At 36.6% G+C, this 144179-nt stretch overlaps 5 protein-coding genes across 15 annotated transcripts in view; all 5 read left to right on the top strand.

Moving 5' to 3' along the window:
* Positions 1–2542, top strand: part of LOC114285844 (uncharacterized) — a 4219-nt gene extending 1677 nt beyond the window's left edge. The window contains exon 2 of the mRNA XM_082890555.1: positions 1715–2542. Within this exon, the coding sequence (XP_082746681.1) occupies positions 1715–2350 (636 nt within the window). The 3' untranslated portion in view covers positions 2351–2542. The remainder of the gene's footprint in view (positions 1–1714) is intronic.
* Positions 2543–8591: 6049 nt separating this feature from the next.
* Positions 8592–9854, top strand: LOC114285828 (uncharacterized). Its single transcript, XM_028228904.2, has 2 exons — positions 8592–8879; positions 9510–9854. Exons 1-2 carry the CDS (start codon positions 8592–8594, stop codon positions 9852–9854), a joined length of 633 nt encoding a protein of 210 aa, XP_028084705.2.
* A 1664-nt stretch (positions 9855–11518) lies between these two features.
* On the top strand, positions 11519–28656 carry LOC114285845 (uncharacterized). Its single transcript, XM_028228923.2, has 3 exons — positions 11519–11666; positions 26834–27336; positions 27771–28656. Exons 2-3 carry the CDS (start codon positions 27085–27087, stop codon positions 28329–28331), a joined length of 813 nt encoding a protein of 270 aa, XP_028084724.2. The 5' UTR covers positions 11519–11666; positions 26834–27084; the 3' UTR covers positions 28332–28656.
* Positions 28657–41936: 13280 nt separating this feature from the next.
* On the top strand, positions 41937–85065 carry LOC114285831 (glucose-inhibited division family A protein). Of its 4 annotated transcripts, none has more exons than XM_082923483.1 (14): positions 41937–42255; positions 43671–43822; positions 44496–44587; positions 45525–45638; positions 61734–62064; positions 66631–66810; positions 68724–68804; positions 79312–79530; positions 79677–79819; positions 81486–81652; positions 82228–82445; positions 82707–82799; positions 83902–84127; positions 84623–85065. In XM_082923483.1, exons 1-13 carry the CDS (start codon positions 42054–42056, stop codon positions 84082–84084), a joined length of 2175 nt encoding a protein of 724 aa, XP_082779609.1. In that variant the 5' UTR covers positions 41937–42053; the 3' UTR covers positions 84085–84127; positions 84623–85065. The 4 variants fall into 4 exon arrangements, with proteins under 4 accessions (XP_082779609.1, XP_082779606.1, XP_082779598.1 ...); XM_082923480.1 differs by having other exon boundaries at positions 41938–42255; positions 84642–85065; XM_082923472.1 differs by having other exon boundaries at positions 41961–42255; positions 79312–79572; positions 84642–85065.
* A 9764-nt stretch (positions 85066–94829) lies between these two features.
* CHR24 (chromatin remodeling 24) lies at positions 94830–121581 on the top strand. 8 transcript variants are annotated; one of them, XM_082923462.1, is made up of 24 exons: positions 94830–95141; positions 95235–95324; positions 95424–95552; positions 95665–95742; positions 95882–96816; positions 96909–97039; positions 97133–97187; positions 97793–97921; positions 112202–112309; positions 112461–112516; positions 112596–112686; positions 114202–114339; positions 114433–114510; positions 115550–115756; positions 115842–115913; positions 117358–117438; positions 117525–117643; positions 119060–119171; positions 119623–119691; positions 119798–119892; positions 120129–120260; positions 120470–120535; positions 120608–120740; positions 121153–121581. In XM_082923462.1, the coding sequence occupies exons 1-24, from the start codon at positions 95024–95026 to the stop codon at positions 121312–121314; spliced, it is 3384 nt and encodes a 1127-aa protein (XP_082779588.1). In that variant the 5' UTR covers positions 94830–95023; the 3' UTR covers positions 121315–121581. The 8 variants fall into 8 exon arrangements, 7 of the variants coding, with proteins under 7 accessions (XP_082779588.1, XP_082779577.1, XP_082779581.1 ...); XM_082923451.1 differs by having other exon boundaries at positions 94882–95141; positions 95665–95796; XM_082923455.1 differs by having other exon boundaries at positions 94884–95141; positions 95217–95324.
* The last annotated feature ends 22598 nt before the right edge of the window (positions 121582–144179 follow it).

Genomic DNA, 144179 nt, shown 5'->3' with positions numbered 1-144179 from the left:
TGTTTTTTATGTTATAAATCAAATCAAACCAAACCAAATCAAATCAAATCAAATCAAATCTTAAGTCTCATCAAATGGAGTCTGCTGTATGAATTTTTCTTTTTCGCTCGACTCTACTTAAGGCCATTTCTTTTCAAATTAAAGAGATTCATATCTCTATTTACTACACTAGTCTATATCAAACTAGATCTACCCCTTCCCCTAACACTACCATCTACCATCACTGTATCGCATCTTTTCACCACTGTCTCTACTGGTCTCCATTGTATATGATCAAATTATCTCAATCTATTCTCTCTCAACTTGTCTTCTATCGATACTATTCCTACCCATTCTTAAATATACTCATTTTTAATTCTATCTTTTGTATGTTTGCCACACATCCACCTTAACATCCTTATCTCAACAACACTCATCTTATCTACATGTTGTTTCTTAGTTGTCCAACATTCTATCTCATACAACATCGCTGGCCTAATAACTGTTCCATAGAACTTTCTCTCTCAATCTAATGTGTACTCATTTGTTGCACAGTACTCCAGACACACTCCTCCACTTAAGGCACCCCACCTTAATTCTGTAGACCACATCTACTCTAATCTTTCCAGTCTTTGAGATAATCGATCCTAAATAATAAAAATGTTCACTCTTAAGTAGTTATTGGTTCTCAATTTTCACTTTTCATCTGCTTTCATTGTGACTGTTACTAAAATTACACTTTATATAATCTGTTCTAACCCTTTTTTTAAATAAAAAAAAAAAAACGAAAAGAATTAGCTGAATAGACTACTTCACAATGGACTTATTAGCCTATTTTGAATCTTTACTCTTTTTTGTGTTGTGATTCCTATCTTCACAATGGACTTATTAGCCTATTTTCAGTCTTTACTCTCTCTTTTTTGTGATCTGATTCAAATCTTGATATGATATGGAGCAATCTGGTTTTAGTCTTTTTTCATGAAATCTATTTTTTCTTTTTCTTTTTTCCTCATGGTTTCTTTTAGATAGACAGTGATAAATAATTGAAAAGCCATAGGATATAAAGAAGCTCACCACAACTTTTCATTTCCTGTTTGGCTTTTTACCAAATATTTTTTTTTTTTTTTTCTCAAACTAAAACTGAATTGAGTTTAAATGGATAATTTTCCAATCAAAAAATTTTTGATCTGGATTTTTTTTTTCCTTGTACATAATGTCACTGGCTTTGGTATCGTATCGGTAAGCATTCTCCCACTGGGCTACCTTTCCAACTAGTAGCTAGTAGCTTCATTGCTGGTCTCTCCCCTTCCTGGCTGGCTTTGACTCGTATGTCCAGACAATGACTGTCGATGCAGGTATCATTTGAAAATGAGTAGTTCAGATAGAATCAAACTTTTGATTGATCCAGGCATTGCAGAGGACATGAACTGATGAGGTCTGAGTCTCTGACTATTCACCGCAGTTTTTTTAATATTAAAAAATCACATAAAAGCCACAGGTTTTTCCCGTTTGTTGTATTTTGTTATCATCATATTCACATCCTCTATGATTTTTTGTTCTTCCAATATTAGAATTTGACACTGAAAGCTAAACATGTCAATGAGGGCACATCACAAACTGTTAGTTTCTACAGAAAGGAGTAAACACTAGTTATTTTAACTTTTCATTAAACTGCATTTAAAATTTTGAGTTGGATCAAAAACTATTTTAATTATGCAACCATATTTCATGCCAGGTTGCTGAGCATTACGAGAAAGTCTTTGGAACCGATGTCAGCGAAGCCCAGTTAAAATGCGCCATGCCACACCCACGAGTTAAATATCTTCACACCCCACTTTCCCTATCAGACGATGAACTAGTGAACTTGATTGGCGTTGACAATTCAGTTGATTTGGTGACTGTAGCTCAAGCAGTGCACTGGTTTGACCTCCCAAGATTTTACTCCATTGTCACTCGCCTTCTACGAAAGCCAGGAGGCGTGATAGCCGTTTGGGGCTACAACGACATAGCTGTCAACCCTGAATTTGACCCTGTAATGAAGCGGTTCCACGACACCACACTTCCTTTCTGGCATCCAAACATACAATACATATTTGACGGGTACCGAACACTTCCATTTCCATTTGAGAGCATTGGTTTGGGCTCAGAGGGTGAACCATTGGCATTGAATATACCCAAAGAGCTTTCATTTGATGGGTTTTTGGGGATGGTGAGGTCTTGGTCTGCTGTCATCACTGCTAAGGAAACTGGTGTGGATCTGTTACCATCTGAGGTGGTTAAAGAGTTTGAATGTGCTTGGGGAGGGTCTAAGTTGGTCAGATCTGTTGTCTACAAGGGGTTTATGCTTGCAGGAAAAGTTAATAAGCTGTAAGTTATTATGTGCATGCTTTGGATAATCCAGGTTTGTAATCTTAAAATAAAAGGGTCAATAATTTCATCCCGTATGGTTTTCTCACCTCTAAAAGGGTCTCGTATGCATTTATTAATGGAAGTGCCATTATCTTATGTATAAGAGTGAGAAAATTGGATAAGAAATGAGATTACTTAGAGCATTACTCCTAAATGTTATAATTATTGTTGCCTTGCCCCATTTTCAGAGGGAAATTATATGGTGGTCCTACGGGAAGTATATGCGATGTCTCAACTTGGTTTTTATTTGTTTAAATAATAATAAGACCCATCACTTTTATATTGAATTTTAATTGACAACTCCAATCTTCTCAAACTCTATTTAAAAAGTGTAGTTAGTGAGTATGGATATCGTATCTACAGGGACTATTATGTATTTAAAAACTATTTTATATATTAATTTCTCACTTAATTTGCTTCATAATTGATGGTTTGTTTTCAAAAGTAATTATGAAACCCTAATTGAAGAATGATAAAATGATAATGAATTAATTGGAATTGGAACTTAGGGGTTCAAATCCACTACTAGTTTAATACCTAGATTTGCAACATAAGAAGCACACAAATGTGATTGGAACAAGCCAATTTGTCAACTACAAGTTGGGAATTGGAGAGAAAGATAACGTTGCGTTTGAAGCGCAAGTATGTCCTATCTCAATCAACACAGATTGTGCACTCTAAATTAATTAGGGTTCGTGGCACAATCCGTCTCGTCATAACATAGCCTGTCTCGGGTTCCAAATACAACAACAATGAAAAATAGAGTAAAACATTTATTCATCAATCACACAAATCGAATAAAGAGCAAAGATAGAAGAACATTCAATTGAACTCAAAAGTTTTACAACTATTCCAATCAAAACATTACGAGTGTAACTATCAAAGATTACAAAATCCGGTTACTTAGCTAGGGTTTCATCGAAACCTTAAGTGAGATGCTCAGCCACTCATGGAGGTAGGAGAAAATGAGATGAAATACATGGAGATGGTAGCCTCCATTGATGATCAAGCTCCAAGTGCAAGTCCTCTCTCCAAAACCAGCGTAGCCTCCTTGCCTGAACTCCCAAAAATCAAAACATTAGGAAAACCTTTTTTTTTTTTTCTTTTTATTCTCAAAAACGGAGTTAAAATTTTGAACATACACTTCAAGGTACCTCGGCCGTTCGAGTAGTGGTGGGCCGCACGTGCGGTGGGCTGGTGGGCGGTGGACCTTGGTCACTCAGGCGGAGGACCTGCTTACGTGCCACTTTTAGCCTAAAATTGCATGTTGCTCACCAACCTGCACACCTACATGAAACTGATCATATTTACCAAATAGACGCACTTCAAGAACTATACATATAACTTGAAGTGGCTTCAATGTGATACATTTTGGCCCACATCACATATCATGACATGAATAATGTGAACTATTGCTTTAAGATCACAAAGTATTTAAGACTTCCGTTATGTTTTCCTTTAGCCTATCTTTTAACTTATTGAACGGCTTAAAGTACTCTCGATTTTTCCCCTGCAATAAGGTCATTTTTTTATTTTATTTTTTTACAGAGGAAATAAGGAAAAAAGGAAACAAAAGCAAAACAAAACAGTGCACTAAACATCTCCAACCAAAGAACTATTCTGTTAGCTAACCACAATAAGATGTTGAAATCACTTTTTTTGCCACAAAATTCTAATGCTTCACAATTTCGATTCTCAAATTGCTTGGTTTAGTTCAACTCCCCTTTCAAGTAAAGAACATTTAAGGGTATGTGGGGGAAATTCTCTGGGTTAAGATGAGATGATAAAAGTATTTATTATTTAGTCCTTAAATTTCACCTCCAATTCATTTCTTCTGTCATAAGAAGGAAAGCAGATTTGATAAATTGTGCAAAATTATTTAAAATTGATAGGTGAAAATTGGGTCATGTACTTCCATTACATGTTTCAAAAAAACATGAAACATATTTTAAATGCTTTTGATAAATTAAACTGCATGTATTTAAGTAATGAGAAAATTACAGCAAACTCCAACAAAGAGAAATTTCTTTGTTTTTAAACATACAAATGCCCATAACACTAACTAATTACAAATTGAAGCATACAAATTCAAAATTGAGGACAATTCCAATTAAATTATTGAAATTTTTAAAAAACAAAGAAATTTGTTCTATTTTTAAATGTAGAAATCTCACAGATGAATTAAGGACAATTACATTCAATTAATGAAAAATTATCAAAACTAAGAATACAAAAATTTCTATGTTTTACAAAATTACAAAAACTTTCGTGTGGATAGCTGTCTAATGGGGTTTGCTCCAAAGGCTAAAAACTTCCCTTACATGTGAAACCCCACCTATCTACCTTACAAGCTAAGAAAAGCACAACATTAGCCACATCGGGCTAATGCCAAAGGGAAAATCGGATTAAAAAAATGCAAAAAATAGATTTATACTTCAAAAGAAAATTGATATTTGTCGCTAAATAGATTTTAGGGTAAGCTATCCATTACATGTAAATCCCCACCTATCTATCTTACAGATTAAGAAAAGCACAACATTAGCCACATCAGGCTAATGCGAAAGGGTAAATCGGGTTAAAGAAAATCCAAAAGGTGGAATTGTACTTCGAAAGAAAAATGATACTTATCGCTAAATAGATTTTAGGGTAAGCTATCAATTAATCCCTCTAACATTGATTTAAATCAGATCCTGAAAAGTTTCAAGGTCATTGATAGTTTATCATAAAATTTTCCATTGTTTTCGCCTTTAATGTGGATCCACACACCAAATGTCACCATAAGATATAAGAGGAGTTTTAGGAACCAAATTTTTTTTGGAAAATTTACCCATAAGTCCTACTTTCTGAAAAGTTGAACCATTTAGTCCTAAAAGTTTTCTTATGCTCCATTTAGTCCCATTTGCACATCAATCTAATGTTTGAAACATTAATCTGATGTTTGAAATCTAATGTTCGAAACATTAATCTGATATTCGAAATCTAATGTTCGAAACATTAATCTGATGTTTGAAACATTGTAATGGGACCTTTCAGTCTATAAGAAAACTTTTAGGACTAAACAGTGTATAAGTAATTAATTTGGGATTTATTGGTGCATCCCCCATTTTTTTTCAAAATTTTTAAAAGTAAAAATTTTGTTACAAAAAATATTAATAGACCAATTCAATCGTCATGTGAGACATCACAAAAAGTTTGTTTTGAAAAGTCAAACAAATAAGTAATAAAATTTTAAAAATATCGTTAAAAATTACATTTTTTATGAACAGAACAACTTCAAAGATAATAATTTATTGCTAAATTTTGTTCTTATAAGTACAATAATGATATTTTTTACAACGAAGATATTTTTTTTCTAAAAATAATTTATTTCCTAAATTTTTGCATCTAAAATCTTACTTTATTATATCACTAATTTTTCTAATCCTAGGTTGCATGGGAAAAGGAGCCTGAAAAATAACATCTAATTCTAAGAGATATATTTTCCTAATTTTTTTTTTTTAATTCTAAACTAAACAAACGACCTAATCAATTTGATGAAACAATCTTTGCTAGACTGTCCAATGAAATAAACACAATTTAATTGTAATTTTCTTTTTCAAAGTCTAATAAAGGTCAATTTTCACAATTACATATTTACATTAGATTGGAAACCTGTTTCACTAATATGGTAATAGAATAAAATAAAATAAAATAGTATAAGTGGTGATTAATGATGTTAATTTATTTTGTGCAACAGTTCAAATTCTAAGTTCATAAGAGTTTTCACTTTTACATGTTTTAAAAATACTTGATGCAACACGCTTTATGAATATGGTCAACAAAATAACGACACGTATTCTATTGACCATTTTAGTGACACGTGTCAAGGCACGCTGTGACTTTTCTATTGTTGTCTTGGTGCAATTCCTTACTCCTTTTTATGCTTTTCTTGCACCCAAAAAAGAAGAAGACAATATTTATATAAAAAAATGTTTCACAATTACATATTTACATTAGATTAGAAACCTGTTTCACTAATACGGTAATAGAATAAAGTAAAATAAAATTGTATGATTGGTGATTAATGATGTTAATCTATTTTGTGCAACAGTTCAGATTCTAAATTCATAAGAGTTTTCACTTTCACAAGCTTTAAAAATACTCGACGCAACACGCTTTATGAATATGGTCAACAAAACAACGACACATATTCTATCGAACAATTCACTAACACATGTCAAGACACGTTGTGAGTTACTTATTGTTGTCTTGGTGCAATTCCTTCTTCCTTTTTATACTTTTTTCGCACCCAAAAAAGAAAAAGACAATATTTTTATAAAAAATGTTTCACAATTACATATTTACATTAGATTGGAAACATGTTTCACTAATATGGTAATAGAATAAAATAAAATAAAATTTTATGATTGGTGGTTAATGATGTTAATCTATTTTGTGCAACAATTCAGATTCTAAGTTCATAAGAGTTTTCACTCTCACACATTTTAAAAATACTCGACGCAACATGCTTTACGAAATGATTAACAAAACAATGACACGTATTCTATCGAACAGTTCACTGACACGTGTCAAGACAGGCCGTGACTTTCCTATTGGTGTCTCGGTGCAATTCCTTCTTCCTTTTTATGCTTTTCTCTCACCCAAAAAAGAAGACGACAATATTTATAAAAAAAATGTTTTAAACAAAAAAAAAATATTAAATATTTTACACAATATTTAGATAAGTGTAGATTTTCTTAAGTTTAAATATAAACTTGGCCGTTATGTTGAGACTTGTGAGGTCCATCAACAATCTTGTTTCAAATCATTCATTTTATAAAGTTTTCAATGTTATATCATTTATGAAAAAAATTAAGTCAATCGGATAATATTAATTTTTTTATTTTATTGCATTAATCCCTAAAAAAATGGATAAACATGTTTTTAAAAACAAACCATTCCATGAGTCCGAACATTTAGATTTGAATTTGAGAGAAGTACACTCTATTCAAAATGACATCAAATAGCATCAAATTTCAATGCAAATAAATATTTATTTATATCTTTTTGTAAAACATAATACCGTATGCAGATTAATGAAATTTACAAACATTTATTGCTCATACATATGTACATGTACTAATCAGTTTTTTTGTATTTAAAAATATATTATTTTTATGTTATTTTAAATGTATTTGCTGTATAATTTTGTTATATATATATATATATATATATAAAAAACCAGTTTCTATTGTATAAAGAGTGTGTGTGTACCACCTCTCTCCTAATTGGATGCCCAGATTTCCAGCTTTGCAAGACGTTGTGAGACTACAAATTTGCTCATAATTAGATGTCTTCTGAGTCTATTTAACCTCAGTCCACTTTCTAAAAATGAAAAAAAAAAAAATAGGTATTAGGTACACAAAATTTTTGACAAAAAAAAATTATATTTCAAAAATTAATTGTTATATAATGGAGTCCACTGAATCTCAATTACACATTTATATTTTGGATATTTTCTATGTACGAATTATGTATATATAGAATTTCTCGCAATTAGGAAAGATATATATACACTGAATTCAAATAATACAATTACCTTTCAAATTTTTAATAAATTTATTAATTAATTTACTAATCTAACACTATTTTCTGTCCACATTCAAAGATCCAATTTTATGAATTGAAATTTTGGTGATAGTAACCCAACCAAAGTTTATTGGAAGACGGGGTGGGGATTTGTCTTGGATTTATTTTAATAATTTGAACTGTTTATATTGTAGGATTTCTCAAATAGATTACTTATATAAAAATAAATAAACAGTTAACATGATTTTAATAATTTTCTTGAAATAGTTAAAACTTGATCATGAGATGAGACTATATTTTTGATACGTTCGATAAATTCTATAATATGAATGGTTCATAATATAAAAAATATTAGAAATTTATAATAAAGATTTTGATAATTTAATTTGTAATTTATTAGGACTCATAAATACTAGGGAGCACACCGCGAGTCCATGTGTATTAGTGCAAGGAATACAATCCCACCTACGTCGGTTTATATCAATCCATATCAACAAGAAGGAGGGAAGTTATATCATTTTATAAAGAATTCAATTACTTGCCCATTTTGGTTTTGAATCTATCTATATATACATGCATAACATCTTGTCTTTCCTTCTCACCTTCTCTCTCTCTCTATTCTTCTTCTCTGCACAATGACTGTTGTTGGTGAGGATAGCTACAACAGCAGAGACCTCTTCTTTGACCACAATTTTGACAAAAAATCTAGTAGTTATTATGAGGGCCAGTTGTGCATACCACAAGACTCACTAGAGGATTTGGAAATTTTTGATAATTTTTCAGATGATAATATCTCTCTGAGTGAATTTTTATTGATCCCAGAAAAGGCATCCCTTGGAGTGGAAGATTGTCCTCTTCCCTTTTCTTCCATGGAAGCCAAGCCAGAACAACCAGAAGAGCGACAAGTCGAACACAATAAGATGGTACTATTTGGAAACTTGGCCCTGGCACTGTGAAGTTGTGAACAATCTAGGTTGTATATTGGATTCGTTGCTAATGATATCATCCCTCACAAATACCCAAAACTCGTTTGGGATGTTTTTTAGATTTTTTTATAAAAATATGTATTTAATTGGTTATTTTGATTTTTTTATTATTTTATTTCTTTATTATATCATTTAAAAGTTCTTGTCAATGGCAACAGATTTTTTTATTTTTTATTTTTAAACACCGTAAGCTAAATATCATAATAGATCAGTTTTGCTAGGGATTGTTTTGAAAATTGATTATTTTAGTCGTTTTTTTGACTTTTTACAAAAATAAAATAAAATAACTTTTTTGATTTTTGCTTATTGCCAAAACAATTCTCAGTCTAATAAAAATATTTTTAGAATTTTTATTGTGATGGTTCTAAAAATTGGCCATTATATATGTTAGGGTATTACGTTAATGATTTTTAAAATTTTATGCCATTACGATACATTCTGACCGATTGAACAATGGCCGCTTTAGCTAGCATAACGTTCTATGACCGATTGAACAATGGCCTAAGCGACGCTTTTGGTGGCATATAACGTTCTATAATAATTTTTCTAACACTAATTCTATTGCAGGAGCCCAAGGGAAAAGTAGGGCGGAAGAGAACGAGAAGCAAAAGAAGGCGAATAGTGGACTCATGGGGCCGAAAAATTCCAAACAATTGGTCATTATCGGAGAAGCAAAGTCCGAGTGGTGGTGAGAAGAAGAGGAGGAGGAGGTGCAGGCATTGTCAATCGGAGAAGACGCCACAATGGAGAATGGGGCCGGAGGGGCCGAACACGTTGTGTAACGCATGTGGAGTGAGGTATAAGGCGGGGAAGCTCGTGCCCGAGTATCGACCGGCTAAGAGTCCCAGTTTTGATGCTTTGAAGCACTCCAACTTTCATAGGAAAATATTGAAACGCAGAGGCATATTATAGATAGGACACTCTTTTAAATTTGAAAAAGATATTAGAGATAGAATAGAAACTAATTTTATTCATTTACTTTTTTTATTTTTTTTATAATCAACATGTGTTTGTAAGGAAAAAAAAATGGTAAATTATTTTATAGCTGTAGCAAAACTGATCTTAGATTACTTACCTTAATTTGATTTGATTTGAAGTGAATTGTGTTCCTGTTTTGGTAAGTTGATTTGAAAATGTTGAGCAAATGGGAGAATTGTGAATAAAGGGTTTGACTAGAAAATAATGTAACCGTGCTTACATTTGGAAATAGACTAAAGTTAAAAAGTCGTAAAAAGTTATACAAAAAAGAAGTCAATAGTTGAGTATTATTTTCTCTATTTATTTTTTATATTTTTGCTTTTTCTTTTAATTCAAAAAATCATATTATCAAACACTTCAATTTTTTTTATTTCATATTTTAACTAAAAAATGTCAATTCCCAAACAAATTGTATATACAATTGCAAAACATTATTATGTCTTTCAAGTTTAAACTTTCAATACAATTTTATCAAAAATTTAAAGGGGACTTGCGTCTAGATCCTAATAAATAGATTCATTATCCAATTGGTCACATGATAATTAATGACATTTTTTATTAAACACTATTAAAAAATTTCATTAATTGTTAATTTTCAGTCATAGTTTAAAAATTATCACCAAAAAATAACTAATTATAAATTTTAGCGACAGTTTAAAAAAATCTTCACAAAAGGTCACTAATTTACAACTTTTAGCAATAGTTTGAAAAAATTGTTATAAAAAAAGTCACTAATTGTAAGTTGTAGTGACAATTTATAAAAATTGTAATAAAAAGTCACTAATTATCAATTTTTAGCGACATACGTAAAAAATGTCACAAAAAATTATTTTTAGCAACGATTTTATTATGACTTAGGTCTCGTTTGGGAATATGTTATTTTAGTAATTTTTAACTTTTTACGAAAAGATGTGCAAAAAAATAAAGAGAATAATGTGACAACTTATAATGACTTTTTAACTTTTTGGCTAAAACTGAAAGTTGCTAAACAAGGCCTTATTTTCAATAAGATTTGATGGGAATTAAGTCAAATTATTAAGATCTATTGGTAGTTTATCTAATTTTTTAAATTATTAAAAGCAATATATTATTCGTTGGATCTAAGGGTGCACGCAAATCAAATTAGATTAAGTGACATTCTATCGGTCATTTGTCCGAACTTAGACAAATTAAATAAATTCGGCAAATTGGGAAAAATAAATCCACAAAATTTATTTCGCATCCATCTGCCTTAGTTAATAGATGCAGATTGAATGAGCAGTGTCTGCTTAGTTAGCTGATGCGAATTGAACCAACTTGGTAATTATTGTTTTGGACCTTTTTTTTAAACTATTTTCTTGTATTTTTTTTTATTTATTGTTTTGGGCCTCCAACTTTTTTTATTCTTTATTTTTTATAATAAAAAGAAGGCCTAACTATCATATTTTGTGGTCTTTTGGGAACACAGCTAAAAGTTGCATTCAGTACCTCCAAAAACGCAAGATTAGGGACCTAAAAACGCAGAACACCATTTGGCAACTTTAGCAGAAAGCAAGCTGTTAAATGACGTTACTACCCTCCGTGGTTAGAAGTTGAATCCTATGGTAAAATCATCTCATTTTGTGTTTTCTACTGCTTTCTTTATCACTTCTCCTTCTCACTGTCGCTACCGAACTGTCCAACAATCGGAGATGAAAGCATCCACCACCGAAGCTGCCTCTGGAGTCGTCGTCCACATCCTCGCCGTCGATAGATCTGCAGCATCAAGTAAGCACAGAACCCATGTGTCGTTGTTTTCTGGTTCAGAGTTATTTCATAAATGTATTCGTCGAAATCTTGCACATCTGCTTTCTTGAACACTTGTATTCTGTAATTGTTGAGGATTCTGGCTTCCACTTCAATGATCTTGCCCTCTATCATATTTGTGGGGATATATTTTCTGAGTACCAACACGTGGCAAGGTGACGCCGACGTGTCAGCCGAGGTGCCACGTGTCCTGGTTGTGACGCCGAGGTGATCTCGGCAAGGCCGAGGTTATTTCCGAAGATATCGGAATCCGAGATAAGTGGATAAGGGACAAGAGTCCTAGAATGAAAAGGGAACTCAACCTGGATGAGGGACAAGAGTCCTAGAATGAGAGAAGACTTCAGTTTGTATTAAGATAAGACTCTTAGAGAGTTTATCCTAATCTTACTGGGAGTCCAAGATTAGCAGTAATCCTGAGTCCATAGAAGTTAGGCTACTATTGAGACTAGGTTTATGCTGGCTATAAAAGAGAGGCACCCCCATGGGTCTAAGGTATGCTTTTTAGGCTCAAGCTTGTGAGTTGAATAATTGATTATCTTTGAGAGATATACTGACTTGATCGTCGGAGTGCCCCCGGGTGGACGAACCACCGCGGGATTCTTATATTTCTGTTGCAGGTCAGTCAGGTGCCATCTATTCTGTCAGTGCTCTCCAACTGAATTATTGAGTTGGCAGTGTGGTCGGAAAATTTCCCATACAATTTGGCACCGTCTGTGGGAAAGAAAGAAGAATAGATGGCCAATGACGGACAGAAGGATCAGACTGGAAACAACGCTCCTGCTGGGAATGGGAGATCTGTCAACCTCGACGTTGAAGGGGACAATAGCAACACAGAAACTTGTGACCAGAGTCACGGAGTGAAAGACGCTGGCCAGGAAGGTAACGCACCAAAGACAACAAATCGAAGCGGATACTACAACGAAGATGACCTCCAGGTATGGAAGGATAGATACTTACAGAGGAACGAAGACCCTTCCAAAAGGGATGCAAAGACAGGGGGCATGAGCGCTCCCAAGGAGATAACATTCAAGTATAGAAGAACTCATCCTGAGTGAGTAGATCCCGGATTCCAGATCCTGGATCCTGGATCCGAGAAGACATGGTCTCAGCCTAGACAAGTAGGCCAGAGAAGACGAGAGATCAACCTAAGTGAGCAGATCCCGGATCCTAGAAGACATGATCTCGGCCTAGATGAGTAGGTCCGAGAAGAGAAGAGCTCAACCTGAGTGAGCAGATCCAAGATTCTAGCAGACAAGATCTCGGCACTTAAGTCCGAAAAGAGAAGAGCTCAATGAGCAAATCTCAGATCCCAGAAGATAAAAAAGAAAACACACAAGGTTGGACTGCAGTTAGCCAGGTTGAAGACCTTTTATGTAACAACCCTCATTTTGACTTAGTCATACTTGCATACATTTGTGGATGATCTTGTGTTAATATGTGCATTTGCAAATCTTGTCTAGTTTTGCTTGAATGATTGCTTGCACGCTTTGTTCTTGTCTGGTGTGTTGCCGAAGTCATCTTAAGCCTAGACACCTTCGAAACCTTTGTCACTTAGAACTATCTTGGAACCCCATTGGTTGACATCCATCTTCACCCTGGCATATTGGCTGAGATGTCACCATCTAGGCCGAGGTGCGCGTCGCCTAGGCCGAGACGTGCATCATCTGGGCCGAGATGTTAATTTGTAGACGTTCTAGATCCTTGATCCTTGCATAAGTGATTTTGTTCCTGGAATGGTATGACCTAGACCGAGGTGTGGCACATCTAGGCCACGGTGTGGCACAGTTTAGTCAAGTGTTGTCCTTCCAAGCCGATGTCCTTGCCCCTTGCTGCCGGAGTCCTGTTGTTAGCCAATGTCGTTACTTGCCGGTATGTTCTTGCCGCCTAGCTTGTTGAGTACACTTTGTCTTGGTCTTGTCTTGTCAAGTCAGTCACCTTTTTGAGTTGAGCGAATCAGCCGATGCCACATGTCCCGACATAGGGATTAAGTCAGTGATTGTCGTGAGAAACATATCATTTGTATCAAGTCTTGCCTTTTAGAGAGAGAAACTCAAGGAAGAAGAAGGAGAAGTTTGAGCTAAAGCGGGTGACTTCCAAGCTTGATCGTTAGAGCTTGAGCCGTTAGATTCGAGTTTTGAGGACTTGGACTTGCCTTGACCCCGACGTTTGAAGAACTAGGTGAGTGGTATTTCTAATATAGCTATGTTATAACGTTTTGATAAAGACTTTGCTTTGCTTTGTTTTGAAAGTATTTGTTAAGCATGAATGATTGTCCTTAGTTTTGTATCTCGTATTATACTTGCTTGAATGACCTTCTCGTTTGAAAGTCCCTCGTGCTGGAGGACTCTAAACTTTCGCAGCACATCTCGTTTGAAAGTCCCTCGTGCTGGAGGACTCTAAACTTTCGCAGCACATCTTGTCTTGAAAGTCCCTCGTGCTGGAGGACTCTAACCTTTCGCAGCACATCTTGCCTTGAAAGTCCCTTATGCTAAAGGACTCTAAACTTTCGTAGCACCCTTGTTTGAGATGCCTCTCTTGCTTCATCTTGTTTTGCCAAGGACGGTTTACCGCGTGGATACGTTTACCGGAATGTTATTATTTGTAATATGTGATGCTAGTAAGTGTCCCTTGAAGCTTTGAAGATCTGTTAGATGGATGAGGTCCATTCCTTGTTTTATATAAAGTTTTGTCTTGTATTGTTTTGAAAGGATTTCGGCTATGATTCATGCAAACCCCTTTATTATTTATACCATTCACTGAGTATCCAAGCTCACCCTCTCTATATATATGTAGGTGATGAACAAGAAGGCGGTGACGCCTAGATGTGATTCTGGAGCTTATTTTGGATTTTGATTATGTCGGCCTAACCTGTAATTACGTCGGCAGTCTTGAAAATTATGCTTCTCGATTTGTAGTACTTGCATGTTGCATACGTCGGCTTGAGAAGCCTTTTGATCAAGATGCGTGTTTTGTATACATGTTATGTCGGCAGTGAGGATGTCGGCAATTCTGAAGATTTTGCTTCTAGCTCTATTTCATGTGTTTTGTTCATATCGGCTTGTGAAGCCCTTTTGTTAATATGAAAGATGTAATTTGTACTTTGTTTCATTTGTAATTGAGTTGTAACCCATTTGCAGATGATTGCTATCTCATTTGACCTATGCACAGCTCTTATGGACTAATCTGTTTGTATAAATCGCTTCCGTACTTGTTAGCCCCATATAATTGTACTCTGATTGTGTGTGAATTTTGTAAGTTGGCCTTCGGTAATCTCGGATTACTGGCCATTACGGCACCAAACTACTAGGGGCGGTTTGAGGTCGTGACAGAATGGTATCAGAGCACAAGTTCCTTAGTATACGTTATTCACACACTTTGAGTCCTAAAGAGCATAGGATTTCCCCTTAGAAGGAAGTTAGAATTGCATCATATTGCTTGCTATGTGAACAAGTTGTACATTGTCTCGACATGCTTAACTGTTACCTGCCTACGTGATTATTTGCTCATTTTGTTTTAAAGCCACATTTTTGCATACTCATAGCATCATGAGGAGATGTAGACCTCCAGTTGGCCGAGATCAGTCGGAGGACAGAATAGACAGACTGGAGAGGCTAGTTGAAGGTTTGGCCTGCGAGTTAAGGCAGACAAGACAGCAGTACGCTAGTGCTACATCGACTCAGGCCGAGCAGACAAACGGTCGAAATGCAGTTCCACCTCCACCTCCTCCAGTACCACAAGTGCCCCCACAGCCAGCTTTATATGGGGACGGTACGATAGCTCTGATCAGGGAGTTCAAGAAAATGAAGCCACCCAGATTCCAAGGGGGTATAGAACCGATGAAGGCCGAAGCTTAGGTTTTGGAGATGGAAAAGCTGTTCGAGATCTTTCCCAACACTGACACCCAGAAGGTGACATTAGCAGCTTTTACACTCGATGACGATGCCCGCAGATGGTGGATGATGGTTCAAGAAAGCAATCCAGACTTGACCTGGACCCGATTTTTAGAATTGTTCTACACTAAGCATTTTTCCTTAAGTGTTCGGAATCGCAAGGCTACCGAGTTTCAGACTTTGACGCAAGGCAGTAGAACCGTAGTTGAATATGACCGTGCCTTTACCGAGTTGGCAAGGTACGCACCCCACATGGTCAATGATGAATATATGAAGGCTAGGAAGTTCGAAAGTGGGCTCCGTGGACCGATACAAGACCGCGTTAACATGCTCAACATGCCGACTTATGCCGAAGTGTTGGACAAAGCTATTCTGGCTGAAGCTAACTTGAACAGATACCAGGGTTCGGGAGAGAGCCAGAGGAAGTGGCAGAGTTATGACAACCGCCGAGCACAGTTTGGTACCAAGAAGAAAGCGAACGTCGGTAGTTCAAGCAATCCAAGGCAAGAGAGTGGTACTAAGCCGATATGTTCCAGTTGTGGAAAGCCACATTTCGGGTTCTGTCGTCGGGCGTCTAGGGCTTGTTAAGAATGTAGTGAAGTAGGTCACTTTGTGAGGGACTGTCCAAAAACGAAGGCTGGGGAAAGTAAGAAAGATGAGAATACTTCGGGCTCCGTGCAGAAAGGTAATGCTGGGAAAGGACCGGTGAGACAAGGCAGAGTTTTTGCACTAGTACCAGGGGACACTCAAAATGCTGAGGCGGTGGTGTCAGCTACACTTTCAATTTGCTCTCAAAATGCATATGTATTGATTGATTTGAGTTCTACGCATTCATTCATTTCTGCTAAGTTTGCCAAGAAGATTAATAGGAAAGTAGAACCCCTTGATTTTGTATTATCTGTGTCTACTCCATCTGGGAGATCTATGAATGTTGCATCCATCTATCAAGCATGCATTGTTATGATTGGGAATGTTGAACTGTTAGCTGACTTAATGCCATTGGACATGACTTATTTTGATGTTATATTGGGGATGGATTGGTTAGTGGCAAATCACGCATCCATAAATTGTGTTTCTAAGAGTGTCAGGTTAAAACCCCCAAACTTAGCCGAGGTCACGTTTCAGGGAAAAGGTGTAGTATCCCCACCTTACTTAATTTCATCCATGAAAGCCTATAGGTTGATCCAAAAAGGGTGTTAAGGTTATCTGTGTAGCATATTAAGTAATTTGAATGGAAGCGTTGAGTTAGCCGACGTCCCAGTGGTTAGTGAATTCCCCGACGTCTTTCCAAATGATTTGCCTGGTCACTTAGTTGATAGAGAGGTAGAGTTTACGGTTGACATCATGCCGAGAACCCAGCCCATCTCTAAAACACCCTATAGGATGGCCCCCGCCGAGCTTAAGGAATTGAAACTTCAACTACAAGAGTTGCTAGATAAGGGTTTTATTAGGCCGAGCACTTCACCCTAGGGAGCACCCGTCTTGTTTGTTAAGAAGAAGGATAGCACACTTCGTCTTTGTATTGATTACCGGGAACTGAATAAGGTAACCATTAAGAATAATTACCCGTTGCCGAGGATGGACGATTTGTTCGATCAGTTGCAAGGAGCACGAGTCTTTTCCAAAATTGACCTTAGATCGGGCTACCATCAGCTTAAAGTCAAAGCCGAGGATGTTGAGAAGACCGCTTTTCGGACGAGGTATGGCCACTACGAGTTTTTAGTGATGCCTTTTGGAGTGACCAATGCCCCTGCAGCCTTTATGGATTTGATGAATAGAGTCTTTAAGCCATATCTAGATGAGTTTGTGGTTGTCTCCATCGATGACATATTGATCTACTCTAAGAGTAAAGCCGAACACGAGGAGCATTTGAGACTTACTTTACAGACTTTGAGGGATCGGAAATTATATGCTAAATTTAACAAGTGTGAGTTTTGGCTTTCCACTGTTTCATTTTTGGGTCATGTAATTGATGAAGAGGGTATTTCGGTCGATCCTAGTAAAATTGAAGCCGTGGTGAATTGACCGAGGCCGACTAATGTGTCCGAGGTTCGTATTTTTCTGGGACTGGCTGGTTATTATAGAAAATTCGTAAAGGATTTCTCAAGGATTGCAATTCCGTTGACACAACTGACTAAGAAGGGAGTGGCTTACGAATGGACTAAGGATAGAGAAGCAGCCTTCCAGGAGTTGAAGACGAGGTTAGTCGCAGCACCAATTCTTGTACTACCATCAGGTAATGAAGAGTTCCATGTCTACAGTGATGTTTCGCATAAAGGTCTGGATTGTGTATTAATGCAAAAAGGTAGGGTTATAGCATATGTCTCTCGCCAGTTAAAGCCACATGAAAAGAACTACCCCACCCATGATCTAAAGTTAGCAGCCGTGGTATTTGCTTTGAAGATTTGGCGCCACTACTTGTATGGAGCTTCTTGTCAAATTTTTACAGATCATAAAAGTTTAAAGTACTTGTTCACTTAGAAGGAATTGAATATGAGGCAGAGAAGATGGCTTGAGTTGTTGAAAGATTACGACATGCGGATTCAATATCACCTAGGAAAAGCTAACACCGTAGCCGATGCTCTGAGCAGAAAGGTGGTTGGGAATTTGGCACCGAGATCCGGGTACACCTTAGAAAATCAAATACTCAAGTTTGAAGGAAAGTTGTGTGTGGCTGACGTCCCAGAGTTGAAAAGGAAAATTTTGCAGGAGGCTCATGGTTCCAAGTTTGCTGTCCATCCCGGGAACACCAAGATGTATCAGGATGTGAAGCAGACGTTTTGGTGGCCAAATATGAAAGGAGAGATAGCCAAGTTCGTGTCCCAGTGTCTGTATTATCAACAAGTAAAAGCGGAACATCAAAGGCCAGCAGGACTTCTTCAACCTTTGCCAATTCCTAAGTGGAAGTGGGAGCACATCTCCATGGACTTCGTGGTTAGTTTGCCGAAGACACAAAAGGGTATGGATTCGATTTGGGTTGTTGTGGATAGACTAACTAAGTCAGCGCTCTTCTTGCCTGTTAAGACCACCTTCAACGCCGATAAACTTGCTTCGTTGTATGTGAATGAGATTGTTAGACTTCATGGAGTGCCGATGCCAATTGTGTCAGACTGAGATCCGAAGTTGGTTTCCAGATATTGGCAGAGCCTACAAAGAGCTTTCGGAGCGGAGTTAAGGTTTAGCACAGCTTTTCATCTCCAGACTGATGGACAAACAGAGAGGACGATTCAGACACTTGAAGATATTCTTAGACTATGTGTATTGGACCTCCAAGGAAGTTGGGGAGTACATTTGCCTTTGGTGGAATTTACCTACAACAACAGCTACCAAGCTAGCATTGGCATGGCGCCGTATGAGGCACTGTATGGCAAAAAGTGCAAGTCACTGATATGTTGGACCGAGGTGGGAGCCAAAGCTCTGCTTGGCCCGAGTTAATTCAAGTAACAACCGAGAAGATTAAGCTCATTCAGCAAAGAATCAAAACCGCACAGAGTCGACAGAAGAGTTATGCCGACCAGAGAAGAAGAGAGTTAGAATTTGAAGTCGGGGACCACGTGTTCCTAAGAATTTCGCCGATGAAAGGAGTTACAAGATTTGGGAAGAAGGGTAAGTTAGCACCCCGTTACATCAGGCCTTTTGAAATCCTTGAGAAGATTAACCTCGCTACCTACAGACTTGCTTTGCCGCCAGGATTGAGCCAAGTCCATAATGTATTTCATGTTTCGATGTTAAGGAAATATATTCGAGATCCGCTACATGTGATCAACTATTTCGGAATTGTAATTAATGAAGATTTAGGCCACGAAGAGAAGCCGATACGGATTGTCGATAGACAGGTGAGGCAGTTGAGAAACAAGTTGATACCAATGGTGAAAGTTGAATGGAATGAGCATTACGGGGAGGATGCTACATGGGAAATGGAAGAGGAAATGAAAGTCCGGCATCCAGAATTGTTTTTGGAACAAGGTAACTCAAGTTTGGGGACCAAACTTCTTTAAGGGGGGTAGGATGTAACAACCCTCATTTTGACTTAGTCATACTTGCATACATTTGTGGATGATCTTGTGTTAATATGTGCATTTGTAAATCTTGTCTAGTTTTGCTTGAATGATTGCTTGCACGCTTTGTTCTTGTCTGGTGTGTTGCCGAAGTCATCTTAAGCCTAGACACCTTCGAAACCTTTGTCACTTAGAACTATCTTGGAACCCCGTTGGTTGACATCCATCTTCACCCTGGCATATTGGCTGAGATGTCACCATCTAGGCCGAGGTGCGCGTCGCCTAGGCCGAGACGTGCATCATCTGGGCCGAGATGTTAATTTGTAGACGTTCTAGATCCTTGATCCTTGCATAAGTGATTTTGTTCCTAGAATGACCTAGACCGAGGTGTGGCACATCTAGGCCACGGTGTGGCACAGTTTAGTCAAGTGTTGTCCTTCCAAGCCGATGTCCTTGCCCCTTGCTGCCGGAGTCCTGTTGTTAGCCAATGTCGTTACTTGCCGGTATGTTCTTGCCGCCTAGCTTGTTGAGTACACTTTGTCTTGGTCTTGTCTTGTCAAGTCAGTCACCTTTTTGAGTTGAGCGAATCAGCCGATGCCACATGTCCCGACATAGGGATTAAGTCAGTGATTGTCGTGAGAAACATATCATTTGTATCAAGTCTTGCCTTTTAGAGAGAGAAACTCAAGGAAGAAGAAGGAGAAGTTTGAGCTAGAGCGGGTGACTTCCAAGCTTGATCATTAGAGCTTGAGCCGTTAGATTCGAGTTTTGAGGACTTGGACTTGCCTTGACCACGATGTTTGAAGAACTAGGTGAGTGGTATTTCTAATAAAGCTATGTTATAACGTTTTGATAAAGACTTTGCTTTGCTTTGTTTTGAAAGTATTTGTTAAGCATGAATGATTGTCCTTAGTTTTGTATCTCGTATTATACTTGCTTGAATGACCTTCTCGTTTGAAAGTCCCTCGTGCTGGAGGACTCTAAACTTTCGCAGCACATCTCGTTTGAAAGTCCCTCGTGCTGGAGGACTCTAAACTTTCGCAGCACATCTTGTCTTGAAAGTCCCTCGTGCTGGAGGACTCTAAACTTTCGCAGCACATCTTGCCTTGAAAGTCCCTCATGCTGGAGGACTCTAAACTTTCGTAGCACCCTTGTTTGAGATGCCTCTCTTGCTTCGTCTTGTTTTGCCACGGACGGTTTACCGGAATGTTATTATTTGTAATATGTGATGCTAGTAAGTGTCCCTTGAAGCTTTGAAGATCTGTTAGATGGCCGAGGTCCATTCCTTGTTTTATATGAAGTTTTGTCTTGTATTGTTTTGAAAGGATTTCGGCTATGATTCATGCAAACCCCTTTATTATTTATACCATTCACTGAGTATCCAAGCTCACCCTTTCTATATATATGTAGGTGATGAACAAGAAGGCGGTGACGCCTAGATGTGATTCTGGAGCTTATTTTGGATTTTGATTATGTTGGCCTAACCTGTAATTACGTCGGCAATCTTGAAAATTATGCTTCTCGATTTGTAGTACTTACATGTTGCATACATCGGCTTGAGAAGCCTTTTGATCAAGATGCGTGTTTTGTATACATGTTATGTCGGCAGTGAGGATGTCGGCAATTCTGAAGATTTTTCTTCTGGCTGTATTTCATGTGTTTTGTTCATATCGGCTTGTGAAGCCCTTTTGTTAATATGAAAGATGTAATTTGTACTTTGTTTCGTTTGTAATTGAGTTGTAACCCATCTGCAGATGATTGTTATCTCATTTGACCTATGCACAGCTCTTATGGACTAATCTGTTTGTATAAATCGCTTTCGTACTTGTTAGCCCCATATAATTGTACTCTGATTGTGTGTGAATTTTGTAAGTTGGCCTTCGGTAATCTCGGATTACTGGCCATCACGGCACCAAACTACTAGGGGCGGTTTGGGGTCGTGACATTTTATAAGGTTCGTAAAGGAGTATGTGGAAGCCATGCAGGGGGCAGAGAGAAAAAGAATATGTTTACCACTTGTTGAAATTTGTAGCAATTTACAAGTTGGTTAAACCGATATGATGTTTACCACTTGTTGAAATTTGTAGCAATTTATAAGTTGTTTAAACCGATATGATGTTTACCACTAGTTGAAATTTGTAGCAATTTACAAGTTGGTTAAACCGATATGATGTTTACCACTTGTTGAAATTTGTAGCAATTTACAAGTTGGTTAAACCGAGATGATGTTTAGCACTTCTTGAAATTTGTAGCAATTTACAAGTTGGTTAAACCGAGATGATGTTTAACACTTGTTGAAATTCTGTGTGAATTTACAAGTTGAAGTTAAACCGAGATCATATTTAACACTTGTTGAAATTCTGTGTGAATTTACAAGTTGAAATTAAACCGAGGTCATATTTAATACTTGTTGAAATTCTGTGTGAATTTACAAGTTGAAGTTAAACCGATGTGATATTTAACACTTGTTGAAATTCTGTGTGAATTTACAAGTTGAAGTTAAACCGAGATGATATTTAACACTTGTTGAAATTCTGTGTAAATTTACAAGTTGAAGTTAAACCGATGTGATATTTAAACACTTGTTGAAATTCTGTGTGAATTTACAAGTTGAAGTTAAACCGAGGTTATGTTTAACACTTGTTGAAATTCTGTGTGAATTTACAAGTTGAAGTTAAACCGATGTGATATTTAATACTTGTTAAAATCCTGTGTGAATTTACAAGTTGAAGTTAAACCGAGATGATGTTTAACACTTGTTGAAATTCTGTGTGAATTTACAAGTTGAAATTAAACCGAGATCATATTTAACACTTATTGAAATTCTGTGTGAATTTACAAGTTGAAGTTAAACCGATGTGATATTTAACACTTGTTGAAATTCTGTGTGAATTTACAAGTTGAAGTTAAACCGAAGTGATATTTAACACTTGTTGAAATTCTGTGTGAATTTACAAGTTGAAGTTAAACCGAGATGATATTTAACACTTGTTGAAATTCTGTGTGAATTTACAAGTTGAAGTTAAACCGATGTGATATTTAACACTTGTTGAAATTCTGTGTGAATTTACAAGTTGAAGTTAAACCGAGATGATGTTTAACACTTGTTGAAATTCTGTGTGAATTTACAAGTTGAAGTTAAACTGAGGTCATGTTTAACACTTGTTGAAATTCTGTGTGAATTTACAAATTGAAGTTAAACCGATGTGATATTTAACACTTGTTGAAATTCTGTGTAAATTTACAAGTTGAAGTTAAACCGAGGTCGTATCGGAAGAAGATTGGTTTAAACACTTGTTGAAATTCTGTGTGAATTTACAAGTTATAATTAAACCGAGGTTATGATAAAGGATGATGGTTAAACACTTGTTGAAATTTTTGAGAAAAATTTACAAGTTAAAGTCAAGTTCAAGCAATATCTACGTACTTGCCGAGACTACCAGGTTGTCAAAACTTGAAATATGGAAAACTGAAGTCTTGATAGAAGACATTGATAAAGTAACAAGTCCTAAGCAACAATTGTGAAAATATTTGTTACAATATTTTCAAGTGTTAGGACAAGGCCGAGATGAGTAAGATTAGAAGTTGTGACAGAGGTATTTTACCCGAAGAGATTGCACAGTTAAGGTGTACTTTCAAGACATGCAAATTTTTCTAAGTATAGAATCATACAAGAGCGGAAAAAAGAAGACATACATTCAAAGAAGAAATCAGAGAAGTGCATTTAAAGAAGAAAGAAGGCACTTCGGCCTGAATATTGAAAAATAAATTATTCAGACTACAAAAATGGCATGTTGGCCGGATTAAAAGCATACAAAGACGGACAAAGAACAAGATACAAGGAGTAAAAGAAGGAAACAAAACTACTCGGCATCAATGGCAGGATATAGAAGACAGTTGGGAAGACTTCTCAGCAGCCTTCTCAGCCTCGAGCTCAGCATCGATCTCCGGAAGAGTTTGATCAAGGCTCTTCTCGGCGATTGGTACCTTGGAGTTTGAAGGCAAGGATTGAAAGCAAGAATCTGGAAAAAGACACAGAAAACAGAAACAAGAATGTAATTCGTAATCAAGAATGGTGATGAAGCTATCAAGAAATCAAGACAAAAAGATTGCACAAGTGTGTCAAGCCAAGAACAGTGGCAGAAATCAACAGATGTGTGAACAGTGTGTATTCAAGAAGATGATTTAGAAACAACGGGTAAAACAGCAATAGTGATTAACAATGAAGCAGAACTTCTTGGAAAGCAACAAGAAATAAAACCAGGAGGAACAGTGGCTTACCAGAAAGAGGGAAGCCGGAATGAGAATTGTCGAAGTCTGACGACAATGACAGAATGATGTAAGCTTCACCGGAGGAGAGGAACGAAGACAGTTGCAAAAGCTTGGAACAATGACGGATTTAAGCAAAAGAGCTAGAAAGAGAAAAAGCCAGAGGATTGAATGAAAAAAGAGAAAAATAGTCAAGAAGACGGCAAAGTTCAAGAATAAAGCCAAGTGCACAGGCACTAAGTACGTATGTGAAGAACAAGAAACTAATGACTCAGACACGACGCTAGCAACAAAAAGCGGATATGACAAGAATAGCGCCAGGCATTCAAACAATTCAAAACTTGAAAACAGACGAAAATAGAAAGCAACAGATGGCAAGTAAACAGATTCAGAAGAATTATGAAAGATTGAGCTTAATAGCAAGTAAAGAGTTTATGAACCTACAAAGTGAAATGAACACCGATATGAAAATCGCCGGAGTCAAATAGATGACTGAAAATTGGGAACTCACCAGAGAGTGTGAGTGGAGCAGTTGCAAAGCTCTTGGAGTTTACGAATTAATGGAACCAGAACCTCGGCTAGGAGGTGCGATTTCAAGCAGCTTGGAAAGCATGAAACTTGATTCTTAACACTAGTGGACAGTAAAGTCCAGGGAACTTTGAGGTCGGTGAGTTTGATCTTGGACAGAGGGGCACAGATGAACGAACAGTGTAGGTTCCATCACCTCAGAATGCCGAGGTAATAGAACCTAGGGGGCAGTTGTGGGGATATATTTTCTGAGTACCAACACGTGGCAAGGTGACACCGACGTGTCAGCCGAGGTGCCACGTGTCCTGGTCGTGACGCCGAGGTGATCTCGGCAAGGCCGAGGTTATTTTCGAAGATATCGGAATCCGAGATAAGTAGATAAGGGACAAAAGTCCTAGAATGAAAAGGGAACTCAACCTGGATGAGGGACAAGAGTCCTAGAATGAGAGAAGACTTCAGTTTGTATTAAGATAAGACTCTTAGAGAGTTTATCCTAATCTTACTGGGAGTCCAAGATTAGCAGTAATCCTGAGTCCATAGAAGTTAGGCTTCTATTGGGACTAGGTTTATGTTGGCTATAAAAGAGAGGCACCCCCATGGGTCTAAGGTATGCTTTTTAGGCTCAAGCTTGTGAGTTGAATAATTGATTATCTTTGAGAGATATACTGACTTGATCGTCGGAGTGCCCCCGGGTGGACGAACCACCGCGGGATTCTTATATTTCTGTTGCAGGTCAGTCAGGTGCCATCTATTCTGCCAGTGCTCTCCAGCTGAATTACTGAGTTGGCAGTGTGGTCGGAAAATTTCCCACACAATATTATATTTCGGATTTATGTCGTATGTGTTCTGTAACCACAGAACAACAACGCCCTCACTACCTCTGTGTTTCTGCTACTCTCTTCCCCCATAACTGTTGTTGGGTTGGCATCTTTTACACACGAAAAAATTAAAAAAAAATAAAAAAAACTTATATGAGAGTTAGTAATGGGGGTTATGAGTATGCACAATCAACATTGGGCCAAATTGAAAACTTTATTTTGTTGTAAAATTAAACAAGACTGTTTTCAATATTCTAATGCATGTGCCCTTGTCTCTTTTGCCCATATGCATTGGTAATCGTAGGATTGATTTATCTCTATAAGATAAACACCAATTTAAAGCTTTTCCCAAATTTGGTAGATTTGCTTCCATTGTTGTGTTCTTTGACATCTTGCTATGTTTTTTCCTATGAGGTATATTCAAGGCTGCAGTGCAAATGGGAAACACTATAAATTTGATTAATAATTCAGTAAAATGCATGGTGCTGACCAACTGATGAACCTGTTTGATTGTGGTACTGCGAGTATATATGATATTTCTTGTTTACAGATGTTTGCTAATTTTGAACTTAGAATTTGTATTACACGAACTTAGCCACTATATGACCTATGCTTTTGTATATAGATATTGAGCTCCTAGCCCCCAGTTGTCCCCTAGGTTCTTTTTTTTTTTTTTTTTTTTTTTTGAGGGGGGGGGAAATTGAAGAACAATGATACTGACAGTTCTTTTAGGCAACCTCTGCCGCGTTCCATATTCGTCTACATGTACTTGCTAAACCATATTGAATAGTTTAATTTTGGAAGATTTTAGGGAGTAGAGGAGTGTTTGATGTATATATAAGTTCGTAACTATGTGGGATGGGGAAAATGCCTTACACAATACAATATAATAGGAAAATGAATGGCAAATCACCGACAACCCTACCTTAGATTTGTTTTGCAGCTTAAACCAGAGTTTGAAATCTTCAAGCAAAAAGATAACACTGATGGCGTCATCAATTTCAGCTGCCACTTCATCCTACCCACGAAGGATGTGTGCATGTGGCTTTGGACATTACGTTGTCATGATTTCCAGATCTGCCAAAAACTCAGGTCGTGCATACTACGTTTACCCTAGGCCGACGGTGCGTACCGCCCCTCTGTTATGCATTTAGTCATGTGGTTGTTCATTTGTTCGTATGTAGAAATCATGTCATCTAACTATATTTCACTTGTGTACGGCAGCGCTATGTTATGTGGATTGGTTGGTGTGATGAGTTCTATAGCGAAAGGTTTGCCTTTTACCACCCACCGAATGTTGTCGATACGAGGTTACGTGCGGATGTTGCACGCATAGATCAGAGCCTACGTTGCTTAGGATTGTTGTAGGTGTTTTGTGTGTCGTTGTGATTATCTTGTTGTTCCGTATGTGATGCATTTTCTTATCTTATGTTACCTGTATAGTTTGTTTTGCATAAACAAGAACTGTTAAGTATCATTGTTGGTAGTTAAGCATAGGGTTTTGCATTACTTTAATTTCATTGCAAATTGCACGATGAACTTTTATTGTCTTGCACATTTGGTTTGTACTATGCACTGTAACTTCCGTAATCATCTATCGGAAGCCTGTTTAACATTGTGGACAGGGAAAACAATTAATTATACAACTACATCATTAACTTGACATATATTTGTTAGATTTCATTTTCCATCACTCCAGCTGCACCAAAACTTTTCTTAAGCCGTACTACTGATCATGGAAACAAACCATTCATCATTCCATACCCCTTCACGAAATCGAGGTAAAGCGGTGACGTCAAGCCAACCACAACTTGTTCACAAATAAACCTGGGACAGTGACAACACGAAGTTGTATTTGCAACTGGTCGTCGCTGAAATGGACGTGGGTAATCGACATCCTTGCGGATTATCGATGACTAGGTATAAGAATGTTGCCAAGAAGTTTTTGGAGAAAACTAGTCTCCTACATTCGGCCAAACAAATGAAAAACAAATATGATAACTTGAAGAAAGATTGGATTGTGTGGAAGAAGTTGCAGGATGCAAGCCAAGGCTTCACAGGGCTTGGGTACGACCAAGCGACAGGTTTGTTCACAGAACCTGATCATTGGTGGGCCAAAATGCAAACGGTATGTAGTGCGATACTTTTTTTTTTCCTATACAATGCAGTACTGTTTCAATTCAAAGGAATTTTTGAATGTATTTACATGCATGTACATAATTGTGCCAAGTTTGTAGACCTCTTAAATATGTCATAATAGGAAATGAGACTATTATTTCTGAAATTCTTTGTTGTGAACCAGACATCTTTCATTGATTACGAGTATTTGTATGGTTCAAATGTTGGTTCAAATTAGTACTGTATTTTTTTATTTTTTTGTAGTTGCAAATCAATAGCACTGCTAGTGCACTTTCACTTGTCCAAATAATTTTTTAGCCTTAGTTTATTGTCCATGATGTAATTGATTATTACTAATTACATATTATTCGTTGAAATAAATTACTAGACTTGATTATTACTAATTGTTGCATTTGGTTACACATGTTAATTGTTGTGTCTCAGATGAACAACCGATGTGCCAAGTTCAAGACAAAGCCTCTACAGCACTTGGATCTGATGGAACGGGTGTACTCCGACGCTGCTACAATGGGAAAACATGCATGGACTCCAATTGAAATCTACGATGAAAATGTTGACGCGACGAATACAGTCGCATATAGCGGCATAGGACCTCTCAGTGCTGGCACGCCACCATATCCAAGACATGATACTGTCATAGAGAACGTGGTAGACAGTTCGTTATTCGACGATGCTTCCCCATATTCAAACGTTGACAAATCAACCAATACAAAATGTCGCAAGCGGCCAGGCCCCGGTACTGTGGCAAGTAGCATAGAAAACCTTGTGGAGGCTATTAGCAGACAAAACAGGGAACTGAAAATTACGCAATATGTTGTCACAGAGAAGGGCAAGAACATTGTGAACGACTGTCTGGCGAGGCTAATGAACACACCTGGATTGAAGCCCAACGGTCAATTATTCTCATTTGCATACAGCATAATGAATTCACCCGATAATTGCGATATCATGATGGCCCTCCCATTGGATTACATTATGAATTGATTGAAGGAGAACACTGCTTGCAAGCCACAGAATGTTGGCAGAGAGCGTCAGCGAGATGTACGTCTGTTCGGGAGTGATGGTGTGGTTGATATGGATTAAAGAGTGGACCTTGCATTGTCTTCTTTGCTTGTGCTTTGCAATTCTAGTTGAACTGTTGTGTCCTTCACTCTGTACCTTGCCTATATTAATTTCTTTTGCATTTGGTATTTTTGAAATAACTTATAACAAGAAGGATATGTTTCACAACAATGTAGTTATGAAATGTGTTACTAGTTTATGTACTGTCTTATGTGTGATGCAATGCAGGATAATGACATTTTATTAATCTCACTTGTGTTTGGGTGCATTTCGTTTAGGATGCTATAGGGTAGAAGATATATATATATATATATATATATATATTCTGTTACTATTATGCAAATTGCCACAGCAACCATGAATGGTTTTTTTTTTTTTTTTTTTTTTTTGTAAAGATACGTTGTTGGGTGGATTTTCTTAAGGATGTTACAGGTTAAAATATATAATTTTTTTTGTTTGTTATGGTTGCGCAAATTGGCACAGCATGTCCTGTTGGAATTATGATTTTTATAGGCTTATTTTGGGTTAATTTTGAGCCTAAATTTGAGTGGGTCCCACACGCCTTTTGAGGTGGGTCTAAAGAGGTGATGTGTTCCTTGTCGCATGGCAAGTCATACGGTGAAGACGGTTCGTCAAAACCATTTATGAGTGAATGGGAATTTGACATCGTTTTTTGGTTCGTGTAATAGGAAATTGAAGAGTCAAAAGTGGGTTTTCTTGTAATGGTTGTCCCATATTGAAAACTTAAGAGAACTTATGTGTGTATATAAGTTCTAGGTGGCAACACTTGGGTTGGGCCCCAAGAGGCACCCAAATTTGTAAAAGGGAGGAGTTATGGACAAAGTGAACTTTGGCTCAAATTACTACGCACGCGCACGCGCCACCGTTGCCGTCCATCCGACTGGCTAACCATGCCAGGCGCGGGTTGTGGTCGGGTCGGTCCTAACATTAATTTTTTGGACAAAATTTATTTGAATTTTTCCAAAACAATTCTTGTGGGAAAAAATTATTTGAATTTTGAATTCAAATTTTCTATCCAATGAAGCCTCTTCCGGTCCAATTTCCAACAAATTAAAACTGCTCTTAACAGTTTGAAAATTGCCTAGCAGTTTCAGACAGGTTTAAAACTGCCTAGTAGTTTCCAACAGATCTAAAACTGTTTTGCACCTGTTCTAGTTTGAAAACAAATCTGTTTATTTCTTTTGTACCTACTCGGCTCTTCCCAACAGCCACCTAGTTACCTATAAATATAGATCATCTTCCAGCAGTTTGTCCATTTAGAAAATTTATCTTGCTTCCCGTTTTTGCTCTTTTGCATTATCTATTCTTCATATTATTTTTTAGGAAAAATTCTGAAAGCATCGAACACAGGTTTTGTTCTCTGTACAGATTGTTTGGAGTGCTACTACAATCTGTGTAAAGATTATTGTATCTTGGGAGATAGACGTCATTTATCTGTAAGCACCGAAACGGGACGAATCTGTCTTAAGGACAAAGTATTACACACTCGACTTGATCTAATTTTGTCCCTTTTCATTTCAGTAAATAAATTCTATAAGAAATTTATTTTATTTGTTTGATTTGGTTTCAACTTTTTTTTTTACACGGAAGATTATTCCAACAATCTTAAGACAGATTCGAATTATTCTTTTTATACAGAATTTTTCGTCTGTTTCCTTTTCTTCCTTTCTTCTTCTTATAGAAATTATTTTCTATGGTTTTACAAATAATATTTTGGTTGGAAAAACATATAGTAGTAATATACTATTTGAAAAATAGTAGTAATATACTGTTTATGTCAAGACCCAAACCCGCCCCTATAGGTTTAGCGTCATGACCGGCCAGTAATCATGAATTACCTACGGCTTCCACACAAATAGACTCTTGAATACAAGATATGAGGCTTAGCGAAAGTCTAAAATAACATAAAATCTTTCAATTGAGCAGTGCATACATGAAAAGGACTTCATATCATAAGTAAAGATTCACTTTTTATATACATGCACCACATTAGTTTCAACATCCACACTTTATAGTATTACAAAAAAAACTCAAAAGGATACGCATATAAAAAGAAAACATTTGTCAAGCAAAGGGGGTTCAACTAGCGTGGCTCTACTGAGCACAGTTACTGCTCTTAGAGGCTCCTCAAAAGGCTGACCCCGGTACACTCGAGGCTTTCTTAATTCTGAGGTTCAGCTTGCCCACCTACATATATATATAAATAAATAATGAGCTAGATCCCAATGAGTAATAACAGAACAAAGAGGTTATATGAATGAAGTTCAATAATATTGCCAAACCAAATTTCATTTCTGTTCTCATAATTCGTTAATTTCATCATCAAGATCTTTCAATATCGTTTTATGTGGTACATCTATGAAGTAACAACATTCCAATGATAATGGACAATTGCGGTCTAACACTAGAGATCTCTGTGTGACAATCAATCCAAAAGCCATGGGATTGTTACCCCCAAGCAATGGCCTAGCCATGGTATTGTTACCTCCAAGAAAGGGCCTACATTCAAGGGATGCCACAAAATCATTTCAAAACAGAACTTCATTCATTATGAAAAATAAAAAAAAAATAAAAAATAACGATTCAATAGGCCATGCTATCAATTATCATATTGTTTCAATAATTCATTCAATCAAGCGCGTATCCATCTCGATAGTAATAACATTTTTGAAAATAAAGATAAATTGAACATATCTTTATAGAGTTATTACTCACAGTGATTTGTGTTGTCACTAAGCCTCGGACGTCCACCTAAACAAAACACATAACAAAGCACAACTGAAACACCATTTCATTTTAATTCAATTCTCTTTATGTGTTTCTAGCTTATTTCATGACTATGTGAGTCCAAAAGGTGCCTAAGAACACTTGGAATGGCATGAGAATGCAAATATGCACTTAAAAGAGTTAGTCAAAAATTGCTAAAAACAGGGTCCCCGCTCAAACGCAACTTCTTTCACTCAAGCGGGGGTTCAAAAATAAGGGTGGTCGCTCGAGCGTAACTTCTGTCGCTCGAGCAGTCTGCAAACTTGGCAAAAGTACTGGTTGCGTGAAATTCCAGCTCGACGGTCGCTCGAGCGGAAGACTAAGTAAAAAGGGATCCTCGCTCGAGCACCACTTTGGTCGCTCGAGCGATCAATAAAATTTTATAAAACTTCTGGGAGCTCGATTTTACACTCAAGCGAAACTTTCCTCGCTCGAGGGGACAAACAGAATTCTAGGATTTCTAGGACTGTGTTTGAAGTTCAAAAATGATAACCAAAGCCCCAAAACTTGTATTTTCTAGTGTAAAAACATGGAAAATCATTATATAATTTAAAACACTCCCAATTTGAAATCATTTACTCAAAATCATGATCCATTTGACAACCCAAAACTTGAAACTCTATGTTATGAGGCATGCATGCATCACATTGAACTTGTATCTTCCTATATCTCTCTAAAACTTGATCAACCCTCATGCTAAGTTTGAAAACATGATAAATCCCTCAAGTTAAGTCACAAAAATGCCATGCATGTCAGAATTTCATGGATTCTTACTCAAAATGCACATGTATACAATTCAACTCTTTCATACTCAATTCATGGAAATCTAACACATGATTCTAAATTACATGCAAAAGAGTGCTAGAGCTGGTTGAATTAAACTTCCCCATGCAATATTTTCAAGAATTTAAGATGGATTTCATACCTAGTGTTGAATACAGGTGTTGGCCTAGCTCAATTCACTAAATCTCTAGCCAATTTTCTTCAATTCTCTTTCTTCTCTCTCTAAAGTGTTGAGCTCTCTTTTTTCTCTTTCAATTCTCAACCAAGAGATGTACAACATGAGCATAAAGGCTTATTCCACTTATTTATAAGGTGTGATTAACTTAGCCTAATCAAGTATGATTAAAGGTTAAGTAATTAAGCTAACTTTTAACAAATTTCAATCAGTTTATTTAAATTATTTTGATCCGAATAAATTTTCAATTAAAGATGCCATAAAATTCTAAATATTCTAATTATTCTATTAAGCTAATCAATTTCAGTTTCTGAAGCCGTCTAGGATCCCAATTTCTGTCTCTGAGTTGTCAATTTGAACAGATATTCCATGTGACAACAGATTGCTACAAAATTAAGCATGTAATCACACAATTAAACACACAATCATACAATTAAACTTATTAGAATAATATAATATAATAGTCCGGAGGTCGAGGGCGTCATAGTTTATTTCCCTTGACAACTAGTAATAATATACAGGTAGTCATTAACAATTCAGAATATTTATTTGTGAAGTTGGTCAGAAATTAATTTTGATTTTCATAAATAATTTCAAAGTTTTCATTAATTAAAATTTTGTTTCAGTATTTTAATTTTTGAAATGTTATAAAAAAATTAATTTTATGTGTAGAATTAATTTGTTTAAATAAAATTTTATTTTATTTTCAAATTAATTGGAAATAAAAGTTACAATTCTTGTTTCTTTTATTTTTACAGAATTTAATTCTATGGTTTTGGTTTAAATTTTATGTGTAGTATAAAATTCTAATTATAATTTTGTTTTATAATTTAGAATCCATGGCTACTGAAACTAATGCTCAAACTGGTACTGATATGGTGGCTGCAATTGCTCTAACCCCCTCTCCGGTTGTGACTGTGCCAGTCAATCACGGTGAAAAGTCAGAGAAGTTTTTAGGAACTGATTTTAAGAGATGGCAGTAGAAAATGTTGTTTTATCTTACTACTCTCAACCTGACATGGTTTCTCCGTGAGGATGTTCCTATTCTAAAAGATGATGAAACCAATCGGCAAGTAATTGCTACTGGCGATGCCTAGAAACATGTTGATTTCCTTTGTTGGAACTACATTTTGAACGGGCTTGATAACACATTGTACAACGTCTATAGCCCTATCAAGACGGCAAAGGAACTGTGGGAGTCTTTGAAGAAAAAGTACAAAACAAAAGATGATGGCTCGAAGAAATTCGTGGTTGGCAAATTCCTAGACTTTGTGATGGTTGATTCTAAGACTGTGATCAGCCAAGTTCAAGATCTCCAACTTATTCTGCATGACATCCATGCAAAAGGCATGTCTCTTAGTGAATCCTTCTAAGTTACTGCCTTAATTGAAAAATTACCATAAGGCTGGAAGGAATTTAAGAACTACCTCAAAGACAAGCACAAAGAAATGACTTTGAAAGAATTGATTATGCGTTTGAGGATTGAGGAGGACAACTGCAATTCTAAGAAGCAGACTGGTAAGCATCCAATGGAGTCTAAGGCAAATGTGATGGAACATGCTTTAAAAACAAAGAAACAGAAGTTTTCTGGAGAAAGCTCCTCACAAGGCTCTAGAGGAAGGAAAACAAAGAAGTACAAGTTCAATGGAAAATGTTACATCTGTAACAAAGAGGGACATTGAGCCAAATATTGTCGTAACAAACGCAAAGGTAAAGGAAGATCAAGCAAGAAGCCTGCTCAAGCCAATATGACCGAAGTGGACAAAATTTCCAATGTTGTTGAGGACATAAATCTTTCTACAGTTGTTTCTGAGGCAAACCTTGTCAGAAATCCTAAAGAATGGTAAGTGGACACTGGTGCTACTCGCCACTTCTGTGCCGACAAAGAGATGTTCACATTTTTTTTTTGTGGTGGACAACGGCGAATAACTTTTTATGCATAACTCTTTGACTTCTAAAGTTGAAGGACAATGAAAGATTATTTTGAAGATGACATCTGGAAAGGAACTCACTCTCAACAATGTGTTACATGTATCGGACATTCACAAAAATCTAGTTTCCGGATCTCTGTTGAGTAAAAATGGGTTTAGGCTAGTTTTTGAAAGTAACAAATTTGTACTTACCAAAAACGAGATGTATGTAGGAAAATGTTACATGTCTGATGGCCTTTTCAAACTAAATGTAATAACTGTTGTACCCTCTGTTATTAATAAAAATACATCTCCTTCTTACTTGCTTGAGTCTTCAAATATGTGGTATGGAATGGTAGATTAGGACATGTTAATTATGGATCTTTGCGTAGATTAATTAATATGGAATGTTTACCTAAATTTGACATTGATTTAAATCATAAATGTGAAATTTGCATTGAGGCAAAATTAACTGAAACTCTTTTTCATTTAATTGAACGAAGTACAGAGCCACTTGAATTAATTCATAGTGACATTTGTGATTTTAAATCAATTCAAACTAGAAGTAGGAAAAAATACTTTATTACTTTCATAGATGACTATACTAGATATAGTTATGTTTATTTAATTCGAACCAATGATAAAACTTTGGAAACTTTCATTTAATTTAAGAATGAAGTTGAAAATCAACTTGGTAAGAAAATTAAAAAAAAAACTAAGAAGTGATAGAGGTGGTGAATATGAATCACCTTTTGAAGAGGTTTGTAAAGAACATGGAATAATTCATCAAACCACTGCTCCTCACTCACCTCAGCAAAATGGAATTACTAAAAGGAAAAATAAGATTTTTAAAAAAATGATGAATGTCATGTTAATAAGTTCTGAATTACTTCAGAACTTGTGGAGGGAAGCAATACTTTCTGCTAATTATATACTTAACAAAGTACCCCAAAAGAAAGTGAATCAAATACCTTATGAAATATGGCATGGAAGAGTACCATCCCACATATACTTAAAAGTGTGGAGGTGTTTGGCTAAAGTGGCTATTCCTAGTCCTAAAAAGACTAAGATAGATCCTAAAACTATTGATTGCATTTTCATTGGTTATGCCAAGAATAATAGTGCATATCGATTTTTGATTCATAAGTCAGAATATTCCAAAATGCATGTAAATACTATTATTGAATCTCGGAATACATCTTTCTTTGAACATGTGTTTCCAAAAAAGACTGGACAAGAGACTAGTACTAATAAAAGATCTTATGATGCTATTTCTAGTTATGATCAAGAACCATATCAACAACAAAAGATCTTATGATGCTATTTCTAGTCATGATCAAGAACAAGATCAACAACAAGAGCAAGAGATAGATCAAAATAAGGAAGAGGAACTTAGGCGTAGTAAATATGCTAGAACCTCAAAATCTTTTGGTCTAGATTTTCTAACATTTTTGTTAGAAAATGAGCCTTTAACTTTCAAAGAAGCTATGTCCAGCAGTACTTGAAGACTACTGTGATGTAAACTGGATATCGGATACTAGAGACTCAAAATCCACTAGTGGGTATGTCTTTACTCTTGGTGGGGCAGTTGTATCTTGGAAATCTTCCAAACAGACTTGCATTGCTACGTCTACTATGGAATCAGAATTTATAACTTTAGATAAAGCTGGGGAAGAAGTAGAATGGCTTTGTTACTTCCTTGAAGATATTCTAATATGGCCAAAATCAGTGTCTGCTAGTTGCATACATTGTGATAGTCAATCGACAATAGATAGAGCACAGAGTCATCTATATAACGATAAGTCGCGACACATTCGTCGTCAACATAACACTGTAAAATAACTACTCTCTTATGGAATTATTTCCATTGAACATGTGAAGTCTAAAGACAACATAGCGGATCCACTAACCAAAGGGTTAGCAAGAGAGTTAGTTGAAAATTCATCGAGAGGAATAGGATTTAAGCCTATTAAATAAGAGAGTTACCACAACGGCAACCCAACCTAATTGACTGGAGATCCCAAAATCTAGGTTCAAATGGACAATCGAGTTATGTATGACTCATAAGGATCACTGGAGAGTCAAACTCATACCAATTTCTATGATGAAATAGTGATATCTGCAGCGTTTTAGGTTAAGTAAATACTTTTAATGATTCTTATATCTAAGAATACCTAGTGGAGTATGGCAGGATACTCTTTATAAGAATCACCTATATGAGTATGAACTAAGCTGGTTCTATGAGATTTGTGAAGGGCTACAATTCTTTACAGCACTCATGAAAAACCAAGTTGTTTAGGGCAAAAATGAACACAATAGTGAGAACTAAACTGTGTCTGGTGATGTACTGTGTGAGTTCTATTGTCTTGGTTTACACAAATGACTGAACAGTTCAGGACATTAGATTCACTGATTAGCTAGTAAATCTGATAGTATCACACAAGGGAACATTCAAAGCCAAAAACTACCTATCATTTGCAGAATATCTCTTATTTCTGTACTCTCTGTAATTAGATCATGTTCTTGCATTTTCTCTCCGTCAAATTCCATTCATGTGGGGGATTATTGGAATTATGATTTTTATAGGTTTATTTTAGGCCAACTTTGAGCCCAAATTTGAGTGGATCCCACACATCTTTTGAGGTGGGTCCAAAGAGGTGACGCGTTCCTTGCCGCATGGCAAGTCACACGGTGAAGACGGTTTGTCAAAACCATTTATGAGTGAATGAGAACTTGACGTCGTTTTCGGGTTCGTGGAATAGGAAATTGAAGAGTCAAAAGTGGGTTTCCTTGTAATGGCTATCCCACATTGAAAATTTAAGAGAACTTATGTGTGTATATAAGTTCTAGGTGGCAACACTTGGGTTGGGCCCCAAGTTTGTAGAAGGGAGAAGTTATGGACAAAGTGAACTTGGCTCAAACTACCACGCACGCGCGCGTGCCACCGCCGTCGTCCGTCTGACTGGCCAACCATGCCGGGCGCGGGTATGGGTTACGGGTCAGGTCGGTCATAATATTAATTTTTTAGACAAAATTTATTTGAATTTTTTCAAAAATTCTTGCGGAAAAAAGTTATTTGAATTTTGAATTCAAATTTTCTATCCAATCAAGCCTCTTCCGGTCCAATTTCAAACAAATTAAAACTGCTCTTAATAGTTTGAAAATTGCCCAGTAGTTTCGGACAGGTTTAAAACTGCCTAGCAATTTCCAACAAATCTAAAACTATTTTGCATCTATTTCAGTTTGAAAATAGATCTATTCATTCATCTCGTACCTGTTCGGTTCTTCCCAACAGCCACCTGGTTGCCTATAAATAGAGATCATCTTCCGGCCATTTGCCCATCCGGAAAATTTATCTTGCTTCTCGTTTTTGCTCTTTTGCATTATCTATTCTTCATATTATTTTTTAGGAAAAATTCTGAGAGTAGCGAACACAGGTTTTGTTCGCCGTACAGATTGTTTTAAGTGCTACTACAGTCTGTGTAAAGATCATTGTATCTTGGGAGATAGATGCCATTTATCCATAAGCACCGAAACGGGGCGAATCTGTCTTAAGGACAGAGTGTCACGCACTTGACTTGATCTAATTTTGTTCATTTTCATTTCGATAAATAAATTCTGTAAGTAATTTATTTTATTTGTTTGATTTGGTTTTAACTTATTTTTTTTACACAGAAGATTGTTCCAACAATTCCTATTTGTTTTTTTTTTACCTATTTGTTGTTGTTATTGGGTGCATTTCCACCCTCATATTCTAAGGATGTGTTTGGTTATGGGTTGGCGTAAAAACATTATTCCAACCCTACATTTGCAAACACATTGGAACCTATTTTTTATAGACCAAAATGACACTTGAGTGGTCATTTATTTAAAAGTAACAAACAAAATTAGTAAATAAAAACCAAACTGGCACGTTAATTTTACAACAAAAAATTTATAATTTTGTTAAAAAAACAAATTAACAAAAAAATTCCACCTACATTGTTTAAGCAAAAGTAATTTTAAGGCACCTTTTGTTGTTGTTGTTTTTTTTTTTTTTTTTAACAACAACGACATTTTTTTTTTTGAAGTGGCATTTTCAGTTGCAAATACCTTTGTAATTTTTTTAATTGTGCAAATAAAAATCGAAGAGTTCATTAATTATTTTTTGGGATTGAATTTTAAAACGAGTTAGCTTACAACCTTTGGTCAGTTATTTTGAATTTGAGTTGTGTGTTTTGTTATGGGTCATAAGTTTTTGAATTAAGTTTTTAGAACTCTTTGCGAAACTCATAATGAAACAACTTTTCTCATTTGCGAAACAAATTTTACAATTTTGATAATCAATTCAAAATTCAATTCAAAACTGTTTCCAAAACTCGTAACCAAAAAAATTTCTCATTTGAAAACATAATTCAGGAACTCTCAAATTTAAAAAACAACGTAGTAATTTTGTTGGTAATGCCATGAAGGAATCTTGGGTACAATGCTGTGAGTCACATACATGTATTAGGTTTGACAAAAGTCTTTACAACTCTTACATAACTTGTTCGCATGAAAATAGTTTTATATACTTCAGGTTGTAGGTACAAGTGCTATATATGGACACAATGTTCGTATGGTAACAATAGACTGGTGGCTATTCATTTGTTGTTGTCCTCCGAATTTCACTTCGTTGAAACAAGTTCTACATTTCATTTTTTATTGACTTCAAAGAAACGTATTTGTGCTAAAGGTGTAGTAAGTGCTAGACATTAAAATACATTGGTATTAGGTATTAATATATTTTTTTGAACACCATTTATGGCATATTTCTCTTTTGCAAACTGTACAAATTGGTTATTGTGGACTAACATCCCATATCCATAACAATTTTCGATTTTGTTGATTAAAAACTTATGTTTGGGTTAGTTTTGAATTATTATTTTTTTTTTTTTGTCTGTGGTGTCCAGCCTCCATGGATCTGCAAGAGAGTACTAGCTTAGATGTCGTACGCAATGGCCAAATAAATGTGTGGATACGAGAGACCATCGGAGAGATGGAATCTACGACATTAATGAAATAGATGAAAATTATACGTGTTGCCAATGAGTACGCGTCCGTTGACAGGACTCCATTTCACATATCAGCATTGACAGGTCGCTTGTGGATGGAAGAGATGCTTCGAGGTAGGAACGAAGCATTTCAGCGAAATTTTAGGATGTCAAATGATGTGTTCTTATTGTTGTGGAAGACACTAGTTGAGGATTTCGAGCTCCCACTGCCACAACATCCCCATAGTGTGGACGTAGTTGAGAGTGTCGGCATGTTCATATTTGTGTTGCGAGGCTTCCCTAGTTGGGATATTGAAGACCGCTTCCAACACTTGGGGGAAACAATGTAGTGTCATGTAATGCGCGTTTTTAAAGCAATGAAGTTATTTACAACAGCACACTATCGATTGACAAGGTCACAACACAATAGACATCTATACTTGGAGTCCCAGCGGAAATATTTGCCATTCAGGGCGAGTTTACGTAATTAGCTAAAAATGTGATTACTAACCATATTCACAATTTATGATGTTTTCAGCTTAATGTGTTCTTCCTCATCACTTACGTAGCCGCTTTGTGTGCTTGCCTAGGACTGTATTGGTGTACTAGACGGCACACATATAGAGGCACAACTTCCACTGCAGAAGGCGGCGCCATATTTTGGAGGTAAAGGATGACACATGCAAAACATACTGGCGGTGTGTGATTTTAACTTGTGTTTTACGTTTATCTCATGCGAATGAGAGGGTAGTATGCATGACAACAGAGTTTTTAACGAAGTAACACAGGACCCAGTAAAATAGTTCCCCTACCTAGAGGAAGGTTAAATGAATTGAGAGTGTTCAATATTGTTGGTGTTCATGTGCATTTGATTAATAAATGAGGTAACCAATGGAAAATCATCTTATTACAAGTAGGAAAGTATTACCTCGTTGATGCGGGATATCAGAACCAAAAAGGCTTTCTGGTGCCATTTAAAGGATATCGATACCACCAGGAAGAGTTTCGTGCTATTAGATGGCCAAGAAATGCAAACAAAGTTTTCAACACGATGCACTCTTCCTTAAGGAGTGTAATTGAACATACGTTCGGAGTATGGAAAGCGCGATGGGTTTCCTACATAACATGCCTCGATATGATTTTGGACGCGTCCAGGTGTTATTGGTCAAGGCTTCAATGGCACTGCACAATTTCATACGCTGTAACTCCAACGACGATGAAACCATCAACAGGGTTGCCAATGCAGAGACTTTTATTTTCAACGACATGCCAAATGCTACGGGTGTTGGTGATGCTAGTGATGGTGACCCGGAAAACGATGATGACGTACAAATGAACGAAGTTAGAAAATCCATTTGAAACGAGTTGGTGCGACATCGACGTGAGGCTGTAATCTTGTTCAGACGCACCAATTGAAGGGAAATGATACTAATGTGTCGCACTATTGAACTGATTGTAATATTGTCCGTTTATCTTTGTTAAAAACTTGACATCAAATGCGTGTAGCAAAGATCAATCAGAAACCAACAAAAAAAAAAAGAAAATATCACATTTTGTGTGGGAAAACGCTAAATTTTAAGTTATTGGTAACATTAAGGTTAATATTACATTTCTAAAAAATTGTTCCAGCAATCATCTACAAAATGAGCCACATGGGTCAACAATGAAATTTCCTAAGTTGGGTGGGGACATTTTGGTCATTTTGTGTTGATGTGACGTCACAAACAAATATTAAACAAAAAGTAAAAAAGTCAAATTTTTACCAACTTCCCAAATCACTTTTCAAAAAAGTCAAAAAATTTGGTTAAAAGTCAAAAGCCAGTTTTTAACCATCTTTCCAAAACAGCCCTTTCTAAAGGATAAGGCTTATGTATATTTTGTGAATTGGACAATGTTGTTGGGGTCGTTGAATCCACCATAAATTTTATTTCGATAATCTAAACTGTTTAATGTGTAAAACTAATTGAATACTTCATTTCTACAAAAAAACTACATTGATCAAGTATCGATAACCCCTTAATCAAAACATATTTTTATCAATAATTTATTTTTTAAATCATGTTTACCACTAAAAAATATATAATCTGATTAGGGCTATCGAGTGGATGAGTCACAAAGACTTCATTTGGCATCAGGTTTTTTTTAGGTTGGTAGCTTTTTTAGTCAAAAAAGATAAAATAAGCTAAAAAGTCAATAAGACAAAATGTTATATTTTGTTTGAGATGAATTATATAAGTGCAATTTTTGACTTTTTAATTAAAAAAATAGAGACAAAAAAGATGATTGTTCGGGATAACTTTTTAACTTTTTAAGAAAAAATGTGTATTAAAATATTGTATGAAATGCCGAAATTACCGAACTACCCTTCTGACATGCACATTTGCTTTCGTGCATGTTAGTGAATTGTGATGTGCACATTTTAGTGCACTTTGTTTTTGTTTTGTTTTGTTTTTGTTTTTTTTTTCTACTTGTGCATGTCAGAGAATTTGACAAAAGCAAAGGCAATTCTGTCTTTTTGCCCTCTGTATATACTGACTTTTTTCCCGCCCAATTGATTAGTGAATAGTGTTAACTTTTTTGCTTGTTTATTAACTTTTTGACTTTTTATTTTTTTTAAGAAATCCCAAACAAGCATTTAAACCATAATTATTTTATTTTTTCTCTTATAAAAGTTAAAAAGCCTAAAAGCTATTGTTTTAAAAAGTAGATTAAAATCTAATTTTTTTTGACTTTTTTAATTTTTTTTTGAAATAATCATATAAAAAAATAAATGAATGATATGATCTAAACAAAATTAAAAGTCAAAAAAATTGCTACTTTAATCTCGTCCTTAAAAAAAATAGTCAAAAAGTAAAATAAAAAAAACCAACTCAGCCACCAAAACGAAGCCTGCCTCCTCAGCTGCAAGTCGCCTTCTGTTCGTTTTTCAACTTGCCAAAAAATGCTTTCAAAACATCCTTGAAAAAAAACCTTTTCCATGGCCACCATTTCTCTCCACCTGACTCGAATTTCCCGCCACTTCCCTCTCTCACTTCCCTTCTTCGCTCGCTCTTCACCGCTTCTTCTTCTTCTTCACAAGCCCCATGGCCAAACGTTTCCCCGTACACTTCGCCGGAGCTTCATCTCCTTCAGCTCCAACTCTTCTCGCCGGTTCTTCGTCGCAGCTTCGAGCTCTCGAGGTAACCCTAATCTCTGTTGTAATTTTTTCGATTCCGTTTTCTTTTCTTTTTCTCAGGCATTTTGTCGAACAGGTTTGGGGTGTTGTGACGTTTCAAACTCCAATGCCAATTGCTGTGTTTCTGTTATTTGGGTTTTGACCTAAATGAGAAAGATAATGAGTGATGAAATTCGATATGATAATTCAAATGTCAGAATTGAATTAAGTGCAAGTTATGTGGTTTCTGTTGTTGTTTTGGTAATGCTGTTTGGATGCTGACATAAGGCATCAAAATAAGTATAATTCTTCGTGCAATATGCTACCAAAGGTGAATTTCACTTATGATTAGTGTTTAGTCAATTTTTTCAATTCAGGGTTTTGACTGTCATTGGATACCACTCACGCTGCTAGTGCAATGGTAGTAACCATTTTGATTTGTTTTGCATATAGGATGACAGTGTCTTTGGTTTACAATTTAATCTGAATCCGACCCGATAATCCGATAATCCAAATCCGTTTAGTAAACGGATTGAATATGCAAAATCCAATCCGACCCGATAATCCGATCCAACTATTCTCAATTTGAATGAAAAAACATAAAATGAAAAAAAAAAATCAAATTATATAAAATTGTAGCTCAGTAAATAAATAAATGGATCGGATCGGATTATCGGATCGGATATCCGAAATCATCGGATTCGGATATCTATAATCGGATATATACTAAACGGATTCGGATCGGATTCGGGTTTGCCTTAATCGGATTCGGATTTTGACAGATCCGATCCAAATCCGATCCATTTACAGACCTAGTTTACATATATGGAAAACAATATATTTGTTTTTCCAATTCTAATTAGTTGGAGTGGTGATTTGTTTTGACAATTCCAAGTAGTAGAAATCTGTGCACAAACTGCAGTGAACAGTGATGAGTTTTGCAACATAGTCTCACATCTCTAGACACTCAAACGACACAATATTTTTTTAGCCTAATCAATTTGATTTGGCCTATATTACATGGCCTTTTCTAAATATATGATGTAAACTGTGAGTGTAAAGGTGTCAGATATGGGTCCAATGTGTCAATCATAATACTCAAGCCTGGCATGAACTAATTTAACATTATACTCTATGCACTAATTAAAGCCGTGAAGTTGTGGCGGTTAAATATTTTCTCTTTCCTTGATCTTATTCATCTTAAGTCCTCATAATTTCATCTCAATGCATGAAACACTGATCAGATGAGGTGATTTCATATTATGCTAGAGTAATTTGTTTTTGTTAGTGGTTTGGACATGAAAGAGATATTATGTTCAAATATGGAAGAAAGTAGAATCATTCTGCATCAGTTTGTCATTGTGAATCTTTGTCTGAGGTGGCTTATATATATCAAGACATCTTTATGATATATAGACTCTTCATCGTCATGTTTTGCAGACTGGAATAATCATGTTGAAGCAGCTGATGAAAGATATGATGTTATTGTGGTAGGAGGAGGACATGCAGGCTGTGAAGCTGCCCTCGCATCTGCTCGTTTAGGGGCAAAAACACTTCTTCTCACTCTAAATATCGATCGGATTGCATGGCAGGTAAATATATTCGGCTTTAGAGTATATCTTTATTAACTTTGTCTTTGTTTGTCTTTGTTTATTATCTCTTATTAAGAATGGTTGATAAGAAATATCTATAAAAAAAAAAAAGGTAAGATGGTGATTTTACATAGGAACCTTTGTTAACTTATTACATATTAAACTATATGATCATCATTCAAAATAACATTTTCATTGATTTAATTTTAAATATTTTATATTCATAAGATATATTTAACATTGAAGTGTGTAGATATATTTTTCTAAGTAATTTAGAAAAAATGACTGAATCTTTACGATTCGCGATTTGATTCAATTCGCTATTCTGTACGAGGCCATTTCGATTCACAATTCGAATCTTGATTTGACAACTATGGACCAAAGTGGAAAGAATTTGGTAGTTTAGGGACTGAAGTGAGAATCTTTTCTTTAAGGACCAAAGTGAGAAAAGGATCATACTTTAGGGGGTGAAAGTGTAATTTACCCTTTTTAAATGTCACAAATTGTTACATATTTACTGTGCAACAGACTCCAATATATTTGAGTTATTTTATTGCCTGTGCGTTTTTCATGAGAACTGCAAATCAATGAGTCTAGTTAATGGAGATAACAATTAGTCTCGAACATGCTTTAAAGTTTTGGAAAGATATTCACTAAGAAAAGCTTAATGCAGCCTTGCAATCCAGCAGTTGGTGGACCTGCAAAGTCACAGCTGGTACATGAGGTGGATGCACTTGGTGGTGAAATTGGAAAGGTTGCCGATAGGTATTTATTCTTTTGTCCTAAATGCCTTTCATAATTGACTTGGGCACGAGTACGAATGGTCCTTTCTAATAGGAGCTTTTTTACTGTTACAAGATTCACTATTGACATCTTAATGGTTGAGTATTTACATGTAAAATGGTTGGGGAAAAAAAAAACTCTTGCCCTTTTCATTTTAATATTCTTCCTACCAGTAATTTTTGTGAAATGTCATTTGACTGCTAAACCACAATGTGTTAAGACCAAACTTATATGCATTGTATAAATTTTATTACTTTGGAACCATGGATTTAACTTTTGGTATCATTTATATAATTATTATGCCACGGTGGAGCTCAGAATAGGCATCTGTGTCTAATAATGGCTTAGTTCTTACTTGTATACTTTCTGACATGTAAAAAGAAGAAGAAAATCTTGACACGTAATTGACAGCAGATTAATAGTCAATAAGTTCACTCTTTATTTTTTTTACTTTTTTTCCTGTTTGTTCTGTCCACATTTCTTAGGTTACAATTGGAGAAAGCATCTTGTATGATATGTTGCACCAAATGATCACATGTTTCAATAAATGTAAATGTTATATATTTTGTGATTTTCATCATTCATACAAAAATATCTGTAACCATTTAAAAAATTGTTGTTTCCTTCACTGTAAAGGTTATCATAATTAAGTCAACCAAATCAGAGGATGTAAGAGTAGAGAGAAAGGATCACTCTGAACTATTTTTATCGTGATAGACATTAGTTATATATTGCTTGATATGTGTTAGTATTGGCAATATGCATTATAAATTCTTGAGATGACTTGTGCGGATAGCTTTCACTTCATCAGTAATACATTGCTTGATTTGTGTTAGAATATTATTTTGATGTTGATTACTTGCGATTGTTTGTTTATTATATTCTACAGTTATTGTTCATATTCATGTTTGAATTTCAGGTGTTATTTGCAAAAGCGTGTTCTCAACATCTCAAGGGGCCCTGCTGTTAGGGCATTACGTGCTCAAACTGATAAGAGGGAATATGCTATGCATATGAGAGGCATTGTGGAGAGGCAAGCTAACTTATTTAACTTTTTAAAATTGTTTTTCTATTGATAAATTTGATGGCACTAGTCAGGAGACAAGCTATTTGGGTTAAAATCTCTAAAAGCCATGAACCCCAACACTATCTCATATTGAGAAATGAGAAAATCAAGCCATAAACTTGGAGTTCATGAATTATATATCACTTGCAAATCACAGATGAATGGAACCTGAAATAACCGACACATAAGAAATTGACATACATGGCAGAATGTGTTACTCCAACTATACAGAAAGCATGTTTTATTTTATATATTAAAGCAGAATGAATTAGATAGTCAATTCTAAATATCTAAATTGTGAATATTAGTTAAAGTTTTTTTTGATAAATAAAGATTTATTACGAAAGCATCAAGAAGATGCCAAAAGAATACAAAAACCAACCCCTAGCCTCATTTGGGAACAGACTATGTTAGTAACTTTTTGACTTTTTACGAAAAGATGTGCAGAAAAATAGAGAGAGTGATGTGACAACTAATAGTAACTTTTTAGTTTTTTGGCTAAAATATGTTGTCCCTGTAGACACAAATTTAAAACATGAAGTGTTTCAACACATTTCAAAATTTTATGTTACAAATGTCCACTGTTTAGTTTTTTGACTAAACAGTGTTGATTATTTGAATAGCAGGTTCTTATTTCCGATCTGTATTTCAGATCGTTAATTACACATTTTATACAAATGAAACCTCCGATTAATGAAGAACAAAATAAACAACAAAAGACAATTTAAAAAAAAAGAAATATTTTATTGAAATTATTATGGGTTTTGAACCCTCGAATACAAAAATACAATTCTTGGGTTTGGAACCCTTTACCTATTCATCGCCATTAGCGTAGACTCTTCAGTTCTCTAGGCTTCTCTTTTTCTTTTTTTGTAACGACTTCTTTAGCTCTCAATTTCTCTCTCTCTCTCTGATCTTTTCCCTTCTGATTTTCTGATCCCCCGTCTTGTGTGATAGTCCTCATATTTATGGAAGGCCATCAGGTGATAGGAATGCTTCATCTTCAATTTGAATTTCAAATTGAATGATAGGGCCATTTGAATTTTGAATAATAGCGCTATCTGATTAATCGTATATCTTATTAACCGGATTGATGGTTTCATCCTGTGTGGTGTCCTTGCTGTAGGCTCTACAGGTGTCATCTTTCGTAGACTCCACGTGTCATTTAAGCATCTTGAATAACGTTGTTGAGATACAACGTCGTTTTACTTATGTACTTCAACGGATCATATTGATCTTTTTTAGGAAGTGATTACCTACAGCCTTCTTATTATAGGCGCTATACGTGTCATAAATTTAGTTAAAATTTATGTGCCAACAAATGCCCCTCGTGGCTTGCACAAGTGAATTTTCTCAACTATGCGAGTCACGACAATTTGCCACTTTTTTTCTAGATGATCTTTAGATCTTGGATGAGATTATTTCTTTGCTTTGGTCCCTGGCCTCTTTTTTTTTTTTTTTTTTTTCATGGGCCCTTTTGCTTTTGTTGCATGGGTCTTTTTGTGGACTTGATCTTTTTTTTTAAAAATAAAATAAAATAAAGGGTTAATTGCCCTTTATAGTCCATGGGCTATTTACTTTTGTTGCATGGGTCCTTTATGTGGACTTGATTTTTTTAATTTTTTAATTTTTTTTATTTTTTTGTTATTTTTTGTTTTTTTAAGGGTCATGAGTAAGGTCCAAGATTTAATTGGACATTTCCTTTTGTGGGCCTCCAACTTGCCACCATTTTTTTTACAACAGATTTTTCCTAGGTTATTATGAATTTTCCTAGACCATCATGGACCTTTCCTTTTATAGGCCACCATTTTTAATTGGGTTTTTTCTTTTGTAGGCCTCCAACTTGCCACCTTTTTTTTTACAACAGACCTTTTTTTTTTTTTTTTTAGGCCATCATGGACCTTTCCTTTTCTAGGCCACCAATTTTTTAAATTGGGCCTTTTCTTTTGTGGGCCTCCAACTTGTCACTTTTTTTTACAACAAACTTTTTTTTTTTTTTAGGCCATCATGGACCTTTCCTTTTCTAGGCTACCAATTTTTTTTAAATTGGGCCTTTTCTTTTGTGGGCCTCCAACTTGCCACTTTTTTTTTTTTTTTAGGAGATATATATATATATATATATATTAGGAGTTTGTCTAAATGGAATATGATGGATTGATATTGGTAGGATTTCTAATCCTACACAAACTCTTGCTTCTATGAAGTATTTCAAATCCTACCTAAACTCTTGCTTCTTTGAAGTATTTTAGGAGACCACTACCTTCTTTCTTAAGCAAGAATTTTTGCTTATATAATACATATCCATGCATGTGGACAATAGATATTTTTCCTCCTACAACTTTGTTCTTCCAGCAGAATTTTTATTTCCAGCAATTTTTCAGCAGCCCTTTTTTATTCTGCAAATTTTGTAGTGCATATTAGGTCTTCATCCTTTAAAAGTTGTCTGGCCATTGTCTTTCTTCTTTCCCCAAAAGAAGGCACAAAAGAATTCCTTCAAATTCCTTTTAATCAAGTATACTTTCATCATAATATTTGTTGCTTTCTTTTCACCCCTGGTTTTTACTGCTGCCATTTTTTTGCTGCTGCCAGAAGAAAGTTTTAACACCCATACCAACTTCATGGATGTCACGCTCATAAATTCTGGATGTTTTTAAGGCATAAGATTTCTTTTCTTCAAGAAAGAACATAAAGCAGCAATCTGTCTGGTTTTCTCTTTAACCAGATTTTTTTTTTAAGACTATTTTGAGCAACAACCTGTTTTAACCAGATTTTCTTTACACGCGGCATAAGATTTTTTTTTAACTCTCTTTAGCAGAATTTTAAGCAACAACCTGTTTGGTTTGTATTTATATATATTTTTTTTTTACTCACAGTAGAATCAAGTAAGCAGATTTTTTTTTTTAATTTTTTTTTTTTTCTGCTGCTGCCAGTTTTTTTTATGAGCCCAAACAAAGACCTTTCTTGTTTTAAAAAAAAAAAAGTCTTCTATACCCTTTTGTGTAACAGCATATATTTGTTTATTTAGCAGATTTTGCTAAAAAATATGAACAAACTTTTTTTAAAAAACAAAATAATAATTTTTTTTTTTAAGCCTGCTGTCTTTTATTTTATTTTTATTTTGTATTTGTAGCAGCCCCTTGTATAATTGGTGCTTGGCTTCATAAGACTGTTTTGATCTTCTTTCATGAAGGTCTTTCAACTGGCCATTATGACAACTTCAAATCTTTCCTTACATTGAATTTCCACTTTCTGCTAATTTATCCATCAAACTTGCATCCCTTCTTAGTTCGACAAAGACATTAGCCATATAATCTTTTTGTCTGCTGCTCCAATTAGATTTGAGCTACTTTAATGAATTCCACCATTCAATCTCCCCTTTGATCACTTTTAGCATAGGGCAGAAAAAAAAATCTGATTGGAACAAAAAACTTAAGCTTACTGCTGCCTTTTATTTTATTAGTAATTGGCCCAATTGTACAATTGGTGCTTGGCTTCATAAGACTGTTTTGATCTTCTTTCATGAAGGTCTTTCAACTGGCCATTATGACAATTTCAAATCTTTCCTTACATTGAATTTCCACTTTCTGCTAATTAATCCATCAAACTTGCATCCCTTCTTAGTTTGACAAAGACATTTTTTTGTCTGCTGCTCCAATCAGATTCAAGCTACTTTAATGAATTCCACCATTCAATCTCTCCTTTGCATAGGGCAGGAAAAAAAAAAATCTGATTGGAACACAAACTTAAGCCTGCTGCTGCCTTTTATTTTATTAGTAATTGGCCCGAATGTACAAAACAACTGCTCTTCGTTTTTTTTTTTTTTCGCAATTATTTTATGTCTTTTTTCCTCTTTTGCAGGCAACACGCAAGACGTCAGAGTTTGTTTGCAGGTATCATTGCCCTTTCCAACCTAATGGCAATAAGTGGCTTGAATCCTTGGCAGTGATTGTGTCCTTCACCCCAATGGGTTGACTCTTTGGCAGTGAATGTGTCCTTCACCCCAATAGTTTGAAACCTTGGCAGTGATTGCGTCCGTCACCCCCACGGTTTGAATCCTTGGCAGTGATTGTGTCCGTCACCCCAACGGCTTGAATCCTTGGCAGTGATTGTGTCCGTCACCCCAACGGTTTGAATTCTTGGCAGTGATTGTGTCCTTCACCCCAATGGCTTGAATCCTTGGCAGTAAATGTGTCCTTCACCCCAATGGCTTGAAACCTTGGCAGTGATTGTGTCCGTCACCCCAACAGGTTGAATCCTTGGCAGTGAATGTGTCCATCACCCCAACGGCTTGAAACCTTGGCAGTGATTGTGTCCGTCACCCTAACGGGTTGAAACCTTGGCAGTGAATGTGTCCGTCACCCCAACGGCTTGAAACCTTGGCAGTGATTGTGTCCGTCACCCTAACGGGTTAAATCCTTGGCAGTGAATGTGTCCGTCACCCCAACGGCTTGAAACTTTGGCAGTGATTGTGTCCGTCACCCCAACAGGTTGAATCCTTGGCAGTGAATGTGTCCGTCACCCCAACGGCTTGAAATCTTGGCAGTGATTGTGTCCGTCACCCCAACGGCTTGAATCCTTGGCAGTGATTGTGTCTGTCATCCCAATGGGTTGAATCCTTGGCGGTGAATGTGTTCGTCATCCCAACGGCTTGAAACCTTGGCAGTGATTGTGTCTGCCACCCCAACGGGTTGAATCCTTAGCAATGAATATGTCCGTCACCCCAACAGGTTGAAACCTTGGCAGTGATTGTGTCCGTCACCCCAACGGCTTGAATCCTTGGCAAAGGGTTTTCATCAATTTCTTTATATTATGACATTTTGCCTTCACTAACCCTTTTTTTTTTTCTTTTTTTTTTTTATTATTATTGCCCTAACTTTTGCCTAGGCTGTCTTTTCGGGTTTTCAACCTAGCAGGCTTTCTTAAGGGTAATATCTCTTCAAGAACCTTGCATTGGTTGGGGGAATGATTCTGTCACCATCCATCGTTATCAACAAATAGGCCCCATTAGAATAAACCTTCTCAATCACATAAGGTTCTTCCCATTTGGGCTCAAGCTTTCCTTTGGTTCTTCGTGAGACTACTATGGGTGTTCTAACCATTAGTACCAAGTCTCCCTTTTTAAAGGAACGAAGCCTCACTTTTTTATTGAATGCATTTGCCATCCTTTGTTGGTAGATCTCCAAGTTCTGTTGAGCATACAACCTTCTTTCATCCAGGGTCTCCAGCTCAGCCAACCTCACTCTTGCACTTTCATCTTCTGTTAAGGACTCTTGTATTGCCACTCGCAATGATGGTATTTGAACCTCAAGTGGTAACACTGCTTTTCCTCCAAAAACCAACGAATAAGGGGTTGCTTGAGTAGAAGTTCTATGCGAAGTCCGATAAGCCCACAAAGCTTCTTGTAACTTTTCGTGCCAAGCTTTTTTGTTCTTATCCATCATCTTCTTGAGAATTTTGCACAATGTCTTGTTGAAAGCTTCTGCCAAACCATTGGCAGGTGCATGATATCTTGATGAATGGTTGTTTTTGATTTTGTACTTGGCAAATAACTTGTTCAAAGTATCACTCCTAAATGGTTGTCCATTATCCATGATGATACTTTCTGGAATTCCGAACCTGTAAATGATATGGGTTCGGATGAACTCAGAGACAATTGTGCTTTTTATATCCTTTAAAGCCACGGCCTCTGCCCATTTTGAGAAATAGTTAGTTGCAGCTAGGATGTATCGATATCCTGCTGAAGATGGAGGTACAAAAGGACCAATAATGTCCATACCCCATGCTGCAAATGGCCAAGAACAAATTGTTAAATGTAAAGGCTCTGGGGGTTGGTGGAGAAAGTTCCCATGGAATTGGCAGACTTGGCATCTTCGAGCATAATCTATGCAATCTGCAATTATAGTCGGCCAATAGTATCCCAACCGTTTTAGCTGCATATGTAATTTAGGACCACTTTGGTGTGGCCCACATACACCTGCATGTATTTCTGCCATTACCTCTTGAATACACTCCTTGGCTATACACCGCATGAACATTCCATCCAAAGACCTTTTGTATAACGTTCCATCTTTCCACAGGACGAATTTGGTAGCCCTGCATCTCACTTCAATTCTTTTTACTTTATCTTCAGGTAGCCTACCATGTTGGAGGTAAGCTATGAATGGTTCCCGCCAATCCTTCTCGTTTTCTCCTTTCGTGGTGACGACCAAAATTGGAACCAAGTCAGAAACCTCTTTTAAAGGTTGTAACACCCTTCTTTCACCTATCGTGATAGTAATTGTTTTGCTATCTGGTAGGGTGAATGATGCAGCCAAACTTGCAAGTGAATCAGCTCGAGCATTTGTTCTTCTCTTCACATGGAAAATATGTGTTTTCCTGAATTGCGAAAGCAATTGATCAGCCCTTTCATTATACAAGATGAAACTTGTTTTCTTAACAATGTATTCTCCACGAAGTTGCTTTACCACCAGTTCCGAATCTCCATAAATTGAGAGTTCTTCAATAGGAATTTGTAATGCCAATTCTAATCCAGCAATTACAGCTTCATATTCTGCCTCATTATTGGAGCATCCTTCACTTAAGGCCGAAGAATGGGTGATTATAGCATTGTCTGGAGTCACAAATACAATTCCAATTCCAGCTTTATTGTTTTTAGGATTTTTTTGCTTCTTGCCATCTGGACTCCTTGAAGCTCCATCAAAATACATCTCCCATCCTTTCTGAATTTCTACTTGCATAACCTCTTTATCTGGTAAATTAGTTACTAGAGGTGAGTCATCAGGTATAGGATGTGCTGCCAAAAAATCTGCTAGAGCCTGCCCCTTTACAGCTCTTTGGGGAACATATTCAATTGCGAATTGTTGGAGAATTACAGCCCACTTTGCAATTTTCCCTGAAAGTATGGGCCGTGAAAGTATATATTTCAAGGGTCTGCTTTTAATATCAACTTGACTTCGTGTTCCAAGACATAGTGCTTTAGTTTTTGCAAGGCAAACACCAAGGCAAGACATGTCTTTTCGACAGGAGAGTAATTGACTTCTGCTCCAACCAAAGTACGACTCAAGTAATACAAGGCATTTTCTTTCCCATATTCATTGTGTTGTGCCAACAATGCCCCTAACGAACCATCCAAGGCTGTTATATACAACAAAAGTGGTTTCCCTTTTATTGGGCTCATGAGTACTGGAGGCTTCAAAAGATACTCCTTAATACTATTAAAAGCATTTTGGCACTGCTGATCCCATTCAAATGGAACACCCTTTTTCATCAATCTTGAGAATGGCAAACATCGACCAGCCAAGTTAGAAATAAATCTTCTGATATAGGCCAATCTCCCTTGTAGCCCCTTCAATTCCCTTAAATTTCGTGGAGGAGGCATTTTAGCAATGGCTTTAATCTTGGTAGGGTCAATTTCAATCCCTTTGTTTCAAACCACAAACCCTAGAAATTTTCCTGAGGAAACTCCAAATGCACATTTTAGTGGGTTCATCTTGAGTTTGTACCTCGTCAAACGTTCGAAGATTTTTCTCAAATCTTCCACATGGTTTTCCTTCTCCTTTGTCTTGACGACAAGATCATCAACATAGCATTCAATGGTGTCATGGAGCATATCACCGAAAATTACAGTCATCGCCCTTTGATACGTGGCCCCAGCATTTCTCAGGCCAAAAGGCATTACCTTATAGCAAAAGACTCCTCTCGGAGTCCTAAATGCAGTCATTTCTTCATCTTCAGGTGCCATTCAGATTTGATTGTATCCTGAATATCCATCCATAAAAGACAAGGTTTCATACCCAGTAGTTGCATCTACAAGAAGCTCAGTGATGGGCAAGGGAAAGTCATCTTTAGGACAAGCCTCATTGAGATCACGAAAATCAATGCAGACCCTTATTTGACCATTCTTTTTCTTGACCGGCACTATGTTTGCTAGCCAGGTTGGATATTGGACTTCCCTAATGAATCCTGCATTAATAAGCTTGTCGACTTCGGCTTCAATTTGGGCTGTAAGCTCTGGTCGAGTTCGCCTCTGAGGCTGTTTAATTGGCTGTTTCTCAAGGTGAATTGCAAGTTTATGGACTGCAATCTCTGGATTAAGACCAGGCATCTCACTGTAGTTCCATGCAAATATGTCACGATACTCCCTTAAGAAGGAAATATATTTCCGAGCTTCTTCTTCTTTTAAATTTGCACTAATGAAGGTTGGTTTGTTTTCTCCTTCATCACCCAAATTTATTTCACGAAGGTCATCCACGGTGGCTTGGCCTCCTGCTTCAAATTCTGTTGGTACGGGTTGAGCTTCATCTTGGTCAACATCTTCCAACACATCTTAAGTGATAGTCATGTTTACTGGAAATTTTTCCTTATCCCCTTGATAGCCTAACCCTTCTGTCCTGGCGGTGATAATACCGCCTTGCTGGATTGCCTGCCTCTGTGAAGGTGTTAATGCAAAGTCAAAGGGTGTCATTGTTCCTAGTATTTTTTCAGGGTCTAAACCAACTTTTACCAACATCTGTGTGATTTCTGCACTGAAGGTAGGCTTCTCAAAACTCGAGATGTTTTCTTCTGGCATTTGTTCAACTTTCACTTTCTGTTCAACATTTCCAAGTGAGTGGAATATGATGGGTTTCGACCCTTTTCCTTTAGAAGGGACCACAATCTTATTATATTTCTCCACATAGGTGCATTCTGTCTTCCTTAATGGCAACGTGAACTCACCCTTGAGATCCAAAATTGGATTTATTGGGGCTAGAGCCTTTGCCCCCAGTTTCCTTTCGAACTTTGGCACATATCGAAAAGTTCTTTTTGTTGAAACTGGAATAGACTCTAGAGCGTCTTTGACATTCGGAGTATCTTCAGACTTCTTCACATCTTTTCCCTTTCTTTGTGAAGTCTTTGTATAGAAGCGAGCATCAGCATAGTAGGCCTCTACTTCTCCAAATGGATCATTGTCAGCCACAATTGTCCCCTCTTTTTTGGGTGAAGGCAACGGGTACTTAATACATTGGTGATAAGTTGATGGCACTGCATGATGATTATGCATCCATGGTCTCCCAAGCAAAGCATTGTAAGAGGTGTCTACATCAATGACCAAGAACTCAGTGCTTTCTTCAATATCCCCAAACTTGGTTTGTAATTCAATTTTCCCCATTAGGTGTTGCTCATTCTAATTAAATCCTTGAATGACCAAACGACTTGGGCGAAGTTGTGAAATTCGAACCCCTAATAAATTTAAGGCCCTCCGAGGCAGAAGGTTCACCGCAGATCCTCCATCAACGAGAATTCGAGAAATTTTCACATCATGGATAAGCCCAGTGATAAACAAAGGCCGATTATGATCTGTCATTTCAGCACACATGTCTTTGTCACCAAAGGTTACCATAGCCATGCATGTAGTTGCCTTCTCTTGATTTCTACCCTCAATTTCTTTGTAGAAATCCTTTAGCTTGGATAGGGCATATATTAAAGACTTTCGAACCTCTGGAGACATTTTTAGTGCACCATATACGCTCAACAATGCTGGAATTTTCTTTAGATGAGCTAGTACATCATATTTCACTTGCTCTTCCTCCAACAAAACTTGTGGAACTTCTGACGTTTGAGGGTCCTGAGGATTTCGTAATTTCCTCCGGTAGGTCAAATAAGTCTGGCATACTTCAGCAACCGCCTTTTCGTTGACCTCAACTTCTTTTATTCCCTCACTTATTTGGACCATGTTAACTGGTCCAACTGCAGGGTGATCATCATCATCAGTCACTTCTCCATCTTCTTGGAGCTGCATTCTTCTCCCATTTCTTAGGTACCGGGAGTCACGCCTATAAAAGCATTGAGATTCTTCAAAACCATTCTTCATGGCCTCCCAACTAGGCACCACGACTCCATCGAGGGAGCAATACCAGTCAAAGGCGATCCCCTCTAAGGAAATGGGGAATTGTTTTAGGCAAAGTGCTTCATTTTGAGCTGTTTCCCCACACTGTTTCAAAAAATGCCTAATATGTTTTTAAGGATTTCCATACCCCTCATATAGGACAAATTTGGAAGTTCGTATCCTTCAGGAAATGGTGTTTGCTCTACCCATAAAGGGAACAAATCCCTTGGGCGATAAGTGCCCATCTCTCGAAGGTCAAGGGCAGTTTCAATCTTCTCCTCAATTGTGCCTTCTATGAAATCATATGTTTGAGAAGATGTACCTTCGTCATCCAAATGTTCTGACATCTCAATTTCTATTGGCCGTGGTTTATAAAATGTCTTATAGAATCGATCAGTCATGGTGTCCCAATCTGGGATTGAATTAGGTAGCAGGCTGAAGTACCAATCCGCTGCCCATCCTTCCAAAGAAAGAACGAACTGCCGTAGAAGTAACGCCTGGCTTTTTACTGTGTTTCCACATTGTGCAAGGAAACGAACCAAATGGCGCCTTGGACAACTTGTCCCATTATATAAAGGAAAACGAGGTACTGCATATCCTCGTGGGAACTGAACCCATTCGACCCAATTAGGGAAAGGGTGTCCAGAAATTTGATTTCTTACAATACTCAAATTTTGATGGGCTTCAAAACCCTCATCTTTCAAAGAGACTATTACTTTTGCCTGATGTTCCGTTTCCCTTCTAGCTTCAATTTTTGCTTTCTCATCATCATCTGGATTGCGAATGACATGTATTTCTCGCTCTTCAAAATTTACATCCACAGTGATGACATTACAAGGAAAGTCAAAGTGGTCACTTGATACACTTTCTCTGTCGTATGTCCTAGCTGGGGATGTGTATGGTGAACCATCAGGGGAAAAGTCAAGTTCCCAATCTTCATTAGGATCCTCAACTTGAGATGACTTTGCTTGTTTACTTGAATGCTTCCATACCATCATCCGACTTACACCTACCATTCACCACATCATCCTTGAAGTGTAGTCATTTTTTCGCCTTTTTCACAAGCTCAAAGTCGGACCTACACCCAGTGTCTCCTTGTTCTGTTCCCCTTACATATTCTGGAGTGCTTTGATAGTACATTGGTGGTACTGGCGAATACTCTGGAGAAAAGGCTTCTGGTGTATACTCTGGAGAAACTGGTGTGTATTATGGAGAAGTTGGTGTATACTCAGGTGAGTCAGGTATGCAGATAGGAGATGTAATGCAATCTCCTTCCCTAACTTTTGAACCAACTTCACCCTCATCTTCCTCGTCATCACTCAAAACAATGATGGTTACGCAAGGGGCCAAAGTAAACTTTTCCTCCCTTCTTTTATCAAAGTATGTCTGCAACTCCACAGATTGAAATTTTGAAGGTAGAAATTCCTCCAATGTGACTGGGACAAGGGGACCTTGCTCTAACTACTCATCAGGGACCAATTTCTCTCCTTTTTCCTTCTTTGGGTTCTTCTTTCCTTTTCTCTTACTTTGGCTTTTTTTTGTTTCCTAGAAACTTTTGGTTTTTGGTTTTTGCTTTTTGGAAACTTTTGGCCCTTGTGTTGTTGAATCAACCACACTTCTAGCTTTCACTGTGGTATTTTGTTTTTTCTTCATGCTTTTTGACTGATAAACAACCCATTCACCTTCATTATCATTGTCGATAGTGATTGGGTTAGCAGATGCTTTCTCTTGAGGAGGGAGTTCGATAATTTTAGAGTCCAAAAGTTCTTGAATTTTATCTTTCAGAACAAAGCACTCTTTTATCGGATGGCTAATGAAACGATGGTAGGGGCAATACTTTGGATCATTGGTCTTTCCTACCTCATGTGGTCTTTTCACCTCAGGGAGAGCAATCAACTTTTGCTCCAACAGATCTTCAAATAGGTCTTCGATCAGATCATCCATGAAAGAATATTTCTTCTCCAACCTCTCTTTCATAGTCACCTTTTTAAATTCCTTGGGCTTTTTAGCCCCTACTACAACGGGACCCTTCTTCCTGGTTTCGATTATAGCTGCAGTCGAGGACTCAACCCTTTCAACGGCCCTAGGCCTCCTTCATTTAGCTAGATGCAGCTCCATATCATGAGCTTTAGTGCATAGATCATTGAATCCTTCAAAAGTTTGAGTCATAAGAGCCGTAGAGAGCTCATGTCAGAAGTTGTTAAGGCACATCTGAATTAACTCTAATTGTGTAAACTTTTGAGGACAAGCAAATGTCAAAGCGCGCCATCTTGCAATGAAATCTATAACAGACTCATTGTTACGTTGCTTGGTCTCAATCAGTTCTGGTACTCCAATTCGCCTTTGTGTGTTGCAGAACTGTTTAAGGAACTCCTTCACCATGAAATCCCAATTTAAGATTGATCCCTCAGGAAGGTTAGCATACCAAGTAAACGCAGAACTTTCAAGTGATTGAACAAATAGCTGCAGACACAGGGCCTCATTATGGGCTATTGACCCGCACCTTGAAAGAAAATGAGCCACATGTTGTCTTGGATCTCCTGTTCCATCAAACATTTTGAAATCTGGTTGGGAAAAACCAGAAGGGAATGGAACAGCATCTACCCATGCTGAGTAAGGTTTTGTAATTATTCGAAAGTTCTCATCATCTTTTTCTTTGACTTTCTTTACTTGTCTCCTCACCATATCATCAATCATGGCCATGAGCATTGGATTTATACCACCATTCATTAGATCAGAGTAACAAGGACCATTGCCCCCTGGGGCTAGTGTGCTTTGTATGCCTACGGATGTCCCCACAACAAGTTGTGTCATTTGTTTGGGTGCACTTCCTGGTCCTGTCATTTGGGCCTACAACTGTTGCATTTGCTCCAACATAGCAGCCATTTCCCATTCTCTTCTCTCGAGTTGTTCTTGTAGGGCCACCACTTTTTCCTTGAGACCTTGGTCTTGTTGGACCTGTGAATTTTCACCTTCTTTCTCAACCTCAGTCATCATAACTGCGACTTTGTTGATATCTTTCAATTCATTGTTTCCAATATTCGTTGAAACAAACGAGATAGAATCATCTTGTTCGTATAAAGGATTATCAACCCCCACCACATTACTCATATTTGAAGCATCTGACTACGATGCTTTGTTTTGAGCCTGACGGGTTATGGATCTTGTTACAGGCCCTTTTCTTATTCCCTCCATAGATAGTTCAACCAAAGTAGAAATATTTCCCAAGGGTTGCTTACCCTCCTCCACCTTGGATTTTCCAACAAAGACAGGACTTTCAATTTGTTTTTGGGGTTCATCTTTCGAGAGAACCCTTTCAATAGCTCCTATAACATTTGTTGCCACTGTTCTTAGTTCCAGTTTCTTTAAGGCCTTATTTCTTCTTCGCCTTTGTCTTTTCGAAACTGGACCGGATGACATATCAAGTTGAGCCCATAGGGGCATAGAAGGAACCGTTTGCGTTTTTGCAAACTCCTCATGAATTTTCAAAACAGTCCCTACATTTTTAGAGTGGACCAATTGATGTTGATTCAAATCCCGTTGGGCCAACAGGTGTTCCTTATTCGAACCTTGTCGGGCCAACGGGTGTTCCTTATTCTGTCGGGCCAACGAGTGTTTCTCATTCGAACCTTGTCGAGCCAACGAGTGTTCCTTTGGCTCTTGAGAGTTGACTGAGATTTGGTTTGACCGATTTTGTGCTCTGAACAGAACTATTGGTTTGTAGGCCGCAACTGTTTTTTCAACAACAGGGGCCTTTTTTCCATCAACAGGAGTTTGGGTCATTACCCTCCTCCCAATGGCCCTAATGATGGCCATGTTTTCAGCAGAGGCTTTCTTCTGGGTAGACTCCACCATTTTAATGGAGTCTTCTACCTTTTTGAGTAGTTGAGCCACAACATTTTTTGTTGCCCCCGTTGAAGCTGCAACAAAAGTCGTAATTGCAAACTGATTAGCCTCCTTTACCTGAATTAGAAAGCTCTTCGTTCGGGTTGTGGCCCTCACGGTTGCGTACTGCTTTGACGCTTTCACATAATCTTCGGTAATCTTTCTCAAACTTTCAACTTTCTGGAGAAGTGTGACTTTCTTCGTCACACTAGTTACCTTTGGGACAACCAAGAGCTTTTGCTCCGGAGCCCCTTGGGTGATAGGGGAAAGAAGTGCATCTTTCCAGGATTTCGCTGGTTCTACCTTTGGGACAGCCAAGAGCATTCGCTCCGGAGCCCCTTGAGTGATAGGTGCTATCTCTACCCTTGGTGATTTCAGAACCACTAGAGTGTAGGTTTGTCGCTTGACAGTTGCTTCAGCATTCCTATAACAAAAGAATACGTCAGTAAGTTTCAACTATATATATATTTTTTTTGTTCTTCAAAAGATGGGAGGAGAAATATGTCCCACTGGGCGTGCCAGAATTTGTAGACATAAATTTTAAAACATGAAGTGTTTCAACACATTTCAAAATTTTATGTTACAAATGTCTACTGTTTAGTTTTTTGACTAAACAGTGTTGATTATTTGAATAGCAGGTTCTTATTTCCGATCTGTATTTCAGATCGTTAATTACACATTTTATACAAATGAAACCTCCGATTAATGAAGAACAAAATAAACAACAAAAGACAATTTAAAAAAAAGAAATATTTTATTGAAATTATTATGGGTTTTGAACCCTCGAATACAAAAATACAATTCTTGGGTTTGGAACCATTTACCTATTCATCGCCATTAGCATAGGCTCTTCAGTTCTCTAGGCTTCTCTTTTTCTTTTTTTGTAACGACTTCTTTAGCTCTCAATTTCTTTCTCTCTCTCTCTCTCTGATCTTTTCCCTTCTGATTTTCTGATCCCCCGTCTTGTGTGATGGTCCTCATATTTATGGAGGGCCATCAGGTGATAGGAATGCTTCATCTTCAATTTGAATTTCAAATTGAATGATAGCGCCATTTGAATTTTGAATAATAGCGCTATCTGATTAATCGTATATCTTATTAACCAGATTGATGGTTTCATCCTGTGTGGTGTCCTTGCTGTAGGCTCTACAGGTGTCATCTTTCGTAGGCTCCACGTGTCATTTGAGCATCTTGAATAACGTTGTTGAGATACAATGTCGTTTTACTTATGTACTTCAACGGATCATATTGATCTTTTTTAGGAAGTGATTACCTACAGCCTTCTTATTATAGGCTCTATACGTGTCATAAATTTAGTTAAAATTTATGTGCCAACAGTCCCCAATCGAGGCCGATCAACAAAGTCTAAAAAAACAAATAAATCAGGATCCACTCTTCCCAACACCCAACTGTATAGAACACTACAAAACCGAGACTCGAGCAATCGACTAAGCACTCCCCTAAAAAACCCGGTGATTCCGCTCCAACCAAAGCAACCACATCAAACACAAGAAATTGAACTTAGATTTAAAATACTTGGCAATTCAAAGTAGAGGGCAAAGTATAAGATTTAACTAATGAGACTCCATGAACTTGTGGTTACGTCAAAATAAAAAAAGACTAGACAATCAAGTCTTAAAATTTAGAGATCACAAAATATGCTATACCACACTTGGGTCAGCAAGTTTTCTCTCTTTTCTGTTCTCCTCCATCATCTCTGTTATTTTGAAGCAGTTAAAAAAGAAAACCATGTATACTGTAGCGAAGACTATTTTATCATCACATGTAGTAGCCTAGGCCTGTTAAGAAATTGCCTTCCCCATATCACATTTGGATTTGCAGTTTAACAAGTAAATAGACATTATCCATCTGAAAATAACTAAAGTTGGCGTAGAACTTGTTTTTAGGGTGAGTTTTAGAGTCATATATAAGTAGATGACTTGTGGAGTTCCTCGCACTTTATTTCAGTGCCTTTGGAAAGAGAAACAAATAAATTTTGGAAGATGCCAGCTCTTATTTTCAGGTGGAAACTACTATGTCTAAAGTTAACTCTTTTTTTTTTCCTTCTTTTCACAGAGATCTTTTTGTGGATGTTATAGGTTCCCTTAATTAATGGTTTGTTTGTGCATTTGTTTTTGGATGCATCACTTGTACATGTCCAAATCTCAGGTTGTTTATATATAAAAAAAAAAAAAAATTCCTAATTATTAAAAAAAAAAAATGGAGTGGGAAAAGGGGGCATGCTTGCCTGCATATCTGTGTAGACGTGTGCTTTTCCATCTATCTTCTAACTGTAATGTGTTCTGTTTCAGCACTCCAAACCTCTCTATTAGAGAGGCAATGGTGACAGATATTTTATTGGGGAAGAATGATAATGTGGAAGGTGTTCGAACATTTTTTGGGATGGACTTCTATGCAACTTCTGTTATTCTCACAACTGGTACTTTTATGAGTGGGAAAATTTGGGTTGGTAGAACTTCTATGCCAGCAGGAAGAGCTGGTGAGTCAGCGTCACATGGTCTGACGGAAAACTTACAGCTTCTTGGATTTGAAACTGACCGATTAAAAACTGGCACACCTGCACGTGTGGACTGTCGTACTGTAGATTTCTCTGGATTGGAACCACAACGTGGTGATGATGAGGTTCTTCATTTAATCTCATATGGATGTTTAGCAGATTAGATTTTAAATGACGTGTTTAGATCATGCTTTACAATTTTGCTTCGTACAAATAAATTGCAAGTGCATGAGCTACATACATTAAACAATGTGGCAATATGTTATCTGTATACATGTGTCACATTCAGCACATCTATGTACAAAAAGTTGCAAATCAGTTGACCACACACCACGTAGCATAGACACGGACACAGGTAAAAAAGGCACAATATTGACACATGGAAATGACAAAACCTGTTAGAATTTCCCATCTTTACCTTCACCTACTCCACTACACACTCCACTTCACCTACCTCCACTTCACCACACACTCCACTTCACCTAACCCACTATCACCTCCACTACACCTACTACCACATTTTCTTCTATATATAGATTGTATAGGAATTGTAATTAATCAATTAGATATCAATCAATAATACATCATTTATAACATGGTATCAGAGCAAGGTTAAGACCTTAGTATTTCTCGCTTCACCGGCGGGCGGCAACCTCGCCTTGGCCGCCCGCCGGACCTCAACCTAGTCCGCTAGAATTTTCTACATACCTTCACTTTCCTGCATCTTCCAACTCATCAACAAAATCCCCACCGTCTCTTCTCGCGACGAACACGCCGATCTAAGGACTGGTTATTGTTGAATTATAATTTAGATAAGAAGAAGAGAGGAAATCTAATGGCATCGACGTTCAGCGGCGATGAAACTGCTCCGTTTTTCGGCTTCCTCGGCGCCGCTGCTGCCCTCGTTTTCTCCTGTATGGGTGCTGCCTATGGAACTGCAAAGAGCGGTGTGAGCGTGGCATCAATGGGTGTAATGAGACCAGAGCTTGTGATGAAGTCGATTGTGCCCGTTGTTATGGCTGGTGTGTTGGGTATTTATGGTCTGATTATTGCTGTGCTCATTAGTACAGGTATTAACCCGAAGGCCAAGTCGTATTACCTCTTTGATGGATATGCACACCATCTTTCTTGGTCAATACCTGTTCACAGGAAGTGAAACTACTTCTGTTTGGCTGGAGGTAAATGAATTGAAAGGGGAAGACGTGGTTTGTTTGATAAAGAATATTGCAGGTGCTGCACTTATGTCTTTCCCTGTTTTGAATTCATGTCCACATGCTGCCAGCTGATCACCCAATTATGTTGTTTTTCTCTCTCCACACTTGCCCCACATGTCCCAATAAATAGACTTTCTCACTTTCCCTCACTTTACCTTTATTTATTTTATTTTATCTTCTCTTTTTCTTTATCTGCAGCTGTTCCCAGCACATGCTTTCCCTCTTACTCTATCTTATTATTATTATTCTTATTATTATTATTATTCTTACACAATCACACCATTAATCTATTATTATTCTATAGTTTTTGAAGCCCACGGTTTTCCATTCTTCTTATTATTCTTATTTTATTATTATTATTCTTTTTTTTTATTATTTTTTATTATTTAAAAACAAAAAAACAAAAAAACAAAAAAACAAAAAAAAAAAAAAAAAAAAAAAAAAAACGAAAACAGGCAGAAGACGAACTTGCACAATACACTCATTTTATTCATTTCGGGATCAACCCCGATCACCATTTTACAACATCACAAAAAAAAAAAAAAAAAAAAAAAAAAAAAAAAAAAAAAACAACCACATCCACAGTGGGATTTTTGTCTTCTCTACTCTGCCGCCGGTCTCTTCTTTTTGCCTCCGTCCTGGGCGGCCCTTGCCGGTGTTGCCTCCGTGTTTCCCACTCCACTGGGCATGATCACTACTCCCTGCTCCTCCACTGCAGCATATGGCGGACCTCCAAATCGGAACATCACGGTGGCCTTCCGCTTCAGTTCCTTGTTTTCTGTCCTTAGCACGCTTATCTCTGCTCGCGCATCCTTATACATGCGTTGGAGCAGAGCCAGCTGGGAGTTTAAATGCTGCACCTCATTTGTCCTACTCTGCAGCCGGTTCGACAAATTTGTGACCGCCGTCATGGTTTCCACGCATGACTTCAGAGTATACTGATTAGCCTCAATATCAGTTTGCATCGCCATTTTTTGCTCCACCGGCCGCATCGGAAAGTTCAATGGAGCAAAACCAGAGGTGTTTAGTTGCGGTTCACTGGCCACCGCACCAGTTATTTCTCTTGTGGGCTCGTTCAGTTCTGGAAAGAGCGTGAGCAGGTTCTGGGTAGCTGGACGGGAAGAAGAGGCCATGTTTTTGGGTTGCTAAGTGTTTCAGAGAAGGGTTGGTTACCGGGTGTTTCAAGATTTGCAGAGACAAGCTCTCCGAGAGTTCAGAGGTTTCAGACTGGTATGCACAGCCTTCGCATCAACCTTGTTTTAAATAGCCAGGGCCAGCCACGCGCATCGCGCGCCTCTTGCCACCAGCCGACAAACGGGCACGCAAGCCAAGGCGCCCACGTGCCTCGCCATCATGTCCGGCACACCTTTTGATGAATTGGGCACGCCTTTTGATGGCACGCCTTTTTTATGGATTGGGCACGCCTTTTGATGGCACGCCTTTTGAAAAATTGGGCGCACCTTTTGAGGATGCGATTTTTTAAAGGGTCCGACAAGACTCTGTAAACTGTCCCGACATTGATTCCGGTTAGCTCCTTTATGGGTCCGACAAGACTCTGTAAACTGTCCCGACATAGATTCCGGTTAGTTTCTACAAGGGTCCGACAAGACTCTGTAAACTGTCCCGACATAGATTCCGGTTAGTTTCTACAAGGGTCCGACAAGACTCTGTAAACTGTCCCGACATTGATTCCGGTTAGTTTCTACAAGGGTCCAGCAAGACTCCGTAAACTGTCACAACAACTGTCACAATATTGTCTGCTACAACGGTCCGACATGACCCCATAAACTGTCTTCTACAACGGTCCGACATGACCCCATAAACTGTCTTCTACATCGGTCTGACACCACCATACAGTGTCTTCTACCACGTTATGACACCCCCATACAGTGTCATCTACAACGTTATGACACCACCATACAGTGTCCTCTACCACGTTATGACACCACCTTTCAGTGTCTTCACCAACGGTCTGACACGACCATACAGTGTCTCCTATCCTTTTTTATTTTTATGTATTTTCTTGTTTTGTTACTCTCTCCAAACTCAAGTTGGTTAGTTTCTCTCCTCCTTGAGTTTGCGGGGGGCTGTTAGAATTTCCCATCTTTACCTTTACCTTTACCTTCACCTACTCCACTACACACTCCACTTCACCTACCTCCACTTCACCACACACTCCACTTCACCTAACCCACTATCACCTCCACTACACCTACTACCACATTTTCTTCTATATATAGATTGTATAGGAATTGTAATTAATCAATTAGATATCAATCAATAATACATGTGGTAAGACAGAGATGCAGCAAAGACACAGTGACATAAATATGTTAATATTTCTTTTATACATATTACATGAGAAATATATATTATTTAATTTAGGGTAAATAATAAATTACACTAATGCACCCTTTTGTTCTTGTCAAATACAAGGATGCGCCCTCAGTTTTCTAAAATTACAATAACATCACTTCTTAGAGCAATGAGATAACGGTGCTTAACAGATCATGTTACAAGGGAATATTTGTCATATTAAAGCTTTAAGGTGGTGACGTTTGTGTTTTCCATCTAGTATTTTAATGACAAATAACAAGTTTTAATTTTTTATTTTTTTTATATAGTATCAGATAAAGCAACACGTGTTATTGTAATTTTGAAAACCTGAGTTGTGTCCTTGTAATTGACAAAAACCAGAGGAGGTATTCGTGTAATTACCCTTTAATTTGTTATCTAAATATTTCTATTTTAAAATTAAAAAAACGTGGAAGATGAGGTTCCACAAATATCATATATATTTTCTGCTCCTACTACTTGCTCTATTTCTATGCTTTTTAATTTTGTTATTATGTTCGTTTTCTATGTTCAAAGTTGTCTATTGTATATTTTTCTTTTTGTTGGCCATGCATCTGACACATTGTTTTAACAAATGTTTCAAGAGTCATTTGAATTGTGTTAGTTGCATCCCTGAAAATGTTGAACATGTCATATTATTAAGAAATTCATCACATAGGTCGTGTTTGGGGAGTCCAAGAATTGTAGAGTTTCATTTAAGTGTCCAAAATTATGTTTATTTTTAAATCAAGACACGTTCAAGAAGTACATGTTTGTACGAGTATCCAAGAAGTGTCGGTGATGGACATGCCCAACAAGGACACCGGCACCTCCCTAGAAGTGCCTATACTTCTTAGATACACTTGCAAACAATTATCCAAGTCATTGACTAGGTTAGTTCTATGATTTTTTCATAGATGTAGATAGTGTGACTATCACATGTTGAACTCACGGATTAAACAATGTGACTATCACCTAGTTTACTCAAGGTCATAATTCAATAATTAGAAATCAATGGCCACTTGAATTGTGGAGCCTATAAATGAAACTAGTAGGACTTGTGGTGGTTTTCCTTTTCTCTAATAGTGAATGGCAACCGATCTGCATTGAGGATTATTCTGAATGTGAGTTCATGATAAGCAGGTTGGTTGGTTTAGTTTTGATCCTGAGTACCATATAGAAAGGGACCAAATGTGCTGCTATCTTACACGTACTACAAAGAGCACCCACCAACTGATTCAAGATAACTTGCACGAAACTCCCACTTATGGAGGATGGGTTGAAGCTAAGGGGCCTAGATACTGCCCATCCATTGAAGACAAGGTATACTTTATGCTCTAGTAGAATTTGCTTAGTTCTGTCATATTTCATTCTTAACATTCAATCATCCTCTAATTAAGTTGACATCAAACAGACGTCTGCAAAATCAGTCAGTGTTGCATGCAGTTGTATATTTATATATTTCCTTTAACCATTGATCTAGAATAACAAAAATAAAGAAAATGAAATAAAAGTATTCTTTGATTCTTTGTTTTTATTATTTTAGTGTTTTTGGCATTTCGCTTTGATTCGCTCACCCCAAATGGTTAAGACCAGGTTTTGTGAACTGAGTTTCCATTTCATGTGTATGTGGTTTAGATTAAATTTGAATAATATTATGTTTTGTTGTGATATGCCCCCTATTGCATATGATTTCTGTGTCACACAGGCAGAGAGCAGTGCATTCTCCCTCATTTTTTTCCTTTAATTTTTAGTGGCATTTGTATAGTGACATTTTAAAGAGTGGGATTCATTTCTTACATTTCTCATTATCTGCAGGAGTCCCATTGCCTTTAGCACTCCTTGGGTACTTCTTGAGCCAGTCCCTCATGGTTTCATGCATTAAGCTTAGGAATATGTTTATTTGCTAATATGATGCCAGGTTATTGTTCACTAAACATTTTAAGTGGATTATGTGAGAATGCACTCTTATATTTACAGTTCCTGCATTAACCAGTTCAGAATTAGGTGTAATTATAAGTCCTTAGCATCTTAATCTCTTATTTGTTGGTGTTTGAGGTGGAGCATAAAGTTGGGATAGTTGATTTGTTCTCTTTTCTTAATGTTATCATTGAAAAACTTTGTTTTGTTTCTTCAGTTGTATCATTTATCTTGTTCTGATAATGCTTCCATTGCATCCATGGCTTCCTCCTATGTGGCCCTGGTTTCTTGGATTTTTAATTTCTTAAAGAACACTAGTGATCATGAGACTAATGAATTAGTTTCCTTAATATCTATCCTTTCTGGTGTCTCATTGCGCCATGGATTGACAAGAGTATAAACTTTTCATTCATTTGGTTTATTTTATTGCAAATCTGTCATAAGATAATTAATGATCCAAGTATACCTTTTTTTGCTCTTCATGAGATGATTTGGGATGTTATTTTGCCTCTTAATGTTGAAAGTTTCTTGGACAATTACAAAAAAGCCCCCTAGAGTTGAACCCTTGTAACAAAATAACCCTAGGTTTTTAATTTTATCAATTTAAACCCTAATCTTTTGATATGCTTTCATTCTAAATCATTTGCTTATTTTTGTTAAGTAAAACCAACAAAAAAATAGTATTTTAGGCATTAAACTCAATGTAGGTATACATAAAATGTCTAAAATACACATTTTCATTGAGTTTAATGACTAAACTATCTGTTTTTCCATTGATTTTACTTAACAAAAATATACAAATGGTTCAGATTGAAAACAAATCATAAGATCCAAGCATCGCCTTTTGCCTACGTAATTCCATTAGTCATTCTTCCTGAGACACAACACAAGTATTGCCAGTGGTGCATTTTATCATTCTGTACGATAATTGATGCTAAATTATTTGTATTTTTTTAAGTAAAATTCATTCAACAAAAAAGTGTCAAAAGAACGCAAACCCTGTATGAATGGTCCTATACTGAAGTTCTTGTTTATGCTCATTTGGTCAGAGAAAAGCATTAAGGTCAAGATTAATTTGTTTACGGGAGAGTGTAAAATCCAGTTTATAGATATCCATGAGCTACTTATGCTAATTTCTTGCGGTGGAGGAAACAAAGATCTGTCAAAATATTGGATATGAAAATCATTGTTATTGTCACTTTTGAAACTAGCTATCTTTATCCAGCAATATCAAAAATTCTTTTTGAATGTTTTATTATTTCAATTAAGAAATTACTTTTTTCATTTATACATCATTCACTTATTTGTTGTTTCAGATTGTAAGATTTCAAGATAAAGAGTCTCATCAGATTTTTCTTGAACCAGAAGGTCGGAATGTGCCTGAGCTCTATGTGCAGGTGCAATATAACTAGCTTTTCCTTGCTCTTTTTATTTTTTTGATAAGCCACTAAAAGTGCCTTGAAATGTGTGAAGCGTCCCTTTATTTTGGAAGATAATATATATATATATATACAGCAAATAATACAAGGGATGTACCCCAAGCAAGAAGAAACAATGATGGGGGCAATCTAACACAAGGAAGATGGGAACTATCCAAACAAGCTCAATGTGAACAAAAGAAATAGAGAAAACTAAACAACCAAACATAAAAGACAATCTAAGCACCTGCAGGAGCTGGCCACTCATGTTTGAGGACTCAGATGATGATTAAATATGTCACGACCCCAAACCGTCCCTAGTAGGATGGTGCCGTGATGGCCAGTAATCCGAGATTACCGAAGGCCAATTTCAAAATCCACACACAACAGAGTATAAACATATGGGGCTCACAAGTACGGAAGCAATACATACAAATCAGATTAGTCCATGAGAGCTGTGCGCAAGTCAAATGAAATGACAAACATCTTCACATGGGTTACAACTTAGTATAAATGAAGCAAAGTACTTATTACATCTTGATCAAAAGGCTTCTCAAGCCGACGTGTGCAAAATACAAGTATTACAAGTCGAGAAGCATGATTTTCAAGACTGCCGACGTAAATACAAGTCAAGCCGACATAACAAAAATCCAAAACAAGCTCGCGAATCACATCTAGGCGTCATCGCCTTCTTGTTCATCGCCTACATATATATAGAGAGGGTGAGCTTGGATACTCAGTGAATGATATAAATAATAAAGGGTTTGCATGAACAATAGCCGAAGTCCTTTCAAAACGATACATATCAAAACTTTATATAACAAGGGATGGACCTCGTCCATCTAGCAAATCTTTAAAGCTTCAAGGGATGCTTACTAGCATCAACATATTACAAATGATGACATTCCGGACAAACAACCCCACGCGGTAAACCGTCAGTGGCAAAACAAGACAAAGCAAGGGAGATATCTCAAACAATGGTGCAGTTGCATTATAGTCCCCTGGCACTAAGGACTCTCAAACAAGATGTGCAGTTGCATTATAGTCCCCTGGCACTAAGGACTTTCCGAGAATGTCATCAAAACAAGATAATGCTTAATATACAAAATAGGGACAATCATTCATGTTTAACAAATACTTTTCAAAACAAAGCAAAGCAAGGCTCATCAAAACATTAATAACATAGCTTTATTAAAAATACCACTCACTTAGTTCTTCAACGTCGGGGTCAAGGCAAAAGTCCGAGTCCTACAAACACATGACAAAGTCTATTGAACGTACTTTCAAACAAGATTCACATGCAAACGGATGATCTCGGCATTCATCAAAACTAAGTTAAATCAAAACAAAACACTGTTTCTCATCTCGGGAGAACGTGCTGGGCACTAACCAGGTCTTGGCCGAGGACCCACACCATCTCGCCGAGGTGCGGTCTCGACGGCCACACACAAAAGCGAAGTCGGGAAAATCTGGGTTTCCCTTGGAGGAACATGAAGAACATGAAGATGGAGAAGATGAAGAACATGCGTGCTAAAATCATAACTTGTTATTACAAGGTCTAAGATTTCGTGCTATGAGTTTGAAAACATGGACCTGGGCACCCATATTCAAAGATCTTGTGAGAACAAACACAAAAACATGGTTCTAGATGCAAACTTTTGGATCAAAACAAGACTTTTCTTCAAGAACACAAGAACACTATTTTCTCTTACTAAAACCGACTTTAAATCAATGCATGGCATGCAAAACAGATTCGATCGTGCAATGGAGCTAAATGATCAATAGGAACAATAAGAGTAGATTAAGATTCTAACCTCAAAATTAGGATCTAACGGTTCAAATTCCAACGATCAAGCTTGGGAGTCTACTCTCTCACTCAAAACTTCTCCTTCTCCTTCCTAGAGCCTCTCTCTCTAAAAGACAAGATTTGATACAAAATGATATGTTTTACTCTACAGTCACTGACTTAACCCTCTGCTAGGACACGTGGCATCGGTTGATTGGCTCTGCTCAAAAAGGTGACTGACTGACTGACAAGACAAGACCATGACAAAGTGTATCTAACAAGTTACCCGGTGAGGCACTCCGGCAAGTGATGACATCGGCTAAGGACAAAGCTTCGGCAAGTAGGGTGACAACGACATCGGCTTGGAAGGACAACACTTGACTAAGCTGTGCCACACCTTGGCCTAGATGTGCCACGCCTCGGTCTAGGTCATACCATTCCAGGAACAAAATCACTAGGGTGCAAGGATAAACATCTCGGCCTAGATGATACACATCTCGGCCTTGGTGCTGCACACCTCGGCCTAGATAGCGACATCTCGGCAAATATGCCAGGGTGAAGATGGAGGTCAATCGAAGGGGTTCCAAGATAGTTCTAAGTGAAAAAGGGTTCGAAGGTGACTAGGCTTAAGATGATCTCGGCAACACACCAGGCAAGAACAAAGTATGCAAGAAACACTCAAGTAAAACAAGACAAGATTTGCAGATGTAACACAACAAAACAAGATTATACATAAGTGTATGCAAGTATGACTAAGCTGAAGGGAGGGTTGTTACATCCTACCCCCCTTAAAGAAGTTTGGTCCCCAAACTTGAGTTACCTTGTTCCAAAAACAATTCTGGATGTCGGACTTTCATTTCCTCTTCCATTTCCCATGTAGCATCCTCACCGTAATGCTCCTTCCATTCAACTTTCACCATTGGTATCGACTTACTTCTCAACTATTTCACCTGCCTATCGATAATCCGTATCGCCTTCTCTTCGTAGCCTAATTCTTCATTAACTACAATTCCGAAATAGTCGATCACATGTAGTGGATCTCGAATATACTTCCTAAACATCGAAATATGAAACACATTATAGACTTGGCTCAATCTTGGCGGCAAAGCAAGTATGTAGGCAGCGAGGTTAACCTTCTCAAGAACTTCAAAAGGCCCGATGTAACGGGGTGCTAACTTACCCTTCTTCCCAAATCTTGTAACTCCTTTCATCGGTGAGATCTTTAGGAACACATGGTCCCCGACTTCAAATTCTAACTCTCTTCTTCTCTGGTCGGCATAACTCTTCTGTCGACTCTGTGTGGTTTTGATTCTTTGCTGAACGAGCTTAATCTTCTCGGTTGTTACGTGAATTAACTCGGGACCAAGCAGAGCTTTGTCTCCTACCTCGATTCAACATATCGGCGACCTGCACTTCCTTCCATACAACGCTTCATACGGCGCCATGCCAATGCTAGCTTGATAACTGTTGTTGTAGGTAAATTCCACCAATGGCAAATGTACTCCCCAACTTCCTTGGAGGTCCAATACACAAAGCCTAAGCATATCTTCAAGTGTCTGAATCGTCCTCTCTGTTTGCCCATCAGTCTGGAGATGAAAAGCTGTGCTAAACCTCAACTCGGCCCCGAAAGCTCTTTGTAGGCTCTGCCAAAATCTGGAAACCAACTTCGGATCTCGGTCCGACACAATTGACATCGGCACTCCATGAAGTCTAACAATCTCATTCACATACAACAAAGCAAGTTTATCGGCGTTGAAGGTGGTCTTAACAGGCAAGAAGTGTGCTGACTTAGTTAGACTATCCACGATAACCCAAACCGAATCCATACCCTTTTGTGTCTTCGGCAAACCAACCACAAAGTCCATGGAGATGTGCTCCCATTTCCACTCAGGAATCGGTAAAGGTTGAAGGAGTCCTGCTGGCCTTTGATGTTCTGCTTTCACTTGTTGACAATACAGACACTGGGACACGAACTCGGCTATTTCTCCTTTCATATTCGGCCACCAAAACGTCTGCTTCACATCCTGATACATCTTGGTGTTCCCTGGGTGAACAGCAAACTTGGAACCATGAGCTTCCTGCAAAATTTTTCTTTTCAACTCTGGAATGTCGACCACACACAATCTTCCTTCAAACTTGAGCACTTGATTTTCTATGGTGTACCCTGATCTCGGCTTTGTGATAATCTCATCGGCTACCTTCTTGAAGAATTCATCCTCCATCTGTCTTGTCTTTACTTCCTCAACAATAGTCGGCTCCACTAAGATCGTGGTTAGACATGCCAAATTCCCAACCATCTTTCTACTCAAAGCATCGGCTACGGTGTTAGCTTTACCTGGATGATATTGAATTTGCGTGTCGTAAACTTTCAACAACTCGAGCCATTTTCTCTGCCTCATATTCAATTCTTTCTGAGTGAACAAATACTTTAAACTCTTATGATCTGTAAAAACCTGACAAGAAGCTCCATACAAGTAGTGGCGCCAAATCTTTAAAGCAAATACCACGGCTGCTAGTTCTAAATCATGGGTGGGATAGTTCTTTTCATGTGGCTTCAATTGACGAGAGGCATATGCTATGACCTTACCTCCTTGCATTAATACACAACCCAGACCCTTATGCGAAGCATCACTATAAACATGAAACTCTTCATTACCTGACGGTAGTACAAGAACTGGTGCTGCGACTAATCTCGTCTTCAACTCCTGGAAGTCTGCTTCCCTTCTTGGAAGGCTGTTTCCCTATCCTCAGTCCATTCGTAAGCCGCTCTCTTCTTAGTCAGTTATGTCAACGAAATTGCAATCTTTGAGAAATCCTTCACGAACTTCCTGTAATAACCTGCCAATCCCAGAAAACTACGAACTTCGGACACATTAGTCGACCTCGGCCAATTCACAGCGGCTTCAATTTTACTAGGATCTACCGAGATACCATCTTCATCAATTACATGACCCAAAAATGAAATAGTGGAAAACCAAAACTCACACTTGTTAAACTTAGCATACAATTTCTGATCCCTCAACGTCCGTAAGGTAAGTCGCAAATGATCCTCGTGTTCAGCTTTACTCTTAGAGTGGATCAATATATCATCGATGAAGACAACCACAAACTCATCTAGATATGGTTTAAAGACTCTGTTCATCAAATCCATAAATGACGTAGGGGCATTGGTCACTCCAAAAGGCATTACTAAAAACTCGTAATGGCCATACCTCGTCCGAAAAGTGGTCTTCTCAACATCCTCGGCTTTAACCTTAAGCTGATGATAGCCCGACCTAAGGTCAATTTTGGAAAAGACTCGTGCTCTTCGCAACTGATCAAACAAATCATCTATCCTCGGTAACGGGTACTTATTCTTAATGGTTACCTTATTCAGTTCCCGGTAATCAATACAAAGACGAAGTGTACCATCCGTCTTCTTAACAAACAAGACGGGTGCTCCCCAAGGTGAAGTGCTCAGCCTAATAAAACCCTTATCTAGCAACTCTTGTAGTTGAAGTTTCAATTCCTTAAGCTCAACGGGGGCCATCCTATAGGGTGTTTTAGAGATGGGCTGGGTTCCTGACATGATGTCAACAGTAAACTCTACCTCTCTATCAACTAAGTGACCCGGCAAATCATTTGGAAAGACGTCGGGGAACTCATTAACAACGGGGACGTCGGCTAACTCAACACTTCCATTCAAATTACTTAGTACATTACACAAATAACCTTGACACCCTTTTTGGATCAACCTATAGGCTTTTATGAATGAAATTAAGTAAAGTGGGGATACTACTCCTCTACCCTGAAACGTGACCTCGGCTAGGTTTGGGGGTTTTAACGTGACACTTTTGGAAACACAATTTATGGATGCATGATTTGCCACTAACCAATCCATCCCCAATATAACATCAAAATGAGTTATGTCCAATGGCATTAAATCAGCTAACAATTCAACATTCCCAATCACAACAACACATGCTCGATAGATGGATGCAACATTCATAGATCTCCCAGATGGAGTAGATACAGATAACACATAACCAAGGGGTTCTAGTTTCCTAGTAATCTTCTCGGCAAACTTAGCAGAAACGAATTAATGCGTAGAACCCGAATCAATCAATATATATGCATTTTGAGAGCAAATTGGGAGTATACCTGACACCGCTGTCTCAGCATTCTGAGTGTCTCTTGGTACTAGTGCAAAAACTCTGCCTTGCCTCATCTGTCCTTTCCCAACTTTACTTTTCTGTACGGAACCCGAGGTATTCTCATCCTTCTTACTATCGTCAGCCTTTGTTTTAGGACAGTCCCTCACATAATGGCCTATTTCACCACACTCATAATAAGCTCCCGACGACAGACCCCGAAATGTGGCTTTCCACAACTAGAACATGTCGGCTTAGTACCACTTTCCTGCCTTGGGTTGCTCGAACTGCCAACATTCGCTTTCTTCTTGGTACCAAATTGTGCTCGGCGTTTGTCATAATTCTGTCTCTTCCTCTGGCTTTCTCCTGAGTTCTGGTATCTGTTCAAGTTAGCTTCGGCCAGAATGGCTTTGTCCAATACTCCGGCGTAAGTCGGCATGTTGAGCATGTTAACCCGGTCTTGTATCGGTCCACGAAGCTCATTTTCAAACTTCCTAGCCTTCATATATTCATCATTGACCATGTGGGGTGCATACCTCGCCAACTCGGTAAAGGCACGGTCATATTCAGCTACTGTTCTATTGCCTTGTGTCAAAGTCTGAAATTAGTCTTGCGATCTCGAACGCTTAGGGGAAAGTGCTTGGTGTAAAACAACTCCAGAAATAGGGTCCAGGTCAAGTCTGGATTGCCTTCTCAAACCATCATCCACCATCTGTGAGCGTCGTCATCTAGTGTAAAGGCTGCTAATGTCACCTTCTGGGTGTCGGTGCTGGGAAAGATCTCGAACAACTTCTCCATTTTCAAAACCCATGCTTCGGCTTTCATCGGCTCTATACCCCCTTGGAATCTCGGTGGCTTCATTTTCTTGAACTCTCTGATCAAAGCTATCGTGCCGTCCCCATATAAAGCTGGCTGTGAGGGCACTTGTGGTACTGGAGGAGGTGGAGGTGGAGGTGGAACTGCATTTCAGCCGTTTGTCTGCTCGGCCTGAGTCGATGTAGCACTAGCGTACTGCTGCCTTGTCTGCCTTAACTCGCGGGCCAAACCTTCAACTAACCTTTCCAGTCTGTCTAATCTGTCCTCGGACTGATCTCGCCAACTGGAGGTCTACCTCTCCTCATGATGCTATGAGTATGCAAAATGTGACTTTAAAACAAAACGAACAAATAAACACGTAGGCAAGTAACAATTAAGCATGCCGAGACGATGCACACCTTGTTCACATAGCAAGCAATATGATGCAATCCTAACATCCTTCTAAGGGGAAATCTTATGCTCTTTAGGACTCAAAGTGTGTGAATAACGTATACTAGGGAACTTGTGCTCTGATACCATTCTGTCATGACCCCAAACCGCCCCTAGTAGGATGGTGCCGTGATGGCCAGTAATCCAAGATTACCGAAGGCCAATTTTCAAAATCCACACACAACAGAGTATAAACATATGGGGCTCACAAGTACGGAAGCAATACATACAAATCAGATTAGTCCATGAGAGTTGTGCGTAAGTCAAATGAAATGACAAACATCTTCACATGGGTTACAACTTAGTATAAATGAAGCAAAGTACTTATTACATCTTGATCAAAAGGCTTCTCAAGCCGACGTGTGCAAAATACAAGTATCACAAGTCGAGAAGCATGATTTTCAAGACTGCCGACGTAAATACAAGTCAAGCCGACATAACAAAAATCCAAAACAAGCTCGCGAATCACATCTAGGCGTCACCGCCTTCTTGCTCATCACCTACATATATATAGAGAGGGTGAGCTTGGATACTCAGTGAATGATATAAATAATAAAGGGTTTGCATGAATAATAGCCGAAGTCCTTTCAAAACGATACATATCAAAACTTTATATAACAAGGGATGGACCTCGTCCATCTAGCAAATCTTTAAAGCTTCAAGGGATGCTTATTAGCATCAACATATTACAAATGATGACATTCTGGACAAACAAACCCACGCAGTAAACCGTCAGTGGCAAAACAAGACAAAGCAAGGGAGATATCTCAAACAATGGTGTAGTTGCATTATAGTCCCCTGACACTAAGGACTCTCAAAACAAGATGTGCAGTTGCATTATAGTCCCCTGGCACTAAGGACTTTTCGAGAATGTCATCAAAACAAGATAATGCTTAATATACAAAATAGGGACAATCATTCATGCTTAACAAATACTTTTCAAAACAAAGCAAAGCAAGGCTCATCAAAACATTAATAACATAGCTTTATTAAAAATACCACTCACTTAGTTCTTCAACGTCGGGGTCAAGGCAAAAGTCCGAGTCCTACAAACACATGATAAAGTCTATTGAACGTATTTTCAAACAAGATTCACATGCAAACGGATGATCTCGGCATTCATCAAAACTAAGTTAAATCAAAACAAAACACTGTTTCTCATCTCGGGAGAACGTGCTGGGCACCAACCAGGTCTTGGCCAAGGTCCCACACCATCTCGCCGAGGTGCGGTCTCGACGGCCACACACAAAAGCGAAGTCGGGAAAATCTGGGTTTCCCTTGGAGGAACATGAAGAACATGAAGATGGAGAAGATGAAGAACATGCGTGCTAAAATCATAACTTGTTATTACAAGGTCTGAGATTTCGTGCTATGAGTTTGAAAACATGGACCTGGGCACCCATATTCAAAGATCTTATGAGAACAAACACAAAAACATGGTTCTAGATGCAAACTTTTGGATCAAAACAAGACTTTTCTTCAAGAACACAAGAACACTATTTTCTCTTACTAAAACCGACTTTAAATCAATGCATGGCATGCAAAACAGATTCGATCATGCAATACAGCTAAATGATCGATAGGAACAACAAGAGTAGATTAAGATTCTAACCTCAAAACTAGGATCCAACGGTTCAAACTCCAACGATCAAGCTTGGGAGTCTACTCTCTCACTCAAAACTTCTCCTTCTCCTTCCTAGAGCCTCTCTCTCTAAAAGACAAGATTTGATACAAAATGATATGTTTTACTCTACAGTCACTGACTTAACCCTCGGCTGGGACACGTGGCATCGGCTGATTGGCTCTACTCAAAAAGGTGACTGACGTACAAGACAAGACCATGACAAAGTGTATCTAACAAGCTACCCGGTGAGGCACTCCGGCAAGTGATGACATCGGCTAAAGACAAAGCTTCGGCAAGTAGGGTGACAACGACATCGGCTTGGAAGAACAATACTTGACTAAGCTGTGCCACACCTTGGCCTAGATGTGCCACACCTCGGTCTAAGTCATACCATTCCAGGAACAAAATCACTAGGGTGCAAGGATAAATATCTCGGCCTTGGTGCTGCACACCTCGGCCTAGATAGTGACATCTCGGCAAATATGCTAGGGTGAAGATGGAGGTCAACCGAAGGGGCTCCAAGATAGTTCTAAGTGAAAAAGGATTCGAAGGTGACTAGGCTTAAGATGATCTCGGCAACACACCAGGCAAGAACAATATATGCAAGAAACACTCAAGTAAAACAAGACAAGATTTGCAGATGTAACACAACAAAACAAGATTATACATAAGTGTATGCAAGTATGACTAAGCTGAAGGGAGGGTTGTTATAAAATATTCTTTGGAAGGAAAATGTCATTTGGAAGACCACACTCGCGTTGGAGCCATCCATTAGACTGATTTGTTGCAATGCCTTTAAGAGTACACAACCGACCTCTGGCATTATTCATGATCTTAGAAATAGTAATGATATCTCTATAATCATTTTAGTAGAACCTTGCATTCCTCCATATAATGTAAATTGAATTCCCTAACATGCAGTGGCAAACCAAGCTGCTCAAGGATTTACCTCTGATGATATGATCAGCTTCCCAAAAGATCAAGCCCTTCCATTCCACAGAAGTCCACTGAATATAAGTTATCCTAGAAAAACATTCACGTAATCTTCCAGTGAAAGCGCATTCGAAAAATAATTGTTTATGGTCCTCAAACATTTGCTCTACAAAAAACACAGCTGATATAGGAAATGGTTCCATAATCTAATAAGTTGTCCTGTGCTCAAGTGATTCTGGATATCCAGCCACAAGATAAAACAGTGCCTAGGGACATGCTTAGCAAACCCCACCAGTTTATGCCACCTAACCACAGGTTTGACAGTGTCAAGGATTTTCATATTCTGAAATTGTGGTAACCCATCCAGACAACATGATCAGCCTTGTAACGACAAAGATTCAAATCCAGAGCCATCTCTCTTTTCAGTTTCATAGCTCTACGTAGTTTTATTAGCTCCACAGAGTTTGAACTAATGAAAATACATATCAGCCTGAGGACCTCAAAATGTCACTCCACCTCCTAAACACTACCGAGCCACAACATCAAACATTAAACAAGCATGAGGATCCAATCTCTTTAAATGGTTCTTTCATCATCAGGACAATCACCAAACTAATCAGAAAAAATAATCACCAACAGTTCTATTTTTGTTTACTCAACACACTAATGCGGCCTATTATTGTCACACTGCATACAAGAAAATCGACAATTTTCTTATGCTTCTTCATGGCATTCTACCTTTAGCTGATTTCCTTGACATCCTTGCAGGGGTTTTCAACTGGTTTGCCTGAGAGACTTCAGTTACCACTCTTGAGAACATTACCTGGACTCGAAAACTGTTCAATGCTGAGGCCTGCTTATGCCGTGGAGTACGACTTCTTCCCTGCTCATCAGTGCTCTAGGTCACTTATGACAAAGAAAATTGATGGACTTTTCTTCTCTGGTCAAATAAATGGAACAACAGGCTATGAAGAGGCTGCTGCACAGGTTTTATATTTTAAGAGCCTCCTGTATTCTGCCTTTTATCCTGTTAAGTTATTGACCTAGATTTCTCTATATGAAGAGAATATTATTTGGTGGCTTATTCATGCATCTAAAAGGCCTTTGCTCATTTTTTGTCGTCTCTGATACAGGGAATTATATCTGGAATTAATGCTGCAAAGCACTCAGAAAGTAAGCCCCTCATTGTTCTTGAGAGGGAAAGCAGTTATATAGGGACTTTGATTGATGATCTGGTCACCAAAGACCTGCGAGAGCCTTACCGCATGTTAACAAGGTAGTGTGGAGCAAAATATTGCCATCATGAGTGATTGATATGAGGGGCTTCTTTTTAGTTATTATTATGTTAGTCTGATGTTGATATAGCAGATGTTGGGCTTGTTTGGTTTGTTTTTGAGAGAGTTGTTTTTGAAAAAAAATTTGGGGAGAGAGTTTATAAATTTTTTTGGTTTGTTTGGTTGTATATTTTGGGAGAAAAATTTTTTTTGGGAGTTTGGGATGATTTGATATTATGTTGTAATTGAGTAGATGTGTGTGAGAGAAAAAGTGATTGAGAATAAGAGAGAAGAGAGAAAAAGTGATTGAGAATAAGAGAGAAGAGAGAAAAAGTGATTGATTGATGTGTAAGAGAGAGAAATTGATTTTGAAAATTTTTTGAGAAAAATGTCAAACCAAACAATTTTTTAGAAATTTTTTTCTAAAACTCATCTCCAAAACTCAAACCAAGCATACCCGTTATTTCTTGAGAAGAAAAATTGAAGAATAGTCATGCATAGAAAAATGTTATATAAAGAATTGAGTTTATATTTGTAATATAATGGAAAACAGGGTCCCTAGACAAGTCGTTTGCAACTTGCATCTAGATTTATAGAATGAATTTTTTCTCCTGATTCTGCAAAATATTTATTCCATTCACCATTTTCAGTATTATACTCCTGGTTGAGATACTGTAAATTTGTAATTTTTGTTCCTGAACTGACACTTATATGCCAGCACCATGTTGTGCAAGACATGCAAAACCAGGGAATGACAGATTGCCTGTGCTACTATTTTTTTCTTTCTTTCTTCACATTGAACAGCTTTATGTTTACGGAAAATTGCATCACTTCCAAATATGAATATTTCAAAGAAAAATCTAAAGTCTCGTATTGGATTTACGCTGTAAAGAAAAATCAGAATGTCATCTTTGTATGTTATGTTTAGGGTTCACAAATTATGATGCTTGATTGAAGCAAAACGCAGAGAAAGGGAGGGGTTATTGTTGCTTCTGATTGCAAGTTGTGCCTTACCTTATTTTTTTTTACCCAGTCAGACCCTTAATTTTGTAGAAAATTAACAAATCAAATACTTTAATTAAACACAATGAGTTTGTTTCGAACTGATTAAATAAGTTTATCTTGAGATATTATCAATTATAGGAATGCCAAATTCCTAAAATTTGTTTTGTACTTCCAAGATTATTTACCCAAAAACATTTGAGGTCTCCATGGAAATAGAGTGATTCCAGGCTGTTTCCTGTAGCAAATAAAGTGGCATATCCATTCCTTTGGAGCCGCTAAAGAAACAAGGCCATGATAGTTTAAAGTTGATATGTGATCAAGTTTGTGCATTACTTGCTAAGTTGCTACTTCCAGGTTCATTTTGTGGCACTTTGGAAGGTGTGGAACAGTGAACCTTTTTTTTGTCTTACAAATTCAGTTACAGTTGTGACCGCTATAAACTTCTGATGCATTGGTGTGCTATTCTAGTATGTCTACCAAACAACTTGTATGATTCCTGCCAAACCCCCAAGATTCTCTTTATGGCTATGCTCTAGATAGTTTCACACTTCGAAAGTTCTGAGGGTAGTGACTGACCCTCTGTAGGGCCATTTATTCATTTTCGTATGTTTGTTTTAATATTTGATTAATGGCCTGTCTTAATTGTTGTTTTTCCTCTGTTAGCCGCTCAGAACACCGTTTACTGCTACGATCTGACAATGCTGACAGCCGTCTCACTCCTCTGGGCCATGAAATTGGTTTGATAGATGATAGACGCTGGAAAATATATCAGGATAAGCAAGCCCTAATTTCAGAGGAAAAGAAGCGATTAAAAACTGTCAGGATTTCAGGTTGGTACTGCTACCTGTTTAATAATGCTGGCTGACGGGAAAACTCAAAAATAACCATCACATCATTTATGAAAGTTGTGTGTCTGTACAAGTATAGGCTGAGCCGTTTATGTGGAGACCAAATGTACTGTTTAAATATGCCAATCTATGTTGATATGGATGCTTCAAGATGTGTTTTAAGTGTTTCAGACATGGAAGTGAAATCCATATGGTTGCAGAACATTAGTTCTGCTTCTGGTTGTCAGATGTTTACCTTACTAGCATGTGCACGAAAAGAAGGAAAGCATTCATCATTAGTTTGAAGCTCTTCTATGAATTGGAGGTTAAGCATCTAAGAAACTCATCTATGTATTCCATGTGAAATTAGATGCTTGTCCCTTGATTTGGGCCTTTACTTTTTCAATTGACGAGTATTGAACTTTGCACCCCGTGTTGGCTTGGGAATTTTGTTTCTCACATACCCGTATATTAGGCAAGCAAGTTAAAATTTTAGAACCAAAAATAGGCTTGGAGTTGTTTAATTTTAGAGGTATTGATTATTGATACCCAACTTGTGATTTGGTGCTCACTTCCAGGTGGAGATTTGGCTGCTGATGTTACTCGTTTGTCTTCTCAACCAGTGAAGGACTCCTCGACGCTGGAAAGTCTTCTTAAGAAACCTCACATACCCTATAAAATTCTTGACAAGCATGGTTTTGGAAATAAACTTCTAACTAGAATGGAGAAAGAATGCGTGGAGATTGATATCAAGTACGAGGGCTTCATTTTGCGCCAGCAGAGCCAACTGCAGCAGGTTTGTAATCAATGGTAGTAGATTGTTGCATTTCATTTACCATTTGTAAGTTATTATGTCCAGACATGGACCTGGTTAAACATGTCAAGAGTTTTGCTTTTTGAACATGTATCACTGTCGACTCGATACTATCATGGATCATAGCAATCAGTCTGTATTCGGAGTGATATAAATTATGCTGACATATATGGTTTACGTTATTGAGCATGTTTTACATATATGCTTATCACATTGTCCATTCATTTCCCTGTCTACTTGTAGATGGTTCACCAGCAACATAGGCCTCTTCCTGAGGACTTGAATTACTATTCAATGACAACTTTGTCCCTTGAAGCACGTGAAAAACTGTCAAAGGTACGTTAAATCATATATATGCTTTGAAATAATCTATAGGAAAATTTCAGGTTTTTTCTTTTTTGTTTTTTCTTTATCTTTTTTTTTTTTTTCTTTTTTTTTTTTCCCGGTGGCATTTAAAGGAATTAATTGAAGAATTTGTATGACATGGACGTTATGTAGGAGAGTGAAAGTATCTGAAATTTTTTCTGGATACAGATGCAAGGTGTCATCACCATCACTTAACCTTGATTTTTATGTTTTCATATTTTTTAGTGTGTGCTACCACAATCATTTGGCCAATGCTTCTGGATGGTTATATGTAACTTTTGCTCATTTTATTTATAATAAAGATCTGATAATATAAACTGTTATTTATATCTGTAATGAGTGAAACACTTCTATATTGCTAGACCATGGCTAGCCCTATGCTCTGTTGCTTTTTTGCTTGATTTCAAAGTGCTTTGTGCTGTCATACAAGATTTCTGGAAATTTAACTCTTTAAACATATTGCTCCAGGGGAAACATCAATTTTGTGTATAATAAACCAAGTTGTACAAAGGCCCAAACCCTAGGCAAATGTTGACATTTCATTTTGATGCATGTTTCTTCTGGAAGATGCATTGGCAAATTGTCTTGGTTCAGTTCATTTGGAAATTCTTAATTCTGTAGCATTTATTTCATTTCTAAAATTGCATTTGCTGCTTCTGAAAAATATGGTCAGCACAAACCCTAGGCCGTCACCTCAGGCCCTATTTTTTTTTCTTCAAAAGGCCTTGAATCTTTAAGATACTTGCTAAACGTCCGGCCAAAAAAATTGACTTGACTTGTCCAAAGTCCCCAATAGTAAAGCCTGGTAAAAATCCTTGCACAAAGGCTCTCGATAGTAAAGGGCTTAAAAAATTTTCTTTTTGTCCAAAGGCCTAGTTGCAAATAAATTTCTTGAATTTTTTAAGAGTTTAACAGAAGACGGAAGAAGCTTAAGAGTTTGCTGGCCTAGTAACTAGTACTAGAAGCTACCCTCTTTGACTTTTCTTTTTTTTTTTTTGGTGAAGCTTGATGATTAAGAAATCTCTGAAGGCATGGTTTTGCTCAGTTATGCATTGAATTCTCTTTCTTTCAGATCAGGCCACAAACCATTGGTCAAGCAAGCAGAGTTGGTGGTGTTAGCCCGGCTGATATTACTGCTCTCCTCATTGTCTTGGAATCCAACCGAAGGAAAGCCCAGGAAGAGAGGAAAAAACAAATGTTGGCTTCTGTCTTGACAGATACGAGCCAACAGGTGTCTGAAGTTCCTCTTTCGTAGACATCATACTCGTAAAATCTGATTTTGATGCCTTATTCATCAGGTTAGTAGCCATTCTGCTGCCAATTCTTTTGGTTAAACCCTAAGAAGCTCGGGCATGGGTATGGGTACGGGTATGTTTCCAGACACAGGACACATCGATTCTCAAAAAAAATATAATTTTTATATATTTTTATTTACTATGTATATGAATATAAATTTAAGATACATAGATATGAGAAGCATCAATGTATATGCATGTATTATTTATGAGTGTATTTTTATTTTTCTACTTTTTCCCTCTTTATTCCCTTATATTTACTTTGACCTGAAATAAGTTCTAAATTTTTTATTTTATAAAAAAACTTACAAAGGTATCTTGAGGCGTGTCCAAACACAGGACATGTGTCCATGATGCGTTCCTTCTAAAAAATAATAATTAAAAAAATTGACACACCACGTGGCATGTTAGACAGGTGGACACGCATCCAGGCCATGTTAGTGTGTCTTAGGTTTCACCGCTTGTGATATTTTTAGTTTTGATGTGAGTTCTTTCTAGCCATCATTTTCATAAACAGGTTCAAAAGAATCAAACTAGACCAAAACTCTGCCAGAACATCAAGCCTAATCCCATCACAATGAAGCTGACTTGGTCATAAACTGCAAGGAACTTCTCTTTTATGCTGCTGCCAATCCAGGAAACGTTGGATCGGTGCAGAGAATTGATTTACAACAAAGAAATCAAATGCTGATGAAGTGTCAAGCTAAAATGTTAGCATACAATCAACTGACCTGGACTATATATCATGTCTTAGACTTGCTGTCATGTAATTTTATTTGTATAGATGCTGTAATTATGTTTAACATAGGTCTCAAAGTGATCAATCATTGATGCCTTCTTTTTAACCAGGCCAATAGTGGATGTCTTATTTATTTTTGACCAAGATCTGTTTGGTCTGAACTTGTTAACTTAATTCCATTTTTTAAAGCATTATATTGTCATCGCACCGGTATGAGATTGAGTTTTGTGAAGCTGTTGTGGGATTACATGATGAAGAGTCAATGGTGTCTTTGATGGGAACAGAGAGTGGAGAGAGAATGTGGAAAACAATAGAAGAAAGTTGGAGATTATTTTAATTTAAAAAGAAATTATAAAGATTAATATCTAAAAGAAATAGGGAAAAAAATAGAGTATTTTATTGTAGACTATATTTGAAAAGTAGTTTTATAAAACATGATAGTGTTGTTGGAGATGCTCTGAGGATTGCAGTGATTATGGGTGGCAATGGGGAAGTTTTATTTCTACACATTTAATTATTTTGATGTACACATTTAATGAAATATTATTTTAATGAAAATTATATCCTAAACTAAAATGAGTAAAATGGACATCAACCAACACTTATAATATTATATGAAAATATTTTTTGTACACATTTTTTAAAAATAAAAAAATCTCAATGTACACATTTTGAGTAAAAAAAAATTGAATCTTAATTTTTTCATTATTGTCACCTTATTTGTTACACACTTTATACTCTTTTATTGATATTTCTTTAATCTCTAGATTTATACTCTATTAGTGATGAAAATGCTAATTTTTTTGTGAAGAATTACTTTTTTTCCCTTTTGGCAGTTTTTACTCGAATAACCAGTGCCGAATTATTTCTTTATATTTGGACATTAGCAGTTGAATTATTTCATTATATTCAGATATCAACTATTTATTTTTTTCAGAACAAATTTGTTGAACTAACTATTTCTATTCGGAAGTTAAGTTTCAAATTATAATTTCTAATTTTAGAAAATCAATGCCGAAATTCCCAAACCAAAAAACATTATAAAAAATAAAAAATAAAAACTAGGGTTTTATGGCAATGATGTGCACATAGATCTGAAAATGGTAAATGCAATAACAAAATAAAAAGATACTTCATATTCAACAATATTTTAAAGGGTTTTTAATGGTGTTTTCAATGGAAGTTCAATAAGGTCTTCAATGAAGGATTTTGTCTTTATTTCACTTCACTTTGAATGGTCTTCACGTAGGTTTATAATGAGTCTACAAATCTGAAAGTAGGCTCACTCAATAAGTGTGTGAAAAGGAAGATTGAGTGGTGTGTACAATAGTTATTAGTGAAGGGTATAATTGTAAATTTTAGTGTGTAAATTGAAAAAATTAATTAATAATCAAATTAATAAATGTGTATACTAAGAAAAGATATGTATTAAAATAATTAAATGTGTGGAAATATAATTTCCTGTGGCAATGGAGTGTGGGTGAGGGTGTAGGTGTAGGTGTGGGTGTAGTGGTGGAGGTGAGACAACCATAACACTAGGCCATTAATAACCTTTTACCCAAACTTATGTTCAAATATTTGTCCATTGAAATAATTCATATCACACAGAGGTTTTGCTTAAATTTATGCAAAATTTGAATAATGTTTGAAAATGACCAATTGACTTTCTACTTATTGAATTGATTAAGATTAATTTTCAATGGTTAGTTTTACTCTCTTTTTATGAATTCGTGTATATTGACTTCTTTAATTATAAAAATTGTATAAATACATTATTTCTTAGGGTTTTTTTTTTATAGTCCCTGGTATTAAAACTTTATAGTATAAAGGACATCTAATATTTTCATAATGTCTGAGGTCCTTCAATTTGATCCAGAGAAATTCTGGTCCAAAGAAATTCTATCCAAAGAAATTTCAACCCAGAGAAATTTCAAACCAAAGAAATTTGAAATTTCTCTGGTTTGTTCAATTTTTTTGATTTTCTATGTTTTGAAATTTCTCTAGGGCTAAATTTTCTCACAAATAACTCTGTGATTTACTGCTTTGCTTGCCTTCATTCTTGGTGTCAAGCAAATTATGGGAATTTCTCTGGCCTTTTCCAGAGAAATTCTCTCCAAAGAAATTTCCGAATTTCTCTAGATGAGAATTTCTCTGGAAAGAATGAGAGATGAAATCAAACAACATCAATATTGCTCTCCTTCTCAACAAGAGGGTTTCAAAATTTGATTTCACAAACATTGGGTTTTATACAAATTAAGCATTCCAAGTTCCAGCTCGAAACCAAAGAATTTCTCTTGACCAACTCAGAGAAAATTCAGTTCAGGTAATCGTGATTTACCATTTCTTTCTGATAATGGATCATCTGCATCAGCTTTGCGGTAGGAAATTATAAGATCCTGATCACTTGTGATATATATGTTGTTTGTGTTGCAATCAGGATGCCACAAGGGGTGATCCTCAAATGAAGTTACGAGCTCCTCACAGAAGTTCCAAACAACCACCATCCTGTTTCTGAAAGGCAGGAACAACTGGTTCTCATATAAATGTAGATGGAGTCATAAATATAAATGCAGATGGAGTCATAAATTCAGTTCAGCTAACTTTTGTTAGTTCAGAATTGCGAACCTGCAAATAACAAATATCAGATATTAAACGTAGATTAAAACAAATTATTTCAAAACCACAAGAAAGATCCTTACATCAAGAATCTGAAGATTCTCACTTTCTTGCTTGACGAGAAGTTTCTCGTTGAACTATTCAATGAAATCCACCTTCTTATTCTGATAAAAGAGATTTTGAAAGTTTTGAGAACTGTACCATCATTTATTGAAAGAATCTTAAGAGGAACATGGCCACTAGCTTTGGTAAAAATCAACAACATGATACCTGCACTGTTTTTCAGAAACCAAAGAAAAAATGGGTAAGCTACATATGCATGATACAATACCACAAACACTTGTCGTCTACACTGTTCAGGTGTTTGACAAAGAAAGTTGAGGTTTGTGCCATACATAAACCGAATGTCAACGAAGTTCGCCATATGGGAATGATGTTTATGACCAGCTTCGTTATATTCAACATTTGACATATATATGTGCTGACATTGTATATATATATGTATGTATCATACATATATATATATATATACATTTATCAACAATGAAAAGATAGAACAAACTATAGAACCAGAGGGTGTTGCTTCCGCAAAGTCAACGAAGATCAACCTCGAATCGGTGATCGCGAACGTTCAATCGACTCCTCTGCTTCCATTCACGACTCAGCTAATGTGTTTCTCACCATCGTCTACTTCGAATTCATCAGAGATCGCTGCTGATGAAACGCTAAACCCGAATTCGATCTCTGAGGACGAAGAGTTCGTTGTGAAGCTCAAGAGTCTGGAGCTCTGAGAAAGCTCACAAGGATGAAGGAAGAAACTAGGGTTTGGGGTTGATGTAGAAGAGAGAGAGAGAGAGAGAGAGCAAAGAGGGAGAAGAGAGAGACCAAACTCAGTTTTTTAAGCCCCTTCGTTTCTTCTTAAATTTCTCCGCGATATATAAGTTTGGGGTTGAAGGACTTTAGACATTATAAAATAATATTGTGAATCTCTTCCATTATTAAAAGTGGGAGAGGGACCTTAGACTAATTTTTCCTATTTCTTAAAGTAGTTTAGAGGGACGAAAGTAATATATTCTTATAGTTAAAATAAGTCACAATGTATGAATTCATAAATGAGAAAGATAAAGTGACACTTGCAAATAATTGAGAGGTGTTATTATAATTGATCCAATGAAATTAAAATCAAATTAAAGAAAATCTTGACAATATACCTTTTTAGTAAAAAAGTAAAAAAAAAATATTGCAAAAAAATCAATTATTATTTCAAATTTTTTACATGTTTTCTTGTATAAAGTTTAAAAAAAAAAAAAAAAAAAACTTTTAATAGACAATTCATAAAATAACTCTAAAAATTGTCAAAATTTGTAGGTGTTTGTGAAAATTCCAGAAAAAATATATTTTATTGATAAATAATGCAAACAAAAAGAGATACAAATAGATCAGGCCTAGACACGGATATCTCGTTTTTTTTAAGGAGATCAAGCCTATTGCAGTAAGAAGAACCCAAATACCGATGCAGCAATCACAAAACTATGACTTGTCCCCTCCAGGATACAACAGCCCGACCACTTGTCGTATGATTCAGGCCAACTCTGCACAAGATGGTGAACCCAAAGCTCCACCAAGAAAAACACCCTTCTTTGCTAGTAATCTCTCTTGTATAGAAAATAGTTTGTGTGTTGGTGTAGAAAAGAGTAGAAGAGAATAACTATTTATGGGCCACTAGGACATTACAAAATACACCAAAAAATAATAATGACCATGAACTTAGGGACAAGGGAGAATCTCCAAATAAATAACTCACCACCAAGTCCACAAACCTAATTAATTTTCATTCATGAACAAGACAAAAGGTCACCAAAGCAATGAATCTCCATTCATGAATAAGGTAAGATTCATGAATAAGACAAAAGAGGATTCATGAACAATATAAATAAATAAATAAATAAAAGATATTAAAATGGTCCAACAATCTCCTATTCATTTTAATATCAACAAGGATAAGAGAGATAACCAAACAAAGATAGACTAGTATGCATCATAAAGGTATGCTCTGCATTGAACCTTTATTAGTGAAACAACAACCTCTACTCCAGAGTCAATAGTAGTCTCAGACTTGAACTATAACTACTTAAGGGAAATAAAGTATTACTACTCACACATAATAGTCCAGGTGTTGACATGAGTTTTAATAGCCAGCAGATTACGGTCTTGTGCTTATCCCAGTTTTCATAAGCATATTTGAGAATAAGCCTTGTTCTCATAGAAAGCCACCCCACTTTTATGCTTACATAAGTGAAATCTGTCAAAGATGTTTCTATAATTGACACACCCCACTCAACAAGAGCTTTAGAATTTCATTAAGAGTATAAAAGCTCAATCCTCCAACATTACGGGACAAATGCACTTACATCATAGGGATGGATAACAAAATATTAAAGAGTTCATTTTTACAACCACCATATGATTTGTTCTTCCCATTGAACCTAGTTACAGGATCTTTGGTCCCTAGGTTGAGTATACTCATACATGGTTTATGATTTTATAGGCTTCAAACCCATCGCCCTCGATGTATTCCAGACCCTATCTCTCGCCAAGGCCTTGGTTATCGGATCCGCAAGATTATCACAAGATCTTACATAATTCACAGTTATGATGCCATTGCTCAAATAGGATCTCACATTACTGTGTTTCCTTCGAATATGTCTAGATTTACCATTATAAAAATGGTTGTTCATTCTACCAATAGCAACAGTGTTATCACACCGAATTAACACAGGAGGAATTGACTTTTCCCAAAAAGGGATTTCATGTAACAAATCTCTCAACCAATTTGCTTCCTCACATGCTGAAACTAACGCTATAAGCTCAGCTTCTATAGTAGAATTAGCAATTATAGTCTATTTTTTAGACTTCCAACATATAACACCACCACCCAAAATAAAAATAAAACCCTAGGTAGAGAGAGAATCACCTGACAAAGTGTTCCAATCGGCATCACTATACCACAAAATACTTGTTATAAAACAAACCATAATTTTTGGTACCAAATAAATATCTCATTATTCTTCCCATGGCTAGGTAATGATCTCGACTTGGTTTGCTAGTAAACCTGCTAAGTACTTCAACAGTATATGCAATGTCAGGTCTAGTACAGTCAGTAGCATATCTCAAGCTACCAATCATGCTAGCATATTCCTTTTGATTAATCACTTCTTTTTCATTTGTTACAACAGATAAATGTATACTTGCATCAAAATGAGTAGCAACATGTTTACAGTCTAAAAAATTATATTTTTTAAAAATTTTCTCAACATAATACTACTAATCAAGAAAAATACCATCATTAGTCTTGGTAATTTTAATTCCCATAATAAAATTGGCTTCACCAAGATCTTTCATATCAAAGCGGCTGTTAAGCATATTTTTAGTCTTATTTATAATATACAAATTAGAGCCAAAGATAAGTAGATCATTCACATATAGGCTAATAATCACATGTGCATTCTTACAAGTTTTATAATATATGCACTTATCACATTCATTAGTCTTATAGCCATTCTCAAGCATGCAGAAATCAAATTTCCCATGCAATTGTTTAGGAGCTTGTTTTAAACCATAAAGAGATTTAGTTAGCCTACGCCTTGCTTTCTTGGTCAGGCTCCACAAAGCCTTCGGTTTGGTCCATGTAAATCTCCTTATTTAGATCTCCATTTAAAAATGCTGGTTTTCACATCCATTTGATGAATTTTTAAATCATGAATTGCAGCCACTGTTATCAACAGTCTAATGGATGTAATTATAGTAACCGGAGAAAAAGTATCAAAGAAATCAAGATCAACTTGTTACTTAAAACTTTTAGCAACAAGCCTCGCTTTATATTTATCTATAGTTCCATCCGGTTTAATTTTGTTACGAAGGACCCATTTACACCCAATAGTTTTACAACCTGGAGGTAAATCCACTAGTTTCCATGTTTTATTTGAAAGTAGTGAATCTATCTCATCATTTACAACCTCTCTCCAGAAAATAGTATCAGGTGATGATAAAGCTTCTTGCACCGTAAGAAGAATTTCTTCCACATTATAAAGATAATAGTCAGGGCCAAAATCTTTTTAAACACTAGCTCGTTTACTCCTCATTGGTTGAATTTGAGAATTTTCTTGTTATTGAAAAACTTGAGAAGGAGTAGAAGAGTTAGGCACGGATAAAATATTTTCAGAAATTATTTGACCCTTACTATTTCTAGATTTGAAATGAAATTTATTTTCATGAAAAATAGCATCACCTGATTCAAAAAATAATATTATTTTTCATATCAAAAAAATCTATAAATTGTACTATGCAACGCATACCCAAGAAAAGCACAAATAGTAGCTCGTTCACCAAATTTAGGTCGTTTAGAATCTGCAAGCCTCACAAAAGTTAAACAACCCCAAACCCTCAAATAACCTAATTTGGTTTATGCCCCCGCCACAACTCATAAGGTACAATTTTAGTCTTCTTGTGTGGCACTCTATTTATCACATGGCAAGCTGTCAAAATAATCTCGCCCCAAAGATTTAAGGGAGCACCTGAATCGGTAAGCATAGTATTCGTCAAGTCAATTAACGTTCTATTTTTTGTTTCAGCTACGCCATTAGATGGAGGTGAATATGGTGGAGTAGCCTCATGAATAATTTCCAATGATTGAACAAAAGAGTTGAATCCAAGAGATTCAAATTCCCGGCCTCTATCACTTCTAATTCTCTTAATCTTTTTACCGAATTAATTTTCTATTTCAAGAAGGAATTCTTTAAATTTCTCAAAAGCATCACTTTTATTTTTTAATAAATATACGTTTGTGTATTTTGAAAAATCATCAATAAAAGTGATAAAATATTGGTTACCACCTCGAGTTAAAATTCCTTCAAACTTACACAAATCAGTATGAAATAATTCTAGCAATTCGGTATTTTTTTCAACTCTTTTATGAGGCCTCTTGGTAATTTTTGTTTTACTGCAAACTTCACATTTCTCAAAATTTTACCCACAAAAATACCCTTATTGGTAATCACATGTTGATCAGATTCTATAGTTTGCTTAAAACTAGCCTTATTCAACAAATAACTTGACATCAAATTCTTCTTCATGGACAGTGTATAAAGCACACCTTTTAAAGTAAGCACACGTCCAGAGGTGAACTTAAGGTCAACCTCACCACTCCCAAATATCTTGGTTTAACTAGAGTCACCAGGCATAATTGTTTTCTCATCATCAAAGAGAGTATACAACTTGAACCAAGCTTGATCATAATAAACATGTCTATTGGCACCAGAATTTGCCCATCAACCGTCCGCATAATTAACTATGCAAATGTCTGTAATCATCGCCACAAATGGCTCCTCGATAACATTAGCCTTTAGGGCAGGTGCACATTTTCGGAATTTGCAAGTTCGAGTAATATGCCCACTTTTGCCACAGACAAAGCATGTAAAATTTTATAGAGGTGATAGACCTTGGTTCTTATTTGGATTAATCCATTTATTGTGAGGTTTACCATAATTCTTCATATTCTTTTTATAAGGCTTCAAATAAGCATTATTGGAATAGTGACCTTTGGGTAAGTTATTATTTGTTGAAACAAAATTTACCTTTGTGGTAGAATTGTCATTACCCTCTTGTGTGATTAATGCATCTTGGCCTCTAGCCTCATCTTCGACTCGGATGCGAGTAATTAACGCCTCTAAGGAAGTCTCATTTTGTTTGTGGTGCATGCTCTATTGGAATTATCTCCAATATGGCGGTAGCTTGTCAACAAGTCTTACAACTACTAACTTGTCACCAATCTTGATGCCTTCAGATTTTACTTCTGCAACTATCATTTGGAAATCTTGTGCTTGCTCCACAGCAGATTTGGATCCACCATTTGGAAGCGAAAAAAGCAGCTAGCGACATACTTTTTTGTTCCTGCCTCTTTAGTATCATATTTAGTCTGTAAAGCTTTCCAAATTTTTTTTTGTGAAAGTGTAAGTGGTGTCATAATAATCATAAAATTGATCAGTAAGTCAATTTAAGATATAAAAGCGACATTTATACTCATCTGTATTATAAGAAGCCACTTTTGCTTCATGTGCCTTGTAGTCTTCATAATTTATCTCCTCAGTTGGGATTTTGTTTCGGTTAAGGTAAAAAAAAACTTTTTATTTCCACCTCTTAAAATGAACTCCCTTGAACTTGAAAGGCTTGTTGAGATCTCCAATTCCATCATTGGTTTTTTCTGGTACTTCTTCCATGGCTGATCTCCTTAAAATTGTTGGTCAAAATTCCAGAAAAAATATGTTTCATTGATAAATAATGCAAAGAAAAAAAGATACAAATAGATCAGGCTGAGGCACGGATATCTCGTTTTCTTTAAGGAGATCAAGCCCACTGCGGTAGGCATAATCCAAATACCGATGCAGCAGTTACAAAACTATGATTTGTCCCCTCTAGGATACAATAGCTCGACCACTTGTCGTATAGTTCAAACCAACTTTGCACAAGTTGGTGAACCCAAAATTCCACCAAGAAAAACACCCTTCTTTGCTAGTAATCTCTCTTATACAGAAAATAGTTGGTGTGTTGGTATAAAAAAGAGTAGAATAGAGGAATTATTTATAGGCCACTAGGATATTACAAAATACACCAAAAAATAATAATGACCATGAACCTATAGACAAGGGAGAGTCTCCAAATAAAAAACTCACTACTAAGTCCATGAACCTAATTAATCTTCATTCATGAACAAGACAAAAGGTCACCAAAATAATGAATCTCCATTCATGAATAAGATAAGATTCATGAATAAGACAAAAGAAGATTCATGAACAATATAAATAAATAAATAAATAAATAAATAAAAGATATTAAAATGGTCCAACAGTAAGTAAAATAACAATTCATGGCAAACTCTATCTTAGCGTTTGGCTTATTTTTCAAAACTCAACTATGTTTTTAAATCATAATTTAGATAAACACATGTTAACCAAATATATTTTTAAAATACAACTCAAAATTACTTCAAAACTTCTCTCTTCTCTTTTTTATATTATTATTATTCAACCAATTAATCACTTTTTCTTTTCCATCTTTCCTCTCTCTTCTCAAATTCTATCACATTTTATAGATTAATCAATAAAAAATATTTAAAAAAATTACAAATCATCAAAAAAATTATATTCAAAATTTATAATTAAACAAATTTTTTCTTTTTAAATCATAATTCAAAAACTTAAAACACAACTTTACATTAAAATAATAATTGTAAAGCTAAACCAAACAAATGACATAAATTTTAATGATTAAAATAATAAAATTTTAATTATTTCAGAATAGTGACTGATTTGTAAATTCCCAAATTTTTACTCAAAACCCCCGGAGATGGCAAATGTCTGTCTGACTTAAAATTCAAATCAGATATAAAAGCGGGAAAAAAAGCCCTTATAGCTCCATGTTCGAAGCAAACCATTGATCAATAAGCCTCTATTCCATTTTCATAGGTTTTGCAGAAACTCTCTGCAGCAATGGCGGAGAAGAAGATGAATCAGCCACTCAGCTTGAACCAGCGCCACAATCGTCTCCTCCTTGACCTCTCCTCTTCCCAATCTCGTCCCCATTCCAAACCCCATTCCTCCCCACCTCGTACCCTTTTCTCTCTCTACTCTCTCTCTCTCTCTCTATGTATATATGTATGTAATTGATTTGCGTCTATATTAGGGTTTGATTGTTGTGCAGAGGAATATGAGCGATCGAAGGTGAAGCTGGATTCATACGACGATGTTCCTCGATTCTCCGGGATTGTTGATTTTGATTCTCCTTCTCCTGGTATTCGTATTCCTTTCTTTCTGTCTACGCTTTCGCTCTCTAGATTCTCTTTTTTGGTATTTGTGTTAGTTTTGGTTTCTTATATGGATCGATTAACAGTTGAAATGAAGTCATCGGAGTTCGAGTTTGAAGTGAACGAGGAAGATGATGACTGTGACAACTTTACCGCGATTGATGAACCAGAACCCAACTTTTCTGGAATTACTGACTTCGATTCTCATTCACCTGGTCTCTCTCTCGCTCGCGCTCTCTCTCTCTCTCTCTCTCTCTCTCTCTTGTTTGTCTGTGTTCTGTTTGATTTTCGGTTTCTTAGATGAATTAGTGGTTGAACTAATTGCAGTGCAAGAAAAGCCATCTAGGGTCAATATCAATGGCAAAGTTTCATCCCGAGATCATATTGATGGTGAAGTGAGCACGGGTTCGTTTAATGTACCAGTGATTGCTGGAACAACTAATTTCAATACTTATCTTGGTAATCTCTCTCCCCTCTCTCTAGATTCTTTGTGTGCTTTTATGTTTTGGATTCTTACGTAAATTAATTGATGGGTGAACTATAGAAGCAAAGAAGCCATTGAAAGTTAAGATGGAAGGAAGGCGTCGGCTCTGCAAAGTTTCATCCAAAGATGATAATCGTGATGATGGCAAGACCAGAGCTGCAGATGATGACCCGGCATTTTCTGGGCTTGCTGATTTTGATTCACCACTTCCGTTGAGAAATGCAGTTGAGAGGGACACTGGTGGTGGGAATGAAATTAGGGATATTCTAAATGACTTAAGCTCCAGGCTCGAGTTTCTCTCAATTGAGAAGAAACGTGCCCCCAAAATGGTTGATTTGAGGGGGGAGTCTTTGGCTTCTGTTAAAGATGAAGTTTATAATCAAGCAAAGAAAGATGAATTGCCTGAATATGCTAGTGCCGCTTCTTCCTTTTCACTCACATCTGATCTATCTGATTCCTCGTCGGATGCAACGAATCAATCTACATTTGGAGGTGGAATTGAAAGCAGGGTAGATAAGCATGAGGATGAAATTGAGTCAGAGATTGATAATTTCGTAGGTAGGGTTAGCAGACCTAAGAATGCTGGTAAAGGACAGGAGAAATATGTAACTAAAAAGATGGGTGCGAAACCTGTGCCCTTGGGGCAAACTTTTGCTGCCAAGTTTGAACGACACGATGAAGATGACGATGACTGTGTGATTCTAAGTGGCAAAAAATTGGTCAAAGAAGCAGAGAGGCGAAGTGGTAAGTTTCAAGACGGATTTGATGATTCTGATAAGGTTGTTGCACTGGATAATTACAATGATGATGCTGTTTCTGGGGATGAGGATTCCATTACTTATAAGGGTCCAAACTCAACATACTTATTACCTGGTAAAATTGCAAAAATGCTGTATCCTCATCAACGAGATGGCATGAAGTGGCTGTGGTCTCTTCATTGTCAGGGTAAGGGTGGCATCTTGGGTGATGATATGGGCTTAGGTAAAACAATGCAGGTAAAAGAAAAGAAAATTCATGCTACTGAGATATGCTTTCCATCATGATTTTTAGATGAATGATGATTGCTTTTTAATTTTCCTTATTGTAGATCTGTGGGTTTCTAGCTGGGCTGTTTCATTCATGTTTGATAAAGAGGGCATTGGTTGTTGCCCCCAAGACACTATTACCTCATTGGATAAAAGAATTATCAGTCGTAGGGCTCTCTGAGAAGACAAGAGAGTGAGGCTGTTTGACTTATATCTTTGAAATACATACTTTTGTTATATGAAGCAAGATAGCCAAAATTTATCACTTGGCCATCCTTCTGTGCAGATATTTTGGGACTTGTGTAAAAGCACGGCAATATGAACTCCAATATATACTTCAGGTTTGATCTCATGTCTACTACTGCTTTTTAGTGGAATAGAAACAAAAAAAAAAAAAAGAAAAAAAAAAAAGAGAGAATTTTTCTTTAGTTTTTTTGTTTTTGATTTGCATGGCATGTGCTTTTTATCCTAGCTGCAAAACTATGTGAGCAGTCAGAACATTTCAAAAGAATGTTAATGTACTATGCTCTGAAAATGTAATATGTATGGGCAACTATTACCTCATAAAAAAACAATATTACCTAATAAAAATATGTATGGGCAAGGAAGATGCTAACTATGGATAATGGTTTGATGCTTTAATTTTGAATTAAACTTTGTAACAATAGCAGTGCAATTGATTCTTTAAGTTGAAACCAAAACATTATTGGACTTGAGCATGATTTCAAAGTTCAACAAAGATCCATAGAAATTGGAATTCTTTTTCTAACAGCATGTCATGCATGTATCATGTTTACTATGAGCTTCTTTTTTGAACTTAATTCTAGGAAAAAGCAGTAATGTAGATTTGAATAGCCTTCGTTCTTTTATTTTTTTGGTAAGATCATTCTTTTATTAATCAAATGTTATCAAAATTTTATGTTTGCAAAATTTGTCTCCCTTACAGGACAAAGGTGTTCTTCTCACTACTTACGATATTGTGCGGAATAATGCAAAATCTTTACGTGGGGACTATTACTTTCATGATGAGAGAAGTGAGGATGACATCACATGGGATTATATGATACTTGATGAGGTAAAATGAACAATGATGCTAGTGGTTCACCATTAATGTGCTTTCCTTTACCTGCTACAAGGTTTTTATTATTGTTGTTACTTATTGTTTAGTGCTTTAGTTTCACAAACAAGCATGTACATACATGTATCATGTATGTTTGTACTTCCTAACTTCTAAACAACTTTACACTCAGAGGAATAGGTTTTGTTCTCCTCTACATGAAGGGGTTTGCCCAGTGTTATTAAAAGCGATAAGCGCATCAAGGCGCCAAGGTCTCCTAGGGCCTTAGGCTCAAGGCGCAAGGTGAGGTGCGGGCTTTGTCGAAGTAAGGCGCACCATGGCGGGTTGAAATAATATAATTTAATATGAGGCATATATATGTCAACTAACAACAATATTTCAAGTTTAAGCATGTATTTCAAAGCATCAACAAATTAAACCAACAAAACATCAAGTCTTTGCTCCCATTTATCCAATGAGGATCTAACAATCATCATTCTCAATATCAACAACACGCAACTCATAATTTTCTTCTTCATCATTGGATTTGTATCCTTCTACATCTTCCTCTTTTGTCTCCTCTGAATTTGCCTTTTCCTTATCTATCAGTTGAGGTGCATTTGATGATCTAGAACCCCTTGGCCTTGTGTCACGGGTTGCCTTGCAAGGCCAACTCCGTGACGTTTAGCTCATGGTGGTGTGGCCATTTGAGTGCTCAAGAGTGGTCGTTGGACGTGTCTCAACTTAATCTGTTTGGTGTAACTGTTGGATTATAGATTTAAGTTACTGAGTAGTGTTTGTTAAATAAGTTGCGAAGTAGTTTTCTCAATTAACTTTTATTTTTTGTTATTCACTACTTGTCTACATTTCTTATAAAAAAAAAAAAAAAAATCTATAGTCCATTTGTGCCTTTTTTTAATTTTTTAATCTAAGAGTATAACCGTAAATTAACATGTCTACAGCAGAAATTGATAATCAGAAGCAAGGGGTGATTAACTTTTCAGAATCAGTTTTTTTGAGTTAAAATAAGTTGTTAGAATCAGAAGCTGTTTGAAATAAATTTAACCAAACAGTTTAAAATAACTTTTCCAAAGTTAGAAGCTATAAGTTGGCTCAAAAAAGCCCAAACAAACACCACCATTAGCTCTAAGCAGCCCAAAGCATGTGGGCCACCAACAACCAGCAGTAGCAAGGCCGTAACCCATGCCAACAGCTAGTGCTAGCTGCTAGCGCCAACAGCTAGTGCTAGCTGCTAGCACCAGCAGCAAGCAACAAGGCTGCAGCCTAACAGCCAACAACCAGTAGTAGCATGCCAGCAGGCAGTAGCAGCCTAGCAGACCAGCCAGCAGCAGCCAATAGTGCACAATTTTGGCGCGTTGTTTGGGCATTCAAACGAAGGAGTTTTGGGCTGAAATTTTTATTATAAAGAGGTCTTGGGGGAATTATTTTCCCGACCAAGTTTTGTGATTTTTCTCAATTTGTGGAATTTATGAAAAATCATTATAACTCCTCGGACATATTGATATGTCCTTCTGCCAGAGAGCTAAATGCTTAACAATCATATATAAGGGGGCAAGGTGTGCTACCTACTTATCTCCCCGTCCAAACTGGGCTTCAAGTGAGTAAACCTTGGGGCAACTCAAAGACGGGCTTTAGGCATCGAAAGGGGTGTCTAGAGTCTCCACGTGGGTTTTGGGAGTCCTGTGGATGGTGCAATAATGAAAGCACTGCGTGTGCCTCCCAAGGGTGAGGTTTAACACGTTGTCCTCCTTATGCCATGCGTTATGGCATCTTGGGGACTCGTTTTAGACCAAATGGGCTATCGAGGCACCACCAAAGGCCTCGTGTGCCAACTCAAGTGCTTAGTTTGGGTTCAACCTAGCACGAGGGGATCTCGTGGCTTAAGCTAAGCGGTTAGAAGACAATACTGCATATGTGGGCCATCGAATGAAGGCATCAAGCTATGTATTGACTATGTCCATTGAGGGACTACATTATACTATAAGCGAGTTACGGATTGAGATGTTGCCTTATTCATGCTACATAGTGGTGCAACGCTAAGGTGCGCAATGGCCTTAGGCAAAATCTAACACACGTGTTGGCACGAGAAGTACGCCATGGGCAAGAGATTGACCCTCGGTGGCTTGTGGGCTTTGCATGACCAAGTGGCCATCCAATATGCATCTATTGAGGCATGCTTGACCCTATGGCACTTTGAGATGCTATCAAAGACCCAACATGCAATGTTGGCTTATCGACTAAGTTGAGGGCCTTCGCTAGCACATTGTTGTGTGGCTAGGCACCTTGATGACGTGAACCTAAGTTCGGTGAGCACTTTGCTTAAGATAAGCTTGGCACTATGGAGCGACTTATGTCGTGCTTGGTGCACTTGAGGCGTTAGGCCTACTTGTGGCATCCGGGTGAAGATGAAACTTCCTTGTGAAGTTGTTTTGTTAGACGAAGCATTGTGCCTTAATGTTCAAATGTGTGGGATCACTACCACTCGATTTGTCAGCGATGCCTTGAATGCAGTGACCGTTCTTGAGGGTGTGAATTAAGCAACATTGTGGCATTTAGTGTTGCCTTGCTAACTTGGTATTTCCCTCACTTTGTGGACTTGGTGACCATTTCTACACTGTGGGCACACTGTAGTGTGAGTATGCTACATTTGTAGACAGGTTGCTTTCTAACCAGCAGGGTTAGCATGATTGTGTTACTTTGTTGGCTATATGGGGATTTCTATCGTAGTTTGGACTTGTGTAATGCTTGTATCAGATTGTGGGCATGTCATCTTCATCTATTGAGCATTAGAGATGTATTTTCGTTGGTAGCTGTGCACGTGCTATGGCATTATCACTGGTTCGCTTCAGGAGGTTTATGTTTCGACCGTTCGTGGTGGCATTTGCAACTTGTGTTTGTCAGTGGTTTTGCATTTTCAGACGCATGGTTGTTGACTCTTTTTGTTAAGAAAATTTTCAAGACAAAATTTGAGATCTTGACTCTCGTGTGCAGAGGCACTGAGTGTACATGCTTGCTAGAGAGCGGGGTGATGGATGAAACCACCGTTGTCAGAGGACAACCATATAGTGGGATTGTGAAGTCAAGACATGATTTGGTGCCAGGATCAACGCATCGTTTTGAGCATCCTTGTTGAGATGGCAAACTTTGTGGGTGGTAGGAGCGGTGAGCAAGGTTTTAAAAAGCGGCCGCAACCGTTACGTAACGCCGTTACGTAACGGTTTTGGCGGTTACCGCCACCCGTTACGGCCGCTTTTGCAGTGTGATTGAGATTCACAGGTGTGTCGGCCGTAGCGGCTGCCATAGTGGTTGTAACGGCGCCATAACAGTCGTAACGGCCTGTTACGCACCATTACGTAACGGTTCCAAATTGTTTCTTTCCAAAAAACACATAAAAAAAAGCTGAAAATGAGAGAAGAGGGAAGATAAAAAGAGAAAATGGAGGATCAAGAGATAGAGAGAGAGGAGGGAAGATGAAGAACATGTTATTGATTTGTTGAAGCTATATGACCTATGCTTTTCGATTCAACTGCTATCACTGAACCATTTTGTTTGTGTGTGTCTATCTAGATATATTGTTTGAAAATAATAATAATAAGAGTGGTCATTATCTATTTGGCTTGGTTAAAATATGTGTATCTATATATATATTTAGGCTCTTATTTATTCTCTTACTTTTATTATTGTTTATCTTATATATAATAGTTAGTGATTAATTTTTTGTATAATATAAAGTCATTAATTATTAAAAAAAAATGTAAAAAACTTAGTTTATAGTGATTTAAAAATATAACATATATTGGATCATACTTAAAAATTTACAAAAATTGATCAATATTTATTTTTAACCCAATAAATATGATCATGGAAAAAAAATATGCGTATCGGTAAGTTTTTTTCAAATTGTGCGAAAAATAAAAAAATTCACGGTTCCGGTTACCGCAACCGTTACACTACGGCCTTTACACTCCGCAACCGCAACCGCATCACCGCCACCGTTACAGCGACCGCAACCGCTTTTCAGAACCTTGGCGGTGAGCCTTTGAAAGGAGAAATCTTTGAGCTTAATGAGATAGCTGACTCGAGTGAAGGCAGTGGCCGAGGTATTGGGCAGTATAAGTTGAATTCTAGCCAAAGGATATGAGTTAAGACAGAGGGCTTGCCTAAGGGCACGAGCATATAAGATTCAGCTAGTAGTCTACACTTCGCCAGAGGGCACGAGTTGAGCAAAGCCAGTGGGCTTTAATTCAGCCTGAGGGCTACCTTTCTAAAAGTAGCATTAAAGTTTTGAGTTATAAAAGCATATTTAGCCAATGGGCTACACTTTGTTAAAAAGAGCGAATTGAGCAAAGTCGGTGGGCTTCAATTTAGCTCGAGGGCTACACTTCTACAAGAGCATTGAAGTTTTGAGTTATAAGTACATATCCAGCTAGAAGGCTACCCATTGCCAGAGGGCATGAGTTTGAGTCAAGCTAGAGGGCTTAATTTTTGCTAGAGGGCATGAGAAAATTTGAGTTTTGCAAGAATATATTTTGCCAGAGGGCTTTAGCTAAAGTGCTTTAAAGTTTGAGTTTGCTAGAGAGCAACAACCAAGAGGGCTTCAGAGATTGAGCTTGTCAGCAGGCATCAGCCAGAGGCTTCAGAGGCATGAGCTTGTTAATGAGTAGAAACCAGGAGACTTTTATTTCGCCAGAGGGCATAGTACACAAATACTTGAGTTTAATGAAGATGTCAGCCAAAGGGCTTTGTGGTTGCCAGTGGGCATTGTTTAGTTATTTTGAGGAGCAACTATTGATTTGCATTGAGTCGACGAGGGCCTCGACAACACAAGTGGAGGAGGAAGTTGCTATGCGACGACCCATTGCAAGTTAGTTCGGAGGAGCATTGGGAGCATAAGGGACAACTAGAGGAACATTGCCTAGAGGAGTCAGCTTAGACAAGCTTGAGTTTGCTTAGAGGAGCTTGAGATTGCTCGAAGGAGCATTGGCAGAGAGGCCATTCGAGATGATGGCTTGACATTTCAAGAGTATTGGCAAAGAGCAAAGCTTTAGAGCATTAGCAAAGGGCAGAGTTTAGAGACGCTCAGAGGAGTTTTGGCAAAGGTCATTTTCGGTGTGGGCATCTGAGACAAGTTGCCAACAGAGAGTGCAACAATTAGAGTGCATTGCAGTTGGATTCGAGTAGAGAACAATGAGGGGAGCGTGGCTAAAAGAGTTAGACGTTGAAGGTAGGCCATCAACACAGAGGTGTTGGACTTGTTAGAGGAGCTGGTACACGCACTACATCATCAGCTTTGTGCTACATCAACGAGGACGTTGATGGTTGGTGTGGAAGAGGGTGCCACGGGTTGCCTTGCAAGGCCAACTCCGTGATGTTTAGCTCGTGGTGGTATGGCCATTTGATTGCTCAAGAGTGGTTGTTGGAAGTGCCTCAACGTGCCTGACATTGGCCCTAAGCAGCCCAATGTATGTGGGCCACTAGTAGCCAGCAGTAGCAAGGCCGCAACCCATGCTAACAGCCAGCGCTAGCAGCAAGGCCGCAGCCTGCTGCCAGCAACTAGTGGCAGCAAGCAGCAGGCAGCAATAGCGGCCAGCCAGCAGCAGTAGCAGCCAACAGCAACAAGTTGCAAGGCCGTAGCCCATGCCAACAGCCAACAGGCAGCAACAGCCTAGCAGACCAGCCAGCAGTAGCCAACAGTGCACAGTTTTGGCGCATTGTTTGGGCATTCAAACGAAGGAGTTTTGGGCTGAAATTTTTATTATAAAGAGTTCTTAGGGGAAGTGATTTCCCGACCAAGTTTTGTGATTTTTTTCAATTTGTGAAATTTATGAAAAATCGTTATGACTCTTCGGACATATTGATATTTCTTTCTGCCAGAGGGCTTAATGCTTAACAATCATATATAAGGGAGCAAGGTATGTTACCTACTTATCTCCCTGTCCAAATTAGGCTTCAAGTGAGTAAACTTGGGGCAACTCAAGGGCGGGCTTTAGGCATCTAGAGGGGTGTCTAGAGTCTCCACGTGGGTTTGGGAGCCTTGTGGACGGTGCAATAATGTAAACACTGCGTGTGACTCCTGAGGGCGAGGTTTAACATGTTGGCCTCCTTATGCCATGCGTTATGGCATCTTGGGAATTCGTTTTAGACTGAATGGGCTATCGAGGCACCACCAAAGGCCTCGTGTGCCAACTCAAGTGCTTGGTTTGGGTTCAACCTAGCATGAGAGGATCCCATGGCTTAATCGAAGCGGTTGGAAGGCAACATTGCTGCTGGAAATTTGTGTTAATGCATATAATAAGATAGTGGCATATGATAGTGGTGTTGGTGGTAGATAGTGGCATGTATAGAATATGATAGTGGTGTTGGTGGTAGATAGTGGCATGTATATAATATGATAGTGGTAGATAGTGGTAATATATAATATGTAAGTGGCATATAATGGGTTATAATGATGTTTGTAATATCTCCTATATAAGGAGTGTCATTTGGTCTTGTAAAATAAGAAGTTTTGAATATAACAGAAATATATTCCTTCTTCCTCATATTTTCGGAGTTCTTCTTCTTCATATTTTCTAAGTTGGTATCAGAGCTACAAAAAACACAGCAGCCCTAAAACCGTCATAGCCATGTCGGAAGTCACGTCCGAAACCACTTCAACCCCTGCCGCTGCCATTCCGGTGAAAACGTCAAACTCTCACTCTGTCCAAATCACCACCATCCGCCTAAATGGTGATAATTTTCTCCGCTGGTCACAATCTGTCCGGATGTATATCCGTGGGCAAGGAAAGATCGGTTACATCACTGGTGACAAGAAGGCTCCTGCTGTTAATGATCCGCTGTTCGACAGTTGGGACGCTGAAAATTCTATGGTTATGACATGGTTGGTCAATTCCATGGAGGAGGATATAAGCTCTAATTACATGTGCTATCCTACTGCACAAGAATTGTGAGATAATGTTAGTCAGATGTATTCTGACCTAGGAAATCAATCTCAAGTTTTCGAATTAACTTTGAAGTTGGGAGAGATTCGTCAAGGAGATGATTCCGTCACCAAATATTTCAATTCGTTGAAAAGGTTGTGGCAGGATCTTGACATCTTCAACACATACGAATGGAAATCGGTTGACGACTGCAACCACCACAAGAAAACTGTGGAAGACAGTCGTATTTACAAGTTTCTTGCCGGCCTCAACATTGAGTTCGATGAAGTGCGAGGAAGAATTATTGGCAGACCTCCTCTCCCATCCATTGGCGAAGTATTTGCCGAAGTCAGAAGGGAAGAGAGCCGAAGGAGCGTCATGCTTAAGAAAAAAGGTACTGGTGAATCAATTGAAATTTCTGCTTTAATAAGCGATGCTGCGGCCAACAAGGCTGCAAATTACCAGCGCAGGTTTGATGATAAGCCACGGGTCTGGTGTGATTTTTGCAACAAGCCTCGCCATACACGCGAAACGTGTTGGAAGATCCATGGCAAACCTGTCAACTGGAAAAGCAGCAAACAAGGAGAGAAGAATCGTGGCTTTCCTACCGCTAATGAAGCCGATTCAGGTCCCTTCAACAAAGAGCAGATTGATCAACTCTTAAAGCTGATAAAATCCAACTCCTCATCCGGTACTCCTAGTGTTTTGTTGGCACAAACAGGTAGAAATCCTAAAGCCTTCTCTTGCCTAAACTTCTCTCCGTGGATCATAGATTCCGGTGCCTCCGATCACATGATTAGTTTTTCCCATTTATTTAGTACCTATTTCCCTTGTTCTGGTCATGACAAAATCAGAATAGTCGATGGTAGTTTTTCACCTATTGCAGGAAAATGATTTATTAAACTAACTGAGAAAATTAATCTCAATGCTGTTCTTCACGTCCCCAACTTAGCCTGTAACCTTTTGTCTGTCAGTAAACTATCTAAGGATTCTAATTGTCGTGTTACATTTTTTGAATCCCATTGTGAATTTCAGGACCAGAACTCGGGGATGATGATTGGGCGTGCTAGGATGCTTGAAGGTCTTTACTACTTTGATGAAGTACCTGTTAGTAATAAAAAAGCTCAGAGCTTTAATAGTACTAGTTCAATCTCTGTTCGAGAAAAAATAATGCTATGGCACTATAGGCTAGGACATCCTAGTTTTCTTTATCTGAAACATTTATTTCCAGAATTATTTAAAGGGATTGATTGTTCTTCTTTTCATTGTGAAAGTTGCATTTTTGTAAAATTTCATCGCTCTACTTATTTGCCAAAACCTTACCAGGCTTCCAAACCTTTTTATTTGATTCATAGTGATGTTTGGGGCCCTTCTAAAATCACTACTCTTTCTGGTAAAAGATGGTTTGTTACATTTATTGATGACCATACCCGCTTATGTTTGATTTATTTGATGAATAAAAAATCTGACGTGAAAAATTTATTCACAAATTTTTACAATATGATTGAAAACCAATTTCAAACCAAAATTGGTATTTTACATTCTGATAATGGAATAGAATATTTCAATGAGCAGTTGGGTGAGTTTTTGGAAAAAAAGGGGATTTTTCATCAATCTACATGTCGGGATACCCCTCAACAAAATGGCATTGCAGAACGAAAAAATAAACATCTACTTGAAGTAGCACGTGCTATAATGTTTTACATGCATGTTCCTAAATATTTATGGGGTGAAGCAATTTTAACAGCCTCTTATTTGATAAACAGGATGCCTACAAAGGTGTTAACATACAAAACACCTTTCGATTGTCTCAAAACTTTTTTTCCTGACACGAGGTTGTTTTCTGATTTACCCGCCAAAGTTTTTGGATGTACTGCCTATGTTCATGTTCCTAGTCAATTTCGTTCAAAACTTGACCCCCGTGCTATAAAATGTGTTTTTTTGGGTTATTCCTCAAACAAAAAGGGGTATAAGTGTTTCGATCTTCAAACCAAGAAATTTCATGTGAGTATGGATGTGTCATTTGTGGAAACAAAATCCTATTTCCCCAACACTTCTCTTCAGGGGGAGACAAGTGGAGTAGAAGACCATTTTTGGGATATTTCTATCCCGCTCCCCAATGTCATTTATCCTACACAAAAACCACATCTGTCTGATAATGATCACTTAGGAGAACCAAGTTCTATGGTGCCTAGTCAAGAAGATTCTTGTTTAGGGGGAGAAGTACTACAAAATGATCTAAATCCTGAGCTTCAGGTTTATACTAGGAAGCGATTTCATCTGAGGAATAATGACCCGAATGTCCATCCTAATGACCCGAATGTCCACCCGAGTTCTGGCATCGAAATTTTAGGTAATCCTATTCCTTCTATTTCCGACCTTGATGTTCCTATAGCAATTAGGAAAGGTGTCCGAAATTGCATTAAACATCCTATTGCAAATTACCTCTCCTATCAAAGACTGTCTAAAACCATAGAGCTTTCACATTTAGGATTTCACACTTGTTTGTTCCAAGGAATATACAGGAAGCATTGGATGATCCGAATTGGAAATTAGCAGTCATGGAGGAGATGAATGCTTTAAGGAGAAGTGGTACTTGGGAGATAGTTGATCTACCCAAAGACAAGAAAACAGTTGGGTGTAAATGGGTGTTTACGATAAAATGTAACGCAGATAGAAGCGTTGAGAGATACAAGGCGAGACTGGTGGCTAAAGGCTTCACTCAAACTTATGGGATCGACTATCAGGAGACGTTTGCTCCTGTTGCTAAAATAAATTCCATCAGAGTACTGTTATCTCTTGCAGTAAATTCAGATTGGCCTCTACATCAACTTGACATTAAAAATGCATTTCTCAATGGTGATCTTGAAGAGGAGGTGTTCATGAGCCTACCGTCGGGATTTGAGCAGAGACTTGGAAGCGACAGAGTATGCAGATTGAACAAGTCATTATACGGACTCAAACAATCACCAAGAGCATGGTTTGAACGCTTTGGGAAGGCAGTTATCAGTTGTGGCTTCTCGCAGAGTCAAGCAGATCACACAATATTTTATAAACATTCAAAAAACAGTAAAATTGCAATTTTGATTGTTTATGTTGATGACATCATTTTAACTGGTAATGATGAAGCAGAGTTAGCAGCCCTCAAAGAGAAACTCGCAAAAGAATTTCACATTAAGGATCTGGGAGCCCTCAAGTATTTTCTCGGAATGGAATTTGCAAGATCCAAGGAAGGTATATTCGTTAATCAGAGAAAATATGTTCTTGATCTCCTTGGAGAAACAGGTATGCTTGGTTGTAAGATGGTGGAGACTCCGATCGAGCCTAACTTGAAGTTACAAGTTGCTAAGGCTGAAGAAGTCAAAGAGAGGGAATAATATCAGCGACTTGTCGGGAAATTGATTTACTTGTCTCATACGCGGCCTAATATTGCCTTTGCAGTCAGCATGGTAAGTCAGTTCATGCACTCACCAGGGGCAGAGCACTTTGAGGCCGTTTATAAGATCTTAAGATATTTGAAAGGAACTCCAGGGAGAGGCTTACTGTTCAAGAAACATGGACATCTTCAAGTTGAAGTATACACAGATGCAGATTGGGCAGGAAGTGTTACAGACAGGAGATCAACATCCGGATACTGCTCCTTTGTAGGTGGGAACCTAGTTACATGGCGGAGTAAAAAACAGAATGTGGTAGCTAGAAGTAGTGCAGAAGCAGAGTTCAGAGCTGTTGCCCATGGAATCTGTGAAGTAATGTGGATTAAAAGAATTCTTGAAGAATTAAAGCTTTCTCACCCGACACCTATGAAGGTCTATTGTGACAACAAAGCAGCTATATCTATAGCTCATAATCCAGTTCTACATGATCGCACAAAACATATAGAAGTGGATAAACATTTCATCAAGGAGAAAATCAATGCTGGCATAATCTGTATGACCTACCTTCCAACAGGTGAACAATTAGCTGATGTGCTAACGAAGGGACTACACAAGAAGCAATTTGATAAGCTGACTAGCAAGCTGGCTATGGAAGATATCTTCAAACCAGCTTGAGGGGGAGTGCTGGAAATTTGTGTTAATGCATATAATAAGATAGTGGCATATGATAGTGGTGTTGGTGGTAGATAGTGGCATGTATAGAATATGATAGTGGTGTTGGTGGTAGATAGTGGTATGTATATAATATGATAGTGGTAGATAGTGGTAATATATAATATGTAAGTGGCATATAATGGGTTATAATGATGTTTGTAATATCTCCTATATAAGGAGTGTCATTTGGTCTTGTAAAATAAGAAGTTTTGAATATAACAGAAATATATTCCTTCTTCCTCATATTTTCGGAGTTCTTCTTCCTCATATTTTCTAAGTATTGCATATGTGGGTTATCGAATGAAGGCATCAAGCTATGTATTGACTAAGTCCATTGAGGGACTACATTATGCTATAAGCGAGTTACGGATTGAGACGTTGCCTTACTCATGCTACACGTTGATGCAACGTTAAGCTGCACAATGGCCTTAGATGGAATCTAACACTCGTGTTGGCACGAGGAGTACGCTGTACGTCGTGGGCAAGAGATTGACCCTCAGTGGCTTGTGGGCTTCGCATGACCAAGTGGCCATCCAATATGCGGTCTATTGAGGCATGCTTGATCCTATGGCACCTTGAGATGCTATCAAATGCCCAACATGCAATGTTGGCTTGCCAGCTAAGTCGAGGGCCTTCGTTAGCACATTGCTGTGTGGCTAGGCACCTTGATGACATGAACCTAAGTTGGGCGAGCACCTTGCTTGAGATAAGCTTGGCGCTATGAAGCGACTTATGCCGTGCTTGGTGCACTTGAGGCGTTGGGCCTACTTGTGGCATCCGGGTGAAGACGGAGTTTCCTTGTGAAGTTGTTTTCCTAGACAAAGCATTAGGCCTTAATGTTCAAACGGGTGAGATCACTACCACTTAATTTGTCAACGAGCTATGGCAGGATTAAACTTGGTGGAGTTTGAGCGCCACACAGGCGAAACATTGATCCGCTGCACCACTAAAGGAGTTGGCCCATGACAGCTTGCCCTCGACGACAATGGTTTCTTTGAAGTTGTTGCTCTAGTTCTCTTATTTCTTTCCTGAACTCTAGAAGCTCTAGCAACATCACCCCATGTCAAACTTTCATCATCAAATGACTTCGCAATACTTTCTTTAGCCCTATCCACAGCCTTATAAATGTATCCCATGGTAGGCTTTTTCTCAGAATCAACCAACCTAAGCACGTGTACAAGTGGACCTGAGACCTTAAGAGCATAGACATCAAGATTCCAAAATGAAGGCATCAACATAATTTGTGTTGCTTGTTTACCCTTTGGCTCCTTTGCCCGTTTGGAGCTTGTCCATTCCTCCGAAGTGAACATCTTTCTCAAGTTGTTTTTTTGTTAATGAATCCTAGGTAGAGTGAGAATGGCAGTTGCAAATCTTGTCTTTGTAGGCTTGACCAAATTCTTTAACTTTGTAAACATCCTCATCATAATTAACACACATAGATGGTTATAAATATAACCGTGTACCCGAATAGCCCTTTCAAATGTTTTCATATGTGGCAATTTGAAAATATCTTCTAGTATCAAATTCGAGCAGTGAGCAACACATGGTATCCAAAAGAGGTGTGGTCTCTTTGCCTTCAAAAACTTACCTATTAAAATTATAGAAACAAAACACAGAAGATTATTTAATGACAACTAAACTAATTGACTTACTAACTAGTAAATACATATTTTTTAAGAATCAAGACAAAAGATTCTTACCAGCCAACACATTAGCTTCTCCAACATCATCCACAAACTTCTCAAGTAGTTCGAAGAGTTTTTTTCCCATCATTTGAGTAGCTTGAAGCATCGATGGACTTAACAAACATAGTTCCTCTAGGACAATTGACTAAAAAATTAATCAAGGTCCTCCCACTTTGCCAAGTCTATCCATCTGACATCAAGGAACACTCATATTTCACCCATTCCTCTTTATGAATCTTTATCAACTCATTTGTATGATTCAACTCTTTTTTCAGATACGGAACTCGCACTTCACGGAAACTAGGAGGTTTCATACCATGACCATACTGCCCAATAGCTTCGCCCATTGGTCCAAAGTTGTCATAACTAATAGCATTAAATGCTATACCTGCATGATACATCCACCTTGTGATTCTTATCAATGCTCTGTCTCTTCGTTCTTTCTTATAAGGATCATTGTGTTCAATTGATGCTTGTTTTCCCTTTCTATTCTGCACCACAACATCAAGATTGGGTGTGTCGAATACATCCATGGGCCCCTTCGTCTTTGACCTTTTTGATCCAGCTAAAGAAGTACTTCGACTACTTGGCAAGGACCTTTTTGATCTAGCAAGAGCAATATCATTTTTATCCTCTTCAAGATCATTGTTCATCTCATCAAAATGAGGGAACAAGTTAATTTGCTCTTTCATTGTCTTCTTGTTTCCCATATACTCTTTTATCTCTTCCCGTACATTAGGTGGACATTTTTGACAAGTTGCGACATTCCTTGAACCTCCAACAAGATGTTGTTTGGCTCTATAAACCCCTCCATTAGATTCTTTAATAACCTTTATTTTATGTCCTCTAATGTTGCTACTAGTGTGACTAATTACATAACTGTCGCTTGTGATTTACATTGGAAGTATGCATTGATTATTAGCATTTTCTCACTTTTTTTTTTTGGTGGTAATTTAGGGTGATTGAGTTAAATTACTGCTTGAAACTTAGTATTAATTCCTTCTTAAACTTCAATTTTCAAAGATTTTTCATAAGTTTAAGTATTCATGACTAAGCTTTTATTATGTGCACACACATTTGTTTTCTTGGTGTAAATTTGAAGTTAAAATTGTTTCATTTGAATATGGAAGAACAAATTTTCCTTTCAAATCATAATTACTTGTGAGTATCCTTTCATTCTTGCTTTATCATGATTTTTGTTAAAGATCATGGCATCAAAAAACTAATTTGTAATGTTTCATCATAAAAAAGTTGTACCAGTGCACAAGGCTGATTACAGTAGGTTCTGAGATAGGCAATATGTAGGCAGCCTTAGCCTCACTTTTTTCGTGGAGAGGTTGATTCTTGTGAGTTGAACCCGTGTCACAATGCTGGGGCGGATGACACTTGCCATTGTGCTAGGTCATAACCTCTAATAATTTGTGATCTTCAATCATCTCAGCACTTTTTCGCATCCTCATAATAATTGACACATGGATAGTGCATTGGTTTTTTGAGAAGCCTTTATTTTTTTATCAGTTATTTATTTATTATTATTATTGAGAAACCTTAAAGTTCTCCATTTTTTTCAATATGTTACAACTTTAGGGACATCTGATAAAGAATCCTGGTACACAAAGGGCCAAAAGTTTGCTTGAGATACCTGCTGCTCATCGTATTGTTATTAGTGGCACACCAATACAAAATAATCTTAAGGTATTGTTTATGCTATTCTGTGTGGTCTATTGTTTTCTCTTTATGTACGTTTTGTACTTCATCAAAACTTTTAGTGCATATGTAACATGCTAGTATTAATATAATGCTGTTTTTTTTTTTTTTTTCCTTTTTTTTTGTTAATGTTGAACAGGAATTGTGGGCCTTGTTCAACTTCTGTTGTCCTGAGCTCTTGGGTGACAAGAACTGGTAATTACTGACTTTATTCTCCATTTGGCTTTATTGAGTTCTTGGCTCTGGAGGCATGAAGCTATCAGTTTTTCTCCAGGTTTAAGGAGAAATACGAGTCTGCTATTCTTCGTGGAAATGAAAAAAATGCATCTGATAGGGAAAAACGCATTGGTTCAACAGTTGCGAAGGTGATAATTAGTTATATGTTAGTTGCGTATGTGTATTGTTTTTCTGCAGATCTAGATACTGAAGCCAAACTGCTCTGATTTCTCCTTTATGCCTTGTAGCTTTTTTTTATATTCCCTTATGCCTTATTGCTGCTGCTGCTGCTGCTTCTCTTTACCTTAGCATGGATACCATGATAGAGAACCTGCATATTTTTAGTCACTATAGTTGCCTGTTCAAATTGTGTAATCAGCATTGATAAGATGTTGTCATTGGTCCGTCACAATTGCTGCCATCTACAACCATGGGGTCATAATTAACTTGAAATATTCACAAATGTATTTGACATAATTGGATTAAATTAATTCTAACAAGATAACAAAAAAGAAGTATTGCAAATTTTAGGAAAGGGATAAATTAGATGTTCTCTGTTTTAATTTAGATTTTCTCCACTGATCCTTTGACGTTTCAGTAAAATATTTGTACCCTTGAGTAATGTTAACATATGCATCTGTAGAACTTAATGCCATTGATTGTTGGCTATTGTATTGTATATTCTAGGCTCATAACTTTGATATTACCTGTCATGACCCAAATCACACCCTAGATGGATTAAAGGGTGAGAGGGATAACCATGGGCTACCAAAGCCTACTTGTACTGAGTGGAATGTGCATTTGGTTATATATGATTCTCTTACTATTCCTCTGCATTATAGTTTAATGTGCCAAAGAGACACCTCTTGTTTTCATGTTAACAAATATCACATAGCAAGTTATGTTTCACAAGATCATGGCAGTCTAGAATAGAATACAAGACAAACTCTAGTGTTCCAAGTGATGAATCTTAAATATGTAATGAAATGGTAAAACCTGTGGTGTGACATTACCATTTCCAAAAAGCCCCCAGACATCTTGATACTTTTGTTGGTGTTTCTAGCCTTACACTAGCCTTTCTTTCTTTCCAACTCCTTCGTTATACACTATGTATTGGTTTGTCACTGAAGAGTGATATATTTTCCAAAAAGGCCTAGCCTCAAGCTACAGTTGGGTGGGTGATTCAGTAATAGCTATATATGCCTAAAAAACTATAGAAAATGGATTTCCAGTGTTTAGAAGTTCTTTATATGCAAAGCCATAAGTTTGAGTAATTAAGGCTTTCCATGTTCAGTTATGTTTTGAACTTTGAAACTTTTAAATTTCACATTGACGTATAACTATTGAAACTGCAGTTAGTTTCAATCATCAAATTTTTGATCAGGAAAAAAAAAATATTCTAGGAGAAGTTTTTTTATATAATTTAATGCTTTAAAATCTGTTCACACATTTGCCAAATTTATGATATTATGTTTTCAATGGGTGCACCCTCCCTGATGGTGCTTATAGTATAATAAACATTGTGAACTTTATTTGTATTTACATTTCTTGCATTTGGCTTTTATTTGTGTTTGTAGTCATCATTTCTAGATGGAATCTAGGTTCTCCTAAAATTTAGAGAAGTATAATCTTCTATTAACAGTTCATTTATCATTTTATGACAGGAGTTTAGAGAACGCATTCAACCCTATTTTTTGCGGCGCTTAAAAAGTGAGGTATTTTGTGAAGATGACTCCACGGAGGATGCCAAACTTTCTAGAAAGAATGAGATTATTGTGTGGCTTAAATTGACCAGTTGCCAGGTATAATATCTTTAGCTCATTCTACATCATATTCTTTTGTAATTTTGGTTCAAACAAATGGTAACATCATAATTTGTTTTTTCTTTGGTATAGCGACAACTCTATGAAGCTTTTTTGAAAAGTGAGCTGGTTCTTTCTGCTTTTGATGGCTCACCTCTTGCTGCACTCACGGTATATGGAGCCCTTTTTTTTAGAATCTTCTCTGTTGTTCCATTATCTGATTGTCTATTGCTTAGTGCAGTGGTTGGTTTCATTAGTTTTGTATTTGGATGGTGATAGGCAATCACTTATTAACAAAGAATTATTTGGTTCTGATGCAGTCAGTAATAAACAAGTGTTTTGCCTTCTGCAGCAATGATTTAATCATGAATGATTGACAATGAGTGAAAGTACTCAAAATTGAAAAATTAATCATAATGCACTTTTATATGCTGTTATAGGTCTTTGCTCAACCAAGAGGTGGGTAAAAGGTAGCTTTGCTCTAACATAATAGTGTTAATACAAAAAAAGAATAAAGAAAAGTATCATATCATTTTCTCTTGTAATAGATATACATGACTTCACTACAACAATTATTACTTTATCCATCAAACTTTATGCAGACAACGTTTTATCCTTAAAACAAAACACAACTTACTAGACAGTAGACACAAGCTACTATGCAAATATAAGCAGAATTTGTAAAACCAAAACAGAAATTATTGTTCAACTTGAATCAATCGCATGGTCTTCAAATATAGTACATTATTTATCATCTTTCTTTAAAGGTTCTAGATGACTATCTATGAATGGAAAGATAATGTAAAGGTATTCTTATTTTGCCAAATCTTTTTTTGATTAAAAGAGACTTTGTTGCAGCAGTGTTACCAGGAAGTGTTAATACCATGCCGCTTTATGTTTTGGAATGCATGTTTCGAAACTTGGTACACTTTCATCCCAAAATGAGCAATCCAAATAAAATATATTTTTTTTTCCAAATTATTTAAATCTAATTTCACTTTTTTGGTTTCACTTTATTTTTTATTAATATTATTTTGCTTTCGCGTTTGATTTTCAGGAGATTATAGTTGAACATAACTCGTTGTATTGACAAGTTTATACCTTCTCATTGACTCTTCTTGTTCTTGGCATCTATTCGGGGTAGCCATTTTTTTTTTTAAACCTGAAACAAGATAATAGTAAAATATCATTTGTTTTTTTTTTCTTCCAGATTTTGAAAAAAATATGTGATCATCCACTTCTCTTGACAAAAAGAGCTGCTGAAGATGTATTGGAAGGGATGGATTCAATGGTAAACCAGGAAGACACTGTTGTTGCTGAAAAATTGGCAATGCACATAGCAGATGTCACTGAGAGATCTGTCTTTGAAGAGAAGCATAATGTCTCATGCAAGATAACTTTTATACTATCATTATTGGTTAGAATTACTACATGTTATTGAACTTATGCTCTAGATATGTTGTTATATTATTTTGACCTGGTATGTATGATGCCTGTCACAGGATAACTTAATTTCTGATGGGCATTGTGTTCTTATCTTCTCTCAAACCCGCAAGATGCTTAATCTTATTCAGGTTAGTTTTAAATCACATTGCTTACCATATGCTATTGAGGAGATATCAAATTTTAGTGATCTTTGCACATATTAGTATGTTATCAAGTTAAGGAGTAGCGATACAAGGTGATATAAATCCTCATTTTGGTGGATTGTTTTATCTTCAAACACATGGACATTACATGTCAATTGCCCATGCAATGATAAAAGGAGATACAAATTCACTTGGACATTTCACATCAATTGCTCATGCAACGTGTACAACTTGGTTTGTAAATACTATTATTTTAGTAATTAGTTCTTTGGTTAACTAGATAGTAGGTGGAATATTAATGCTAGGAGACAAGTGATCAAGTCCTAACCATACGATCATTTACTATATTAGGTACTTGTCTTGGGTGGTTCTTGAGCCAAGCATTTCCCATTACTTATTTAAGATTGAGTAGATAGTTCAATTAAGAAATATGTTTTATAAAATCTAGAATTTGATTTTATGTTTTTCTTTTGGATAAAGTACACTGACCTCACCTAAGGTTTCTCATAATTATAGAGACCTCCCCAGCAGTTTTTGAAATGACACCGACCTTCATTCTTGTTCACTTTTGAATTTTACTCTCCCTTTTATGTTAATTGACTTTGCGAGGTCATCAAGTTCCGTTTTCCATTTTGCCCTTATTACGTGTAGACTACTTTTGACCTTATTTTATGTGTATGTAGAAATAAATATCCTTGATATCTATGAGTAGAAGGCATAAATGCCTTTAGTCCCGTGTATTAAAAGACAAAAAATGCCCTACCTGCACCATGATGTATTAAAGGACAAAACATCTCCTTGTAGAAAACACTTTGTCAAGATACTGTTTCTCTTTGTCAATCAAGATACTAGAGTTGTTGTGAACAAGAAACAGTATTTGCAAATATTTTTACATTTATATAGTCTTACCTCTATAAATATTCTTCATTTATGACTATTCTAACTTGTTTTTGGGAGTCTTTTTTTTATGTATATTCAATATTTACCGTGTTTAGTGTACCTCGTATGAGTGGTTGTACTTCCATTTAAATAAAAAATTTATATGGCTTGCAATAGGAAGGCTAAACCACAAAGTTTAAAGCTAAACTGGTAACTACATCCAATTCTTATGGACTTTTGGCATATGTATGAAATATAATTTGATTGATTTTGCTGCAGTGTAGCTTCTCGTATTAAATCAAACTTCTCTTAAGAATTTGTTTGGAAAGCAGTCATTTATTGAAGGCATGAAATGTTGCAGGATTTGTTCTTTCCTTTTATTGATAGTTACATTTAAAAGTTTGAAATTATAGATTCTAGGTTTTTGAAAGATTGTTTCAGTTGCCCCCATTGAAGTCAGAGAGTATTTTTGTAGTTGCATTCCTTTTTAGATTGTTTTCAAATTATATTTTGCTTTGTCGAAGTTAATATTTGTGACCCTTGTACTCAGGAATCGTTGGTGATAGAAGGTTATGAATTCTTACGTATTGATGGTACCACCAAAGCTAGTGACAGGTTGAAGATTGTCAATGTTAGTGTGTCAGTTGAAAGTTTCAATAACTCATTTAATTTTATGGAATTTTTATGTTCCAGTTTTCATGAATTGTTTACTTTCAGGATTTCCAAGAGGGTGTTGGTGCTCCTATCTTTTTGTTGACATCACAAGTTGGTGGTTTGGGACTGACGCTTACAAAAGCAGACCGTGTGATTGTGGTTGATCCAGCATGGAACCCAAGGTGCCATTTGCAATTCTTCTTTATTTGAATTTCTTTGATTATGATGATTACATAATTTGATGATTCTGAAACAAAGACTAGGTACAACTTGAAGATTTGCTGTGTGTTCCTCAAATTATGAACATATAGGGGCTTCTTGCATTTTTTTTTACATATATTGTCACCAACCTTTTGATCCTTCAGTAAATTAATTGGGATGTGAAGTATTTTTGCTGTATCATGAACTATTTATTTGATTGTTTCCGTAAATAACTTTCCCCAATAATTTGTTTGATACCAGTGCAAACCACATTATCTAGGCAACCTTCCCTCCTTAGTGTCTATTTTATTCTTAGTTGGCTAAGCTATGTCGTGCACATATATCACTTTACCCTTGGATCTAAATGAATAAATTTGGGAGCTATAACAAATCAGCCCTGTTGCTATGTCCTGTAATTTTTTGTTTTAGATGAGTGCCACACAAACATTGACATGCACTTGAAATACTTGCCTGAGTCCATGTACCAGTGCAACAGGATATCCTGGTGATGCTTGACAGTTGACTTTAAGATTACATTGCTAAAAAAAGGAATACCTAGAAAGGAGCAAGCAAAGAGATAGGGCTAACTATGCATTCTTGATGCTACAACAACCCACAATCCAACATTGTCAAATTTAAGGACAAAAAAGTGCCCTACCTTGAAATGGATTGTTTGATATTTTCTGTATGTACATTTTTGTTAACTACGCATTCCTGTTTTATGTTCATATACTTAAGCTACATATATACATTTTTTTGCCGTATGCATATCCTTATATTTTGAAAAAACAATGTGTCTCATGTCTATACCCGTGTTTATGCTTCTTAAATGACATATAATAACATAAAAAATTATATATTTTGTATGTTGCTGCCCCCCACGTGTCCTGTATTGTTTTTACGTAGTTATGTTGTGTCCTCAATGTTGCATATCCTTGCTTCTTAGGGAGTACTTGTTTTATGTTTGATTAGGGTAGGATATATCATGGGTAAGAAGGGAGGATTTTGGCTGTTGGATGGAGGATGGTCTCTAGTCCCATGGTGGTGGGGGATTAGTAATACTATTGGCATTGGACTATTGGGCCTTGTTCCCAATCCCAAGACTATTGGCATTGGTATTGGTATTACTAATCCCCCCATTTTGGGGTATAACGAATGCCATAGTATTAGTAATCCCAACCTCAGGGAGCATCTAAACGGAGGATTAGGAGACAACAAAAACATGTTCGCCCCACAAGTTTTATAATCCCTCAAACCCTTCTCGTTCCACCTCTAATCCTCAAAACAAACCTGGTCTAATAGTCATAGCTTACTTGATTTTGTTCTTGTGCTTCTCAAGTAAGGTGACACAGTGCTGCTTTTGATACATGAGTTGCTAACCTCATTTTTTAATGCAGTACTGACAATCAAAGTGTTGATCGTGCATATCGTATTGGGCAGAAGAAGGATGTCATCGTGTACAGATTGATGACCTGTGGGACAATTGAAGAAAAAATATATAGAAAGCAGGTTTCTCATTTTTCATTCTCTGGTTGCAACATTCTGGTATCTTGTTATTTCCTTTTCCACATGTGGATTTTTCTAGCACAACAACATTTTGTGAGTTTTTACATCTAATCATAAATAATTTTTTTACAACTTTACTTGAAAGCTACATTGTTGCAAAATTTTAGCCAATCAAGGTAGAGGGATGTTCCCTACAGCAGTCCTAAATATCTGTTGCATGAGTTAATAATAGTTGACTGTCGGCTTATGGAAGAATAATAGTCTATCTTAATGCGATATGGAAGAATTGCATGACTTAAATGATATTTGTTGCATGACTTCATAATTACCTTTAAAGCCAATAGGATCTTTTTCTCGTCCTATGTAAATTTTGCTTCAAACATCTACTTTCAGAGATGGAAATAAAGTATTATGGTCTACATAACTATGTTGACTTCTGAAAGTTATGATGCAGATATTTAAGGGAGGATTATTTAAAACTGCAACTGAACACAAAGAACAGACACGATACTTTAGTCAGCAGGTAATTACTTGGAAGATTAGGCTTCTTGTTTAAACTTGCAATATTTATTGCTTCAATCCATCTTTAGGGTGGGATATTGTACCTAATTGCAATTTGATTCTTCCAGGATCTTCGGGAGCTTTTTAGTCTTCCCAAAGAGGGCTTTGATGTTTCTATCACTCAGCAGCAGTTGCATGAAGAGCATGATCGCCAGCACACGATGTATAGAGTTTATTGCATTTCATATTTATTTTTTATGAAGTGAAAACACGCTCTTGGTTTGCTTTTACTTATCTAGCTTATTTTCCCTATGAATCATGCTTTACACTTCTTGAGCAAAGCCTCACAAATCAAGCAAACCGAGACCAATAACGAGGATTGTACCTTGTGGGTATTGTCAAGACTAACAAAATCAACAATGTAGTTGTAACCCCAATTGCCTTGTGTTTTACTCGTAGGAACGAGTCTTTGAAAGCCCACATAAAGTTTTTGGAAACTCAAGGCATAGCTGGAGTTAGTCACCATAGCTTGCTTTTCTCCAAGACGGCACCCGTGCCAGTTGTTCAGGAAGAGGAAGAGGAAGTGAAAAGGTGAGATCCTTATGTTTTACTGCTTAGTCTAGCTAGCATTGCTGGCTCATGTTACTACCACAAAAGCAATTCTTGAAGCGTAGTTAAACGTGCTGCTATAGCAAAAACATTGTCCTTTTAAAAAAATATTGAATATTTGTAATCTAATAAGCAATTTACACTTCAATTTTGGAATTTGATTTCATTGGATTCATATTTGATTGGTGCAGGATGAAAGGAACTACATTTGTGCGGAACTCATCTTCAACCTCTCAGTTTGAACGTGATGTTGATGGGTATGGTTTTGAGACTATTGCTTTCAATAGATTATTTTAGTAATGTGGTGAAAGTTTTTAGCTTTTCTGCAGGAGCAAGTATGCCTTCAATCCAAAGGATGTGAATTTGAGCAGATATAGTTCTTCCATGGCTAGCACAAGTAAACCGACAGAAACAGAAATCAAAGAGAGGATCAATCGGCTATCTCAAATTCTAGTAAATAAGGTATCATCTGCTTCTAAACCAGATCAAGCTCCTTTGTTTTGCCAGTTTGACTTCCTATTTTGATGAGAAGAATGCTTACATCAAATGAACAATATTTTGAAGAAAAACTCCATGGCAAGTTATTTTTTGCTTCACAATCCTGACCAGCATAGCTTGTTTGTTGTACTATACAGTACCCTAATCCAATCTCTCCTCTTCTAGAAAATTGAGTTCATTTAATCTCTAGGCTAATAAAAAGGAACTTTGCATTCGAGTTGGCCTCATTAAACAAGTATCAACTCTCCTAATTATATTGAACATGTGAAACACTCAATCAGGTTGGATTGATTTGATAACATCTAAAATTTTCGGCACCTTTGCTTGCATGAAGACATCTTGCTGCTTAAGACAAGTTTTTATTTAATATTTTCAGGTTTTAGTATCAAAACTGCCGGACAAGGGAGTAAACATACAAAAGCAAATAGCGGAACTGAAGTCAGAGCTTGATATGATTCGGATGGAAAAAAGAAGAGAAAAGGAAGTCATTCATTCGGATGATATAGCAGGGGAGCTTCAGAGGGTGTTAAATGTGTAGATAATTGAACAAGGTTTGGTCTCATGAAAAACAGTTTGCATGTTATTTTTGTCTGGTAAATTGAGAAGTTATGTTGTAAAAACTCTTTTTTACCCCCATTTATGAACTCAAGCAAGAATGTCAAACAGCCCATTCATTCTCCGTTAATCATTTATTATATGTTTACCTCTCCTCTCAATCTTTGTAAGTTTCTTAAATTGTATTCTAAAAGTACACATGAAAGACTCGAAAAATATTTAATTCATGAAAGAACTTATTGCATTGGAATATCACATGCCAAAATTATTATTTTGATATATTGTTCTTTGATTGTTCTATCAAATAATTCCAAGCGCCAAGACATGTATGCCCAATTATTTTGTATTTTTGTAAATACATCAACCTCCTTTGCATTTGGTCCTAATACACAAAAACTATGCTCTATGTAGAAGAATTTGTGTTTATGTTTGGCCAAAACAACCATATTCTGGAAGTATTATCTGAAGAAGAATTCTTTATGGGCCCATTTGTTTGATAACTTTTAGTTTTTATTTTATTTTATTTGTGTACATGAATATTTTGAAGAAAAAATGAATTGTGAAATATGGAAGATGGCGGTCGAAAATAGAGGGTCATTGGATATGGTGACTAGCGACACAAATAATTGTTGAAGTTAGTGACCGGAATGTTGTTGGATGGTACAGATGTGAAGGGTTGTTGCCACTACATGTTGGAGGTAGATTCGGAAATGGTGAAGATGAGAGAAGTGTGAAATCTTATTTTAAAAATAAACGAAAATATATATTTTTTTGTTTTTGAAAATTTTAAAAAATGGAAATTATATGTCAAATAAATTTTATTTTTAATTAAAAAATAAATATAAAAATAAAATCAAAAGACTGAAAACAAAACTGCGTGTTTAAGAGTAACTCCAATGTTTATTCAAAATTTTCATTAAATTTGAGTAAAGATTTGATCTGATGTGTTCCAATTGCTTCATCTAATTGGCCGGTCATCTAGCCGGTTGTCGTGTCCAGAGTCGGCCTTGAGATTTATGAAGCCTTAGGCGGGCTTTGAAAGTGGGATTTTCTTGCGTACATTTTTTTTTATAAAAAAATTACTGATAAAATAATAAGTTATCAATAATTTTTTTATTATTTAGTAGCTACAAAAAGTTTCGTTACACATAATTATTAAAATTTATTTTCGTATAAGATACGAAAAAATCATTACAAAGACTCAAAAAAGAAAAAATAGGGTCATGTTCTTTTATAGTTTAGCAATAATCAACACAAATAACATAATTCATTGATATTTGATAACAAAATGATTTTGTTATTGTAATATGATATCTAATAACATAATTATAATCTACACAAATTACAATCCACTAATTATTTGATAACAAATTAGAAGAAAAAAACTAAGGCGAAATTATTCAATTAAAATATGATAAAGAGAGGGAAAAAAAATTAAGGTAAAATTATTCAATTAAAATATGATGAAGGGAGAGGGCAAAAAATTAAGATAAAATTATTTATTCTATTAAAATCTTGACATTAGATTCTATTTGGACTCATTATATCATATATATTTGTTTGGACTAATTATATAAAATTTTAATTAGGTCTAACAATGATTATATATATATATATATATATATAATTTGACCCAATTTTTTTTTTTTTAGGAGCCTTTTAGATTGGCCTCAAATAATAAAAAAAATTAAATTTTAAACTTTTAATATAATATAAAATTAATAAATTTAGAACCTTATTTCCAGCCAAAATAAAACTCTAGGCACAAGTGTCAGTGACCTTAGGCCAGGGCTAGCTCTTGTCAGGTCTAGAATAAAATTTTAACAATTTTTCCAAGCCGATCATTTCATTGGCCATTAATCCAGTTGACCAGCCGGCTGTCTACCGACCGATGTTTCCTCATTTAATATAGATTTGATGTCATGATTGAAGCTAAAGAAAAGAACATGGGGCTTTTCCCATATTAAGCTTATTTTGCATCTTAATTTCCAAACTAGGCCTAGTTTGGACGGAATTCCCAAACTAGGCTAAAGCGCTATTACAAATCGCGCTTTCATTGTTTGGAGCCCAAATTGTGATGAATAGTGAAAGCGCTATTGCAAACAACGCTTTTAATTAAGAAAGCGTGGTTACAAATCACGCTTTTAACATAATTTTTTTCTCGAATAAACGCTATTTGAAATAGTGCTTTCTGTGAAAAATTTTTTTCTAAAGAAAACACTATTTGAAATAGCGCTTTCTGTGTATATGAGTTTTTTGTGAGGAAAACGCTATTTGGATTAGCTCTTTCACTGTTGATAACTACTAGCGCGGATTGAAACCACGCTTTCACTCTTCATTTATCTATTTATTTATTTATTTTTTAATATTTTTTTTTCCTGTTCTCATTGTTTTGGTGATAATGTAATTCATAAAATTTTTTTGGCTTTACTAAAGCCATTGTTATGTTAATTTTTTTTTTCTTTTGTCTTTGTTTTGGTTTAAAAGGTGTAATTTAGAAATTTTACATAATATGAGAAAAACCTCTTCTTTTCATATATTAATTTGTGTTACATCATATGAGAAAAGCCTCTTCTTTATATATTAATTTTACATAATATTTTGAACTAATTACCAAACATTTGGGACTTAAACCAATTTATATATCATTTAAATTTTTATGGAAAAAGCCTCTTTTCATATATTAACTTTACATAATATTTTTCATATATATAATTTTAAAATCATGTTCATTTAGATATTATTAAGCCAATCATGTTCATTTACAAAATTCATGCTGTCATTGTTCACTACAGTAAGCACGGATTGAAACCACGCTTTCACTGTTTATTTAAATTATATTTAATTTTTTTTTGTAAATTTTTTTTTTCTGTTGTCATTATTTTAGTGATAATGTAATTCATAAATTTTTTTTGGCTTTACTGAAGCCGTTCTCATGTCAATTTTTTTTTTTTTTCTTTTGTCTTTGTTTTGGTTTAGAAAGTGTAATTCAGAATTTTTTTTTGTCTTTACTAAAGCCATTTTCATGTAAATTTTTTTTGTTTATTGTTTTGTGTTTGTTTTGGGTTAGAAGGTGATAATGTAATTAATAATTTTTTTTTTGCTTTACTAAAGCCGTTTTCATGTAAATTTTTTTTTTCTTGTCTTTGTTTTGGTTTAGAAAGTGTTATTCAGAAAATTATTTTGGCTTTACTAAAATTGTTTTCATTTAAATATATATATTTATTCTTTTGTCTTTGTTTTGGGTTACAAGGTGAGAATGTAATTCAGAAAATCAGTTTAGTAAAACCGTTTTGTACCCGTTTTTATTAAAAAAATAATTTTTTTTTCTTTCGTCTTTGTTTTGGGTTATAAGGTGACATGCATGCTCTACAGTCCGAAGCACACCCACACACTGTGCAGTTCAACGAGCAACGACGAAGGGTGAGACGCGAAGAGCACCGCGGAGTAGGCCAAGAAAACGAAGGCCACCGCGAGGGCTCCTAAAATAAATTTTGTCAACATTTTTTGTAATAAAACTTAATACATAATATACGAAGTCACTAATTTACTAAACACTCATACAGGCATGAAAACAACATAACTGAAGTTGCAAATGTAATAGTTTTCAGTTACATAGGTAGTACAGACATAAGTCTCCCACAAAAATACATTGTGGACACCATGAACTGAACACACATTACATACATCCTGGACACCCTGAATTGAACACACAATACATAAACATAACAGTTAGACAGACAAACACCTAATTCGTGACCTAATATTGCATATTAATAGCCGCAACATTTGACAGACACAATACATAAACATAAACATAAACATAACATAACAGTTATACTTAGTCTAACATAGACATTACATATTAATGCATGACCTAATATTGCCGAAATGTAGACATTAACACCTAATTCGCGCTTAAATCGGCAGGTGGCTCAGAGTCTGAATAATCCGAAAGCTTAGCGTCAGAGACAAGTTCAGGATCCTCCATGATACCCTGATAGCCGCAACATTTGGTTCTGTTTTGTTCTTCTGGGCATCCTTCTTAACTATGTATAGCTGCATATCGCGGGCTAACCTACGGCGCATTTGAGAAATCTCACGTTGTAGTCTTTCACATAGTCGATCAACATTATCAGGATCTTCCTTTTGGATCTCAACAGAATGTGCTTTTGGCACCTTCAGTCGATTTTCCCGACATAATCTTTCCATTTGCACTCGCTCTATAAATAGTGCGGGCCACTTCAGAAGTCTAGCATCTGCTAAACCATATCCTATTTGATTATCTGATGGATCCATACATGAACCTCCTTGAACTGGATAATACTTGGGCATCAAAAAATGTCGCTTCCCAAACCTATCACGATAACCACAAATATAATCTAAAACAGGTATTCCCACTCCCTCCCATGAATCGTCTTCAGCATCGCCACGTCCCCTTTCCCCTCCTCGTTGTGAACTGTCACCCCTTTGCAAGTTCCTACCACCTCTGCGATTCCCACTCCCTCCCATGAACTATGTAGCCATGCTAATTTTTTAAAACAAATGAATGATAATTTCGTAGGGTGAAATGAGTTGTAAGGTTGTGTCTTCACCTTTAGTCGTTTATATAGTTGGTTATGAACGGCTTTAGAAAGATGCCTCTGCATGACAATCCCACATATATGAACAAGGTATGAGTTGTCACTAGACTGAAAAAATAGAGAAAAGCAAATACTGTGTACCAAGTCACGTGACTTGACAATCCATCTGCATATACGGACAAAATAAGGGCATGTTGACTATAAGGTAAATCAGTGAATTCACTGTTGCCATGTGACTTTTTGAATTGAGAATCCCACATATATCAATAAGAGATGAGTTGTCACTGTAATAAAAAAATCGAGCAAAAAATCGAGAAAACCAAAGCCTGTGCACCAAGTCACATGACTTCACAATCCATCTACATATACGGAAAAAATAAGGGCATGCTCACTCTAAGGTAAATCAGTGAATTCGCTGTTGCCATGTGACTTTCTGAATTGAGAATCCCACATATATCAATAAGAGATGAGTTGTCACTGTAATAAAAAAATCGAGAAAACCAAAGCCTGTGCACCAAGTCACATGACTTGATAATCCATCCGCATATACGGACAAAATAAGGGCATGTTCACTGTAAGGTAAATCAGTGAATTCACTGTTGCCATGTGACTTTCTGAATTGAGAATCCCACATATATCAATAAGAGATGAGTTGTCACTGTATATCAAATAATCGAGCAAAATATCGAGAAAACCAAAGCCTGTGCACCAGGTCACATGACTTCACAATCCATTTGCATATACTGACAAGTCTCTCCACGATTTGACTACTTAATGTTTGAAAAAATGAAGCTTATGTAGGCAATGTTGTGTTTCACTTAGCTATGCATCATTCGTTGTTACGACCTATTATTTATATCAACGGGAAAAGTATGACTATTTGAATTTTTGTTGTCATTTGGAATTATTTTAAAATCAACTTTTGAATATTCGATTTGTAATATTTTGGGAAACACTTACAATCTCAACTTTTGAAATCAACTTTAAAATAATGGTGGATCTTGTGAGTGAAACGTGGGTTAGGTAGGAATACTTGGCCACCAATGTTTGTGAATATCATGGTGCATTCAAATCTGTCCAGAAAACTGGCGCATTCAAATCTGTCTACAAAACTGGTGTTACACAGTAATTTCGGAAGTGTTGTTCTCTTTGGGTATAAATCCGAAAAATAACAAATCAGCATCATTAGAACTGGTTACAATTCTAGTTTCTATACTAAGAGAATCGTCAATTTCTTTAAAAAGGTGCAGAAAACAATCTGTTTGGGTATAATTAATTGTAAATAGTGATTTATCCCAACCAAATCAAGTAAAACCAATTGGGTTTTAAACTTAGTCCCCCAACTGGACCAACCACTTGGCTTTGAGCTTGTTTGTCCAGCCCCCGAAGTTTAGTTTTCTGTCAACCCCCCATTCCTTACCAGAGTCATCATTTGTACTGGACTTACAAGAATTGGAAGGTGACTCTTTCTTCTTTCCTGATGGAGATTGAAATTCTTTACGTAGAGGATCCCTATTTGACGAGGCCCAGTTAAGGGAAGCTTTTCACCGAGCTACCTGTTCAGTTTTATGTGTTATTGAAGGCGGTAGTTCGTTTGTCTGAACTTTATTAGTTCCCCAACTAGACCAACCACTTGGCTTTGAGCTTGTTTGTCCAGCCCTCGAAGTTTAGTTTTTGTCAACCCCCCATTCCTTACCAAAGTCATCATTTTTACTGGACTTCCAGGAATTGGAATGCGACTCTTTCTTGATGGAGATTGAAATTATTTACGTAGAGGATCCCTATTTCACGAGCCCCAGTTAAGGGAAGCTTTTCACTGACATACCTGTTCTGTTTTATGTGTTATTGAAGGCGGTAGTTCGTTTCACCGAGTTTAGTTTTTTGTCAACCCCTCATTCATTACCAGAGTCATCATTTTTACTGGACTTCCAGGAATTGGAAGGTGACTCTTTCTTCTTTCCTGATGGAGATTGAAATTCTTTGTAAATTGATCCCTATTTCACGAGCCCCAGTTAAGGGAAGCTTTTCACCGAGCTACCTGTTCTGTTTTATGTGTTTTAAGTATTCACATAATTCAACATACATTAATCCATTCATTAATCCAGAACATTCATTAACTTATTGCAATTCAACAAAGAAAGTCATGAACTAATAAATGTGTAGTTATAAATGTAGTTATTTCATAAACTTCAGGTTCATAAAACAAATATTTGAAATACATCCGTACGTTACATGAACAACAACATTGTCTTACACTCCAGTAAGGAACATACGACACAACATACACACAAACATATATGAAAGATAACGGTGTTTGATTTCTCATTCTTTATCTGACATGTAGTAGTCAGAGAGATATTTTTCATTGTTTAAGACATTATTTCGCTCAGTCACTGTCAAATCTCTATTGCTTGCTTCTGCCATTTCGGTGGCTAGCTGAAGCATGAAATGTCGACATCTCCGCATTAACATTCTGTTGTTCTCCTTCTTAATTCTGCTAACTGCTTGTTCATAGTCACTCACATTTCGTCTAGCCATGGTCAATGAACGACGATGAGGTACCGGTGCCCCAAAGTTACGTAGATCATTAAACAATCCTTCTTACTCCATTACCCTGAACGCCCATTCTGCTCGGATACCAGCATAATAATCCTTCGGACTCGAGTACTTTTGGCTCTTGTAGTCATAGGTAAATGGAGGTAGCAGCCACACTTTCGGATTTCTTTGCCGTCGTGAACTTCCTGCACCTCTTGAAGACATTGTTGATAAAATAAAAAAATTAATAATAATAGTAATTGTAGATATATTACTATTGTTATGACTTCAACAAACATCATACTGGGTATTTATAGACATCATAGTGGAGGTTAACTAGAGATGATCTGGTGACGATAATGCGTGCTGGGGCACTATGGAAGAAGTGATACACCTGATATTATTTTATGTTATTCATTTCATGCAATTTTGAGTACCCGTGACTTTGTGTATCTGTGATGTAGTCACGGACGTGGTTGTCAAATAAAATCATAATTGTAGGCCAAAGGATCACAATGCAATCCCTTCATATTCGAGCAGTGAGTTGTCACATCGCCACATGAAACTATTTTGTCATGCTTACTTTTGTAATACAGTAAGTAGTCACTTGGAATTGACGATTTCAGTACACATAGGTGTTTTCAAAAAATTATAAATGAAATCATAAAATGAAACAACGACTTTAATTTTCTTTGTTTTAAAGTAGTATTGTTCATAAACAACTATGAAACAGAGTGCAAGAAAATACACAACCGTCCAAATCACTTCGACCTACAAAACTATCGTTGTTTTTTTCACCAAAATAATAAAATGGTCACCTGATATGTAAGCACGATTGGAACTTTGCAGCCTATATTTTATCTTATTTTCACTTAATGAACTTCACAGTCATCCCATTTTCATTGTTATGCATTTTCTGCTTCTTTTCATAGTCGTATTAATGTGACTTAGATGAATTCTGAAATGTGAGGAAAAAACAAAGCATGTCAGTTGCGCTGCACAAAGTCACATGCATCACGTAATGTGAGGAAAAAAGTCACAACGTATACAAGCATGGCAAAGTCAGAAAGTCATATGCATTACTGCATCACTGCATAAAGTGACATGCATCACTGCATCATTGCACAAAGTCACATACATCACTGTATCACTGCACAAAGTCAGATGCATCACTGCACAAAGTCACATACCTACCTACTGTGCCCATGTGAATTATGCAAGTCATACAAATTTTGAGGGGGTGTCAGAACAAAATAACAATAAATTAATAAATATTTCAATACACCTAAAAAGTAAAAAAAATTGTGAAAAAATAACAAATTAATAAATACATGAAAGTAAAAAATATTGTACAAAAAGTGGTTTGAACAATGGGTAGAAAAATATATTGTAGAAAAATATTGTAAAAAGATAAAAAATACACTTATTTTGATCATCCCAAACAACCTCTTAATTTTCAACTTCCCTTTAAAAGAAGGTAAAGTTACATTTTTACAGTAGCCAGGCTGACACCATCTGCGGCACAACAGCTGATGCTACAGGCCTTTGATTCGTTCATGACTTGACAAAAGTGGAGTCCTGGCAGCCGAATGCACTGTATAAGGTCAGTGGCATGCATGTGATCGAACAGGAAATGCTCATAAATTGGTTGAGACAAAATATTATAATCAATTAAAATATTTTAGTACTTGAAATTGTAAGTATATTTCAATGCAATATTGTAGTCAAAATTGAGGCTGTGTTCAGTTATATTTGTCAAATACATTTTTACCCAAATTTACGGGCGTGGTGTTTGTTTTGGATTTTTAAATTATAATTTCATATTTATTTTTTAAAAAAAAATTTAGGCAGAGAAATTTGACTAATTCAGACGTTTAGTCGGTTGATCAGCATGCTTGTTTTCATTTTTCAGAAAATTCTACTTTCTTAATTTTCGTGTTTTTTTTTTATTGTTTTTATTGAATTTTTTTTAATATTTTGAGCAATTTTTTTACTTGTTAGACACACCTAACATAAATACACTTAAAAAGTAAAAAAATTGTAAACAAAATCTTTTAAAAATTCACTAAATACCAAAAATATTAAAAAAATACAAGCATTCAGTACATTTTTTGTATTTTCATGTATTTATTAATTTCTTGAAATATTTTTTCACAAATTTTTTACTTTTTGTTTTTAAATAACAATAAATTATGCAATTCATATAAGTCGAAGTGACAACTCCTATCAAGTTGATGCATAGTTGTTCAGGTCATCAAAGTTGACGTGACAACTCTAATGCATAGTTGTCATAGTTGTTTACAATAATTTCATACATACAGCTGCCATGTGTATCTATGGTATAAATATCGCATCATACCACAACAAAAGTTTTACAACTATTTTGAGCGATATCATCATGAGATATACGGTGGTTGATCTATATTCAGCAATGGGTCACTATTGGGTTGCAGATGGAGATGAATTTCAATATCCATTAAATCTAAATTTGCGTTACTCACGTGCCACCGTCAATACCAAGAGAGGTGAGTGGGAATTTCGCATAACTCGAGCAAACGTTCTCGTTGAGTTATGTCGTGAAGTTAATATTAAATTTCCTCGCCGGTTAGCCATGCGTATGCCAATTGACACATCACAGTTATTGCAAAGGGCATTGCATCGTATCCGCGACGAAATTAATCGCATGACCCAACGTTTGCAAAGGTCCTCACTAATGAAGACCGCAAATGAGCGTGCCGAAGATGGGTTAATGGATGATGCACACCAGTACTTCGCCTGGAGCATGGGTGTTATGTATGAATCTGATATTGAGATGTCAGATGATGATGATAATGAATGAAATTGTTTGGATGAATGACCAAACCATCTATGTCGTAATGGATTTGTAATGCTTATCCACGACTTACCAATGAAGGGAGATATTTCAATTGTTTTTAGGCTTGAACAAACATGTTTTTTAGGCATGAACAAACATATTTTTTATTTTATGTTTTTATGGGTTGTTTAAACATTTTGTTCAAATCAAACGCGTTTGTAATTTATGTTTTTCTAAAAATAAATAAAAATCAGTTTTTAATTTTTTTGTAAACATAAACAAAAAACGTAAACGTTACCAAACGCTACCTTATTTATTTTTATTTTAGGGTTTAGGATTTATAATTTAATTCTTAAAATTTATTTAAACTTCAATTTTATAAATGGTTGTCTCAATTTGTAAAATTGGGGAAAAAACGTAAATTACTATAAATAATGCAGAGATTACGGATAATGAGAGAGAGGTAGAGATGTGAAAGAGATTTGTGTGATTCATCAAAATAAGTAAGAATAAAAAATTGTTAAATTATAATTGCGAATAAATAAGTATGACACATTTACATCAGCTGTACAAGTTTGATTTACAAAAACTATAACAATTACCACAAAAAAAAAAAAAACTATACAGTCTATATCACAACCGCTAATGCCCTAATCTGCCCCCAGTCCCACAAGCCCGACTGTGGACCTCCCTCCTCTGTCTCCTGCGGTAGACTCTCTGAATATCTGGCACTCCCTTCCCTATATGTGGCCCTCCACTGACTGCCTGTGGAGCCTGTGAGTGTGACCCCCCTATCTTCTACATCTGCTGCCCCTGATGTTGTCTCTGCCTGCAGATCGGATACTACTGTGCGTTGTGAAACTCCCTCATCTGGTGCAACTGTATCACGATCTGCAGCTGGACCTCGACCTCTGCCTCTGCCCGTACCCCGACCTCGGCCGCGATGTCCCCCACGACCATAACCTCGGCTTCTCCCTTGCGGTCTGGGGAGGGGTTCAATATGGGCCTCATCGTCAACGTGGGAGATGTCAGTGAGAACTGCATCATGTGTACTCATGGGCGCGGTCAAAGTAGTCCCCAGAAAAGCAGGTGGTAATTGGGTGGGTGGGGTAACAACATCATACATGAATCGGGGCGCGGTTGAAGTAGTCCCCAGAAAAGTAGGTGGTAACTGGGTGGGTGGGGTAACAACATCATGCATGAACCAGGGCGCGGTCGAAGTAGTCCCCAGAAAAGCAGGTGGTAACTGGGTGGGTGGGATAACAACATCATGCATAAACCGGGGCGGTGTCTAATCAGGGTCAGCATGCTGGGTAGGATGTATGTGTGGGGAATCTGGAGAAATGTATGGGGTATCATGCGGTGGGGTGACTGAAGTCCAAGGACCTGCTGTGGTTGGCGCTGAAGTGGGAGGCACTAACGTGGACGGGACTGATGTGTCTGGAGCAACTGCTGCACTGTGTACACCGTAGTCCCCAAAATGCAGACGATCTACCTGATGGGCATGCTGGATCCCATCGTACAATAACTCTTGGATATTTGCAAGGGCTTGTAGACCAAGCTGTCCATCACGTCTGAAAAGGGCGTCCTCAGCCAAGTGATATGACCTCCCAACTCGAACCACCTGAACAAAAAATCAGATATATTAGGCTATAGTTGATTGAAAATAATCAACTTGAAAGTATTAACAATTATCTGACACATACTATGATACTCACCAATGCCTCGAGAGAAGGCCCAACTCCCTGATATCCGGCCTCAGACAGGTGGCTCGGATTACCGACAAGTAGGTGTGTATGTCGCCGATACCACAACATGTAAGGGTCGGGAGAGGGGAGGACCCCATCGCTCCAGTCAGCCTGTACAATAGTGTCGCGACGGGCATCCCACAACTGTATGTACCGCATATGATGCACACTCCAGTCAGTGTCGGCTCAGCCACGTCTATCAGTCGCATGCAACCGCCACTCAGTGTCACACCGATCCGACACGGACTGGACTCGACCAAACTGTTGGAGGACACAATCAGGGAGATGCCACTCAACCACGTCAAAACAAATAAGTGGCACTCTCGCCATCCATATCTCCTCACCTAGTCGGCAATAGTCTGGGAGCGTACCGAGGACCTCAGCATAAGGCTGCCAGACAAACTACAATAACGACAAGTCTATTAAAAATCGCTCATGAACATATACACTCCATATGACAATTAAAATTTAGGTATTTAAATTTGATACCTCGCCCTCTATCATTGGTCAAGATGGTCTCTATACACGACGACTACGTGGGTCGATACGACCTCGTGGCCCATGTCAACCCTCCACCGGCTACTTCGAGGTCTGGCCGGCAACTGCATGTCTCTCTGGCCGATGGAAACCTCACCAGGAGCAACCAGTTACTACCTAGACGGGGCAATACGAATCAATCTCTCCCACGCCCAAATTTGCAATAGTTTGAACGCAATCACAATACTGATATATGCCATACAATATGAATTGACATGTAATAAAATTCTTACTAACCTGTAGCAAGACAAGGGGTCCTCCGATCTGATTTACACCCATCTGAGCTGCTCGACATAGCATCCTATATAAGCATTCCAAAGTCGTGGCGCCCCAGCTGTACTGGCCGATCACGTCAATGTCTCTCAACAGTGGCAAGTACATCAGCTTGAGCAGGTTCTGTGACTTATCAGGGAGAAGTACCCCCCCAATAAGCCACAGAATATATGCTCGGGCATGCTGCTGTACTAACTCATCTGGAGCATGATCTGGAAGATGGCCTTGAAACTGCTCGGACAACCACCTCACCTTCACTCTACCTGCCTGTAAGTTTGCAGGTGTAGGTGCTACTTCCAATAGCTCAGCACATAGGGCTATCCACTGGTCCCTCGTCAATGATGTGTCAGGTCCAGTAACTGCTCGTCCATCAATCTGTAGACCGTATAGGACAAATACGTCCTGCAATGTGACGGTGGCCTCACCGGTCGGGAAATGAAATGTATGAGTCTCTGTGCGCCACCTCTCGACCAGAGCAGTAATGAGTGGGTGGTCCAGTCTGATATGGCCTATACGATAGACACCATAGAATCCCGCGCGTAGTAGACACTGCAAGACTCTATGGTCCAATGGACGCTCCCACAGGCCGGAATCTCCCCGCCGGCATGTTACCACGGTGCGTGCCTGGTCCTGCATAACAGAATGAGTAGTTTAAATTATAGCATTATCACGTAATATAAAACAAAATGCAGGGTATTTTCATTGTAAGCGTAAAGTCTAACAAACGTTATTGCATACCGGGTCCTCCCATATACTGTCAGCCCGATGTGGATGACTCAAAAGTGGGACCTCATCAGGTAGATGTGCCATGAAGCCTGTACAGTTAAAAAACAAATACATTTTAAAAAACTGTATTGATGAGCATGTAATTTAACTATCACAATTAAACTCAAATTATTCCGTACATGACGACTTGAAAAACAAATGTGATCGATTATTTTAAAAGTATCAATTTGTGTGCCATTAACATGGAAGCAATTCACTAAAATCTAAATTTATCAATTTTTGTGCCATTAAATATGATAAGCAATTCAACAGAACCTATCGTTATCTATGCTATAACTAATATATAAATTTTTTACAAAATCATTTTAGGGTCTCAGTTACATAAGCTTAATAATGACCAGTAACATGTGGATAGTTTTCGTACATAAATATTTGTGAAAAAATGGAATGAGAATTTTTTTTTCCAATAAGAGGTTGCTAATTACATTTATGGCATATTTGACAAAACTTCATTATTGATTTTGTAATTATAAAAGTTCCAATAAAGTATAAAATTTATAAATTACGTAGATCTGATTCATAAATTGTAAATGTAAAAAACAGTTACATAAGCTTAATAATGCCTAGCAACATGTGGATAGTTTTCGTACATAAATATTTGCAAAAAAATAGAATGAGAATTTTTTTTTTCCAATAAGAGGTTGCTAATTACATTTATGGCATATTTGACAAAATTCATTATTGATTTTGTAATGGTAAAAGTTCCAATAAAGTATAAAATTTGTAAATTATGTAGATCTGATTCATAAATTGTAAATGTAAAAAACAGTTACATAAGCTTAATAATGACCAGTAACATGTGGATAGTTTTTGTACATAAATATTTGCAAAAAAATAGAATGAGAATTTTTTTTCCAATAACAGGTTGCTAATTACATTTATGGCATATTTGACAAATTTCATTATTGATTTTGTAATGGTAAAAGTTCCAATAAAGTATAAAATTTGTAAATTACGTAGATCTAATTCATAAATTGTAAATGTAAAAAATGCTTCCAGCAGTCGAAATATTAAAATCTTAAAATGGTAGAAGAACTATGTGGTTTTCACTAAAATTTTGTAATAGATATTTTCAATCAAGTAGAGAATAAAAAACGTAGGCCTATGTGGTATAGTTAAATGTTTTTGCATTGTCATTTAGTTTAATTTATTTGTTTAGTATGTTAGTTGTAAATTTTGTCAAAGAAATCAAACAATTACAATATATAAAGAATTAAAAAATAGAAATGATCTATTACAAATAAAAAATGATCTATTTAAATGTACAACCCCGTTTACAAATAATGAATTACAAAATAAAGAATAAAATGATCTATTACAAATAAAGAATTAAAAAATGATCTATTACAATATGTAAATATTACATAGTCTTCATCGACCAAGTCGCGCCGGACATGTTCACTTGTCATGACCTGTCTGCTGGCACTCACTGCAACGAGCGGTCAAACGCCTATCTGATATATCCATCTCATTCGGAATACGAGACATAGATGTACGATCCCGTTTTACTTCTTGCAGACGAAGTACATTAGGCATTAAGGTCCATGTGGATCATCCCCATAATCTTGATGCGGTATTGGATTGAATTTAGTTTCCCAAACCCTCATGTATACAAGAAGCCTATATACTAGATCAACGTACTCGAATGGATTGTCACCGCATTCAAACATTACAGCGAGCATATGGGAACATGGATAGTGTCATATCTCATATTTCCCACAACTGCACGTGGGTTGATTCATCCGCACAATTTGTGCATTGCGACCTTGTCCATGGCGAAAAGATGTTTGCACCTCAAACAAGTGGTGTGGCCTATCAGAAAATTGTAATAGAAACTAATCAAGTTCATGTTTTTAGGTGTACTTAACTTCACAACATAATAACAACAGTTTAGTTTATATTACAAACTAACCTGTCATACGATATTAACTTGAAAGTATTTGCCTTTGCGATGCCATCCTCAATAGTTTTTTGCATCTCTCTAGGGTATTGGAACTCATTTCGTACATCTATTTCAGCTTGGGCTCCCATCTCGTCAAAATATTTTACGAGCCGCTGAAATGTAAATTCAACCATAGCTGAGATAGGTAAGTTCCTTGCACCTTTCAAGACGCTATTGAAGCACTCTGCATCATTGCTGGTCAATACCCCCCACCGATATCCACCGTCATACGAAAGGGCCCACTCCACAGGATTCATCTTCTGAACCCAATTGATGGCTTCTTGGTCAATAGCCTGTATTTGTTGTAAGTAACCATTACATTTTCGTCATTGATGAGCACTCCCTGCGTTCCATAGAAGTTGTTTCAGCTCCTTATTTTTGAACTTAGTGTTAAAGTTACTACAAACATGTCGAAGGCAATGCCGATGATATCCAACAAATTAGAGTGAGGGATTTAGCCAATACCGCCTCATAGCAGCTAAAATACTCTCAGCTCGATTAGATATCAAAGTCACTCCCTGTTGGTCCATGACAATATGCTCCTTGATATTTGAAATGAAGAACGACCAAGACTCCAAACTCTCCCTGTCGACAACAGCGAATGCAAGCGGTAATACTTTGCCATTGGCAGTGACAATCGTTGCTACAAGCAACACACCAGTGTATTTTCCGTATAAGAATGTACCATCTATGGTTATAACAGGTCTACAATGTCTGAATCCATCGATGACAGGTTTGAAAGACCAGAAAACAAAGTGGAAGACGGGCATATTGGTTGTACTTCCGGTATATCTATGCTTCCATTGCACGATGGTGCCAGGATTAGATGTTTGTAATGCATGCATGAATTTAGGCAACATCCTATATGATTCATCCCAATCCCCGAACACCATTCTAATTGCCTTTGCCCTTGCATACCACGCCTTCTTGTATGATATACTATAGTTTATGGTCTTTTTGATATCTTCGATGACATTCCAGGTTCATTCTGCATACGACAATACCTATGAGTCAAATTATTTTGGTGTGAACACTTTAAACAAACAAATATGTATATAAATGTAAACATTTATTTTGTATACTTACCACAACTTGTCCCAAAAGATGAGAAGCAATGTAAGTAGAGCTAATATTAGTGTGGTCCCTGTTCATTCGTGGGTATAAACAATAGTGAGGACCTCTATACTGCTTTATTTCAAAAAGACCATGTATCTTACTAAGAGATGCACGCAACCACCATCTACAATCGTGCTTGCAAGCACACACCCAAACGTCTCGCTTCGAGGCTACGACTTTATACTCTCGATTATTTGTTTCATGGTACAATTTCACAGCATGTACGAGTTGCTTCTTATCAATGAAAACCATCCCTTTGTCCTACTCTGGATTTTCAACATTCTAGATTCGGTTACGGGGAACGACATTGCGGTTACTAATGCCAAAATCACCACCCATGTGAACGTTTTCATAGAAAGGGATTTCAGGTCTAGGTGGAATGGGGGCATTTTGAATATCAACGGGAGCGTCGGCATCATCTTCTTCATCATCATCATCATCTGATCCGCCCAATAAATTTTCTTCATTACACATTTCATTCTCATCATTGTCTAGGGCGACATCAGGACCGTACATGTCACTGTCAGCAAACTGCACAGAATTAACCGTTTCAGCCATATAACCAGCAACTTTAACTGGAGTGGTATGATGGCTGTAGGTGGGCACATCTTTGGTGTTATTGTGAAATTCAGTTTCATATTCACCATGTGAACTTGATTCTCCACCATGGCCATGAAATGTCTATTGTGTGTAGCCCACTGCTTAACATTCATTTGATTCATACATAGGAGACTGAAACGCTGTCGTGCCAATCCCATGTGTCAGCAATGTAGTGAACGGATGAGAATCCATCTGTGTCATATTCGGAAGATTGTGTACAACCTTTTTCTCAATGTACACTTCCAAACAATTTGGTGGTTGGAAACTTTCACCGATACTTAATACGGTGTTCAACGCCTCATTGTCATTGATCGGTAATATTTTGTATTTGCTGGTTGATTGCCACTGGGGATAAGGATATCTATATTTGAAGATCAATCGGACTGTTTCCCCGTAACTTGCCACCTTCGACATAAACATCTCCTCCAAATTGCTAAGTGTGGTGCCAAGTTGCACCCCATATATCCCTTTCCGCTCAGCATCATATGACACACCTTCATCGGGATCCCGAATTTTGTTTCCCCCCCAGTAGAAGATAATTGGAACAGTTGTCATATACTTGCTTCAATGAAACAATAAACATTAAAATATCAACAATGTACATATATCGAATTCTACTTCTAAAATAATTATATGAACTTTAAATCATTTAATTCGAATTACTAGTCTATGGAACTCCTGTGTTCTGCTTTTTCCATTATATATTACAATTAACATCATGCTATTGCACACGGTAAATGTAAACTTTTCTTTTTTCATGTTTATTCTTCTTTGTTTTAATAACATTTCAGTGTTGATTTGATTTTTGTAAATTAACTTACTTTTATTTTGATGTTCGTTATTTGAATTTGTTTAGGCGGACAGTTGGTAAAAGGAAGTTGTGGGAGTGAAGAGACAATTTAAATTTTCCTATAAGTCACATTTATATCATAAGTGACATTTTCCTATAAAAATCAACCCTCCCATTTTTTGTCAATTTATATTTTTCAGGGTTGAAGGAACTGTAGAGGTGAAACATTACTTCAATTTATATTTTGTCAGCTGTATATTTGTGTCTCAATTTGTTTATCAGTGTTTATTTTTCCATTTTTTCTCACTTATTTTTATTCGTATAAAATAACAGCTGAGATTTCATCTCTACGTGGAGTTTTTATTTACTTCCTATGTGAAGACTCTTATCTTTTTTGCGTGAAGGTTCTTTGTTGTCATTGCTCTCTTGTCTTAATTAAAAAAAAAACATCAGAACAACTATACTTCTTGTCTTAATTCTTTGTTGTCATTGGTTTTTTTTTTTTTCTCATTCTTTTTAAGGTTGGATATGGTTTGTTCATATGATCCTTTTTGGAATTCATACACATGTATACATGTCCTATACAAAAATGTTTATTGAATTAGTGGCGAAAAATAAATTTTGAATCACATAGCAGCAATAACTTCAGATTCTGAATAAGTCTAAGAATACAAAAATGGTTATAGAACTGTACAGAAAATGTATATAGATGGATAAAATTCTTAAAAATAGTAACAAACTCTATAAAATTTTATGCGTATATATGTATTTTTATTCAATTTCATGATCAATTTTGTTTGTTTATAACAAAACTACAAGATTTTTAGCTAGTGACCCATTTTGATTTACAAGATCTATAAAGGGACAATTTCAAAGATTACAGTCATGGCAGAGTTTAGAGGAAGATCAGATATATGCATGCATATTATTAAGTATTTAAAGAGGTGTGTTTGGTTTGTGTTTCTAGAGTGTTTTTGAGATAAAAAGTATGCGGTCTTATTTGGTTTGCCTTCTTTCAGAAATGGTTATGGAAATTTGTTTTGGGGAGAGAGTTTTACAAAAAGTGATTGATTTGATGTGTATGACAGAGAAAGTTATTTTGGAAAGTAGGTAACCAAACAAAATTTTGAGATTTTATTTGAAAAAATTTGTTTGGTTTGATTACTGTTGAAAATTTGTTTGTAGAGAAATTTTCCCAACATTTTATATGAAAAACAAACCAAAGAAGCCCATTATTTCCATGATTTGAATCCATAACACTCGAATTATAATAGATTTATTTTATTTTATATTATTATCAGCATAATAAAACAACCTTACCATTGCGGCAAGGGCCTCCCTCCCTCAATATGATCAATTTTTAAAAGGCATTCACTGAAAATAAATAAATAATAATGATTCTACACAACCGTTAATTTGGGCAATGATTTAATCGTACGCATGTAAGCGGGACCAATTTTAAAAACACTTATTTTGTTTTCTTTTCATAAATCTTGATCTATTTTTTATTATTTTGATAAGGTAGACAGATATATCACACATTTAAAAAACACTTCATTCTATCAAGTATTTGTCTTATTCAGTGAGACTGGACAAAATTGGACAAATCATACAAACATCTTAAATCATAGTGTAAGTTTTGTAGATAATTAAATATTTGTTCCATTGAGTTAAAAGAACTCGATTGATTTGGACAATATAAAATAAAGGTTTCAAACATTGTTATTAATTTTTTAAAACTGGTGATCCAATTCTTTAGATTTATGGACAATTACAGATAAGTTAATTTGATTTGCTCAAACTTGTGCCATTAGGGACTTTAATGACAAAGTTATTTCCAATGTGAACTAGTAACCCTCGTCCACTTTTTAGAGGTTATAAAGTCTTTGTTATGAAATTAAAACAAAAAACTCATTTTGGCTCGTTCTGAAAAGTAAGAAAAAAATTAAATGTATTTACTCTTTTTTTTTTTTTTTTCTTAAACATACAAAAACAAAAAAATAATTAGAGAGATAATTTATAATGGCAAAAAATTAGAGAGAAAATTTAAGTCGGTGGTTAAATCTATGTAGTAAATTTTGGATAGTTATTCATGTGAATCTATTGGGTTATCCGTACCAATTATTTGGTATTATGAAACACAGGCTTACCCATCAAAGTGTCATTTTTTTTTTGGCGTTCTTATCTACGAAATTGCTTTGGACTATTAATTAGAATATTTTAAGACTCTTTTCATGCATATATTATAACTAGTGTAATAATGACTTCTAATTATATAACTCAAAATAAAAATTATTAAAACATAATGTTCAGATTTTCCTTTTCAATGGTGATGGACAGTCACAAATCAGAAGTGGCGATAAGTCACTTCATTCAATACCCATTTCAAAAACTTTTTCAAATTTTCTTCAGTTTTGTGAGAAAATTTTAATTTCTACTATAATGCTATTATATGTATTACAAATTCAGCTCATTAAATTTTTTAAAATTTCTATGACCAGATTATAAAATTAAATGTTAGTATTTTATGATGAAATGTCTTCAAATTATTCTAATATCAAATTTAATATTTTTTAAAAAAATTATTAATTTTATTGAATTTATATTAAAAATAATACATGATATAGCGATTTGGTTTGATTGTTTAAATTATTTTTTAATTTTTTTGAAAAAATATAAATAAATTTGACCAAAAAAAAATTGTTTGGTTTGATTTTCCAAATGGTTGTGGAAGAATGCGGCACCTCCCAAAATTAAATTTTTTTGGTTGGTTAGCTTGGAGGCGCAGAGTGCAGTCCGATCTTACATATAATTTACAAGTAATTATGTGCTTATATGCAGGCACCTGCAATAAGTTATGTCCTAAAATATGGATTTACATAGTTAACAACTAAGTGAAAACCTTTAGCGAAACCGAAATGAAAATAAATCCTAAATTTTTTTAATCATATTCTGGATGCCGGATCCCAAATACAGTGAAATAAATCAAACGAAACTAAACCAAAATATTTTTATTTGCAGGTTATAGAGTCAAAATTAAATATTTTGAGAGAACATGATCTTTTCATTTATTATTTTGAAGTCAATAAAAATATATTTTTTTGAATAAAATAGAGTCAAAATTAAATATTTTGAGAGAATATGATCTTTTCATTTATTATTTTGAAGTCAATAAAAATATTTTTTTTGGAATAAAATAGAGTCAAAATTAAATATTTAAGAGAATATAATATGAATTTCAATGAGGAAAAATTCCAATTCATGAGTAACATAATATGAATTATCGGTTTATGAGTAACATAACTAAGAGTTTGTTTGATATTTTTTTAATGAGGAAAAATTATTAGGTACTCTTGGAAAGTCATGCGTTTATATTTTTCACTACTCATCCATTGCCTTTAAGTAAAAATTGATTTACTGACCTCTTAATTTATAAATAATATGACTAAAAACTTGTTTGATATTATTTTTTTAATGATTATTTTGACTTTTTTATAAGTTAAAAAAATTAACATGAAATTGGTTTTCTTTTTAATTTTTTTTAACGGGTGATAAACATAATTTTTTTTATCAATTTTTATTTTTTAAAAAGTTATTTTCACAAAATAAGGTAATGTTTTTTGGGTGAATACAAAATAAGGTAATATTCCTTATAGTGTACCATAATATCTATACAAGTGATTGGACTTACAGATTTTTGTAGGTCAGTATTATTTGGGTGAGTGGCAAATCAAAAATGAAATTTACCTACTTAGTTCTAGATTATGCCAACCAATTGATGTAGAAACTTTAGTTCTAGATTATGCCAACCAATTGATGTAGAAACTGAATAAAAAAATGAATATACAACTATAAAGTCAACAATTCATGCTATGTATATTGGTAATTATGTGTAGCAAATAAAGAATACTCTAACTGTATATATGATTAAAGCAAATTGACTTTAACACATCAACTTCATATATAACATATACAAAATGAAAAACATTATACAAATTAATAAATTTTATAAATTATTCTTAATAATTGATATATCATGTACTAATAAATTTTTTAAAATTAAAGCATGAATTATTTTAATGATGCGCTGCTGGCCAAGGCCTTGGCATGGCATGCCGAGCGGGGCATTGGCATGGCATGCTGGCTGAGGCCGTGGAACGGCATGCTGCTGGCCGAGCCTGTGGCAAGGCAAGCCGGCCGATGACGTGGCACTACGTCCCTGCCCTTTGTACACACCGCCCGTCGCTCCTACCGATTGAATGGTCCGGTGAAGTGTTCGGATTGCGGCGACGTCCCTCGGAAGTTGCCTGTTGCGTTTGTTATTTGCATTCGCGCTATCTGATGCTTGCTCAGTTCTTCTAAGAGTTTTTGCACGTTCGTCGGGCTTCTTAGTCCTTCGGGGTGTGATTCGCATTTTCTAATTATTTATTTAATAGGTGTTATACTAGTAGTTAATTTTTTTTTATAATAAAAATTTATTAATATATATAACATTATTAATTTAAAATAGGAATAATTGGTGAAAAGTCCACACTCATGGGGCCATATGTTATTTGGTTCATGAAAAATTCTAAATTCCAATTCAAACAAACTCTTAGTTATGTTACTCATAAATATCTCAATTCATGAATTTCATAGTATGAATTTCAATTCTCAATTCTCAATTATATGAATTTCATAATATGACATTAACAATTATCAATTATATGAATTTCAATTTTTAAAATTTTATTCTTAATTAAAAAAAATTACTTTTAAAACCCTAATTTCAAACTCTAATTTCCTTTTAATTTCTCTTAACAAGCAAAAAATAAAATTTCTAATTCAACAAATATAGGTTGATTTATTCACAATTCAAAATTCCAAATCCTAATTTCAAAAAATATAGACATTTTGATTCACAAGCATAATTTCAAAATTTCAATTTTTGATTTCAAATTTCAAAATATAGACATTTCATAATTCCAATTCAACAAATATAGGTTAGTTTATTCACAAGCATAATTTCTGATTTCTGATTCAGAAGCAAAATTCCAAACCCTAATTCCAAACCCTGATTTCTGATTTTAAAAAATTCCAAACCCTAATTTCTGATTTCAAAAAATTCCAAACACTAATTTCGA

This window comes from Camellia sinensis, chromosome 1 (genome assembly GCF_055761805.1).
Source record: "Camellia sinensis isolate YWXY chromosome 1, ASM5576180v1, whole genome shotgun sequence".
Lineage (NCBI taxonomy): Eukaryota > Viridiplantae > Streptophyta > Magnoliopsida > Ericales > Theaceae > Camellia > Camellia sinensis.
The sequence above is the reverse complement of the archived record's forward strand: the minus strand, read 5'-3'. Positions and strand labels throughout refer to the sequence as shown.

What these genes read in the sequence shown, in the direction of transcription:
- LOC114285831 (XM_082923472.1), top strand. Translation starts at nt 42,054, where the DNA reads ATGGCCACCATTTCTCTCCACCTGACTCGAATTTCCCGCCACTTCCCT. An exon ending in CGCAGCTTCGAGCTCTCGAG is followed by an intron (nt 42,256 to 43,670) that starts GTAACCCTAATC and finishes CATGTTTTGCAG; the next exon opens with ACTGGAATAATCATGTTGAA. An exon ending in ATGAGAGGCATTGTGGAGAG is followed by an intron (nt 45,639 to 61,733) that starts GCAAGCTAACTT and finishes GTTCTGTTTCAG; the next exon opens with CACTCCAAACCTCTCTATTA.
- LOC114285828 (XM_028228904.2), top strand. Translation starts at nt 8,592, where the DNA reads ATGACTGTTGTTGGTGAGGATAGCTACAACAGCAGAGACCTCTTCTTT. An exon ending in AAGTCGAACACAATAAGATG is followed by an intron (nt 8,880 to 9,509) that starts GTACTATTTGGA and finishes ATTCTATTGCAG; the next exon opens with GAGCCCAAGGGAAAAGTAGG.
- LOC114285845 (XM_028228923.2), top strand. Translation starts at nt 27,085, where the DNA reads ATGGACGTGGGTAATCGACATCCTTGCGGATTATCGATGACTAGGTAT. An exon ending in GGTGGGCCAAAATGCAAACG is followed by an intron (nt 27,337 to 27,770) that starts GTATGTAGTGCG and finishes GTTGTGTCTCAG; the next exon opens with ATGAACAACCGATGTGCCAA.
- CHR24 (XM_082923445.1), top strand. Translation starts at nt 95,024, where the DNA reads ATGGCGGAGAAGAAGATGAATCAGCCACTCAGCTTGAACCAGCGCCAC. An exon ending in CACCTCTTGCTGCACTCACG is followed by an intron (nt 114,511 to 115,549) that starts GTATATGGAGCC and finishes TTTTTCTTCCAG; the next exon opens with ATTTTGAAAAAAATATGTGA. An exon ending in AAAAAATATATAGAAAGCAG is followed by an intron (nt 119,172 to 119,622) that starts GTTTCTCATTTT and finishes GTTATGATGCAG; the next exon opens with ATATTTAAGGGAGGATTATT.